This window comes from Pan paniscus, chromosome 9 (genome assembly GCF_029289425.2).
Source record: "Pan paniscus chromosome 9, NHGRI_mPanPan1-v2.0_pri, whole genome shotgun sequence".
In the NCBI taxonomy this organism is placed as follows: domain Eukaryota; kingdom Metazoa; phylum Chordata; class Mammalia; order Primates; family Hominidae; genus Pan; species Pan paniscus.
This window is the reverse complement of record NC_073258.2, coordinates 94641925-94786103: the sequence shown is the minus strand read 5'-3', so window position 1 is coordinate 94786103 and position 144179 is coordinate 94641925. Positions and strand designations below refer to the sequence as shown.

The window sequence follows — 144179 nt, the reverse complement described above, 5'->3', positions numbered from 1 at the left end:
GCGTCCCAGCCCCAAAGCCCAAGTATAGAAAGCTGAGAACCCAGCACTTTGAGAGGCTGAGGCGGGTGGATCACGAGGTCAGGAAATCGAGACCATCCTGGCTAACACAGTGAAACCCCGTCTGTACTAAAAATACAAAAAAATTAGCTGGGCGTGGTGGCACACGCCTGTAGTCCCAGCTACTCGGGAGGCTGAGGCATGAGAATCGCTTGAACCCAGGAGGAGGAGGTTGCAGTGAGCCGAGATTGCGCCACTGCACTCCAGCCTGGGCAACAGAGCGAGACTGTCTCAAAAAAAAAAAAAAAAAGAAAAAAAAGAAAAAAAAGAAAGAAAGCTGGGAACCAAGAGTTTAATCATTGAAGCTGGGAACCAAGAGTTTAATAATTGACACACTCAATTATTTTGAAATTACTAGAGACAATACTGAATTTATAATCTGTAATAAGCAATGCAGCATTTTAAAAAATTCTCTACTGAGCAACCTAGAGCTTCCTTTGTTTATTCTTTATGGCATCCAAATTCTGTATCTATAGGTATCCTTTTTATGCCCAGTAAATAAATCCTCCCCACAATATCCAGTAGGTGTATACTTAATCACATTCCATTACACACCCAATCATTCTGTCATCCAGTCAACCAATGTTCGATTGCTTATTCTATGCCACATGTTAATTTAGGCCCTGAGTTCTTAGCTATGTTATTTGAGAGTGACCTGAAATGGAGTTTCATCTGAGCATGACAATAAAGAAGAGTATGGTCTTTAGAAAGCCTAATTAAAATGCAGACATTACCTGGCATGTTGGTTAGACCTGTAACTATATCCCAGCACTTTTTATAAATCCCTTCCTCCATATGGCCCCCTACCATTCACATTCATTATCCAACTGATCCCCAAAACAACTCATGTAGAAATAGTGAGATATCAATGTACTTATGTCACTAAGCAAAAAAGGCAAGATTCAGAGAGGTTGTCAGTCGATGCACAGTTTTGTATGTAATCACATACAAGCAAGCACTCAAACCCAAATCTTCCGATTCAAAATCCAAGGCTCTACCCATCACACGAGGCTGACCTTTGTATGAATTAGCTTATCAGAATGGCTAGTGCTATAGATCTGGGAAAAATTCAGAAACTATTTCATACTCTTCCCCAAGCAGGCAGACAGATCACCTGCAGCCCCACATCATTACATCAAACCATCTTAGCCACCTCACCTGAGGGAACACAGATAGCCCCTTATCTGAAATGCTCCAAGGAGGAAATGCTGGGGCAGTCTGGCAACTCAATGGGCAAACTAAGGATAATGGAGAGATTCACCATGTTCTTGACTCTTTCACCAAGAAAACCCAAGAACTGCCAGAAATGATGGCCTGGAACATAACAGGGGTTTTTCTATCAACAATGACATTTCTCGGCCAGTGGAAACAGAAAAAAAAAAATTATAATTGGTCTAACCTGAGGCAAATCTTGGGTGAGCAAGCACCATGACTTCTGAGAGACACATACAAGCCCCTAGGCATTGCCTCAGAGGTGCAGTAACCATTCCCAGACCTGGTTTCTTGAGAATAAAACTCTGGCCCAAACGCCTAGCTAAAATTCACTGGCCCTCCCGGACAACTTTCACTGTAGCAATAAATTCTGATTTTCTTAGAGTTGGACATTTTGTTGTTGCTCTACATTTGGTATTCATTACACTTTCACCAACACATACACTCATATCCTTAATGCTAGGAGCTCCTACGCATTGATCCTTATACACTCTGACTGACATGCAAAAGAAGTAAAAGAAGAGTGCTTCATTCCTCTCCATTTCACCACTCTCCATCCCCCCACCACTCCCCATGTAAACATGCATGGCACCTCATAATTACATATCCAGTAGTTAGAAGAAGGGATTGTCTGAATGAAGAACATCAGAGCCAATAAGGAAAACCAGATCAGAGCCCTCCTCACCTTCATTAATGAAAACAGACATTTAAAGAGCTCCATTATACAGAGGGAACACTGAATTAGGCAGTGAGGATACAAAGAGGCGTATTGCATGTCTGATGTGCACAAATTATTTAATTGCCCTCCATCTCCAATAGTAGACAAACAGATCAATGAGAACTAGTAAAACTCCTTAAGAAATAGAGCATAGCCTTTTATCTCAGGGATTTCAAAGAACCTTTGCAAACACTCATTAGACCCAACCCATTCCATAGTCAGTGGTTAGAAAATCCAACATTGGCCATAAACTGGTCTCTACCTCTGTCTCTTCCAGTTCATTCTCACACAATTACCTCTCGAATAGAGCCCAATTAACTGACCATTTTGCTTTATTCATTTGCTTCTTGTATTCAGCCCTCGGGGAGCTAGCCAGGTATGCTCCTTATGAAAAAGCAGCTATATGGCTGCAGGGTGGCCTTCTCTCTTGGTGAATATCCGAGGAGTACAGGATGATCACTAGGAGAGCATATTCAGCAAGAGAGAGTGGGAGAGACTGAGGCAGTCTCTGGCTTCCATCCTCAGGGCATTTGGTTATCCCCCAAAGCTGAAGAAGTATCAATCCTACCGCACTCCATGTATTATATTTATCATAGGTAATAGCTTATCATGAGTGTTTACTTTGTTCTTAGTGCTTGCACATGCCTTCTCATTACAGGGCTGAGAGGCTACCTCTGGAGTCAGAAAGATGTGGGTGTCATATAATAACTATGTGACCTTGGAGCATCAGTTTCCTCATCTGTATAATGAAAATCATAATATTAATATCAATATCATGGAGTTGGTGTGAGAATCCAATGAAGAAATTCCTATAAAGCACATAACATAATGCCAAGCACCGTTTAAAAGCTCAATAAATATTTTCCAATATTAAACCTCACCACATGCCCATGAAGCAAGTATTAGATATTATTATTCCCTTTTTATAGGTGAGAAAATGAACATTTAGAGATAATATCATTTACCAAGGTCACCAGCTGTAAATGATAGCCTAGACTTCATGGAGGTGTAACTGACCCAGATCCCATGCTGACAACCACCACAGAATGTACAGAATGGGTAACTGTGCCACAGTGAAGGGAGCTCGTGGTCACCATCTCAACCTGGCCACAGTCCAGTCATCCCAGGAGAGGAGTGCAAAGAGCACTCCAGGCAACACAGAGGTGGGGAAGGCAAAAGATTGGAAGGCTCAGTCATCATGGGCAGGAAGCTGGAACCTTCATATGTAAGTACCAGGGAGACAGTAAGCAAAGACACACCTGACTCTGAAATACTATTGTCATTCATTTCATTAAAATGAGAAAATTGAGGCTCAGAGAGGTAAGCTGACCTTCTCTAAGCCACATAGCTAGTAAGTAGTAGAGCCAGGATTAAAATTCAGGCTTTCTGGTGCCAGAGTCCATGCTCTGAACCTCTTCACGTGGCCCTGCTTGGTTTCATGGCTACAACCCCACAGCCACCACTCTGTTGACTCTTTTCTGGATCAGTGGCTGCAGAGTGTGTTTTTAACTCAAATGAAGGAAAAAAGGAATAAAATCAGCATGTATTGAGCACCTCCTGTGTACCCACATGCTTGATAAATGCCTCACAGACATTAACTTAATCATCACAGCAACCCAGGAGGTAAATTCAATTTTAGAGAGAAGGAAACATGGGTCCAGTCTCCAATTCAAGTAAATCTCCCCAGGGGACCACCTCGTAAGAGACTGGGAACTTGAAACTCCACTTTTGCCTACCCTCCCTCCCACATTGCACTACCTCTGGGGAAGCCTTGGGGAGAGCACCTTTTATTCCTGAGAATAGCAGGTTCTGGACATCCTTAGCCATTTGGAGGTTTTCCTCTAGAACTGGTGCAGGAACATCTCGGACTGTTGGGAAAAGTAGACTCAAACCACCATTTTGTGCCCAAATGTGAAGCTGTCATCAAACTCATTAGAAAGATAGATAAAACCTGCCACATAACACCAGCCTCTTGGACACTTAAAGCGGAGAGATAAGGTGTCAGGGCTGATATGACAGCCCCCAAACCTGTAAATTTTTACAGAGAACTCAGGATTTTTATCCTCCTTCCTTTATCTAGCAAATAAGACCAATACATAATGATGGTGTTTACTGCGGAAAGCCATGAACTCAGAGAAGTTGACTGACTTAATTCCAAATCTAAAACCACATTTCAGCTGTGATTTTATCTATTATTTTGCTCCAAGATGATTTCCTGACTTTTTCCCCCTTTACTGCAGATGTATCTTTGGCCGTGTGCTATAACTGGAGTCATTAATATGCCAGCAGAAATTGGCTATTATAAATTTTTATCCCTTGGGTTTCTGAGTCTTTTCTCTTGAATTATTTGTATTATTTAAAAAGCAAACAAAACAGATAAGCGGAACCAGGTAGAAAAATTGAGAGTCTGAAGTGGGGGAATCTGCTTTAAGCTAGACCCTTCCCCAAGTCATAGCATGGATAATGATCCACATTACAGAATGTTGCTGTGATTTGGGCTTGAGATCTAGACAGCCTGGCTACAATGACAAACAGAGGACATGTTTTCTAGGCTGAGAAACAGGGCATGTAGTCTGATTTCAGACTACAGAAATTTGAAAATAGGATTGATATAGGAGATTTGGAACACTGGCTCACTAAACTCAAATGCAATTCATGAACATGGCTCTCTTACACACTGGAAGAGAAATATCAGCAGCATCTCAGTGCTTCCCCTGAGCCACCTTTGTGGCTGGTCTCATCAAGCTTCTGGGGGCCTCCTGAGGAATCCAGCTGAATAGCATTCAGTTTTTGGTTATCATTTGCCACTTAGAAGTTTTTAGATCAGAGATATGATCTAGTACCACCACAGGAGATTTGCTTTGGGAAAGAGTCTATGAGATGTAGCTGTGGCTGGTGAAAAAGCACTGGCCAAGCCTAGAACTATATAAAAAGTATTATATACCATAACCAAATGGAACTTATCCCAGGAATGCAGGGTTGGTTTAACATCCAGAAATCAATCACTGTAATATACCATATTAATGGAATAAAAGAAGAAACACATGGTCATCTCAGTGGATAGAGAAAAGGCATCTGACAAAATCCAATATCCTTCTATTATAAAAAATATTCAACAAACTAGAAATAAAGGGAACTTCCTTAACTTGATAAAGGGCATCTACAAAAAACCCATGGTTAACAACTTGCTTAATGGTGAAAAGACTGAATGCTATCCCCCTAAGGTCAGGAAGAGGACAAGGATAGCCAATTTCACCACTTCTATTCAACTTTGCACAAGTGCTTCTAACCAAGGCAATTAGGCAAGCAAAAGAAATAAACTCTTCCAGATTACAAAGAAAGAAGTAAAATTATCTTTATTTGCAGTTGACATTATCTTGTCCATAGAAAATTCCAAGTAATCCCTTAATAAACTGTTAGAACTATTAACTGAATTCAGCAAGATTGTAGGATACAAGAGAATACATTTTAAAATTGTATTTCTATGCTCTAGCAATGGGCAATCAAAAATACAATTAAGAAAGCAATTTCATTTATAATAGTATTCTAAAGGATGAAACACTTAGGGATAAATTTAACAAAAGAAGTACAAGAATCATACACTGAAAACTACAAAATATTGTTTAAAAAATTATAGGCCCACAGAAGAAAGAGAAGACCACAAAACAACCAGAAAACAAAAAACAAAATGGCAGTAGTCTTTATTTATCAATAATAATACTGAATGCAAATAGACAAAACTTTTCAAAAGACAGAGAGTCTAAACAGATTTTAAAAAAACAAGATCTAATGATATGTTGCCTAAGAAATACACTTCACCTATAAAGAAACACATAGGCTGAAAATAAATGGATGGAAAAAAGATATTCCATGCAAATGAAAACCAAAATATAGCAGAATTAGCTATACTTATATCAGAAAAATTAGATTTCAAGACAAAAACTATAAAAAGAGGAAAAGTTGATTATTATATAATGACAAAGTGGTCAATTCAGCAAGAGGATACAACAATTATAGCTATATATTCACCCAACACTGGAGCAGCCAGATCTATAAAACAAATATTATTACAGCTAAAGAGAGAGATAGACCCCAAAACATAATAGCTGGAGACCCCATCACCCCACTTTCAGCATTGTACAGCTCTTCCAGACAGAAAATCAACAAAGACACATTGGGCTTAATCTCCACTATAAACCAAAGGGACCTAATAGATATTTGCAGAACATTTCATCCAGCAGCTACAGAATACACACTCTTCTCCTCAGCATATGGATAATTCTCAAGGTCAGACCCTATGTTAGGCCACAAAACAAGTCTTAAGAAATTTTTTAAAAATTGAAATCATATCATGTATCTTCTCTGACCACAGTGGAATAATACTAGAAATCAATAACAAGAGGAACATTGGAAACTATACAAATACATAGTAATTAAACAATATGCTCCTGAATAACCAGTGGGTTAATGAAGAAATTAAGAAGAAAATAAATAAATTTCTTGAAACAAATGAAAATGGAAACACAACATACCAAAACCTATGGGTTACAGCTAAAGTATTACTAAGGAAAGTTTATAGCAATAAGCATCTACTTTAAAAAAAAAATAGAAAAACTTCAAAAAAAAAACCTAATGATGCATCTTAAAGAACTAGAAAAGCAAGAACAAACTAAACCCAAAATTAGTAGAAGAAAAGAAATAATAAAAATCAGAGCTCAAATAAATAAAAGTGAAACAAAAAAAAACACACAAAAGGTCAACAAACAAGAAGTTGTTTTTTGAAAAGATAAATAAAATCAACAAACTTCAGCCAGACCAAGAAAAAAGAGAGAAATCCCAAATAAATAAAATTAAAGATGAAAAAGAAGACATTACAACGAATACTGCAAAATTCAAAGAATCATTAAAGACATAATCAGAAAAAAGGTGAACAACTATGTGCCAATAAATTGGAAAACGTAGAATAGATAAATTTCTAGATCCACATATCATACAAAGATTGAACCATGAAGAAATCCAAAACCTGAATAGACTAATAACAAGTAATGAAATCAAAGCCATAATAAAAAGTCTCCCAGCAAAGAAAAGCCCAGGACCTAATAACTTCAATGCTGAATTTTACCAAACATTTAAAGAAGAACTAATATGAATTCTACTCAAACTGTCCTGAAAAATAGAGAAGAGAACACTTCCAAGCTCATTCTACGAGGCCGGTATTACCCTGATACCAAAACCAAACAAAGACATATCAGAAAAAAAGAAAACCTATGGGCCAATATCCCCTATGAATATTGATACAAAAATTCTCAACGAAATACTAGCAAACCAAATTCAGCAACACATTAAAAAGATCATTCATCATGACCAAGTGGGATTTATTCCAGGAATGCAAGAGTGGTTCAACACATGTAAATCAACTAATTTGATACATTATATCAACAAAATAAAGGACAAAAAAACGTGATCGCTTCAATTGAGGCTGGAAAAGCATTTGATAAAATTCAACATTGCTTCATGATAAAAACCCTCAAAAAAACTGTGTATAGAAGAAACATACCTCAACACAAAAAAAGCCATATACAACAGACCCACAGCTAGTATACTAAATGGGGAAAAACTGAAAGCTTTTCCTCTAAGATATGGAACAAGACAAGAATGTCCACTTTCAACACAGTTATTCAACATAATACTGGAAGTCCTAGCTAGAGCAATCAGGCAAGAGAAAGAAAGAGCACCCAAATCAGAAAGGAAGAAGTAAATTATCCTTGTTTGCAGACAATATTATCTTATATCTGGAAAAACCTAAAGATTCCACCAAAAAAACATTAGAACTGATAAATTCAGTAAATTTGCAGGATACAAAATCAACATACAAAAACCAGTAGAATTTCTATATGCCAATAGCAAACAGTCTGAAAAAGAAAATAATCTCATTTACAATAGCTACAAATGAGATTAAAAGGTGAAATATTTCCACAAAGAAAACTAGAAAGCATTGATGCAACAAATTGAAGAAGACACAAACAAATAGAAAGATATTCTGTGTTCAGGGATTTCAAAAATCAATATTGTTAAAATGTTCATACTACCCAAAGCAATCAATAGATTCAATGCAATGCCTATAAAAATACTAATGACATACTTCAAAGAAATAGAAAAAATAATCCTAAAATGTATATGAACCACAAAAGACCCAGAGTAGCCAAACCATCCTGAGCAAAGAATAATAATTAAAGGCCTAAATAAATGGAAAGATATCCCATGCTCATGGATTGGAAGACTTAATAATGTTAAAATGATAATGCTATCCAAATCAATTAACAGATCCCACACTATCCCTATCAAAATCTCAGCTGTCTTTTTTGCAGAAATTAGCAGGCTGGTCCTAAAATTAACATGAAAATACAAGGAACCCAGAATACCTCAAACAATCTTGAAAAAGAAAAACAAGCTTGGACGACTCACACTTTCTAATTTTAAAACTTACTACAAAATTAAAATAACTTGGCGTAAGGATACACACACAGATTAATGGAATAGAATTGACAATTCAGAAATAAACTCTTATATTTACTGTGTAGCCAATTAATTTTGACAAGGGTGCCAAGACAATTCAATGAGAAAAGAATATATTTTTCAATGAAAGGTGCTGGAACAAGTAGATGACCCTAAGAGAAAAAATGAACCTGGAACCCTATCTCACATAATATACAAAAATTAAATCAAAAGGAATTATAGACCTAAATGTAAGAGCTAAAACTAGGAAGTTTTAGATGAAAGTATAGAAGCAAAAATTTGTAACCTTGGATTAGGCAATGGTCTCCCTACATAAGGGACCAAAAGCACAAGCAACAAAAGAAAAAGTAAATAAATTATACTTCATCAAAATTGAACAATTTTGTGCTTCCAAGGACACTGTCAAGAAAGTGAAAGGACAACCCCCAGAATGGGAGAAAATATTTGCAAATCATATATCTGATAAGGAATTTGTAACCAGAAATCAAATACAGTTCTTTAACTCTTACAACAATAAAAAGACAAATAATCCAATTTTTAAAAGTGCAAAGGAAATAGACATTTCTCTTGAAAAAAAAAAAAAAGATATACAAGTGGCCAGTTACCATATTAAAAGATGCTCAATATCATCAACCATTAGGGAAATGCAAATCACAACTGCAATGAGATAATACTTCATATCCTCCAGGATGGCTAAAATCAAAATGACAGACAATGACAAATGTTAGCAAGAATTCAGAGAAATCGGGACTTTCACACACTGCTGATGGAAAACTTTGAAAAACAGTTTGGAAGTTTCTCAAAATAAAAGTGGCAATTCCACTCCTAGGTATATATGCAAGATAAATAAAAACATATGTTTACGCTCTCCCTCTCCCTCTCCCCATGGTCTCCCTCTCCCCATGGTCTCCCTCTCCCCATGGTCTCCCTCTCCCTCTCTTTCCACGGTCTCCCTCTCATGCCGAGCCAAAGCTGGACTGTACTGCTGCCATCTCGGCTCACTGCAGCCTCCCTGCCTGATTCTCCTGCCTCAGCCTGTGGAGTGCCTGCAATTGCAGGCACGCGCCGCCACGCCTGACTGGTTTTCGTATTTTTTTGGTGGAGACAGGGTTTCGCTGTGTTGGCCGGGCTGGTCTCCAGCTCCTAACCACGAGTGATCCGCCAGCCTCGGCCTCCGGAGGTGCCGGGATTGCAGACGGAGTCTGGTTCACTCAGTGCTCAATGGAGCCCAGGCTGGAGTGCAGTGGCGTGATCTCGGCTTGCTACAACCTCCACCTCCCAGCCACCTGCCTTGGCCTCCCAAAGTGCTGAGATTGCAGCCTCTGCCTGGCCGCCACCCCGTCTGGGAAGTGAGGAGCCTCTCTGCCTGGCCACCCATCGTCTGGGATGTGAGGAGCCCCTCTGCCTGGCTGCCCAGTCTGGAAAGTGAGGAGCGTCTCTGCCCAGCCGCCATCCCATCTGGGAAGTGAGGAGCACCTCTTCCCGGCCGCCATCACATCTAGGAAGTGAGGAGCGTCTCTGCCCAGCCGCCCATCGTCTGGGATGTGGGGAGCGCCTCTGCCCCGCCGCCCCGTCTGGGATGTGAGGAGCGCCTCTGCCCGGCCGCCACCCCGTCTGGGAGGTGAGGAGCATCTCTGCCCGGCTGCCCCGTCTGAGAAGTGAGGAGACCCTCCGCCCGGCAGCCGCCCCATATGAGAAGTGAGGAGCCTCTCCGCCCGGCAGCCGCCCCGTCTGAGAACTGAGGAGCCTCTCCGCCCGGCAGCCACCCCGTCTGGGAAGTGAGGAGCGTCTCCGCCCGGCAGCCACCCCATCCGGGAGGGAGGTGGGGGGGGTCAGCCCCCCACCAGGCCAGCCGCCCCGTCCGGGAGGGAGGTGGGGGCGTCAGCCCCCCGCCCGGCCAGCCGCCCCGTCCGGGAGGTGAGGGGCGCCTCTGCCCGGCCGCCCCTACTGGGAAGTGAGGAGCCCCTCTGCCTGGCCAGCTGCCCCGTCCGGGAGGGAGGTGGGGGGGTCAGCCCCCCGCCTGGCCAGCTGCCCCGTCCGGGAGGGAGGTCGGGGGGTCACCCCCCGCCCAGCCAGCCACCCAGTCCGGGAGGGAGGTGGGGGGGTCAGCCCCCCGCCCAGCCAGCTGCCCCGTCCGGGAGGTGAGGGGCGCCTCTCCCTGGCCGCCCCTACTGGGAAGTGAGGAGCCCCTCTGCCCGGCCAGCCGCCCAGTCCGGGAGGGAGGTTGGGGGGTCAGCCCCCCGCCCGGCCAGCCGCCCCATCCGGGAGGTGAGGGGCACCTCTGCCCGGCTGCCCCTACTGGGAAGTGAGGAGCCCCTCTGCCCGGCCACCACCCCGTCTGGGAGGTGTGCCCAACAGCTCATTGAGAACGGGCCAAGATGACAATGGCGGCTTTGTCGAATAGAAAGGGGGGGAAAGGTGGGGAAAAGATTGAGAAATCGGATGGTTGCCATGTCTGTGTAGAAAGAAGTAGACATGGGAGACTTTTCATTTTGTTCTGTACTAAGAAAAATTCTTCTGCCTTGGGATCCTGTTGATCTGTGACCTTACCCCCAACCCTGTGCTCTCTGAAACATGTGCTGTGTCCACTCAGGGTTAAATGGATTAAGGGCGGTGCAAGATGTGCTTTGTTAATCAGATGCTTGAAGGCAGCATGCTCATTAAGAGTCATCACCACTCCCTAATCTCAAGTACCCAGGGACACAAAAGCTGCGGAGGGCCGCAGGGTCCTCTGCCTAGGAAAACCAGAGACCTTTGTTCACTTGTTTATCTGCTGACCTTCCCTCCACTATTGTCCTATGACCCTGCCAAATCCCCCTCTGTGAGAAACACCCAAGAATGATCAATAAAAAAAATAAATTAATTAATTAATTTTAAAAAAAACATATGTTTACACAGGAACTTGTACACAAATGTTCATAGAAGCATTATTCTTAATAGCCAAAAAGCAGAAACAACTCAAATGTTCATCAATTGATGAATACATTTTTAAATGTGATATATTCATACAATAAAATATTATTCAGCAATAAAAGGGAGTAAAGCACTCGAAAGAAAGAAAGAAAGAAAAAGAAAAGAAAGAAGGAAGGAAGGAAAGAAAGAAAGAAAGAAAGAAAGAAAGAAAGAAAGAAAGAAAGAAAGAAAGAAAGAAAGAAAGAGAAAGAAAAGAGAAAGAAAGGGGTTGCCAGATGCTCGGGGGTTGGAGATTGATTGCTAACAAGTATGGGTTTTTTTTAGGGTGAGGAAAATATTCTAAAGTTAGTGATAATAGTTGCATAAAATTATTAATATACTAAAAACTACTGAATTGTATCCTTTTTCATTTTCACTTTTTTTTGGGACAGGGTCTGCTCTGTTGTTGGAGTGCAGTAGCCCAATCATAGCTCACCATAGCCTTGAATTCTAAGGCTCAAGTGATCCTCCTGCCTCAGCCACCTGAATAGCTGGGATCACAGGCACAAACCACAAAGCTCAGCTCTGCAATGTGTATTTTAAAGAATGCATTTTCTGCTATGCAATAAAACTGTTATTGTGGGGGATGGGGGGAGGAAAGGAAAAGCACTGGACTAGGAGTCAGTCACAAGTTCAAATCCCAGCTCTGTACTTTCAACCTTGGGCAAGTCACACTGCCATTCTAAGTTCCTCCTCAGCCCCTTATATATGACACTAGATCCTTTGTAGAAGAGCATGTGCCCAGGCTTAACTCAGAGAGGTTACTCAGTGCATCTTATTTTCTCTCTTCCATCTTCTGTCATCTGAACCCAATCTTCCCTCCTGGATAACAGAAAAAGGCGTCCCATCTCCCCAGAGCATGGATGATCTTTATAACCATTCACCCAGGCTTGGCACTTACTAGTAGCCATTCAAAACTAAAGATAAGAGAGATAAAAAATTAACTAAAAGACAAATTCATAGAGACATAAAGTAGAATAGCGATTACCAAGGCCTGGGGAAGGAAGGCAATGGGGAGTTACTGTTTAATAGGTACAGAGTTTCAATTTGGGATGATGAAAAATTTTGGGAGATAGATGGTGGTAATGTTTGTACAACAATGTGAATATAATTCATGTTACTGAATTGTATACTTAAAATAGTTAAAATGGTAAATTTTATGTATATTTTATCGCAATAAATATTCATTAATTTAAAATGTGTCTTTAGGCCGGGCACAGTGGCTCACACCTGTAATCCCAGCACTTTGGGAGGCTGAGGCAGGAGGATCACTTGAGGTCAGAAGTACCAGACCAGCCTGGCCAACATGGTGAAACCCTGTTTCTACCAAAAATTCAAAAATTAGTCAGGCATTGTGGCATGAGCCTGTAATCCCAGCTACACGGGAAGCTGAGGCAGAAGAATTGCTTGAACCCAGTAGGCGGAGGTTGCAGTGAGCCAAGATCATACCACTGCACTCCATCTCAAAAAATTTAAAAAATTTAAAAATTAAAATAAAATAAAAATAAAAGTAAAACGTATCTTTAATTAAAATACACTATTAATCAAAAATAATTTTATTCAAGTCAGCCCCACCTAGTGAGAGAATGTAGCTGAATGAGTAACAGGTAGGCTACCTGGCTCTTAGGAAGGAATAAGGCAACGAGAGAGAAACCTCTGGATTCGCAGGTTACAAGCTGGGGAAGTGGGTGAGGGCAGAGGTGATTCTGCTTTCATGAACAGAAATTGGGGAGAAACACTATAAAAAGAGTTCAGGTCCTTGTCATAGACTGTGCTATCATAGTACATATCATTTCATCCTGTTAGCATGACAAATTGAATCTCAATACCCTTTCTCCAGTTTTCCTGGGAGATAAAATATGCTAACCTATCCAACCAAAATACTCTCCAGGAAAATCCACTAACACCGAGTCCCCCATAAACCACATCCAATGCAAAGGGAAGCATGAAAAAACCCATAACAGCCTTCTACCCAAGGACTGGGGTGGGCAAACAGAAGCTGGCCAATCTCTCCTTTGTTGATAACCCAATAAACGCCCTTCTTATCCTTTTAAAACTGGTATTCAGTTTAGGAAGAGATCATTTGGGTTGAAGCTTGCAGATGGGCCAGAGGAGGACTGAAATGGGCTGTGTGAATTTTTACAGTAGACCTGCATGGATGTCTTTGGGGCTTCCCTCATTCTTGGAGCACCAAAATATTTGCAAATTTTTAAAAATTAGAAAAAGCTGCCTTATTTATTTTCGATGCATTTTTCCAGGAAGTTCCCAAAGCAGTCTTCCATTCATTCATTTATGTGATAAATATTTACCGAGTGCCTGTGGGCATTAGACTCTGTGCTAAGCACTGGTGCTGCAATAGTGAGCAAGCCAGCTCAGGTCCTTGCCCTTGTGTTGATTACAATCTAAGAGTGCTCAAAATCTCTAATCCTCCGAATCATTGGCCTTGAAGCTCCCCAATGGATTCTCAGTATTCATCTAAAGCATTAGAGTGTGGTGGTACAGGTATGGGATTTAGAGCAAATAAGACCTGAGTTCAAACCCCAGCACTCTCTTCCCAGCTGTGCTACCTTGAAAAAATGTTTTAACCTCTTGAGTTTTAGTTTGTTGTCTGTGAAGTGTGACTGATAATCTCATTTGCTACATGGGGTTGTTGGAAGAACTGAATGAGGTAATATATGCAGAGTATTTCCAGTATCTCCTGGCCAGGTGTGGTGGCTCACTCCTGTAATCCCAGCATTTTGGGAGGTCACTTGAGCCCAGGAATTCGAGACCAGCCTGGGCAATATGGCAAAACCCCATCTCTACCAAAAATACAAAAATTAGTCAGGTGTGGTGGCTCATCCTTGTAGTCCCAGCTACTTAGGAGGCTGAAGTGGAAGGATCATCTGAACCTGGGGAGGCTGAGGTTGTAGCAAGCTATGACTGTGCCACTGCACTCCAGCCTGGGCAGCAGAGTGAGACCCTGTCTCAAAAAAAAAAAAAAAAAAAGAAGAAGAAAAATTTTGATGCTGCAACTTTCTTCAGAAGAAGCAAGGCCTGATAGGAGACACAGACTTACGTGTCAGAGAGTCCAGGGTTTGGTCTCCATCCACATCTTCAAAGGTGTCACAAATTTACCACTTCAGTCTTACCAGACATTAAATGGTAATAACACCCACTGCCTCCTTGCTCTGTTGTAAGGATATTTTAATTACTTCTTGCAGAGCACTTTGAAGCTGAAAGTGCTGAGTAAGTATCCCAAAATAAAAATAAAAAAGTGCATCACTTGTTAGAAAAACACCAAACTGGTGCCTGTCCCTTTGTCATTAGAGATGTGGCCCCCACAACACCAGCTTTTCTTTGACCCACACCAAGTGAGATCAGTTTAAATAACACCACGTGTTATTTCATGTGCATTCCTAAGATGCCAGTGCCCACATCCCAAGGAGTATAGCATTAGTCAGGGTGCTCCAGAGAAGCAGAATGAACAGGATGCTATATATGGACAGAAAGATTTGTTTTAAGGAACTGGCTCATGCAGTTGTGGAGGTACAGCGAGCCCACAATCTGATGATATAGGCCAGCAGGCTGGAGACTCTGAGAAGAGTTGTGGTTCAAGTCCAAAGGCAGTTCACTGGCAGAATTCCCTCTTCTTCTGGGGACATGTCTTTTTCTCTGAAGGCCTTCCACTGATTGCATGAGGCCTACCCACATCATGCAAGGTAATCTGCATTATGCAATCTACTGATTCAAATGGTAGTCTCATCTCAACAACAACAAGAAAAAAGACCTTCACTGAAACATCTAAAATAATGTTTGACCAAAGATCTAGGTATCATGGCCTCCCTAGACCATAAGATCAACCATCACAACTGCATGTTCTCAGACGTGTTGCCAGAACCTGCCTTGGAGGGTCACCATCCTTGCTGCTAGGTCCACCTCTGGGGCCCTGGGTTGCTTGCTCCCACTAGCCATCCACACTGATGCCTCATGCCTTCGGGAGTTTCTTGCCCTATGTTATCGCCTACCCACAGCCTGTCTGTGCGTGGAGAAGAGCCTGCTCTGGCCCAGCCTCCTGATCTTCTCCCTCCCCAGAGAAGATAGGATGAGTGGAAGACCAGACCAGCTTCCTCCATTTGTTCCCCAAAAACAGTTGGTCTCAAAATGTAGTCCCCAGTCCATCAGCAATCACTTCACCTGGGAACTTGTTAGAAAGGCAAATTCAGGGGCCTCTCCTCAGCCCTACTGAGTCAGACACACTGGAGTCGGACCTCACAATCTGGTTTTAATAAGCCCTCTAAGAGACTCTGATACACACTCGAGTTTGAGGACCACTGGCTTAAGAGAAGTACAAAAAATGCTGCCTGAAAGCAACTTCTAGGAACCTAGTTTTCTTTTTCTTTCTTTCTTTCTTTTTCAGAGTCTCATTCTGTCACCCTGTCTGGAGTGCAGTGGCACAATCTTGGCTCACTAACCTCCGCCTCCTGGGTTCCAGCAAGTACTTCCGGCTAATTTTTTGTATTTTTTAGTAGAGATGAGGTTTCACCATGTTGGCCAGGCTCATCTCGTATTCCTGACCTCAGGTGATTCACCCGTCTTGGCCTCCCAGAGTGCTGGGATTACAGGCGTGAGCCACCGCGCCCAGCAGGAACCTAGTTTTATTATCTCCTTTCTCTATCTTTCTTTTCTCCTTTCTGTATCCTTTCTCTGTCTTTCTCCTTTCTACTATCTTGACACTATCTAGTGAACACCTTCCCTTTGCGAGATTTCAGGACTGGCTTCTCAGCACACAAGAGTTTCCTAAAGCGTGAATTACACTACGGACTAGGCTCTTTTCTAAAGTGCTTTAATTACATTCAATTGATTTCATTTAAAATGATGTTTTTTCTAAGTTTGTGTGTTTATCCTTCTGAAGGGCATATGGCTTAAAACTACACTAAGACATTGGAACATCCCTATCAGTTCCTTTAATCCTCACAAAAATCCCATAAGCCAAGTACTAATATTATTGTCTCTGTTTCACAGATCAGGAAACTGACACGCAAAGAAGTTAAGTCATTTGCCAAGGAATCTGGTTCCAGAATAACATCTCTAACCATGATACTCTCTTGCATGGGACCCCTCTCTTCACTTCTGAGGTGTGTGTACCTTAGCCTTGAAGGCTGGTTAGACCTTACGGTGGACAAGATAGCCTCCATCCAATGTCACCCACATCTAACCTCGGGCCTCCGCTAGCTTGTGGCTTGCTGGGTGTACCTGCTTCTAGAGCATTTCCCAAAGGGTCTGTGAATTCCCTCCAAGGTGTGTTGCCTGCATCAGTAAATCATGTAATTTGTTCAAACTCTTTCAGCAGCTCCTGCCTACAGTGACCAAGGTGGTCAAGGGGAGTGTGGAATTGCTAAAAAGAGTTTGCAACATGGCCCACTTACCAACTCTGTAGGACCTGGGAGAATAGCTAAATACAAAAGCTCAAGCTCACATGTTTAGCAGTATTTAGTGCAAGCAGAAGTTTACGTACTCAGAACTTTAAAAGGTACAAAAAACCCTTCATTACAAGCAATGCCAAGGACTGTTTCATTAAGCAAACATTCTGATTAATAGAAAGCTGCCATATGTTCTATACATGCCTTGTTAATTTAGACAGATTCCAGAATCATAAATCATACATTTTGGAGAGTTGAAAGAGATGTTAGGATTTAAGTCAACATACCTTCTCAGTGTCTATATCCCGCAGTCACCATCCCTGCCTTGTTTATCTGACATTACTTCATGGGAATCCATCCCCAAGGCTGTCCATTCCACATGGGGCAACCCAGAGAGTTAAAAATGTCTTCCTTCCAATGAGCCAAGATCTTTCTCTCTGCAGCCTCCTACTTTGACCCCTGGGTCTAATCCATCTTCCAGTTACCTTCAAATACTTAAAGACAGTGTTCCCGTCTTCCCCAAGTCTTCCCATGAGCTCTCAGCTCTGTGATTCCTTTCACCAGTTGAGCATCAGCTCCAACTCTCTCCAGTTTTGTCTATATCCCTCTCAAAGTATGGTATCCAGAACTGACCTCCATACTCCAAGGGATGTTCTGATCAAGAAAAAGAACAAAGCAATCCTCCCAATAATGAATTGGGATACAGATGTATCTGATGCCACCTGATATGTCTTTGTGGATACAGATGTGAAGTCCATTTCTGAGTGCACGCATATAAATAAACTCCAGATATTTACACAACACATTGCTGATTCCCACCATTCCTGAGCTCTTTTATGCTTTCTTCTTTCTTTCTTTTCTATTTTTTTGGAGATGAGGTCTTGCTCCAGCCCAGACTGGAGTGCAGTAGCATGATCATAGCTCACTGCAGCCTCAAACTGCTGGGCTCAAGTGATCCTCCCCACTCAGCCTCCCGAGTAGCTGGGACTATGAGCATGCACCACTACCTCCTGGCTAATTTTTATGCCTTCCATTTCTATGAGTGTCATGAACACTGAACAGTGGTTGGAAAATTCTGGAATCAGAGGGTTGGAGGGCCACCGCAGGAGCTGCCCCAGGTCCTCCCAACTTGAGTACTGGATTACTGGGTTGGGAGGTACATCTGCCCCACTTCACAATATATAGTCATGCCCTTGGACGGATGAGGCAGCAACAGGACGCATCCTCCCTGGGAAGCCTGTCTTGTGGTCAGGCAAGCTGGACATTTTCCAGCAGCTTTATAAAAGTGGATACAGCTTTCTTCAGGCCCTCTGTGGGGAAAGGGAGGGAAAATGTGTAGAGGACCTATTACATGCCAGGCACGATGGAATTTTATACGTTCTCTCTTTTTATAAGGGACATGTGTTGTCCTCAGGGAGTACAGAGTGGTTGTGTAACCTGCCCAAGGCCACATAGATAAGAAGCAGGTGGGAATGAGCCTCCAGGAGGGCAGCCCAGGCTGACACGTCCCTCTGGCAGGCTCCGCCTGGGAAGCCATGTGGGTCATCACTCATAATCAAAGCCTGCACTAAACACTGCACTCTGTGAGATGAGCTGGAGGGGTCTGAATGGGAACCACAAATCAGGTCCCTTTTCAGGAGCAGGGATCTGGGCTCTCAGGAACCTCAGGACCCAGTTGGGTCTTAGCTTTGCCCCATAATGAGTCACTTTGGTTCTACTTTGGGAAATCAGTCCCACACTGATACACAGATGTCTGGGTTTTCTCTGTGGTCTGGGAAAAGCAAGAGCTGGTGCTGGGGATAGTCAGTACATATTAATTAATGATGATGAGCACTGTTCTCCCCTCCCTTCAAAACGGTGAAATGCTTCGAATTAAACAGATTATTCATAATATATAAAAACTGCCACTTTTCAAGTCAGATCATTTTGGAAGAATGTCAAAAGAGAGGGGTAAGACAGAGATTAAAATCACTTTCAGGATGGCTGTACATTTTCAGGGCTTTAAAGGTTTACTGTGTGGCCAGCCTGGAGGCTGTAATGTCTCTTGTGTGATTGAGGAGCTGAGAGGTGATTAAAGGACTTAAGCCAAAAGGGCTGCCTCCCAGTGTGTTCGAAGAAGAAAAATACCATTAATCATAATAATGATGTGTGCTTATAGAAGGCCTTTCATCTGTGCCTCTCAAAGTGCTTTAACCACCATTAATTATACCTCCCGGTGCACCTCTGAGGTAGATAAAAATTATTATACCCATTTTACAAGTGAATAAAGGCCTACAGGGCGAGTAGGAGTGAATTATTTGGGGTCACACATAAACCAGTGGCAGAGGAAGCAATTCCTGTCCCGGGTCAGCACTGAGGTTACCCTATTCTTGGGTGCCCTCCTCTCTGAAGGATCGGGCTTTGAGAGAGAACCAAAGATGCTTTTGTGATGCCACCTCTAAGGGCTAATGGAATTGATCACTCTTAGCCCAGGCTCTTAAAAACAGAAAGTGGCCTGTTGAGAGAGAGCATGAAGGCAGGATATTCTCATTAATTGGGGCATTGCCCCTTAGGATTCATGTGGCCAGTGATCAACAGGACGTTTCGGACCCGTCTTAGGGTATGACCCAGCTGCCTGGGTCTCTCCAAGGTGTTCATTTCAGGAGAGTCACTGACATGGTTCTCAAAGTCAGTCTGAGCAAACAGATTCCCTGCACAGCAGCTCCTCCCTGTGATGAGCATGCACATCTCTCTGTGGCTCCCCCTTTGCTCTTGCCTTTTGTTCCTGTCACTCACACCACAGGAGCACCTAGCAGGGGCACTAAGCTTGTCTTGGAGGCTTCAGGAGAAGAGCATGAGTAGGTCAGGTTCTTCATGGGGAAAGAAAACATTGTATCTGAGGTAACAATAGGCAAAGGTCCAGCTTTCCAGAGGTGAGAGACAGCCTGGGTGGGAGGAACTCCACTGAGTCCTTTACAGTTGACACCAGTATGCATGAGGAGGAGTGAGTGGCAAGAGCCAAGATAAGGAATTTTATACAGGGGCATCGGTGGAGAGTGGTGAGCTGTGGAAATATGCAATTAAGTCTGTATTTTCAGAATAGGAAGCCCAGGAGGAGGTGCAGGTGCAGGGTGCAGCAGAGATGCTGATTCAGTTGGCACTGTTCACTTTGAGGTGCCTGCAGAGCACCCAGGTGTAGATGTAAAGATGTCCACTGGACTTTGGGTACTGGAGCCCAGAAGTCAGAATCTGGAATACAGATGGAGATTTATAGCTGGGCGTGGTGGCGTGCACCTGTAGTCCCAGCTACTCAGCTGGACAGGAGAATCGCTTGAACCCAGGAGACAGAGGTTGCAGTGAGCTGAGATTGCCCCACTGCACTCCAGCCTGGGCAACAGAACAAGACTCTCTCTCTCTTATATTTATATAATATAAATATGTTTATATATATGTTTATATTATATAAAGTATAAATATATATTTATATTACATACAAATATTATATAAATATACATTAGCCCAAAGCAGAGAATTGTAATATATATTATAAAATGTATAATATTGTATATGTATATATAATAAATATATAAAATAAAAATATATTCTATATAAATATATATAATAAATAAATATATATATTTATTTTTGGTATGTATGTTGGACCATTTTCCTCTTCTGCTGGGAACCCTCCAAAGGCTTCCATTTCACTAGGAGTGAAAACCAGAGCCCCACTCGCCTCTAAGCCTTGCCCTTGCATTCTGACCTTCCCTCCCACTCTTCCCCATATCAGCCTTTTTGCCAGTCTTACTCATGCAAGCTCTGCTCCCGCCTCAGGGCATTCATCCTTCTGTTTCCTCTGCCTGCAAGTTCTTGCCGCAATAGACATTGGTTGCTCCCTGGCCTCTCCATGCCTATGCTCAGGCATCTTGCCTGGCACATGACCACCTATTTAAAACTTCAGCTTCCTCCTGCCTCTTCACGTACCCCAATCCCTTTGCCAGCCATGTTCTTCTCTCTCACCATGTTACTTCATGTATTTAGTCCCACATACCATTTCCTCATGTATTTTGTTTGCTGTCTTCCTCTACTCTCTACTGTCTCCTGAGCCACTCTCTGTCTCTCTCTATAGCTCTAGAATATAAGCTAGACATGAAGGCAGGGATTTTTACCAATCTTATTCACTGGTAAACAGTGAAAAATAGAACAGTGCCTAGTACACATAAGGTACTCAATAAATACTTGTCAAAAAAATCACTTAACTAAAATTGATCCAACAAAAAAAAGTACAAAGATTATTATTGGAAAAACTGGGAAATTCTAAACATGGATTATAGATTAGATAATACTACTGTTATTACACACACGCCAGTATTAAATGTCTTGAATGTGATATAGATTATGCAGAATATCCCTGTCTGGGGGAGATACCAGCTATAATACTTAAAGGGAAAGTGCCATGATATTTACAACTTGCATTCCAATGTTTTAGCAACATATAAAAATATTTGGGAGTGGATAAAGTAAAATAATTGATGAATCCAGTGGAAGGGCATATAAATGTCCATTAAACTATTTTTTCAAATTATCTTTAATTTGAAATTCTTTTCTTCAATTGTGGTAAAACACATATAACATAAAACTATGCTTATCATTTCAGCCAGTTTTAAGTGTAAAGCCCTTACAGTTCAGTAGTGCTAAGTACATTCACCCTGCTGTGCCATCTCCAGACCTCTTTTCATCTGGCAAAACTGAAACTCTGTACCCATTAAATAACAACTCATTCCTTCATCTCCACAGCCCCTGGCAGCTGCCATTCTACTTTCTGCCTCTATGAATTTGACTACTCTAGGTACTTCATATAAGTGAAATCATACAGTATTTGTCTTTTTGTTTCTAGCCTAGTTCACTTAGCAAAATGCCCTCAAGTTTTATCCATGTTGTAGCATGTGTCACATTTCCTTCCATTTTAAGGCTGAATAATACATTGTTGTCTTTCAATGCTTATTAATTCCATTGTGTGTGCATGTGTGTGTTCAAATGTGTGTGTGCTTCTGTGTGTATTTACATATATTTATATATACATACCACATTTTTGTTTATCCGTTCAATCATTGATGAACACTTGGGTTGCTTCCACCCTTTGGCTATTGTGAATAATACTGCAATGAACAAAGATATACAAATATATCTTCAAGACCCTGCTTTCAATTTTTGGGGGGTGGTATATGTCCAGTGTGGAATTGTTGGATTATACAGTGGTTCTATTTTTAACTTTTTTTCTTTTTTTATTATACTTTAAGTCCTGGAATACATGTGCAGAATGTACAGGTTTGTTACATAGGTATACACATAACATGGTGGTTTGCTGCACCCGTCAACCCATCATCTACATTAGATCTTTCTCCTAATGCTATCCGTCCCCTAGGCCCCCATCCCCTGGCAGGCCCCAGTGTGTAATGTTCCCCTCCCTGTGTCCATGTGTCCTCATTGTTCAGCTCCCACCTATGAGTGAGAACATGCGGTGTTTGGTTTTCTGTTCCTGTGATAATTTCCTGAGAATGATGGTTTCCAGCTTCATCCATGTTCCTACAAAGGACATGAACTCATCCTTTTTTATGGCTGCATAGCATTCCATGGTGTATATGTGCCACATTTTCTTTATCCAGTCTATCATTGATGGGCATTTGGGTTGCTTCCAAGTCTTTGCTATTCTGAACGATGCTGCAATAAACATACGTGTGCATGTGTCTTTACAGTGGAATGATTTATAATAATGTGGGTATATACCCAGTAATGGGATTGCTGGTTTGAATGGTATTTCTGGTTCTAGATCCTTAAGAAATCACCACACTGTCTTCCACAAAGGTTGAGCTAATTTACACTCCCACCAACGGTGTAAAAGCATTCCTATTTCTCCATATCCTCTCCAGCATCTGTTGTTTCCTGACTTTTTAATGATTGCCATTCTAACTGGCATGAGATGGTATCTCATTGTGGTTTTTATTTGCATTTCTCTGATGACTAGTGATGATGAGCTTTTTCCATATGTTTGTTGGCTGTATAAATGTCTTCTTTTGAGAAGTGTCTGTTCATATTTTTGCCCACTTTTTGATGGGGTTGTTTTTTTCTTGTAAATTTGCTTAAGTTCTTTGTAGATTCTGGATATTAGCCCTTTGTCAGATGGATATATTGCAAAAATTTTCTCCCATTCTGAAGGTTGCCTGTTCACTCTGATGCTAGTTTCTTTTGCTGTGCAGAAGCTCTTTAGTTTAATCAGATCCAATTTGTCTATTTTTGGCTTTTGTTGCCATTGCTTTTGGTGTTTTATTCATGAAGTCTTTGCCCATGCCTATGTCCTGAATGGTATTGCCTAGGTTTTCCTCTAGGGTTTTTATGGTTTTAGGTCTCTTGTTTAAGTCTTTAATCCATCTTGAGTTAATTTTTGTATAAGGTGTTAGGAAGGGGTCCAGTTTCAGTTTTCTGCATATGGCTAGCCAGTTTTCCCAACACTATTTATTAAATAGGGAATCCTTTCCCCATTGCTTGTTTTTGTCAGGTCTGTCAAAGATCAGATGGTTGTAGATGCGTGGTGTTATTTCTGAGGCCTCTGTTCTGTTCCATTGGTCTATATCTCTGTTTTGGTACCAGTACCATGCTGTTTTGGTTACTGTAGCCTTGCAGTATAGTTTGAAGTAAGGTCCCATGATGCCTCCAGCTTTGTTCTTTTTGCTTAGAATTGTCCTTGCTATATGGGCTCTTTTTTGGTTCCATATGAAATTTAAAGTAGTTTTTTTCTAATTCTGTGAAAAAAGTCAATGGTAGCTTGATGGGGATAGCATTGAATCTATAAATTACTTTGGGAAGTATGGCTATTTTCATGATATTGATTCTTCCTATCCATGAGCATGGAATGTTTTACAATTTGTTTGTGTCCTCTCTTATTTCCTTGAGCAGTGGTTTGTAATTCTCTTTGAAGAGGTCCTTCACACCCCTTGTAAGTTGGATTTCCAGGTATTTTATTCTCTATGTAACAATTGTGAATGGGAGTTCACTCATGATTTGGCTCTCTGTTTGTCTATTACTAGTGTATAGGAATGCTTGTGGTTTTTGCACATCGATTTTGTATTCTGAGACTTTGCTTAAATTGCTTATGAGTTTAAGGAGATTTTGGGCTGAGACAGTGGGGTTTTGTAAATACACAATCATGTCATCTGCAAGCAGAGACAATTTGACTTTCTCTGTTTCTATTTGAATACCCTTTATTTCTTTCTCTTGCCTGATTGCCCTGGCCAGAACTTCCAATACAATGTTGAATAGGAGTGGTGAGAGAGGGCATCCTTGTCTTGTGGCAATTTTCAAAGGGAATGCTTCCAGCTTTTGCCCATTCAGTATGATATTGGCTGTGGGTTTGTCATAAATAGCTCTTTTTATTTTCAGATATGTTCCATCGATACCTAGTTTATTGAGAGTTTTTAGCATGAAGGGGTGTTGAATTTTATCAAAGGCCTTTTCTGCATCTATTGAGATAATCATGTGGTTTTTCTCATTAGTTCTGTTTGTGTGATGGATTACGATTATTGATTTGTGTATGCTGAACCAGCCTTGCATCCCAGGGATAAAGCCAACTTGATCATGGGGCATAAGCTTTTTGATGTGCTGCTGGATTCAGTTTGCCAATATTTTATTGAGGATTTCCACATTGATGTTCATCAGGGATATTGGCCTGAAATTTTTGTTGTTGTTGTTGTGTCTCTGCTAGATTTTGGTATCAGGATGATGCTGGCCTCATAAAATGAGTTAGGAAGGAGTCTCTCTTTTTCCATTGTTTGGAATGGTTTCAGAAGGAATGGTACCAGCTCTTGTTTGTAACTCTGGTAGAATTCGACTGTGAATCCATCTGATCCTGGGCTTTTTTTTTTTTGGTTGGTAGGCTATTAATTACTGCCTCAATTTCAGAACTTGTTACTGGTCTATTCAGGGATTTGACTTCTTCCTGGTTTAGTTTTGGGAGGGTATATGTGTCCAGGAATTTATCCATGTCTTCTAGATTTTCTAGTTTATTTGCAGAGAGGTGTTTATAGCATTCTCTGATAAAACAGACTTTAAACCAACAAAGATCAAAAAAGACAAAGAAGGGTAATACATAATGATAAAGGGATCAATGCAACAAGAAGAGCTAACTATCCTAAATATATATGCACCCAATACAGGAACACTCAGATTCATGAAGCAAGTTCTTAAAGAACCACAAAGAGACTTACACTCCCACACAATAATAGTGGGAGACTTTAACACCCCACTGTCCATATTAGACAGATCAATGAGACAGAAAATTAACAAGGATATTCAGGACTTGAACTCAGCTCTGGACCAAGCAGAACTAATAGACATATACATAAGTCTCCACTCCAAATCAACAGAATATACATTCTTCTCAGTACCACATCACACTTATTCTAAAATCGACCACATAATTGGAAGTAAAACACTCCTCAGCAAATGCAAAAGAACAGAAATCATAACAAACAGTCTCTCAGACCACAGTGCAATCAAATTAGAATTCAGGATTAAGAAACTCACTCAAAATTGCACAACTACATGGAAACTGAACAACCTGCTCCTGAATGACTACTGGGTAAATAATGAAATTAAGGCACAAATAAATAAGTTATTTGAAACCAATGAGAACAAAGGCACAATGTACCAGAATCCCTGGGACACAGCTAAAGCAGTGTGTAGAGGGAAATTTATAGCACTAAATGCCCATCGGAGAAAGCAGGAAAGATCTAAAATCAACACCTTAACATCACAACTAAAAGAACTAGAGAAGCAAGAGCAAACAAATTCAAAAGCTAGCAGAAGACAAGAAATAACTAAGATCAGAGCAGAACTGAAGGAGATAGAGACAAGAAAACCCCTTCAAATAAATCAATGAATGCAGGAGGTGGTTTTTTGTAAAGATTAACAAAATAGACCGCTAGCAAGACTAATAAAGAAAGAATCAAATAGACACAATAAAAAACTATAAAGGGAATATCACCACTGATCCCAGAGAAATACAAACTACCGGCAGCTGCTATTTGAATCTGATGGTAGGGATAGAAGAGGTGAGAGGAGCTCCTTGTCCCTTCCCTGAGACACTATTTCCCTTTTGATATAGGCTGAAACCTTGAGTCAGAAGAGTAAGGAGCTAATGGTGGAATTTCAGATATGAGTGAGTGACAGGTGACTGAAGAGCTATGAAACAGATTCTTTTTCTTTTTTTTTTTTTTCAGATGAAGTTTCACTCTTGTCACCTAGACTGAAGTGCAGTGGTGTGATCTCAGCTCGCTGCAACTTCCACCTCCCGGGCTCAAGCGATTCTCCTGCCTCGGCCTCCCAGGTAGCTGGGATTACAGGCACCTGCCACTACACCCGGCTAATTTTTCTGTTTTAGTAGGGATGGGGTTTCACCATGTTGGCCAGGCTGGTCTCGAACTCCTGACCTCAAATGATCCACCTGCCTCGCCTCCCAAAGTGCTGGGATTACAGGTGTGAGCCACCACATCCAGCCAGCAGATTCTTATTCTTCCAGCTCAGGACCTTCGTCCAGGCCTCACCTTCCCAGTGTCTGCTCAGAAACTCCTCACACCTCAAGTTCCCTCCGTTTTGACCCACTTAGCTTTCATCTTAACCTGATTTTCATATAATAGAACCTAGGACTTAATAACCCTGGGCATGGACCTGTCCCAGAAACCCACCAGGTCCTGCCTCCTCTTGTTCCCAGAATCCTCTCCATGTCCTTCTGTGGGTACTACACGTCCACAACCCTGACCCACCCAGGTATGCTCTGCTCCCCCCACACAGGCCATGGGGGGCGCTGACACACAGACACAGGGACAGCATAACATGAGAAATCAGAACTGCCAGCCTGTTGGTGAGCCCTCCTGCCACTGTGCCCTGCAAAGCTCTTCTTTAGGGATCAAGCAGGGCCCCTTCCCACCAGGTACAGGTGATTTATCAGAGGGATTGCCTCCCCAGGTGTGTTTAGTCTGAATCCTTACTCTGAGCCTGAGATACTATTAACTGGCTTGTGAGGAAGAATGGCTTGTGAGGAAGAAATATCAGTTATAGGAACTAAGAAGCTGTGTTGGCCGGGCGCGGTGGCTCATGCCTGTAATCCCAGCAACTGGGAGGCTGAGACAGGCAGATCATCTGAGGTCAGCAGTTCGAGACCAGCCTGGCCAAAATGGCAAAACCCCATCTCTACTAAAAATCCAAAAAAAAAATTTAGTTGGGCATGGTGATGTGTGCCTATAATCCTAGCTACTCAGGAGGCTGAGGCAAGAGAATCCCTTGAACCCTGGAGGCAGAAGTTGCAGTAAGCCGAGATTGCGCCACTGCACTCCAGCCTAGGTGACAGAGCGGGACTCCATCTCAAAAACAACAACAACAACAACAACAACAACAACAACAAAAAGCTGTGTTATCTCAGTACAACTTAGCACAGCATGAGAACATTGACCCCACTTCATCCAGTAGGTTGGTTATTCAATTAACAGCTGTCTCTCCTAGTAGACCCTGTTAGTTGTTCTCACCGTTGTATTCCCAGAACCTATCACATAGCAGTGATTAATAAATGTTTGAAGAATGGGTGAATAAATGAACAAATAAATGGAAGACCAGACAGGGATAGGATTCATGTTGACTACAATCTAAGATACCTCTTCCAGGATCACGGGGAGGGAAACAGAGGACAAATGGGAGTATGGAGTGGTCCAAAGGTGCACTTAGAAAGCTGAGGGAGACTCCACAAGGCGCTTTCCACTTGAAACGTGAATTGGGGCTCAGAGAGTAGAGAGTCACCTCCTGAAACAGCGGGGTGGGATGAGCAAAGAGGGAGGAGGGAGGATTGAGAAGTGAAGGTTTAAAACAACTACTGCAGGTAATGGGACTAGATGCCAACTGGACTCATGGAGAAATTGCTGAGCAGCAGGGTGGCTCTGAAGTTTTAACTCTAATGCTGGGGCCCGCAGACACCATCAACCAAGAAAGGGAATGGAGGAGGAGGAAACTTAATTCAGGGAAGAGTTTATGGGGGTCAGGCTTCCACATAGAGCTAGCTGTCTCAGTTCAATCAGAATTTATCAATTCTTGTATGGAGTACAAAGTAAAATAGGAGAGCTCTGCCCTAGAGGAGCTAGAAAATGCTCCTCAAATCTGAGGGAATCATAAATGCCTAAGTAAAACCACAGAGGATCTCATACTATGGCTCAACTGTGAATGAAAAGAATGCCAAAACCAAAGGTTTTTCTCATCTCCCTCCCCCTTCTCCTTCTTGCTCCTGTTTTAAACCAAAATGCACAGATTTCAGCTCCTTGGCAGGTGAACAGCATTCTTTTTCAGCAAGTGTGAACTACACTAGGCAGTCTTGGAGCACCCCCTGTTGAGTCTTCAAGGTATTAAATAGTTAGCTCTTGGAAGATAAGCTTCTAGATTGTATACGTAGCAGAAAAATGCACTCATTCAGCAAACACTTTTTGCCAAAACATTGTAACAGGCACCATGACTACAAATATATGCCCTCAAGTTTCTTCTGGTCTAATAAGAAAAAAAATATCACTGTTCATTAGGACTGGCACTCATTTCTAAACAGAAAGCCTGTATCGAAAGCAAATTTAATGGGAACTGAGATCTGTTGACTGAATTATGGTTCCCCTAAAAAGACAAGTGAGTATAGTATCCTGTTAAGTAGAAAATAGAAAAAATCTAGTCCCTGTAAACTGTTTTTCTTCTAGGTCTACTCTCTAGCTCCCCAAATATTAATCTGATCAGGCACTACAAAACACTGCACGAAGCACTACAAAAACCCACACCTTCAAAGGTGCCAGGTGGTGAGGCAAATGTGGGTCAGGTAAAGAGAACAGACTGAAGTCAATAGTTCTGAACTGGAGCTAAATAAAGCCATGCAAACTTGAGCAAGTCTTTTTTTTTTTTTTTTACTGTAAATCAACAAATTACAGTTGTTTATATTCATGGAGTACAAAGTGATGTTTTGATATATGTATACAGTGTGGAATACTTAAATTAAGCTAATTAACATATCTATGACCTCAAATACTTACCATGTTTTGTGATGAGAACATTTGAAATTCACTCTCATAACAAGTTTGAAATATGGAATACATTATTACTAATGGTAGTCACAACACTGTGCCATGGATATCCAAACACTTATTCCTTCTGTCTAACTAAACTTTTGTACTCTTTGACTAACATCTCCCCATTCCCTACCCCCAAGTTGCTGGTAATCCCCATTCTACTCTCTGCTTCTATGTGTTTGATTGTTTTAGATTCCACATATAAGTAAGATCCGCAGTATTTGTCTTTCTGTGCCTTAGTTCACTTAGCATAATGTCCTCCAGGTCCATCCATGTTGTCTCAAATAGCAGAATTTTCTTCTTTTTCAAGGCAGGCACAATAGTATTTCATTGTGTATATATGCCAAATTTTCTTTATGTGTTCATCCATTGACAGAATGAGCAAGCCTTTTTAGCTCCCTGAAACTGTTTCCTCACTAGTAAGATGGAAATTAAAATGTCTATTTTCAAGATAGTTATAAGGATTAAATAAGGTACTAATGTAGGAAACTTTGCTTTTTTTCTGCCCATATGATATACAGGAAAGGGAAACACTTTTTAAACTGCTGATCATGCTATTGAAATGAAATATGGAAAAGAAATTTAAAAAATAAAGTGCTGATCAAGTTTTGGTTATTGCTGTTATTAGTCCATAGAAGGGTACCCTCCATCAAGGAAAAACACGCCTCTGTCTTGCTGGTGAGCCATCACTGACCCAGGTAAATGAGAGGAAGGTGAGGTAAATGCAGAGGTTTTATCAAAGAGTCTTTTTCATTTCACGAATAATCAAAGTTACACAGAAAAATTTTATGTATCTGTGGCAAACAGACTCTACCTTTTTAGCATCTTCAAAAAAAATATGAAGTACCTAGGAATAAGTATGACAAAATTGTGCAGATCTTAATGGTGAAAGTTGTAAAACATATTGAGAGATATTAAAGACAGCTTACTTAAATTAAGAGATATACTATGTTCATAAATTGGAAGACTCAGTATTGTAAACATGCCAATTCTCCCAAATCATTTATAAAATCAATGCAATTCAAGTCAAAATGCTAATCAGTTTTTAGTGGCATTTGAAAAGATGATCCCCAAATTTATGTGAAGATGCAAAGGACAAAGAATAGCCAAGATGCACCAGAAGAAGAAGAAAAAGAAGGAGGAGGAAGAAAAAGAAGAAAAATGTAGGACTGGCACTGTCAAATGTCAAGACTTGATATAAAGTTACAATATTTTAAACAGAATGGATTGGTACATAGATCAACAGACCGATACAATAGAGTCCAGAAAGAGAACTTTGCATTATATGAACACTTGATACATAATAGAGGCAGCACTGCAGGGCAATGGGAAAGAACGGTTTTTAAATAAGTGCTGCTGGGACAATTTGCTATCCATATGGGTTAAACAGAAATCAATTCCAGGTATATTCCAGTACTTAACAGAAAAGGCAAAACTAGGCCAGGCTCAGTGGCTCATGCCTATAATCCCAGCACTTTGGGAGGCCAAGGCAGATGGATCATTTGAGGTCAGGAGTTCGAGACCACCCCGGACAACATGGTGAAACCTTGTCCCTACTAAAAATACAAAAATTAGCTGGGCATAGTGGCATGCACTTGTAGTTTCAGCTACTTGGGAGGCTGAGGCAGGAGAATCATTTGAACCCAAGAGGCACAGGTTGCAGTGAGCCAAGATAGCACCACTGCACTCCAGCATGGGCAGCAAAGCAAGACTCTGTCAAAAAAAAAAAAAAAAAAAAACGAATGAAAGAAAAGGAAAGAAAAGAAAAGAACTACAAAGCCTTCAGAAGATAAAATGGGAGAATATTTTCATGAGCTTGGAGAAGATAGTTTTCTTAAACAGTTACCAAATGGCTGGGCGCGGTGGCTCACCCCTGTAATCTTAGCTCTTTGGGAGGCTGAGGTGGATGGATCACGAGTTCAAGACCAGCCTGGGCAAGATGGTGAAACCCCATCTCTACTAAAAATACAAAAAAATTAGCTGGGCATGGTGGTGGCGCCTGTAATCCCAGCTACTTGGGAGGCTGAGGAAGAGAATTGCTTGAACCTGGGAGGTGGACGTTGCAGTGAGCTGACATCACGCCACTGCACTCTACCCTGAGTGACAGAGCGAGACTATGTCTCAAAAAAAAAAAAAAAAAAAAACAATTACCAAATGAACTAACTGTTCAAGAAAATATCAATAAATTTTTACTACATTAAAATTAAGAAGTTCTGCTCATCAAGTCTTCACCATTAAGAGAGTGAAAAGGCAAACTTATATTCACAATACTTATAACTGATTAAAAATTCATATCCAAAATATATAAGGAACTTCTTCAAATCAGTAAGAAAAATGGACATACCAATAGAAAAATAGGAAAGATATTAGAACTGAACCAGTACTTTACAAAAAAAAAAAAGGAAGAAAGAAATATAAATGTCCCACAACCTTTCTTGGTTGCAGGGAAATGCTAAATTAGAACCACGATGATATAACAGTATATAAAAACCAAACATTTGGCCAGGCACGGTGGCTTACATCTGTAATCCCAGCACTTTGGGAGGCCAAGGTGGGCAGATCACTTGAGGTCAGGAGTTCAAGACCAGTCTGGCCAACATGGCGAAACCCTGTCTCTACTAAAAATACAAAAATTAGCCAGGCATGTTGAAGTGCACCTGTAATCCCAGCTACTCAGGAGGCTAAAACAGGAGACTCACTTGAACCCGGGAGGCAAAGGTTGCAGTGGTAGTGAGCCGAGATCATGCCACTGTATTCCAGCCTGGGTGACAGAGCAAGACTCCAACTCAAAAAAAAAGCAAACATTTTTAAAGTTGATAATATTAAGTGTTAGTGAGGATATAGAGCAACTGAAACTCTCACACACTGCTGTTGGGAGTATGATTTATGATTTGTACAACTGCTTTGGAAAACTGTTTGGGGTTGTCTACTAAATTTGAATATGCATATATTAAGTGATCTAGAATTTTTATTTCTAAGTATATACCCTACAAAATACAGGTACATGTGTGCTAGAAAACATGTACAAAAATGTTCAGACCTCCAGCCTGAAGTAGCTTTTGTTAGAAAAAAGAATGTTCACAGCAACATTTCTCAGTACTCAAAAAACTGCAGACCACTCAAATTCCCATCAAGAAGGCAGCAGATAAGTAAATTATGGTGTATTCATATACAGCCAGGGTTGAAAAACTTTTCTTATGAAGGGCCAGATAATAGGATATAGGATTTCGGGTCATATGTAGTCTGCCTCATATTTTGGCCTTTTTAAGGGGGCAGCAGTGGAGAGTTGTTTGTTTTAAAATTTTATAATTGTAAAAAACATTCTTAGTTCACAGGCCATACAAAAACAGCCCACTGGCTGGATTTGGCCCATGGGCCATAGTTTAGCAACTCCTGATATAAAGAGAGTCTACCTATATAGCATCAAAAATGAATGAACTATAGCTACTTAAAACCCTATAGAAGAATCTTACAAACGTAATACTGAGCTAAAGAAGCAAGATATAAACATACACAAATACATAAAAAATCACATATGCAAAAATATCATAAGCAAAAATCACAAAAATATAATTCCATTGATATAAAACAAGTGCAGTGAAACTATGGGGCTTAGGAATGCATAAATAGACCTTAAAACCACAAAGAAAAGCAAGAAAATAGTTACCATACAAATCACAATTATGAATACTTCTGGGTGAGGGAAGGGATTGGAATCTGAAGGGGACCTCTGGGGCACTGGAGACATTCTATTTCTTGACCTGGACAATGGCAATATAGGTATTTGTTTCATAATTATGTAACTTATACATTTGTGTTTATTGTTTATCAAATTGTATGTCTATATTTTATGCATTTTTCTGTGTGTGTCATGTTTAAATGTGCCATCAATTGAAATTTACAAAGACAGTGGTACAGATGCAGCCTCGTTGTCTGGGATAACACCCAAGGTTCTTTGTCCCACAGCTATGGAGATCAAGGATGTGGACACACAAAGGGTGAGGTTAAAGCAGAAGTTTAATAGGTGAAAGGAAAAGAATAGCTCTCTGCTTCAGAGAAGGGCCCCAAATGGGTTGCTGTACTGCAGTAAAATGTAAGGGTTTTTATAAGTGAGCTAGTAGGGAGAGGGTACTTTATCTACATAGGGCATGAAAAACCAGTTAGGACCAGGTGGGCCATCTGCATGGAGTGAAACCTCTGGCAGCCCCACCCCACTCTTTTATCAGGCAGGCTGGTTCTTACCTTGGACTATTCCATGTTGCTTATCTCCTTCCCACCATGCATGTGCTAAAAAGGGAAGGGGGAGTTTCCATGCCTGGTCCCAGGTACCTCCTTGCAGCTGTAGGCATCTGCCCCACCATGCAAGCTTCCAGCTTCCCTATCTTAGCGTGCTCAAAAAGGGAAAGGAATGTGCTCATTAAGGCCCACTGTTTTTACTGGGATCAATCATATGTATGTGAAGTTTGGTGATTACCCTGGAAGCTCTCCCTTTATGCCAGAGTTGTTTATCTATGTTTTACAGCCCGATCTTCCAGGCTGGTCTTTATTAGAAGAGAAGTGATTTCTTTGAACTGCGAGTGGTTAGAAAGGAAGTAATTTCTCAAGCTGCTTTTTGTTAGAAGAAAAGTTTTGCCGGGGACTCTTTTGCCCTATCTACCCAAATAATTTCCTTCTATCTCCTGTATCAGTACAAAAAAAGAGTTAAAAAGAAAACCATAGGGCAGATAACATAATGCTAAAATAACATGAGAGAGGGTCTGAATGAGAGAGGGTGATACCCCAAGAATGGTGGGAGGCTGGTAATGTTCAAATGTAAGGACAGCAAAGGTAGAGGGGCCATTGAAACTAGGAAGGGAAGCCTGATTAGAAGCAGCAGCATTCAGTGGAAAGAGGGCTGCCCAGGTCTCATCCCTTTGGGGATTGGGGCTGCAGAGTTGCTCCCACAGGTTCCACTGGGCACAGACACTGGAGGGGCTGGAAGGGCTGTCCACAGAGGAAGAACAGGGCAGGATGGAACAGGTACAAAAGGTGGGAGGTAATAATCAGTTTGTAGCTTCTCTGATGCCTCACCCCTCAGGCACCCTTTCACAGGCACAGGAAAGCAGACAAGGGAGCTGTATACACAGGTGAGAGAAGAAGAGATTTTTAAAAAGTAGATATTGTTGGCAGGGTATGGTGGCTCATGCCTGTAATCCCAGCACTTTGGGAGGCCGAGGCAGGTGGATCACCTGAGGTCAGGAGTTCGAGACTAGCCTGACCAACATGGTGAAACCTCATCTCTACTAAAAAAATACAGAATTAGCCAGGCATGGTGGCTCATGCCTGTAATCCTAGCTACTTGGGAGGCTGAGGCAGGAGAATCACTTTAACCCTGGAGGCAGAGATTTCAGTGAGCTGAGATCATGTCATTTCACTCCAGCCTGGGTGAGACAGAGTGAGACTAGGCTCCGTCTCATTAAAAATATATATATATATTCTTGGGCCGGGTGTGGTGGCTCATGCCTGTAATCCTAGCATTTTGAGAGGATGAGGAGGGAGGATCAAGTTTGAGCCCAGGAGTTCAAGACCAGCCTGGGCAACATAGCGAGACCCCATCTCTATTGCTTAAAAAAGGGTATTGTTTATATCTCTGTTACAGATCAAGAAATTAAGAATCAGGGAAGTTAAGACATGTGTCCAAGTTCACAGATTATTAATTAGTAAAGATGGAATGGGACCTAGGTTTGTCAGCCAGGGTTCTCCAGAAAAATAGAACAAATTAAATATATGTAGATTAGGTATTGGTATATATATAGAGAGAGATTTATTGCAGGCATGAAGTAGAAATCTACCTTGATAATTATGGGCAAAGATTTTCCTTTCCCTTAGAACCTCCCCCCTTTCCTGTCCGACTTAAACTTAATTAGTTAGTTTGTCCCTGAATTTGCCTGGAAGCCCAGCTACCCCAACTAATGAGGACCTTTCACTCTTCCTATCTCTGTGAGGAGAAAAGAAAAAAGCCAGATAAAATCCAGTGTGTTTGCCCCACAGGGAAGAAATCCCAGTGTCCCTGAGGCCTGAAGATGCACAATCTCTACCCTGGCACCCCACCCCACCCCAGAGCAATCGTGACTTGCTGGAAGGGTCTCAGAAACTTTGATGTTATCACTTTGCTTTTCTCTCTCCAAAATTATTGCCAATTACCATGATGCAATGGAAAGAGTGTGAGCTTTGAAGTGCAACAGATCTGGCTTGAATCCTGGCTCTGACCTTTTTTTGATTCTGTATTTCTTTGACTTTAAAATGGGATAATAATTTTCATCTCATGAGGTGGTTGTGATAGTTAGGTGAAATAGTTTTATAAAGCTACTACATGGTTCCCACCTCCACCAACATCAATCCTTTCCCACAAAACCCTCAGCTGCTCTCTCCACTGGCATTACCTAGCCTGAGGGTAGTCATATGGCACAGGGGAACAGGAACTGGATTCGGTATCAGGAGCCCTACATTCTTTAGTACTTCATGTACTAACGTACATGGCTTTAGTACTTCAGTTGGGCGCAACACCCAGCCTGTCTGGCCCTCAATTTCTTCATCTGTAAATGCAGATAATGACTGATGATTATTCCAGCCCTACCCATCTCACAGAATGTATAGGAGATTGAAGAACTCTAGCTAATATGATTTGTAAATACCAGCAAAAATAGACTACATAATTAAGTTCATACTAAAGTACCAGTATGTGACAGCAGCCTGGAGTGCTCCTTCCCTGGGGAGTATTTGCATTTTTCTCTGCAGTGAAATGTAATCAGCCATTCACTTAGAAAAACTGTACTGGGGTCGGGCGCGGTGGCTCACGCCTGTAATCCCAGCACTTTGAGAGGCCAAGGCGGGCAGATGACAAGGTCAGGAGATCGAGACCATCTTGGCTAACACAGTGAAACCCCGTCTCTACTAAAAATACAAAAACAAAATCAGCTGGGCGTGGTGGCAGGCACCTGTAGTCCCAGCTACTCGGGAGGCTGAGGTAGAATGGTGTGAACCTGGGAGGCAGAGCTTGCAGTGAGCTGAGATTGTGCCGCTGCACTCCAGCCTGAGCAACAGAGCGAGACTCTGTCTCAAAAAAAAAAAAAAGAAAGAAAAAGAAAAACCGTACTGGGCAGCTACCAATCTATGCAAAGAATTTGTTCATAAATAATCCTATTGGATACATAAGATTAACATTTATTCATTCATTCATGCATTTATTCAATAAATCTTCATTGAATTCCTGACATTTGGAAGAAGCTGCAGCATTTATCTCTTTAAGGACATATTTTAGTCTTATTCGTAATTTATTTGATTGTCACCTCCCACTAACTGGATTGTGAGATTTTTGAGGACAGGTGGGATTCAGGCAAGGGTCAGCGTTTGTTACTGACCAAAAGAACATGAAGAACTGACCAATTCTTTTTTGTTTTGTTTTGTTTGAGACAAGCTCTTGCTCTATTGCTCAGGTTGGAATGCAGTGGAGCAAACACAGCTCACTGCAGCCCTGACCTCATAGGCTCAAGCAATCCTCCCTCCAAAGCCTCTCAAGTAGCTGGGACTACAGGCGTGAGGAACCATGCCCAGCTAATTTTTGTATTTTTTCTAGAGACAGGTTTTCATCATGTCGCCCACACTGGTCTTGAACTCCGGGCTCAAGCGATCAGGCCACCTTGACCTCTGAAGGTGCTAGGATTACAGGTATGAGCCACTGCACCCAGCCAATTCTTAAATAACACAACTACCATAAGCCACTTTTCTCTGACCATTAACCACACCCACAGGGGCTGCTTGTCATCCTGGTCAGGCCAGGAGGACCTGGACTGACCATGTTTTGATCAATCACCTCAGAAGAACTCCTCCATGCCCTCCAGATCACTCAGCAGCCTCCAGGCCCTGGCCAGGCATCCAACCTCAGATTGGCCCCAGGAGGCACCATCTCTGTGAGCACAGCCTGGTGTCTGCCCAACCCACATGTTAGCTCTCCAGTCCCTTTGCAGCCCACACAGCTCAGGGACCATTAAGGCTGTCTGGAGCCTCTGATATTAATGAGGAATACTCTCAGCACAACTTGGCTCTACTTCCCCCATCAGGAGCATAGACAGATCGCGCTGGCAAATGCGTTTTGCTCCAGTCCTGAGCCATTCAAAAGCTGCCTAATGGATGGCGGCATAGGAAGGATTTGGCGTCTCTCCCTCTCTTTTGTCTCCTTTCTGTCTTCATCTTCCATCTCTATCCTTCCCCTTCTCTGTCCCTACTTCACTGTCTTTTTTGTATCCCCCCAACACACACCTCTTCTTAACCCTATTTCTTTATCTTTTCCCCTTTTTCTTTCTTTCTCATTGTCCCTCTACTCCTTTATCCTGTGCCCACCTCCTTTCCCTCACTATCTATTTTTTTAATCTTTGTCTAATTCTACTTCTTTTTCTCTTAACATCATTTTGTGCATTTCCCTATCTTTAAAATTCTTTGAAAAGTATCCCTTTTAGTGGATATTATATATCATCATAAAGCTATATCATAATATACCTAACCATCTCCCTATTGTTGGAAAGTATGGTGTTTCTAATTTTTCCCTATTAGAGATGGTAATGCCATAACAGACATAAATGGAAGTGTGTAGAAATGGGTTTTTACATTGAGTTAGTGATTTCAGAGCACGGGCTCTGGAGCCAGACCAGGTAGGTGTGAATCTCAGTTCTGCCACTAACTAGTTGTGTAATCTTGGTAAATGATTAAACTGTCATGGCTTCAATTTCCTCATTAGAAATGGGGGAGGTTGCTTTTATTATTATTTTAATTGACATTTAGTAATTGTACATATTTATGAGATACAGTGTGATATTTTCAAACATGTATACAAGGTATAATGATCAAATCAGGATAATTAGCATACCCATCACCTCAAACATTTATTATTTCTTTGTATTGGTAACATTTAAAATCTGCTCTTCTTGCTATTTGAAACATACAACAAATTGTTCTTAATTATAGTCACCCTACAGTGCTATAGAAAGCTAGAACTGGCCGGGCATGGTGGCTCACGCCTGTAATCCCAGCACCTTGGGAGACCGAAGCGGGCAGATCATGAGGTCAGGAGTTCGAGACCAGCCTGACCAACATGGTGAAACCCCGTCTCTATTAAAAATACAAAAATTAGCCAGGCATGGTGGTGCATGCCTGTAATCCCAGCTACTCAGGAGGCTGAGGCAGGAGAATCACTTGAACCCGGGAGGCGGAGGTTGCAGTGAGCCAAGATCGTGCCACTGCACTCCAGCCTGGGTGACAGAGCAAGACTCCGTCTCAACAAAAAAAAAGAAAGAAAGCAAGCTAGAACTTGTTCCTCATATCTAGCAGTAAATTTGTATCCAATAACTAACCTCTGGGTACTGCACCCATCCCCCTACCCTTCCCCAGCTCTCATAACCACTATCCTACTCTACTTCTGAGATCCACGTTTTTAGAATCCACATATGAGTGAGAACATGCAGCATTCATCTTTCTGTTCTTGGCTTATGGAAATGGAGATATTAATAGTAACTTACCTCATAAAATTTTTGTAAGGTTACATGGTATAATAAATGTAAAGCACTCAGAAGAGTGCCTAGCATTTAGTAGGCCCTTAAAAGGTATTAGCTATTATTTGTAATATTATTTGAGGAAAGACATAAAATGAGGTTTAGAACAATTGATGTTGCAAGCAAGTTTTTTTTAAGTATTATTATTGAAGGATGAGGAGAGACTGGAGAGAGTTATTAGACTACTCTAAAAGCCTATATTTGGGTTAGCAGAATCCAGACTTGGGATGGGGATGACAGATCCCACATTTGCCACATCCCTTAACCTTGGCAGATATAACGATTCAATTACCGCACTTTTCTCATAGAGCCCATATATAGCCTCACAATCCCATTCATCACTCCAAGCTTCCATTACTACTTAGTTTGAGTTAAGGTAAGGGATGGGCTTCTTCACGTCCCTGTTCTAGGGCAGTGGTTCTCAGCCCTGGTACACATTTGAACTGAGGCTGGAGAATAGGTCTGGAGGCAGGGAACATAAGGCCAATTCACACTGACTTCCTAGAACTAAATCAAATGGAAACACTTCAGCTACTACCGAAAATATCCTCTTCATTTACATAGGGCATACACCGAGTAAATGACTTTGTAACTTTACTTCGTCATCTTCATTTACATAGGGCATGTACACCAAGAGACCAATGGAAACCTCTAGAAGGTATTTAAACCCCAGAACATTCTGTAATGGAGCCCTTGAGCCCCAATGCTCAGGCCTGTACACCTATGGGGTGTACTTTTGTTTTCAATAAATCTCAGCTTTTGTTGCTTCATTCTTTTCTTGTTTTGTTTGTGCATTTTGTCCAATTCTTTGTTCAAGAAACCAAGAACCTGGACACCTTCAACTGGTAAGAGAACCACCTGGGTCGTGGGATAGGCAAATTCCCACAATGTTCTCCGGCATCCCTACCTCTTAGCAGCCACACTTTTGTGTGAGCCTCTCCATGTCTTTTTTTTTTTTTTTTTTTTTTTTCTGGAGAGATAAGGTCTCACTGTGTTGCACAGGCTGGTCTCTTAACTCCTGGGTTCAAACGATCCTCCTGCCTCCACCTCCTAAAGTGCTGGGATTACAGGCATAAGCCTCCATACCCAGCCAGCCCCTTCATTTAGAGTATGGGCTGGACCTAGTGGCTTGCTTCTAATGAATATGCCAAAAGTAATAAATATCATTTTCATAAATGACTTATAAAAGATCATAGCTTCCATCTTGCTAGCAGACTCTCTTGCTGACTTATGAGGCAAGCTTCCAGGTTGAAGAGGCCCCTGGTGCAAAGGACTGAAGGTGATTTATCAGCCAACAGTAAACAGTCAACAAGGAACAGATATCCTCAAGTGAACAGCCTGTGGGGACCTGTATCCTGCCAACAGCCACTGAGTGAGCTTGGATGCAGATCCTGCCCTGTGGAACCTAGACTGCAGCCATGTGAGAGCCCCTGAGCCAACACCTTAACTACAACTTTGTGAGAAATCCTGAAGCAAGGGACCCAGTAAGTTGCGTCTGGATTCCTAAACCACAGAAAATGTGAGATTATAAACATGTGTTGGGGTAATTTGTTACATGGAAATAGATGATTAAAACAAGTAAAAAGGAAGGGCTTAAAAAAAAAACTGATGCAAACTAATTAAATCAGAATCTCTAAGGATGGGACCTAATCATTTGTATTTTAAAAATCTCCCCAGATGATCTTAATATAAATCCAAAGTCCAGAGCCACTGACCGGACTTCTCAAACTTCCAGTGAATGAGAATCACCTAAGGATTTTGTCAAAATGCAGACCTAGGGTGGGACCCAAAGTTTTGTATTTCTAACAAGCTCTCAAGTTATGCTGATGCTCAAGGTCCCTAGAGTACACCAGGAAGCAAGGATCTAGAGACTAGACAAAAGACAAGGTAGGTCTGAGCTAGGTGTATGGCTCTGGAAATGGTGAGAATCAGGAGTAAGTGACTTATTTAAAGGAATAAGCCTCAGGTCTTGAATCATTTACGTGTCAAGGGCTAGGGTGAGGCATGCATGACAGCTGCCTTGAGGTTTTAAGTCCAAAGAACAGGGAGGAAGTAAGCATTTGTAGCTGAGATGAGGATTAAAAGAGAAGTTTGGGAAGAAAAATAATAAATGCTCAGAGGAAAAGTAATACATGCTGGAAGTAACCTATTAAGGATGATCAGGACATAAATTGTGGTGCCCAATACAAAATAAAAATGCAAGTCCCCTTGCTAAAAAATTATTGAGAATTTCAAGATGGCAATGACAGAACATTAGTTCAAGCATGTGAGGCCCTCTGAGCATGAAACTTGTGCTATTGCTCAGGCCATACTGCCATGTAGTCAGCCATGGGACAGATCAGTCAAAATCAAGACTTACCTACTCCAGGAAAATATTTTTCATCCCTGTCACACCCTCTCCCTACCCTCTGCCCTGGAGATGCCATGCTGTGTGCCTGGGACTCTCTCACATATTATTCTATAACTGAGGTCTGGCCTGGTTAGCTGCTGTACCTTGCCAGTGAGACTGGAAGCTGCCAGAGGGCCAAAGGAGTGATTCTTTTGCTTTTTCCCCCCACCTGTCTCAGAGAAGATAGGGTGCAGCTTATACTAGTTCCCCCAAGGTCAGCATGCTGGGAGCAAAGTCAGCCCATTTTTCCTTCATTCTAGCTCCACCCTGGATCCAAAGGCCTCTCCCCAATTGGCCACCAGGTAACAGGCTATAAACAGAGTTCACAGCCTGTAGCTCTAAGAATATCCTCAAATAGTTATTTTTAGCACAGTGCTGTGTGGTTCAAATTGGAAAATATAACTGCCCAATGAGTTCACGTTGTCCACTGCCTAGAAAGAGCCAATTTATCAAAACAGGGGAGCTGCAATAGAGAAAGAGTAATTCACCCAGAGCCAGCTGTGTGGGAGGTGGGAGTTTTATTATTACTCAAATCAGTTTCCCTGAGCATTTGGGGATTAGAGTTTTTAAGGATAATTTGGGGGGTGGGGAAAGGCCAGTGAGTCAAGAGTGCTGATTGATTGGGTCAGAGATTAAATCATAGGAAGTTGAAGCTCTCTTTTTGTGCTGAGTTAGTTCCTGGTTGGGGGCCATAAAATCAGATGAGCCAGTTTATGGATCTGGGTGGTGCCAACTGATCCATCAAGTGCAGGGTCTGCAAAATATCTCAAGTACTGATCCTAGAAGCAGTTTAGGGAGGATAAGAATCTTGTAGCCTCCAGCTGCAAGACTCCTAAACTATAATTTCTAATCTTATGGCTAATTTGTTAATCCTACAAAGGCAGTCTAGTCCCCAGGTAAGAAGGAGTTTGTTTTGGGAAAGTGCTGTTATTGTCTTTGTTTTAAACTATAAACTAAATTCTTCCCGAAGTTAGTTTAGCCTACTCCAAGGAATAAACAAAGACAGCTTGGAGGTTAGAAGCAAGATGGAGTTGGGTAGGTCAGATCTCTTTCACTGTCTCAGTTATAATTTTGCAATGGGGATTTCAAAAATAGCTGATCCATCCCTTAGGGCTGGTACCTGTCCCACACTGATACCTTTGATATTTACTGGTCCCATGTGGTTCTTGGTGAATTGCAAAGCTAGGCTGACCACTCTCAGGATTAGACCTCACTCTCAGGCCAGATCCAATAATGGGCTTGGGAGACCCTTTCTGGGACATGAGTATGAACAACTGTTCACAACCAATTTACCAAAAAAAATAAAGTCAAACTGATTTATTTGACAAACATACCACACTTCCCCATGCTTATAATCATGTCTCAAACCCAAGAAATTAAAATGTCAAGATGATGAAAATAATACTATATCACACAATCTACAAAATTCTACTGAATTTTACTTGCTACAACCTTTCATATATGATCCCAAAAGTGTAGGTAAATGGTGAGATGTTTGGCATCTCACTCTATGACTTTGTACCTAAGAAAAAAAACAATATTTATTGTGAAGGTAGTATGTGTTGGATACTGTGCTATGCACTTCATATACTATCTCATTTAATAGCATAGAGAAGCAGAATAACAGAATGATGGGGAGAAGAGTTTTATAAGCTAAACAGCCTGGGCTCAAGTGAAGCTCTGCCACTTACTAACTCTGTGCCTCAGCTTTGCAATTTATAAAATAGATAGAATGAAAATAATAGCACTTTTTTGGCCAGGCACAGTGGCTCATGCCTATAATCCCAGCACTTTGGGAGGCTGACGTGGGCAGATCACTTAAGACTAGGAGTTCGAGACCAGCCTGGCCAACATGGCAAAACCCTATCTCAACTGAAAATACAAAAATTAGCCAGGTGTGGTGGGATGTGCCTGTAATCCCAGCTACCTGGGAGGCTGAGGCGCAAGAATCTCGAGCCCAGCAGGCAGAGGTTGCAGCGGGCTGAGGTCATGCCACTGTACTCCAGCTGGGGCAACACAGTGAAATCCTGTCTTAAAAAATTAAAAGGCCAGGTGTGGTGGCTCATGCATGTAATCCCAGCATTTTGGGAGGCAGAGGCAGGTGGACCACTTGTGGTCAGGAGTTCAAGACCAGCCTGGCAATATGGTGAAACCCCATCTCTATTAAAAATACAAAAATTAGCTGGGTGCAGTGGCCCATGTCTGTAATCTCAACTACTCAGGAGACTGAGGCAGGAGAATTGCATGGCCCAGGAGACAGAGGTTGCAGTGAGCCAAGATCATGCCACTGCACTCCAGCCTGGGCAACAGAGCGTGACTCAGTCTCAAAAAAAAAGAAAGAAAGAAAGAAAGAAAAATAAATCATAGTACTTTATTCATGGGGTTGATTAACTGATTAAAGGACTAAATGAGTCATTACAGGTAAGGCAGATAGGACAGCATTGGCTTTCTAGTATCAGAAATTCACCTTTATCTTCACAACAACCTGGTGAGATTAGTATGATAATACTCAATTTAAAGATTAAGTAACCATAGTTCAGCGAGGTGAAGCAATTTGCTCAGGGTCACAAAGCCGATAATGCGATAGCTAGTATATGAATTCAGGAATGCTTCAAGTATAGCCCAGGAATGAAATTCCTGGAATTAGTTCACACATGAGCTCCTATCATGCACAGGCACTGCAGATAAAGTGAAGAACAAGAAAATGAGATCCTGTTGGCTTAGTTGGGGAAAAGAAGAAAGTCAAATATAAACAAATAGATGAATAAAGTAATTTCAGATAGTAAATAAACAAATAGATGAATAAAGTAATTTCAGATAGTAATAATGCAGTGAAGATGATAAAACAGACTGATGTCAATAAGCAAAAACTAAAATTAACACAAATTGTTCATTAAAGATGAATGAATACACTGACTCTACTATATCCATAAAATGGAATAGCAAGGAATACAATATTGATACACACAAAATAGTGGATGAATCTCAAAATCATGATGGCAGGAGAAAACCAGACACAAAAACTAAATGCTGTATGATTCTATGTATATACTGTCACGTGCATCCATGTGAAGAGACAACCAACAGGCTTTGTGTGAGCAACAAGGCTGTTTATTTCACCTGGGTGCAGGTGGGCTGCGTCCGAAAAAGGAGTCAGCAAAGGGTGGTGGGATAATCATTAGTTCTTATAGGTTTGGGATAGGCATACAAAGGACATTCTCAAGCGTGGGGAGAATATTACAAAGTACCTTCTTAAGTGTGGGGGGGAATATTACAAAGTACCTTCTTAAGGGCAAGGAAGAATACTACAAAGTACCTTCTTAAGCGTAGGGGAGAATATATCGTATCAGTTAGGGTGGGGCAGGAACAAATCACAATCATGGAATGTCATCAGTTAAGGCTATTTTCACTTCTTTTGTGGATTTTCAGTTGCTTCAGGCCATCTGGATGTATATGTGCAGATCACAGGGGATATGATGGCTTAGCTTGGGCTCGGAGGCCTGACAATAACATTCCAGAAAATGCAAATGAATCTCTTAACATAAAACAATTCAGTGGTTGCCTAGGGCTGAGGGCAGAGGAAAGAATAGACTGCACAGAGTAAACTTTTGGGGTTGATGGAAATGTTCTGTGAAAGAAAAATAAATCTTCAGGCCCCCAAATCACTAAAGAGAAAAGTCAAGCTGGGAACTGCTTAGGGCAAACCTGCCTCCCATTCTATTCAAAGTCACCCCTCTGCTCACTGAGATAAATGTGTATCTGACTGCCTCCTTTGGAGAGGCTAATCAGAAACTCAAAAGAATGTAGCCATTTGTGTCATTTGTATCACACCTGTAATACCTATGACCTGGAAGCCCCTCCCACTTTGAGTTGTCCTGCTTTTGCTTCAAGCTGTTCCATCTTTTCTGGACTGAACCTACGTTCATTTCACATATGTTGATTGATGTCTCATGTCTCCCTAAAATGTATAAAACCAAGCTGTGCTCTGACCACCTTGGACACATGTCATCAGGACCTCTTGAGGCTGTGTCACAGGTGTGCATCCTCAACCTTGGAAAAATAAACTGAGACCTGTCTCAGATTTTCAGGGCTCACATTCCAGTAACCACAGACGGATTCTGAGTGGAGATGCCCCTGACTTTTGACAAATCTCTTATCAGTGCTTAATACCAGCATGAGCTAACTTTATGGTCAAACCAATAGCACAATTTGCTGAGGTCTGGGAGCACCCCCTCCAGAAAGGACCTGATCTCCCAAAATTTGGTCAAGATCTAAAGTTTGTTTTGCTATACAACTCCCTTTTTTGGTAGTTTTATTTGCTTCCAACAAGGAAGGCAAGTTTTCCTGCTTCAATGATGAGGGAAGGCAGGTAACTCCTTTATGCAGTTTGAGCTGGCTTCCAAAAGGGAAGATAGGTTTTTCTTCCTGCTTCTAGGATGGTGGAGAGCAGTCTTCAGCCTGAGACCCATCCCTAAGTAAGTAGCTGAATTGGGGTTTTGTCTTGGCTAAATTTAACAACCAGCTGGTTTTCATTTCTCCTTACCATAAGAGTGCTCAGTAATCATATAAGTTTTGTGATTGTTTGTTTTCCTTAACAGTTTTGTTGTTGTTGTATATTTCTGATTTTGTGGTTCTTTTAATCTTTTTCCCGTTGGGTTTTACCAACACTATCTGACTCACTCAAGTCCAAAGGAAAGTTGCAAATTATGGGGAACGAGTCCTCTGAAATGGTTAAATTTCCCCCAACACATACCAAAAAAGGTGGTGTGGTGGGGAAGAAAAATGGCCAAAAAAAGAAAAAAAAAAAGAGGAAAGATTTATTATTTTGATTTTGACTACTAAAGGGATTTTATTTATATAACAAGGCCAACATTTTGTGAGCCACGCTAAACTGAAAGCAATGGCTGTTGCCCCACACTGCAGGTCAGTTCAATAGCTAAGGTTCTGCATTATTTTTTCCACCATGACAGGTTGGGTTTGGTTCCTAAATCAAGACCTTTCTGGTTTGATACTTGGTACTTCTGAAATAGTGCCTATTTGTCCTAGCTGAAATATGGTAATGAGATTTTAAAAGATTTTTTTAAGGAGCTCAGTGGTTAAAGTCAGCTTAACAAAAAGCTAACATCCAAGATGTGTGTATGTGTATGTGTGTATGTTTGTGTGTGTGTGTGTGTGTGTGTGTGTGTGTGTGTGTGTGTGTGTTTGTATTTAAAAGATCATGTTTTTGTTTTTGTTTTCTCTCTCCTAGGACCTTGTCTTTTTTTGAGCAAAAGTTATTTTCTTCTCGGTTGACTGAATTCTATTTTCTTCATTTACTTCTGCTGTCTCTCCTTTCTCTTGCAACTTCTGCTGCATGAAGCACCTAAACTCGTTTATAATAACCTGGGGTTTCTTAAAGAAAATGGAGAAGATGCCAGACTCCCTTTAGGGGAGAAACCTGTTTTTCTTTATGGAACCCCAAGAGTATAAACAGACAAGTTCATCTCAGCTTTTAAACTGCTTCCTTTTGGACTGATTTATTGACTAAAATCATTATTGCAACACAAGATATTCTTGTTTTTTGTTTGTTTTTTGGTTTTTTGACAGAGTCTCAATCTGTCACCCAGGCTGGAGTGGAGTGACCTGATCTTGGCTTACTGCAACCTCTGTCTCCTTGGTTCAAGTGATTCTCCTGCCTCAGCCTCCTGAGTAGCTGTGATTACAGGCACCCACCACCATGCCTGGCTAATTTTTATATTTTTAGTAGAGATGGGTTTCATCATGTTGGCCAGGGTGGCCTCGAACTCTTAACCTTAAATGATCTGCCTGCCTTGGCCTCCCAAAGTGCTGGGATTACAGGCATAAGCCACCATGCCTGGCCAATATTCTTGGGCTTTTAAAGAAGAGTATAGTTTAGACACTTAGAAATGTCTTTGTTTTTAAAAAAAAAAAATTTTAAGTGCACTATAAAAACATCATGTGGTCTGATCTCATAATAATTCTTCCTTTTTGGAAACCCAGGATTCAGTATGGGCTCTCCCCAGAGCTCAGAGATCCAGTTAAAAGATAAGAAGTCCCTATCTAAATAAAACTGGTCTCCTTATACAATCCTCTGACAGATTTTCATAATTTTATGTTTGATTTGGCATCCATCTTTAATCTCCCACTAGCATACCAGACTTTTCTTCTCCATACCTTATGATGTAAATTTTGCTACTTGATTTTCACCACAGTTGTTTCCTTTAATATGCAAATATAAGGCTATTTAGCTGACACCTGCCTAGGGTTATAAAATAGGTTATCAAGAATCTGAAAGTCTAAGATAGGGGAAAAAAGGGAGGGTTTTATGAACCTATAAGATGTACTTCTATCAGCATGCCTAATATGTGTATATATTTATGTGTGGTGCACACAATGTTCCACCACTGAAAATATATAAAAGAGCTCTAATTAGTTGGCTTAAAGAAAAATAAAAGTGCTTAAATCAAATACTTTATCAGAAAAAAAAGACGAGTCAAATGCTTTTTCAAGTTTACATGACTTAAGTAAAATCTTTAATAAATAAGCTAGCTTTAAAATTATTCTTGAAATAATAACAGAAACATCTTAAGAATTGTCAGCATACATTTTGGTTTGCATTTATTGATCAAGCAATTTTATATTTATCCTGGCCAAATAATACAAGGTGTCAAAATTTGGCATAGGGGTTACAAAACTATAAACCCAGCCCAAAACACAATGTTCTTCACTTGTGTAATTTTTAATAAATAAGATATTGATATTAGTTTAATGAAAATAGCTACATCTAGAATTTAGAAACATTACCATAACTTCTAAGCCTGTTGTTTTAGGTGGTCTAGTCCACAGGCAGTAAGGAAGTTTGCTTTGGGAAAGGACAGCTACCGTTTTTGTTTCAAAATTAAACTATAAACGAAGTTCCTTCCAAAGTTAGTTTGACCTGTGCCCAGGAATGAACAAGAACAGCTTGGAGGTTAGAAGCAAGATGGAGTCAGTTAGGGCAGATCTTCTTCACTGTCTCAGTTATAATTTTGCAATTAAAGTTTCATAAATTTAAATGATGACTATTGCAGTTTTCGTTAATAATGCAGGTAAGTGATTAAAATAATTAGGTAAATGTAATGAGATAAATACTTGTAAACAAACTCATAATTTAGAAACTAACATTATATAAAATAGTAGAAATTTCATTATTTGAGTATTTACCGATAAAAATATATCCGTAGGAAAACATTCTTTCTTTAAAAAAAAGTGTGTCCTTTTAAAAAGGTGAACAATTTTTGTCTAATTCAAAGCTTATTTAAAGGTCATGTATAAAACAAGGTAAAAGGAACCAGGAAATAAGAGAGATGTAAAGAAAGTTGTAGAAATAAAGAGGGCTTTTTGGTTTTTGTTTTTTGTTTGTTTGTTTTTAGTAAGAAAGCTTAAAGGGAAGTAATTTCATATGAGAAAGAATCTTGTATGGTAAATTTAGTCCTAGAGTGGAATGACTGGTTGTTTAAGACAAAGGGATATTCAGGACAAACCAGAAAGTCCAAGCATTTCATGAATGGTCTATGTAATTCACAATAAGAGAATTTAGATTTATTAAACAAATAAACAAAAACTTTTACATCAAATAAAAACTTTTAGATCAAGTTGTCTATAATTAAAGAAAAATTATAATTGTCTTTCTAGAGACTGATCTCTATGTAAAGAGAAAATATTTTTTTAATTAAGGTTACAACATCTCTGTATCTTTCTGTACATGCTTTTAAAGTCCTTGTGACATTGAGTTACAGGTCTTTGACTCCTGGGTCTTAAAAGAACACCAAACCAGGCGCTGTGGCTCATGCCTGTAATCCCAGCACTTTGGGAGGCCGAGGCGGGTGGATCATGAGGTCAGGAGATCGAGACCATCCTGGCTAACATGGTGAAACCCCATCTGTACTAAAAATACAAAAAATTAGCCAGGCGTGGTGGCGGGCGCCTGTAGTCCCAGCTACTCAGGAGGCTGAGACAGGGGAATGGCATGAACCTGGGAGGCGGAGGTTGCAGTGAGCCGAGATCACGCCACTGCACTCCAGCCTGGGTGACAGAGCGAGACTCTGTCTCAAAAAAAAAAAAAAAAAAAAAGAACACCAAATCTTAAACACAGACAGCAATTAAAGCCTCATCTTCAGTCCCAATAGAAGACACCAATAAAAATAAACTGCATTCCAGAGACACAGGGCCAGAAATTAAAGCTATTTGACTCAAGGCCTGGGGACTATCATGGAAGAGATGTACTCATGAGATTGTAAGGGCTGATTTTGAATGATAAAATAAGATACGTTTCTCTATAAATTAATCATTAATGTCAAAGGCACACTGCTATTAAGACCAGCATATGGGCCCCTAGGTCAGATTAACAAGGTTTTCTTGAAGCATTAACTGATTCCTTAATAAATGTTATAAAAGTCTTTCAAGTTGTATCTTATGGTCAAGATTAAACTTTTATAGACTTTATAAAATTTTGAAAAATTAATTGGCATCCTGCTGTTTTTATTAGGGCTTATTATTTGGAAAATTAAGCCTCCTCTCTCAAAGAATGAAGGTTTTTTCCTATTTTTTGAAATCCTTGAGTTATCACTTTGGTTAAATGAATGATCCTATTTTGTGATATCAAGTGTTTTAAACCTTTGATATTTGACAAACATTTCAAGATCAAATTATAAATGATGTCTTTTTCTGACCTAATTAATCTTTTAATATATTAGTCTCCCTAAAGTCCAAAAATGACATAGTTTGGCTTATTTAGTATAAAAACTTTACAGAAAACATGGTGAAATATGAAATGGTGTTTGGTTCTCTTTGGGCTGTATTTGTTTAAATATGTTATTGGTATGTGTTACAAGATTATGGGAAACTCCCATAATTCTGATATGACTTAGGGTATAATTGTTATGTTAAATTATTGTGTGCCACACACATAGCAAATTTCCTTGTCAATTGTGTCTTTGACTATGGCTGCCCTAAAACTTTTTGTCATCCACAGACAATTGCTGCCTTGTTTTTGACCTCTTTAGAAGGTGGTTTTATAGTCAGCTCCAAGACTCTAACAGGTACTCTTAAATGCAAGTTTCTGATAATTTTGGAGATTGTGACATCAGAGTAGAGGAAAACTTTCAGGATTCATGGAGACCTGAAAGGTTGATGAATATCAAGCATAACAGGAATTAACTGCATGGACCAAACTAATAGAAGTCTGAAGTAATTTTTTTAACTTTTTGCTTAAAACATTGCTGATCCTTTGTTTTGCTTTTCAGAGTCAAGAAAACTTTTCTTTTAAGCTATTTACAGATTTTAACAATTGAGTAAAGTATATTCCTATGAACAAAATTTGGAGCATGTTTGCTTTCTCTCTACCTGATTTCTAGATAATTTGGAAACGATTTGTGAGTATCTCAACTTATGACAATACAGTTATTTGCATAAGTGTAATAAGACTCTGTATTCATTTATAACAGTACACAATTGGAGAAACTGGTTATTTTACCAATGCTTTGACTGGAATGGTGTGTTTTCCTTTAAGAAATTAAACCTGACTTGTGGAGCCAATAAAAACCCCTGGGAAAACTGGCCTCATACTGGTCTACACAGTCCCTGTACAGGGTTCTGACCTGTGGTAAGTAAGGAATGTCACTTTCTGACAGTCCTAGGAGACCCACATTTTATCTTGGAACTTCAAGAGGAGAGGCTCACCCAACTGATAGGTATTTGATGGTACAAATACATGGCTGGGCTCAGCTTTAAAAAAAGTCTTATCTGAGATTCCTTCTACAGAACAAAGTTCCATCAAAGCAAATTTAAAAGCCTATGTAAAAAATAATTACCCTTGCTGTACTATATACAAATAATCAGGCCAAGTATAATAAAGCAAACCAGCCCTACCATGATTTGCCTTTAGTAAAAATGGGAAACTGGAGAGAGAAAAATTGTGTTTCAGAAACTATAGTATACCTGTTGTTAGATTCTATTCTTTCCTAATGTTTTTCTATTTTTATTATTTTCTACAATTTGGACTGAATTCTAATTTTTCTTGGCTACAAGTCTTCAAAATAATGTTTTCAATTTTTTTCTTCTTTTTTTCGCCGCATTTCCAAATTTGGAGTCACTGAAAACTAAGCTGTGCTTTCGTAAAGTCCTGAGAACTGAAGCTAGACAACTTAAGTTTCAGAAGAAAATAACAACAACCTGTTTACATACATAAGCCACTTTCATACCCACCTACTGATGTATGGACTTCAGAGTAATGTAGTCTATATGGTTTTTCCAGGATTTTTTTTGTTTTTGTTTGTTGTTGTTTTTCTCCTCTCCTCCCCCATTGTCTCTTCACAGGACATGAGACTTCACAACCTGCTAATGATGAACTTTCCTAATAATTCGGAACCCACCCATCTAGAAATAAACCATCCTAGCTATGAGAGATCAGACAAAACCTGAGACCAAAGACTCATTTTCTTCTAAAATCCTGTCTCCAAAATATTTTTTAAAAGAAAAGGGAGGAAATGTGAAAGGAAAATATCTTGGGGCCCCCAGATCACTAAGCTAAAGGGAAAAATCAAGCTGGGAACTGCTTAGGGCAGACCTGCCTCTCATTTTATTCAAAGTCACCTCTCTGATCACTGAGATAAATGCATCTTTGCTTGCCTCCTTTGGAGAAGCTAATCAGGAACCCAGAAGAATGCAACCATTTGTCTCTTATCTACCTATGACATGGAAGTGCCTTCCTCACTTTCAGTTGTCTTGCTTTCCAGACTGAACCAATGTTCATCTTACACATGCTGACTGATGTCTCATGTCTCCCTACAATGTATAAAACTAAACTGTGCTCTTACCACTTTGGACAAGTTACCAGGACCTCCTGAGGCTGTGTCATGGGTGCACATCCTCAACCTTGGCAAAATAAACTTTCTAAATTAACTGAGACCTGTCTCAGATTTGGGGGATTCACAAGGTTTACTCTCTTTGTATCCTCTCTACTTGATAATGAAGAGGCTGGGGAGCACATTCATTAAGACTCTGGGTCTGTCTTACTCTGGCTTTGAAGTCAGACAGACCCAGGAAAAACCTAGGTCTTCCACTTGCTAGTTGTGTGACCTTTGGCAAGCTATTAACATTTCTTTAGCAGCAGTTCCCTTATCTGTATAATGGGATTCTAATATTACCAGTTAATAGCACCTTTGTAAGGGTTAGATAAGACACAGGTGTGAAGTGGGATGGTTGTATGGTAAATCCTTGATCCACCTCAGTTATCTCAGTATCCAGCTCAGTGCCTGTCATAACAGGTGCTTGGTAACCGTTGAATAAATTTCCCTAGTATTATTCATGCTTTTTAGTCTTAGCCTCTAAAACTGCATAATTCTCAAGAGCAGAAACCGTATCTTTTACATCTCTTATGGGCTGTCTCTTCTTGTGTTATATAGAAGGTTATATAGAAGGTGCTCAATAAATGCATAGTGGGTGCACTGTGGGGGAATCCAAAGTTCGAACCTAAATTTTGATCATAGTTTTTCCATTATGGACAGGTTTTCTGTCTTTAGGTCTGTTTCTTTATCGGCAAAAATTAGAGATAGGTATTGGATATGTGGTCTGGGGACAATGTCATATGCCTACCTGAGAATATGGTCAGCAAGAGATTTCTCAGTCAAACATAAAAATGAGAAAGACAGTTTTCCTGATTTATCTGGCACTGTGAGCTAGTTGGGCATCAGGGCCTGGCATTACCATCAGGTCCCTGGATGAGCTGGGAATTTCATGCACAAGATGGGAATTGAGCTGTTCAAGACTAATTTCAATAAAAGTTAACAAAAAAGTTATGAAGGCGTACTGCCCAAGAGAAATAGGGGTGATAAAATCTTGTAAGTCACATTCAAAAATTGTAATTCATCACTGTACTCAAGAAAAATTAATATGGCCCATGTGCTGTGCAAAAATTTCTGATGCTGTGGACCATGACTGGAAACATTGGTATAAAAGCTCTCTGCTCCAACAGGGAAGAGTATTTTATCACTGACACTGTCTAGCACTACCAGTGCACGGTGATGATAACAGCTTTTAGGGGTGTCTATTCTTGATGTTAAGTCCTCCTTAGGCATTGTATCTCCTCATTGACTGTATCAGGTGCCAGATGCTTCCTGCCCATTGTTCTCCATGGATTGAAAATATTTGAGTGTTCTTGGGCTAGAACTGTTTTGTTTCTTACAACTTGAACATTCTTTTCATCATTTAGTTCTCAGCACAAATTTCATCCTGTTCGAGAGGATTAAAGTAGCCCTGTCCCACTCACATTAACAGTTGTCATCCCAGGTTTTAAAATCAACTTTACTGAAGTTTCATTTATGTGAAGTGAGCTGCACCCATTTAGAGTGTACAATTTGATGAGTTTCGTTATATACATTGTCAACCTGGAATAATCAAAAGGGTCAGAATCCAGTTTTATTAAAGTGTTTATTCAAGCAAAAAGCTGGGAATAGCCATTCTGGGATGCAGAAATTCCAGAGAAATGGGTCAGTGCTCCAAAGCTAAAAGCCAAATTCTTGCTCATATAGGCAGAAAGCAAATAAATTTAACAAGATTATAGCATTTTCTACACAAGGCTCGTTTATGAGTTATAATCAATTGTTTTCTGTATAGCTGGTTTTCATTTCCTTTCTGAAAGGTTCTCCCTGGGTCCTGAAAGTCTGGGGGATGAATAATTCCTCCCTCCTCAGGCCCAGTCCCAATGCACAAGGCCACTTGCACCAGCAGCGTGCATCAGAAAGATAGCAGAAGCAGGAAGAGAGATGGCCAGAAGGCATGGATCCCCTGGAGATCAAGAGAGAGAGGCTGTCCGGGTACCACGTAGCAGTTACATCAGACTAGGACACTTCCTGTTTACAGGAGAATATAAAACGCCTGCCTCATCCTCACTTGGGGCTGACACCATTTTAGGCCTCAGCCCATCTGCACCCAGGTGCTCATTAAAACAGCGTGTTGCTCCACAATGCCTTGTGTTGTTTGTTGGCATGTTCTCGGGGTTCGAACCAATACAAGAGCTTTGCATCTGTTGCCAAAACCTGGGACAGGCTCCAGTGCACATCCCCTGTGGACCTACTCCTCCACCCTGGAGAGCAGGCCACAGCAGTTGGACAAAGGAAGGTCCTCAGCTTCCAGTCGCCTCTCTGTGCACGCACATCGGTCACTGATATTGCCTACTGGTAAGTATCCTGCGAGCCTGGTTAACAGAAACCTGCATAGCCTCTCTTGGTTTCTCCAGTACAAAAATCCAACGTTGGTCCAAGAAGGTTCCAGCATGTGCCAGGCACTTGCTGATAATCTGGTCTTAGGGGGACACCTCCAAGCCATTTGATCCCATTCTGGGAACAAAAAAGGCAGCGGTGATGACTGCTCCTTTTATCATCTCCCTCTGGCCATCCAGGACAGTCTCCTTTTCCCTGTTCTCCCAAGCCTACCCTCCGTTATGGGAAATTCCCTGTCTTCCATTCCAAAGGACAGCCTGCTAGGCTGTCTCATAAAAAAACCCTGCAAACCTTAGGCCTCAGGCAAGGTATCCACCCTAAGCATCTTGTCTTTTTTTTGCAATTCAGTCTGGCCACAGTACGAATTGGATAATGGGTCCAAATGGCCCGCAAATGGAACATTCGACTTTACAGTTTTAACTGACTTAAGCAATTATTGCCAACGACTGGAAAAATGGGGAGAAATTCCTTATGTCCAGGCCTTTTTCGCACTCAGATCACAACCAAACCTCTGCAATTCTTGCTCACCTGTTCAAATCCTGCTCCTCCATTCTCACCACCCTGATTGCCTTCTCCTCCTGACCCTACCCCTTTTTCCTTGTTCGATCCAGCAGACTGCTGTCCACCCCTCCCAGCCCCTACCTCTCCCTCTCAACCATGTTCTTTAACCCCCCAAGCCTCCTCTTTGTCTTCCCAGCTGCCATCTTCCCAGCCGCCATCTTCCCAGCCGCCATCTTATCAGTCACCACCTTCCCAGCCATCATCTTCCCAGCCAGCAACCCCTCCAGGAGTATGCACTTCTCTTCCTACACCATCCTCTCCTCAGAACAATTCTAGCACTGCCTGTACCCATTCTCCTCTCCCACCACCCTCTCCTGAGGCCTATAAACGCATCCCACCACCTTATGCCCCTATCTATCCTCCACTGCCTATTAACTCAACCCCCCTTCCCCTTCAAACCCTCAACAGGAACCACTTCCAGGTTCTTCCTTGTCTCCCACCCACACTCACTCAGGTGCCATCTTTGGCCCATGCCCCACCCTTACTTCAGCACATGTGCTAGAGTGCCCCCTTCAGGAAGTAGCAGGAACTGAAGGTATTATTAGAGTTCATGTTCCATTCTCCCTCACTGATCTCTCTCAAATTAACAAAAGACTCAGTTCATTTCCAGAAGACCCTACCTCTTATATTAGAGAGTTTCAGTACCTCACCCACTCTTATGAACTAATTTGGCATGACCTCTACATTATCCTCTCTTCCACCCTCACCCCAGAAGACCAGGACCGTATCTGGACCCTAGCTCAGGTGCATGCTGATAAAATTCATCACCAGGCTCCTACCCAGCCTACTGGCATAGAGGCAGTCCGCAACCAGGACCCCCATTGGGATTATCAAGATGGGGCCCCTGGGCACCACCATCGAGACCACATGATTGTGTGTCTCCTTGCAGGACTCAAAAAGGGTGCCCATAAAGCGGTAAACTATGAAAAACTTTCAGAAATCACCTAAGGTCCTGATGAAAGCCCAGCCCTTTTCCTCTCTTGTTTAACTGAAGCCATGAGAAAACATACCAACCTAGACCCAGCCAGCCCAGAAGGAACCACTGTTTTAAACCTTCGGTTCATCTCTCAATCCACCCCCGATATCCAGCACAAGCTTCAGAAGCTTGACGACGGCCCTCAAACCCCACAATAAGACCTTCTTAATTTAGCCTTCAAAGTCTTTAACAATCGTGATGACGAAGATAAAAGGCAAAAACAGGCAGAATTTCAAATGCTGGCCTCTGCAATCATGGCCCTGCACACCCACAGGGCCACAGCTCCACATGGACGCCTCCTAGTAATCCACCTCCACCTGGCACCTGTTTCAAGTATGGCAATGAAGGCCACTGGTCCAGACAATGCCCAAACACAGGTAAGCACATCAGGCCATGCCCCTTCTGTGGAGGACCCCACTGGAAGTCAGACTGTGAGTGGCCTCTGGAAGGACTACCCCCATCCCTTCCTGAGCCAGCCAAAACCTCCTACTTGGATCTCATTGGCCTTGCCACTGAATACTGATGATGCCCTGGATTGGATACCCTGGCAACTACTATCTCTTCATCTGAGCCAAGGGTAACCCTGATGGTGGCAAGTAGGCCAGTATGTTTTTTAATTGATACCAAGGCAAGCTACTCTGCTTTACCTAATTTTCAGGACCCACCTAGTCCTCCCAAGTCTCTGTTGTGGGAATTGATAGACAAGTCTCCAAACCCTGAGCCACCCCTCCACTCTTCTGCTCCCTTCACACCTTTTCCTTCACTCATTCTTTCTTAGTCCTGCTCTCATGCCCAACTCTGCTGCTAGGCAGAGACATCCTTTCAAAACTCCACACTACTCTCCACGTCCATGTTCCCCATGGTACCCAACACCTCCACCCAGACCCCTCCAGTGCTTCTAGCTTTCTTCTACTCCTCCAACCTCCCACCCTAAAACATGCAGCCTTTCCTAATCCCCCATCCATAGTTAACCCTGCTGTTTTGGATACTTCCACACCCTCAGTCATGAAACACCACACCCCTATCCACATTACCCTTAAAAACCCCACCCAGTTCCTATCACAGAAGCAGTATCCAATCCCCCAAGCAACTCTTGTAGGCCTAAAGCCTATCATTTCTTGCCTCCTCACCAGTCACCTACTCCATCCAACAAACTCCTCTTTTAACACACCATTTCTACCTGTTAAGCCAGATGGAACTTGTCGCTTAGTCTAGGACCTCAGGCTCATTAACCAAGCTGTACTCCCAGTATGTCCAGTAGTTCCTAACCCATACACTTTACTTTCTGCAATTCCCTCCAATACCACCCATTTTTCTGTCCTAGACCTAAAGGATGCTTTTTTCACTATTCCTTTGTACCCTGATTCTCAAGACCTCTTTGCCTTTACATGGGAAGACCCCAACACTCACCTTTCACATCAGCTCACCTGGTGTGTACTACCTCAAGGTTTTAGAGACAACCCCACCTTTTTGGACATGCCCTTGCTTGCGATCTCTGTACCTTATCCCTAAAACCATCCATTCTCCTTCGCTATGTTGATGATCTGCTCCTGTGTAGCCCCTCTCAAAAAGACTGGAATGCCCATACTATCTCTCTTTTAAACTTCCTGACAGAGCAGGGGCATCAGATCTCCCCTTAAAAAGCAAAAATATGCACCCCCTCAGTCACCTACCTAGGCCTAGCCCTTACCCTGCAAACCCGAGGGCTCACAACCGACCACATATCCCTCCTCCAGTCCCTCCCACCTCCACAAACTAAGCAAGAAATTCTCTCTTTTCTAGGACTAGTGGGATATTTTAGGCTCTGGGTTCCCTCCTTTGCTCTACTTGCCAAGCCTTTATACCAAGCTGCTAAAGGCCCTCTCCATGAGCCTTTAAAACCAGCACAGCCTATTACCCAACCTTTCTGTCTACTCCAAAAGGCTCTCATCTCAGCCCCCATCCTCACCCTCCCAGACCTCACCAAAACTTTCTCCCTCTGTACCGACAAATGGCATGGAGTTGCACTAGGTGTTCTAACCCAGTCTAAGGGACCCACCCTCCAGGTTATTGCCTACCTCTCCAAACAGCTTGAAACCACAGTTCTCAGATGGCCTGCCTGCCTCCAAGTGCTGGTGGCAGCTGCTGTCTTCACCCTTGAAAGTCTAAAACTATCTCTTCATGCCAACCTAACAGTTTATTCAACCCATAACATCAAAGACATGCTAGCTCACCGCAGTGTACTAAGTCTCATCTCTGCCTCACGGCTCCTCCAACTGTATGCTTTATTCATAGAAACTCCCCAAATCACCATGCTAACCAGCTCCTGTTTAAACCCAGCCATGCTCTTACTTGAAGCTATTACCTCCCAAGACCCTGCACACTTCTATGTAGACACTGTTCAAACCTTTCTTATACCTTTTCCAAACCTAAAAGACTAACCCCTTCCAAATGCCTCATTTACTTGGTTTGTAGATGGCAGCTCCTTCCTACATCAAGGACGCTGACATGCTGGCTATGCTATAGTGTCACCCCACACACACACTATTGAAGCCAATCCGCTCCCCCTAGGAACCACCTCCCAAAAAGCTGAACTCATCACCCTCACTTGAGCACTCACTCTAGCAGCCGGACAACAAATTAACATATATTCAGATTCTCGTTATGCGTTCCACATAGTGCACTCACACTCATCCATCTGGAAAGAACAGGGTTTCGTAACTGCAAAAAACACCCCTGTCATAAATGGCTCTCTCATCAGCAAGCTCCTTCAAGCTGCCAGACTGCCACAGAAAGTTGCCATCATTCATTGCAGGGGCCGCCAAGCCCCAGACAATCCTATATCGGCTGGAAATGCTCTAGCAGATCAGGTAGCCAAACAAGTAGCCCTGCAACCTGTGCAAGGCCAGTTTCCGTCCCTGTCTTTGTTCTCTCCTCTTTACTCCTCAGAAGAAAAGGAGGACTTCAAGCCCAAAACCTTCAAAAGCAAGGACCATGGTATGTCAAGGAAGGGTGCTTCGTTCTTCCTCATTCTCATACAATCCCTATCCTCCAAAGCCTTCACAACTCTTTCCATGTCGATTACAAACCTCTCTTGCAACTTCTACACCCATTTTCACTTGTCCTCACCTTTCCAGCCATGTTCGAGAAATTACCCAATCCTGCTCTATCTGCCACTCAATGTCACCCCAGGGTTCCCTCCAGCCACCGCCTTTTCCTACCCACCAAGCCCAAGGCCAGGTACCTGGGCAAGATTGGCAAGTAGACTTCACTCACATGCCACCCGATAAATAGCTCCCCTATCTTCTAGTTTTTGTCTGAGTGGGTAGTCTCCAGGTGGGTAGAAGTGTTCCCAACAACTTCAGAAGCTGCAAATGTCATCACACAAACTCTCATCATGTATATAATTCCCCATTTTGGACTCCCAACATCCATCCAGTCTGATAACAGGCCTGCGTTTAACAGCCAAATTACCCAAGGCATCTCTACATCCTTGGGAATAAAACGGGTTCTCCACACACCCTACAAGCCTCAATCTTCAGGCAAAGTTGAAAAAGTCAGCTCTGTCCTTAAAGCCCAACTCACCAAGCTGGCTCTAGAAACCCACCAGTCATGGACAAAAAATCTCCCTTTTGCCCTCATGAGACTCTGCGCAACAACAAAGGCACCCTCTTTTTATAGTCACTTTGAAATGATGTATGGATGAACTCTTGTCTTAGGGCCTCCACCCTTACCAGATTCTGAGCCACTCAGGAATTACCTCCCATCCTTAATCCAGACACGGTCTTTCATTCGTGAAGCAGCAAATGAGGCCATGCCTCTCCCTGTTGACACCTCCTTGTCCTCTCAACTGTCTTGCAGGCACAGACGTGTTTATCTGCCAACCCGACCCTCACAAAAAACTACAACCGAAGTGGACAGGCCCCTACACTGTGTTACTCAGCATGCCAACTGCAGTGAGAGTCCAAGGACTCCCCCACTGGATCCATCGCACCAGGGTCAAACTCACCCCCAAGGCTACTTCTTCCTCTGAAACATTAACAGCTAAGTGTTTGTCTAGGCCAATTTCTTCTACCAAGCTTAAATTAACCAAAAAAATTTTTTTTCTTAGAACCAAAACACAAGGAAGACTAACCACCTGCTTTTAGAAATGGCCTGTATCTACCCAACTGCCTGCTGTACCTCACTTACAACCAAAAGTCTTAATACAGGAATATCCCTCACCACAATGCTAATATTGTCAGTAGCTGCCCTGCTGTCCACAGCAGCCCCTCTGAGCTGCCGTGAGTGTTATCAGTCTTTCCACTACAGAAGAAAAATGCAACAGTCCTTTATTTACCATACTCATATAGAAAAATCCTGTTATGGAACCTTAATCGAGGAATGTGTTGAATCAGGGAAAAGTTATTATAAAGTAAAAAATCTAGGAGTATCTGGCAGCTGTGATGGGGCTATATGTCCAAAAGGTAAGCAGTGGCTTTGCTTCACCAAAATTGGACAAAAATGGGGAGTAAACAATCAAGTGCTAGAGGACATAAAGAGAACAGATTGCAGCCAAAGCAAAAGCCAAAACCAACAACTCCTTCCCCCCAAATCACCCATGGTATTTCCCTTCCCAAGCCAGGAAAAAACCTGTTTGTAGATCTAGGAGAATGCATCGTGCTTACCATGAATGTGTTCAATTGCTGGGTATGTTGGGGAGCTTATATGAGTTAACAGTGGCCGTGGTATGGGATAGACTTTCCCCCTTACTTACTAACATCCCAAAACCCCAGCCTCGCTTTCACTCCTCAGGAACACCCGCAGTCCTGGACATTTACCAACCCAGTAAGAAGGACAGTGTGCATATCCCACAAGCGGACTGATGAAACCCATCGCACCATAGGTGAAAGCACCTGTCACCAAACCCTAACAGTCAATGCCTCCACAGCAGAGTGGTGGCCAACGTTACCCCACAGAGCCTGGTCTCCTTCTAACTTAAGCTACCTCGATTGTGTCTTGTCCAAAAAGGCCTGGTACTATACAAACACCACTAACCCTTATGCCACATACCCCCACCTAAGTGCACTATGGGACAATCCTATGAACACTAGCCTACAATGGATTGCCCCTGATGGATTCTTTTGGATGTGTGGAACCCAGGCTTACTCATGACTACCTTATCACTGGCAAAGTACTTGTTTCCTATGCACAATTAAACCTGGATTCTTTTTACTTCCAAAGCAGGTGGGCAACACCCTTGGAGTCCATGTATATGATAACCTAAACAGAGAAAAATGATCCTTAAAGGTAGGAGGAAGCCAAAGATGGCAAGAGGACAAATGGCTTCCACAATGGATCATTGAATATTACAGCCCTGCCACTTGGGCTGAGGATGGTTCATGGGGTTATTGCACTCCTATATATATGCTAAATAGAATAATTAGACTATAGGCTGTTCTAGAGATAATCACTAACCAAACCGCCTCAGCTCTGGACATGCTCGCGCAACAACAAAACCAAATGCATGTGGCAATTTATCAAAACATGCTAGCACTAGACTACTTATTAGCAGAAGAGGGTGGGGTCTGTGGTAACTTTAATATCTCTAATTGTTGTCTTAACACAGACAATAACAAAAAAGCAGTTCTAGAGATCACTTCAAACATCAGAAAAGTAAGCCATGTACCAGTCCAAATCTGGAAGGGATGAGACCCAACGAACCTTCTAGGGGGTGGCTCTCTAATTGAGGAGGATTTAAAACTCTGGTAGGGACAGGAATCTTCACCATTGGGTTTCTCCTGTTTCTCCGCTGTATTATCCCACTGATGACAAAAGCCATTAAAACTCTTGTTGAAACTACAGTTAACCACCAGACAATACAGACGATGCTCCTGCTACAAATGACACGATGGATACCAACCCATCTCTCAAGAATACCCCAAAAATTATATTTTTCTTTTTTTCGAGGTGCCATTGAGAAAGTCATCCCTTTTCCCTTTTCTATAACCAAACACACAGGAAGGAAAGATTCTCCTGGGGGCCTGAAAGCTTGGGAGGCTGAATAACTCCTCCCTCCTCAGGCCTAGTCCCAAGTGGCCTTGTGCCTGCAGCGTGTGTCAGCAAGATAGCAGAAGCAGGAAGAGAGCTGGCTGGAAGACACGTTCCCTCTGGAGATCAAGAGAGAGAGGCCATCTGGGTACCCCATAGCAGTTACATCAGATTGGGACACTTCCTGTTTACAGGAGACTATAAAACCCCTGCCCCATCCTCACTTTTGGGGCTGATGCCATTTTAGGCCTCAGCCTGTCTGCACCTGGGTGCTCATTAAAACAGCATGTAGCTCCACACCGCCTTGTGTTTGTTGGCGCGTTCTCTGGGTTTGAACCAATATAAGAGCCTTGCACTTTCCAATGAAAAAAAGCACATTTCACATTCCATCTTTTCCCTCAAGTTTTAATGAATGATTTTGCGTGTGTGCCTCTTTTTTTAACTTTTATTTTAGATTAAGGAGTTACATGTGCAGGTTTGTTACAAAAGTATATTGCATGATGCCTAGATTTGAAGTATAATTGATTGAACCCATCACCCAGGAGTTGAATAACATTCCATTTTAAGGCAATGTGACAATCATGAAATCTTTGTGTGAAAGGTAAGAGAGAGGTTAATCTATAATAAAAGTCAACAGTGGAGAGGGAAGGGGTCTTCCCTGGTGCCCTTTAGCCATTTGCAGCATTTTACAAAATAATGCAGGTAAGGAAAAAGATTCTGTATAGTCAGAGATACTAAGGTTTACAACTTTCTAGGTTATAGCTGCCTGTCATGTGACTCAGGCCCTGAAATTCACATTCCTTTAAGGCTCAAAATAGTTTAGAATTCCAACAGCTTAGATTTTGAATTACTTATTTTCATAATGTATACCCATGAAACTACCCCCAGTATCAAAATACAGAAATGTGACAGGTCTCAGTTAATTTAGAAGGTTTATTTTGCCAAGGCTGAGGATGCGCGCCTGTGACAGACTCAGGAGGTCCTGATGACATGTGCCTAAGGTGGTCAGAGCACAGGTTGGTTTCATACACTTTAGAAAGACAAAACGTCAATCAACATATGTAAAATTAATATTGGTTTGGTCTGGAAAAGGCAGGATAATTTGAAGTGGGGAGGGGACTTCCAGGTCATAGGTAGTTAAGCGTCAAATTGTTGCATTCTTCGGAGTTTCAGATTAACCTCTCCAAAGGAGGCAATCGGGTATGTATTTATCTCAGTGAGCAGGGGGGTGACTTTGAATAGAATGGGAGGCAGGTCTGCCCTAAGAAGTTCCTAGCTTGATTTTTCCCTTTAACTTAGTGATTTGGGGACCCCAAAATATTTTCATTTCACATTTCCCCCCTTTTCTGTTTAAAGTCTTTTGGATTTTGTAAACTCTATGCCAAATCTTGACACCTTATAGTATTTGGCAGGGATAAGTATGAAATTGCTTGATCAATAAATGCAAACAGAAATGTATGCTGGTAATTCTTAAGGCATTTCTAATATTACTTTACCAATAATTTTAAAGCTAGCTTATTTATTAAAGATTTTACTTAAGTCATGTAATCTTGACAAAACATTTGGCTATTCTTTCATTTTTCTGATAAAGTATTTGAATTAAGTGCTTTTATTTTTCTTTAAGCCAATTAATTAGAGCTCTTTTATATATTTTCAGTAGTGAGACATTGTGTGCACCACACATAAATACATAGACATATTAGATATGCTGATAGAAGTACATCTTAAAGATGTATAAAAACCTTTTTTTCCCCATCTTAGACTTTCAGATACTTGATAACCTATTTCATAACCCTAGGCAAGTGTCAGCTAAATAGCTTTAAATTTGCACATTAAAGAAAACAATTCTGGTGAAAATCAAATAGCAAAATTTACATCATAAGGTATGGAGAGAAAAATTCTGGTATGCTAGAGGAAGATTAAAGATGGATGCCAAATCAAACATAAAATTATAAATACCTATCAGGATTGTATATGGAGACCAATTTTATTTAGATAGGGACTACCTGTCTTTTAACTGGATCTCTGAGCTCTGGGGAGAGCCCACACTGAATCCTGGGTTTCCAAAAAGGAAGAATTATTATGAAGCTAGACCATGTGATGTTTTTACAGCGGACTTAGAAAAAATCTTTCTTAAAACAAAGACATTTCTAAGTGTCTAAACTGCACTCTTCTTTAAGAACCCAAGAGTAGCCTCTGTTGCAATAACTATTTTAGCCAGTAGATCAGGTAACACAATACAAAAGGAAACAGTTTAAAAGCTGAGACACACTTGTCTGCTTATACTCTTTGGGTTCCATAAGGAAAAACAGGTTTCTTTCCCAAAGGGAGTTTGGCACCTTCTCCATTTTCTTTAAGAAACCCCAGTCTTTTATAAACTAGTTTAGGTCCATCATGCAGCAGAGGGTGCAAGAGAAAGGAGGGACAGCAGAAGTAAATGAAGAAAACAGAATGCAGCCAACTGAGAAAAAACAAACTTTTGCTTAAGGTCCTAGGAGAGAAAAAAAAATAAAAACACAAAGGCCTTTAAACACACACGCATCTTGGATGTTAGCTTTTAGCACATGTCATCAGGAACCCCTGAGGCTGTGTCATGGGCACACATCCTTAACCATGGCAAAATAAACTTTCCAAATTTACCAAAACCTGTCTCAGATTTGGGGGGTTCACATTCTGGTAACCACAAAGGGATTCTGAGTGGAGGTGCCCCTGACCTTTGACAAATATATTGGTGCTTGGTACTAGTTTGAGCTATCTTTATGGCTCAAACCAATAGGACAATTTGCTGAGGCCTGGAAGCACCCCCTCCAGAGAGTCCCTGATCTCCCAAAATTCGGTCAAGATCTAAAGTTAACTTTGTGGTACAATTCCCTTTTTTGGGGGAGTTTTACTTGCTTCCAACACAAGGAAGACAAGTTTTTCCTACTTCCATGATGATGAAAGGTAGGTAAACTTCCATCTTTATGGAGTTTGAGCTCATTTTCAACAGAGAAGATGAATTTTTTTTTTTTTTTTCCTGTTCCTAGGATGGTAGAGAGCAGTCTTCAGCCTGAGACCCATCCCTAAGTAAGTAGCTGAATTGGGATTTGTCTTGGCTAAAGTTAAAATTAACAACCAGCCGGTCTTAATTTCTTCTTACCATTAGAGTGCTCAGTAATCATGTAAGTTATATGTTTGCTTGTTTTGCCTCTCCAAAGGAGGCAATAAGATATGCATTTATCTCAGTGAGCAGAGGGGTGACTTTGAGTAGAATGGGAAGCAGGTTTGCCCTAAACAGTTCCCAGCTTGACTTTTCTCTTTAGCTTAGTGATTTGGGGGCACCAAGATATTTTGCTTTCACAGCCGTATAGGGGAACTAAGGTTTGCATGCATCAATCACCATGATTTCTGGTTATAGACACTAAATACGGGCTGCCGCATGGTTCAGGCACTTTGTACCATCGAGTTCAAAGAAGGAACTAGTGACCACCTAGTACACATTTTCCTTTTACTAGGCTTGGCCTCCACGTGGTTCCAGGGTGACGTCAGGAATACAAATCAGCTCAGTTTGGAGACTTAGCATGCTGTATAGCACCATAAAAGCCCAAAGGAACAACTTTAACAAAGGTTTGTATAAACTTCCTTACTGCATGTATGTCTTCTATACAGTAGCATTCAACACAAGTTCCCCTTGAAATTCAGCCAACTGCTTGGCACCATAACACACATCCCATAATAAACAACAAACATATTTTCAAGAAAGATGAAAGCACTAAGAACTTGTGAGCCATCTGAATATGGTGATCTATTTTGCATATTTTCACAAATTCAAATGTACTTACAGGAACAACAGAATAGTATATTTTAATTAGGACTGTTCTCAAAAAGGAGAAATGCATGGGGATGTGCAGCTGTCATAAAGCTAGGTCACTATAAACAGACACCATTTACTTCTTTTAGAAGTGAGAAATATATCCTAGGATTTTGAGAAAACAAACACTGGTGGGTGTTGTTTTTTTCCAGAATGGCTGACTATTGAGAAGAGTTAAAAATACCTGAGGGATACAGCGTGTGCCAAAGATTGCAAAGGAAGAGCCAACATTTCCTACTAATTATGAATCTTGAGTTATATCCTTTCAGCAAAAAACAAGCATTGTGAGGAGTCAGCATACAGACCCAATCTGCTTTTCACACCTCTCTTCCCTGCCTTCACCCCCGCTGACTCCACCAGCTAGTGCCTGCCGTGCCTGAGATCCTGTATGCACTTAATTAATATTTGTTGAATGAATAAAATGGTAAATACAATGTCTTAAATGGACCCATGTGATCTCCTTCCTCCCCTCTATGAAATCCTGTACTACAGAAAAGATATAATAAACTTGGACCTAAAAAGGCATCACACATGACTGTGAGAAGCCTCCAATCTAGAGCAGTGGTTTTCTACCCTGGCTGCACGTCAAAATCATTCAGGGAGCTTTCTAAAACACTCATGCCTCAGCCCCACCCTCAGAAAATCTGATTCAATTGAACTGGAGCAAGGCCCAAGCCATGGTGTGTTTGTTTGTTTTTTCTAATGTGCAGCCAGGACAGATAATTTCTGGTACAGTCCAACCACTTCAAAAGTGCAGAGGCTTGATGTCACTTCTCCATAGCCAGAGAGCTTGGAGAAGGCAGAGGCAGGACACAAAATCACAGCATCACTGAGTCACTCCAACATTTATCAGCTCTTTATCTCATGAGCGTCTTCCTTCTCACTAACTTACATTTCTGACTTCCATTTTTATCATTCTTATATCCACTTAACAAATTGTTATTAAGCATCTACCATGTGCCAGATGCCAGGTGCCAGGTATATGGCAGCGTGAAAGAAAAATAAATCTTGGGGCCCTTAAATCACTAAGTAAAGAGAAGAGTCAAGCTGGGAACTGCTTAGGGCAAACCTGCCTCCCACTCTATTCAGTCACCCCTCTGCTTACTGAGATAAATGCACATCTGATTGCCTCCTTTGGAGAGGCTAGTCAGAAACTTAAAAGAATGCAACTATTTGTCTCTTATCTACCTATGACCAGGAAGCCCCCTCCCCACTTTGAGTCTTCCTGCCTTTGCTTCAAGTTGTTCCACCTTTCCAGGCCAAACCAATGTACATCTTGCATATGTTGATTGACGTCTCATGTCTCCCTAGAATGTATAAAACCAAACAGTGCTCTGACCACCTTGGGCACATGTTGTCAGGACCTCCTGAGGCTGTGTCATAGGCATTCATCCTCAACCTTGGCAAAATGAACTTTCTAAATTAACTGAAACCTGTCTCAGATTTCCAGGATTCACGTTTTGGTAACCATGAAGGGATTCTGCATGAAGATGCCCCGACCTTTGACAAATCTCCTATCGGTGCGTGGTACCAGCACAAGCTAACTTTATGGCTCAAACCAAGAGGACAATTTCCTGAGGTCTGACAGCACATCCATAGAATCCCTGATCTCCCAAAATTTGATAGAGATCTAAAGTTTGTTTTGCTGTACAACTCCTCTTTCTTGGAGTTTTATTTGCTTCCAATAAGGAAGGCAAGATTTCCTGTTTCCATGATTATGGAAGGCAGGTTACTCCTTTATGGAGTTTGAGCTTGCTTCCAACATGAAAGATTAGTATTTTTTCCTGCTCCTAGAATGGTAGAGAGCGGTCTTCAGTCTGAGACCAATCCCTATGTAAGTAATTGAATTAGGGTTTGTCTTGGCTAAAGTTAAGATTAACAACAAATTTGTCATAAATTCTCCTTACCATAAGAGTGCTCAGTTATCATATATGTTGTGCCATCATTTGTTTTGCTTAACTGTTTTGTTGTTGTTGTTGTTTGTTTCTGTTTTTCTTGTTGTTTTGGTCTTTTTCCCACTGGTTCTGATTAACTCTATCTGACTTGATCAAATCTGAAGGAAAATTTCAAATTATGGGGAACAAGGCCTCTAAAGTGGCTAAATTCTGCACCCCCCCGCCCCCCCCCCCCAACACACACACAAAGTTGGTGTGGTGGTGGCCGTATTTGGCCAGTAAAAAGGAAAAAAAAAAAAAAAGCAAAGATTCTTTACGTTGACTACTGAAGGGACTTTATTTACATAACAAGGCCGCCTTTTTCTTTCTTTTAAAAGGCTCAAAATAATAATGCTCTCCTTCAACTCATTTTCAACTCATGTAAGTTTTCTTCCTCAAGTTCTGTTTGTTGTGCGTTGATGCTAACAATATTTTCTTAAGCATCTAAAGGAAATGTTTCCTTCTAACATAATATTCTGTACACTACAGAGGGTCTTTTCTTTTGCCTTTTGGTAACTGGCCTAACAGATTTTATGTTTTTTTATCAAAATAATTCCTATGCCATTATTATTGAGTTTTGGTTTGCTTAGGGAAAAACTGAGATTAAAAAAAATTTGAATCAAGGTTATTACATCTGTATGTGCTTTTCTGTATGTGCTTTTAAGGTACTTGTGACATTAAGTTACAGGACTTTGACTCCTGGGTCTAAAAAGGACACAAAGTCCTTCTAAATCTTAAACACTGCAATTAAAGCCTCATTTTCAGGCCCCATAGAAGATGTCAATCAAGGCTGGCGTGGTGGTTCATGCCTGTAATCCCAGCACTTTGGGAGGCTGAGGAAGGTGGATCAGGAGTTCAAGACCAGCCTGGCCAACATGGCGAAACCCGGTCTCTACTACAAATACAAAAATTAGCTGGGCGTGGTGGCAGGCACCTGTAATCTCAGCTACTCAGGAGGCTGAGGCAGGAGAATTACTTGAACCTGGGAGGCGGAGGTTACAGTGAGCCAAGATTACACCACTGCACTCCAGCCTGGGCAAAAGAGGGGGATTCCATCTAAAAAAAAAAAACAAAAGATCCCAATCAAAATAAACTGCATTCCTGAGACACACAGGACCAGAAATTAAAGCCATTCAACTCCTCAAGGCCCAGGGTGTATTGCAGAAGAGGTGAGAGTGTGAAATTATAAGGGCCGATTTTTAAGAGATAAAATAAATTCAGTTTCTCTATAAATTAAACATTAATGTCAAAGACATACTGATGCAAGACTAGCATATGGGCCTCTGTGTCAGATTAACAAGGTTTTCTTGAAGCATTAACCAACTCCTTAATAAAGGTTATAAAAGGCTTATGGAAGCTACATCTTATGATCAAGGCTAACATTTTATAATTGTTTATAAAATTTTGGAAAAATTAATTGGCCTCATGCTGTTTGCATTGGGGCTTATCATTTGGAAAATTAAGTCTTATCTCTCAAAGAAGGAAGGTTTTTGCCTTTTTAAAAAAATCCTTGAGTTATCACTTTGGTTAAATGAATGACTTATTTTACAAGACCTGTAATCCTATTTTGTGCTATAAAGTGTTTTAAACCTTTGATATTTGACAAACTTTCCAAAATCAAATTATAAACTGTCTTTTTCTGACCTAATTAATCCTGTAAGATATTATTAATAGGTACCCTAAAGTCCAAAAAATGACATATATGGCTTATTTATTTGGCATATAAATGCTATAGGAAGGATTGTCAAATATGAAATGGTGCTTGGTTTTCTTTGGGCTGTATTTGTTTAAATATATTATTGGCATGTGTTACAAAATTATGGAAAACTCCTATAATTCTGATATGACTTAGTGTACATTATCAGTAATAATTATAACTGTTATGTTAAACTATTGTGTGCCACAGAGGTAACGAATTTACTTGTCAATTGTGTCTTTGACTATGGCTGCCCTAAAACATTTTGTCATCCACAGACAATTGTTGTCTTGTGTTGGTCCTCTTAAGAGGTGGTTTTATTATTGGCTATATGACTCTAACAGGTGCTCTTGAATACAGGTTTCTGATAACTTTGAAGATTGTGGCATCAGAATAGAGGAAAACTTTCAGGACTCATAGAGAGCTGACATGTTCATGAATACCAAACATAACAAAAATTATCTACATGGACTAAGCTAATAGAAGTCTAAAGTAATCTTTTTAACTGAAACATTGCTGATCCTTTCTTTTGTTTTTCAGAGTCAAGAAAACTTTTAAGCTATTTACAACTTTTAACAATTGAGTAAAATATACTCCTATGAACAAAATGTGGAGTATATTTGTTTTCTCTCTACTTGATTTCTACAGAATTTGGAAACTATTTGTGAGCATTATTTAACTCATGACAATACACTTATTTGCATAAGTGCAGTAAGAATCTGTTTTCATTTGTAACAGGACAAAATTGGAGAAACTGGTTATTTTGCCAAGGCTTTGACTGGAATGGTGTGCTTTCCTTTAAGGAATCAAACTTGCCTGATGGAGCCAATGAAAGCCCTTGGGAAAACTGGCCTCATCCTTGTCTACACAGTATAATGTGGCCTATATCAATTTTTCAGAATTATTTTTTAGTTTGCTGCTTTTCTCCCTTCCTCCCCCTATTTTCTCTTCATAGGACATGAGACTTCACAACCTGCTAATAATGAGCTTTCCTAATAACTTGGCACCTACCTGTCTACGAATAAACCATTCTAAGCCACGAGAGATCCAATGAAATCTGAGCCCAGAGACTTGGTTTCTTCTAACGTGCTTTCTCAAAAAAATTTTTAAAAAGAAAAGGGGGGAAATGTGAAAGGAAAAAAATTCTTGGGGCCCCCAAATCACTAAATTAAAGGAAAAAGTCAAACTGGGAACTGCTTAGGGCAAACCTGCCTCCCATTCTATTCAAATTCATCTCTCTGCTCACTGAGATAAATGCATATCTGATTACCTCCTTTGAAGAGGCTCATCAGAAACTCAAGAGAATGCAACCATTTGTCTCTTAGCCATCTATGACCTGGAACACCCCTTCCTGCATCGAGTCTTCCCACCTTTGCTTCAAGTTGACCTGCCTCTCCAGGCAGAACCAATGTTCATCTTGCATATGTTGATTGATATCTCATGTCTCCCTAAAATGTTTAAAACCAAGCTGTGCTCTGACCACCTTGGGCACATGTGTTCAGGACCTCCTGAGGCTGTGTCACAGACACACATCCTCAATCTTGGCAAAATAAACTTTCTAAATTGAGACCTGTCTCAGATTTCCAGGGTTCACAGCAGTAAGCAGAACAGCCAGTTTCCTCTCAACTTAGCCTTAGCAGGAGAGACCTCTGTGTCTGGAAGCCTTTCCCAACTTGAATCATTTTGTCTCCACTAGTTTGTGAGTATTTTGAGACTAGGAATCATGAGTTATTATTCATCTTTGGAGCTGCAGTGCCTAGCACATTGCCTGATATGGGGGCAGATTTGATGTTTGATGGATAAACAAATGAATGCAAGTAATTCCTGAAGCCTTTTACATCTAATAAAGAAAACAGAAAAATGTCAAGAAGACTGCTTGCTTTAGCAGGGCATTCTCAATTTTATATCATAAAAATCCAACTTAAATTTGCTGAGGCAAAAAAGGGCATTTATTTGCTGATAAATGGCAAACCCAATCATGCAGAATCCCAGAGCCCAACCCATGTAGTTAGGCCTTTATCCCTTTCCTCAGTTCCCCGCTCAGTTTGTCTCATCTTGGTTTCATTCTTAATCCAGGGCCTCTCCACATGACAGACAAGATCGTCCACCAGTACCCCCAGGTTCATATCCCATTTTTAGCATGCCAGCAGTGGCCATACATTTCCAGGGAAGATGCTGATGGCCCTGTCTGCCCATCCTTGAACCAAATACTTTGGTTGGCAGAGAGGGTACTTCAAATGGACAGCATGGTTGACAAGCCCACCCCAAGCCAGTCAGCAGGGTAACACTAGTATCGGCCTCACCAGGAACACATCAGAATTGGCAAGAAATCTCCTTTAGAAACCAGAAGGAGATAGGAAAGTACAGTGGATTACGATAGTCTTCTATGTCTTCCTTCCTATCTTTTTTTTTAAACAGGGTCTCATTCTGTCACCCAGGCTGGAGTGCAGTGGTACATTCATGGCTTACTACAACCTCTGCCTCCTGGGCTCAAGTGATCTTCCTGCCTCAGCCTCCCAAGTAGCTAGTACTACAGACGTGGGCCACCATGCCCAGGCTAATTTTTATATTTTTTTGTAGAGATGGGGTCTCAGTATGTTGTCCAGGCTGGCCTCAAACTCCTGGGCTCATGCAATCCACCTGCCTCGGCCTCCCAAAGTGCTGGGATCACAGGTGTGAGCCATCACACCCGGCCCTTCTAGGTCTTTCTATCTTCCTGCTCCACCATCCTTACTTAGCATGATGGTTTTTGCATTCATTTATGTAACTTAATGGATGCAAGACACATGCCACAGATCTGAACAGAATAAATGTTTTCAAGGCAGAAAGAAAGGGGGAGGGGAAGTCCCAGCCTTAGCTGTCCTTTTTATGAGGAAAGCAAAAACTTTTCCAGAAACACCTCAAAAAGACTTCCCCTTAAATATCACTGGCCAGCACTGGGTCACACTGCTATCCCTTGTGGCAAGTGAGGCTAGAAATTCTAGTTTTGACAAAGTGAAATATAATTTCATGACTCGTTTGGACCAAAACTGATTGCCCCACCCCTCCATCAACCTTTCCTCGAGACTAATTACACTTGCTCTGAGCCCCCAGAGCATGCTGGGCCTCTCTGATCCTAGCGACATATGCACTGTACAGCGGTTGCTTTTTTTTTTTTTTTTTTTTGAGACGGAGTCTCCCTCTGTCGCCCAGGCTGCAGTGCAGTGGTGCAATCTCGGCTCACTGCAAGCTCTGCCTCCCGGGTTCACGCCATTCTCCTGCCTCAGCCTCCCGAGCAGCTAGGACTACATGCACCCACCACCACGCCCCTTTAATTTTTTTTTTTTTTTTTTTTGTATTTTTAGTAGAGACGGGGTTTCACTGTGTTAGCCAGGATGGTCTCGATCTCCTGAACTCGTGATCCGATCCGCCTCGGCCTAGCCGTTGCTCATTTTTTGCAGCCCCCACCCCTTGCTAGGATTTCTAAACAGGTGCCCACATCCTTGTATCCCCAGCACTTAACACAGTGCCTAGCTTCATTCCACCGGTTTATTTGAGTGACTGCCATGTGCGAGGCTCTGTGCAAATAAAGCAGGCGATTGGTGAACATTTCCTGGATGGATGGAGGGATGGATGGATGGACAGATGGGTGGATAGATGGATGGATATCATCACTGTGCAGTGGTTCCCATCAGGGCAGCCTGAGTCTCCCCACCCCCTCCCCTCATCCCTCTCACTCCAGGCTGTCATTTCACTTTCCTAAAAGCCTTCCCTTTGCCCATGATGCCAATGACTAGCTCTGTCCTGAAGCAATAGCTAATACTTTCCCTCCTTCCTGCCACCTAGCATCCAGCCGAACCTTGAATCAATACCAGTAAAATGGGTGTGAACGGAAGGAGGCTGCTCATTATTTGCCATTATTTACCTCTGAGTCTGTGCATTCCCATTCCTTCCCATATTAATTCTCTCCCCCGCAACACCCCCCCCCGCCCCCCCATCCTTGGGAACTGGTTCAACCAGAGTACAACCAGCTCATCTGCATCTGGCCCTAAAGAACCTGCGGCAGCCAGAGGCGGAGGAAGAGAGAAGGCTGCATAGGAGCTGCAGCGCGGTGCGGCCAGCACACACCCCGGCCCGCGAGGCCCCGGGCTCGCCCATGAGGCCTCTGCCCAGCGGGAGGAGGAAGACCCGAGGCATCTCCCTAGGACTCTTCGCCCTCTGCCTGGCCGCAGCCCGCTGTCTGCAGAGTAAGCTCCGGGGGACGCCCCGGGTGCTGGGGGAGCGGGAATGGGTAGGGGGGCACGGGCGGGGCCCCGGGGTCTAGCAGCGGCCCCCCTGGCCCTCGCCCACCTTGTCCGGCTGAGGGCGCGCGGTGAGCTCGGCTGGCAGGCACCGCGCCGCTTCCTCGTGGGGCTGGGCGCGGCCTGGAGACCCGGCGCCCGACCGTAGCGGGAGGGGCTGGGCAAAGCAGAGGCTACCGGCCGCGGCGCCCCGGCCCACTTCGGGGCGCCCGCCCCACCCGGCGAGCCCGGCCTACGGTTATCAGAGCTGGAAGGTGGCCCAGAGATAACCGGCTCCCAGCCCTGTGGCCGCCGCCTCTGCAACATTTTTTATTTCTTTTTCCTGGAATAACCAGATTGCAGTCCATGCGCCGCCCCCTACTGTGGGGACCCCTCCATGGCCTTCCTGGTCATCTCCCAGGAGAATAATAATCAGGCCTCCTTATCAGTCAGACGAACCCACAGCAGCCTGCTCCCGTGAGAAAAACGGTTCTGGGGTTTGGGTTGGGCGTTGTGGCCTGAAGTCCCCAGGCTGGAGGTGGTCCTCGCGACCAGCGCACTGAGTAGATTTGCTTTGGATGGCCGGACCCGGAATCCCCAGCCTGGTGAGCCTGGATGCGAAGCGTAGTCCCACAGGCTCTCTTGGACACAAACAACAGATCCTAGTACAGTTTTACTTTCTCATTTAATCATTACCATTCGCACTCCCATCTTACACATGGGCCAACTGAGGTTTAGAGAATGACAGAGCAGGGCCGCTGGAGGTGAGAGGCCCTGTAGTAAGAGCCAGCACTTATTAAGCATTTATGCATTCACCATCCCTCAGACTTTACAAGACCCCTCTCATTTAGTCCTTAGGGCAACCCTAATAAACTACTCTTATTCCTGTTTCACAAGGGAGGAAGCTGAGGCACAGAAATGTTATAAGCCGATCGCAGGGGCTCACGCCTGTATTCCCAGCATTTTGGGATGCCGAGGCCAGCGGATCCCTTGAGTCCAGGAGTTCAAGACCAGCCTGGGCAACATGGCAAACTCTCTGTAGTAAAAATATGAAAAAATTAGCTGGGTGTGGTGGCCTGTGCCTGTAGGCCCAGCTACTGGGGTGGGCGGCGGGGGAGCTGAGGTGAAAGGATCACTTAAGCCCAGGAGATTGAGGCTTCAGTGAGCCCTGATTGTGCCACTGCACTCTAGCCTGGGCAACAGAATGAGACCTTCTCCAAAGCGAAAGAAAAAGAAAAGGAGAGAGAGAAAAAAAATATTATGTTAACTTATACAAGGTGACTGAACGATCTAACATTTTTGGCTTTTACACCTCTCTGGCTAGAACCCAGCTTCAGAGGTTGCAAATCTCAGAAAACCAGTAAGACAGAGGCATGTTCCTCTGGCAGCTATGGATCAAGAAAACAGTTGGTTGTTAGTCTCGAGCAGGTGGATGGGTGTGTTTGTCACTGCAGTGGCTTTTTATATTATTTCTCAAACCTTTATCACTTGTTTCTAATCACCATACTTACACATCTGTTCAGATACCCCTCATGCTCAGGGACCAGCTATTTGCAATAGCGTATAATTCATTCATTCACTCACTCATTGACTGTACCCTCTCCCTGCAGGAAGCAGGCCACAGTGGGTACCTAGGATATGGTGGTTCACAGTTTTGTTCTCAGGAAGCTTAGGTGTCATGGAGAAGACAGACATGCAAACAAGAGGGGCAGCCTTGCAATGGCAAGCCTTGAGAGGCAAGAGGTGTCATGTTCTGGAAGCCCTAGCGTCTCAGAATCCAGACTTGAGCAAACTTCCCCAAAACAGCCCCACCCGCCCATACCTGCCAAATGGGTAGAAGCAGCTCGGGGGACAGGACAAAGGGAATGCAGGGTGTACCAGACAAAATGGCACATGCAAAACCTGGAGGCCAGGTAAAAGTTTGCAGTTTTCCATTGAGACCTGCCTCATGCACAGCAGTAAGCTCCAGGAGGGCAAGCACTCTGTTTCAACTCAGGGGCCCTAGCACTTGCCCAGTGCTAGCCAGGGCCTGCGCCCTTAAAAGACGTTAAATGAATGTGTGCCTGCCTGAATGAAGCCTGTGCTTTGGAGCCAGCCATAATGATGAAGAGTAGGCCTCCTCCTTGCTACCAGTTCCCTGCATGCTCTACCTCTTCTGCCTGTGTCAAAAGCTTCATCCAGAACCTCTGATATTCACTATTTACCCTGAAGTCTGAGATAAAGAATGCCAAACACCCTGCTTTTGAAACCTTTCCCCTACAAATGTATGGGCCCTCCCAAGATTCATATATTCAAGCCCTAACCTCCAATGTGATGGTATTTGGAGAAGGGGATTTAGGGAGGTGATTTGGTTTAGATGAGGTCATGAGGTGGGATCCCATAATGGGATTAGTGTCCTTACAAGAAGAGGAAGAGAGACCAGAGCTCTCCCTCCCAGCTGTGTGAGGACACAGCAAGAAAATGCATATTAGCAAGCCAGGAAGAAGGCCCTCACCAAAAACTGGCACCTTGATCTTGAGCTTCCCAGCCTCTCCAGAACTGTGAGAAATAACTGTGGTTTAAGCCACATCAGTCTATGGTCATCTGTTACGGCAGCCCAAGCTGACTAGGACAAGGACTTATGGGCTCGGAAAGCTGGCAGGCCTCCCCACCAGAACAGGCACCTTTCTAGAACATTTGTTCATGTCCTTTCCCAGTACATTAGCCATCAGGCTCACGAGTACCCACCCAGTGCTCCCTCTCATTTGGAAGTACTTGATCCAAGACTATAGTAGGATAGTTTAGTTAATGGCCTGGGCCAGAATCAACTTGCTTTGTTCCAATCCCAGTTTCTAAGTAACAGTCAGCTCCCCCAACACACACACATATACACACTGGGGCCAGTCCTCAGAAAAATAGAGGAACAGGGCTAGGGCTGAATCTGAAGCTGAGGAGGGAGTGGACAGACCCAGGGATGCCACAGCCAGAATGGAGCTGTGGGTTCTGGGCTTAGTGGAAGGTGGGGGCGGATGGGATGAGGAGGGAGCCAGTATAGGAGGAATCCTCTCAAGGCCCTTCACGAGACTCTGGGTCCATCACTCCATAAGTCCTCAGCAGCTGCCCAACGCTGCCATCCATGTGGCAAACATCTTAGAAGCACCTACCATGTTGCCGTGAGCCGTGCACTGATCCCTGATCAAACAGAGACACATGAGGTGTGGTCTCACTCTGCACTGTCCTTTCAGATTTATAAAAAATATTTTTGCATACATACAAATGTAGCCACTGGAAAAAAAGTGAGTTTCCAATGTACTTTTTAAAAATGCAATCATGGGGCCAGGTATGGTGGCTCATGCCTGTAATCCCAGCACTTTGGGAGGCTGAGCCGGGCAGATCACAAGGTCAAGAGATCGAGACCATCCTGGCCAACACAGTGAAACCCCGTCTCTACTAAAAATACAAAAATTAGCCGGGCGTGGTGGCAGGCGCCTGTAGTCTCAGCTACTTGGGAGGCTGAGGCAGGAGAATCGCTTGAACCCGGGAGGCAGAGGTTGCAGTGAGCCAAGATCATGCCACTGCACTCCAGCCTGGTGACAGAGTGAGACCCCATCTCAAAAAAAAAAAAAATTTTTTTTTAATTTTTAAAACATGCATTCATTCTGTACTGTTTATTCAGCAACTTAGTTTTACACCAATTTTTTTTAGCTCTATCCATGTTGATAAAGGAAGTGCATTCCTTTCAACTTCTCTACATATGTCATCATATAAATATGCTGCTTTTTACTTAGCCAGGCCCCACTGATGGACAATTAAGCTTTCAGCTTTTAGCCCTCACTCAGGGGAGAGAAACTCCTCATACAGGGTGATGTGTGCAGTGCTAGTGATGCGCACATCGTATGGAAGAGGTGCCAGCTCCCTGGCTGATGGGCACCCCTGCACACATACTTCCTCCCCATATCAGAAAATGCCTGAAAGACAAAATTGAAGCTGTTGGGGCTGCGGGCTGGAGTCAACTGGAAAGTCACACAAATGTCTTACTTCCTGATCTCCAAGAGCCTTCCTGAGTATGCTCCCTGCTGGTCTAGGAGCGGGGCAAGGGCCAGGAGACTCTCCTCTCCATTATCCCCAGGACCTAAGGACAGCTATATCCCTTATCTGATGTAAGACTCTTTGGGAAAAAACAAAAAAAACTTTTACTATATCTAAAGTCAGAATTCATGTTATAAATCAATAGCTTTGGAGCTGGGCACAGTGGCACACACCTGCAGTCCCAGCTACGCGGGAGGCCGAGGTGGGAGGATCACTTGATCACTTGAGCTCAGGAGTTTGAGACCAGCCTAGGCAACACAGTGAGACCCTGTCTCTAAAACAAACCCACAAAAAGGTTTTAATACAATTTTTGTCAGCCTGGATTGAAGTTGAGTTATTCCAAAGAGAATGTGTGTTGCTTCTGCCAGTCATGGGAGGCATCCTGCCTGGCGAGTCAGAAAACACTTCATGAAGCAGGTGAGGTTGACTCTTGAAAGATGAGTAAGTGTGTACAGCAGGACAGGGTGGAGAAGAGAATTGGAGGCATACAGCAGGTGCTCAAAAAATAGGTACACAATACCTCTGGGGACCTGGCAAGGGAAGAGGGAGTGGAAGTTGCCCTAGCATGCACCCATGGGAACTTAGCCACTGCCCCACTCAGAGACCCCACTGATGCAAGAGCCCCACTGTGCACCCAAGACGCTGGCTTCTCTGCACCTGGATTTTCCCTGGAAAATGGGCTTGGAGTTGGAAAGTAATTACTTATCCAGCAGGAATGAGAGTGGGAGGGATGGGGATTGACAAGTTTCAAGTTGGAAATGACTCGCCCCTCCTATAACTGGTTTGCTGGGCTGGGAAGGTACCCGTCATCCTTTTAGGAAAAGGAAAAATGACACACTGGACAGTAAAAGGAGCACAGGACATTTTTTGTCCATGTGTCCAGCTGGTCAAGGGAGCATACTAGGCTTTCTCTCTGCTGAGACACACCCTGGGGCAGTTCAGGCCCGTGCCATGCTGACCCCAGAGGAGCCCTGCTGCAGAGAATCCTCAGCTGACAGCGCCCATGCCAATCCCAGTGGTGTATGTAAGCCCCGTATGTGGGGTCATCTTTCTCTGAGTGTACACGGACCTAGTAAGATGCCCACATCCTGCTGTAGACCAATTAGATCACTATCTCTGAGGGCAGGACCTAGACACTGTTTTGTTTTGCTTTTAAGTTCCTCAGTGGTTCCAATGTGTGGCCAGAGAACTACTGCACTAGACTAGACCATTCCCCTCCATTAGTCTGATCCTATGGAAACAGCTGGTTCAGCACATCTCCCTCCTGCTGTTCTCAGAACACCCAACGTTGTGTCTTAGAGTCTCACCTGTGTCTTTGTGGTTTTATCCTGACAAGCCTGAAAATACTTTCCCACCAGGCTGAGGGCAGAAGACAAGGCTGCTTTGCTGGGAAGTCTGGTTTGGCTCAATAAATGGTTCCTGAGCACGCACTGTGCCTGGAACAGCTTGCCAAGAGCTGGGGTAGCAGCGGGGCCCTGCACTGAGGGATTGTAAGTCAAAACCTAAGCAGCTGATTCGTTGTCAGATGCCCTGGGGGCACTGAGAAAGGCAGTTAGCTCGGTTTGGAATGGGAGGAGCTTCTTGAAGAGGAGGCCTTGATGGCAACGTAGGAGGTAGTCAGGTAAGGAGAGAAAGAGAAAATTCTTAGCACTGGCGAACTGTGAGGACAACCACCTTCTCTTTGTGGGCCAGTAGAAGGGGTGATCATTCTTTACTTTAATCAGGCTTTTCGACTCATGTTAATTTCCTTGTATGCAGTCTAACTAGTTGTCTGATGGTTAAGGGAATGGAGCTTGGGAAGGTTTTGGAGCTTGGGAAGGCTTTGCATCTTGGGTGGAAGGTGCTGGAATAATTCCTCCAGTAGACCCCTATACTAGTGCCAGAGGAGAAGGGAGATGTGGGTCCTTCGGCACTAGGCACGGGTAAGGGGACCTAATGTCAAGCTCCTCTGACAGTTTGCCCTTCTGTACTCATACAAGATTCCTGCCCCAGACTCACTCTGGGACTGGATCACATTCTTTTTGAAAGCCAATGCCTCAAAGCAGAACACCAGAGCTCCTCTCTCCTCTCCCCATCCACCAAGGCTTCCACGCACTTCGGGATGGGATTTCAGAGGTTCTTGAACCAGAACTTTCTCCCTTATGTCAGGTCAATTCAATTCCACAGCCCAGGCTTGTATGAGTCACATCACATACTGCTGTGTGCTGGCGATTCGGACATAAGCACAATGTGATACCTGCCACACTTTCTAACAGGGGAGATGGGCAGTCAGTCATCTAACGTGAGTGGAAGGCTGGTGTGAGCTGTGCTGTGGGAGCCTAGTGGGGCCTGGCAGAGGAGATGACATTAAAGATGGGCCTTGAAGAGTGAGCAGGAACCTGAGAATGGGAAAGCGGTGAGCTGAGCTGAGGTTGAGTGAATAAAGGCCCAGTGGGGGATGGTCTGTAGTTTGGTACAACTGGAATTGGGGGTGAGGAGTCATAGGAGATGTAGATGGAAAAGAAAGTTGGGACCAGATTACGGAGGTCTGTCAGAGCCAGGGAAGACAGCTAGATGTGTGGCTTAGAAAGATCACTGATAATAGCCTCCAGCCACCTGAAGAGATGAAAAGCCAGTATCTCCTCAGTTTTTTATAACTTAATAAATAACAATTACAAGACAATAATAACTGTGACTGCTTACCAAACACTTCATGACAGGCACTGTAACAGCTGCTTTTGATTCATCTTCAGAGTTAGCCTGCAACGAGATGCCATTAGTCCTTATTTTATAGGTGCAGAAACTGAGGCTCAAAGAAGTTGAAGGACTTGCCTAAAGACATTCATTCATTCATTCATTCATTCAGGTACATATGAGAAGTCCACAGTGCCAGGCACTGTGCTAGGCCCTGGGGATTCAATGGTCACCAAGACGGACCAACCCCTGTGTTCACATAGCTGACGGCAGATCGAGGAGGATGAACCATTCATCAAGAGGAATTACAACAGAGAGGGATAAGTGTGTTGCTGGAGAGAAACAGGGAACAATGGGAACACAGAAATGGGACCCTTAACCTGGTGCTAGGGATTGGGGAAGGCTTCCTGGAGGAAATGATGTTTAAACAGAAACCTTAAAGGATAAAGAGGAATTGGCCTAATAGTTTTTCTGGAGGAGAATTTACTCGAACCTGTGGTATCCAGTTACACATGTGCCTGAATTCTCTTTTTTTTTTTAGAGTGTCACTCTGTCGCCCAGGCTGGAGTGCAGTGGCGTGATCTCAGCTGACTGCAACCTCCGCCTCCCAGGATCAAGTGATTCTCCTGCCTCTGCCTCCTGAGTAGCTGAGATTACAGGTGTGCACCACCACACCCAGCTAATTTTTGTAGTTTTGGTTTCACCATGTTGGCCAGGCTGGTCTCGAACTCCTGACCTCAAGTGATCCACCTGCCTTGGCCTCCCAAAGTGCTGGGATTACAGGCATGAGCCGCTGTCCCTGGCCCTGAATGATCTTTTGATCACTTTATAACCCTCTTCCAAGTACCTTCAGGCATCCTATAAAGTCCCCTCAAAAGAATTGTTGGGAGATAACAACGCCTCATTTTCTCCCTTATCTTCCTATTCAACACACATTTACTGACCGCACCTTCTAGTTCCCCAGGCTGGCCGCTGGCCCAGGCCTGACTCAGTCTTGCCACCCAGCTTTGCAGACGGCAAACCCAGCCAGCTCCCCAACCCCTTGCACACTGGTGCAGGGTGAGGCAGTGGCTGCTGTCATGCCTTGCTTCCTTGGCATCTGATCAGAATCATGGCAGTGGCTTTTACATACCCTGTGGTCTTTCAGAAAACAGTCCAGCTTTCCAGCAAGGTGGCTCTTGTTGGTGCCTGGAAAAGGTGTGGTAGGAAGATTCTAGAAGGAATTCCACAGGAAATAATTTCAGGTCGCCCAGTCTTGCCACACTTCAGAAGTGAATCGTAGGTTTACAAGTGCTTATTCCAGTTCTATTATGTGATCTGGAGCAGAAGAACCAGCCTCCTCCTCCAACACTCCCGGTCTCAGATCTTCTGCTTTAATCCCTGGTACAACTCCAGCTTCTGCTTACATACCCCCAAGGATGGGGAGATCATTACCTTACCAAAAAAGCCTGTCCATCTTCAAAGAATTATCATTAATAATACCTATTTATTGAGCTATCACCAAGTGTTAGAGTCTGATAAGCTCTTTACATATATTGTCTCATTTAAACTTTATTCTGCTGCAGGAGGCGGGCACAGCACTATTATATTATCCTTATTTCCTAGGTACCATAACAGAGGCTGAAAGAAGGTAATTCACTTACCCCAGTTCACACAGTTGTTACTGGCACAGCTAAATTTTGAACACCAGTTAGTCTGACTCTAGAATCCATGAATGCATCTGTTCTACACACACTGCCTCAATTCCGTTCACCAGAACCTGTGTCCTTTCACTCTTGATCCATTGCCCCTGGTTCTGTTAATGACTGCATGTCCCAAAACTTCCCTTCCCCAAGATAAGAAGTGCTGCATCACAGACTAGCCCCTGCCTGGCAGGTACGGTGTTAGCAGAGCAGTGTCAGAGGAGAGGAGGGCCTGGCCTCCTGGGACCCTGAGGGCATCCTTGGTGTCCTCTTCGCCCTGAGGTCTTACAGAATCCTTTCAGCCAAAGTTCTAAAAGTACAGTTTTGGGACCACCAGCAGTGTCACCCTACTGAATGAGAAACTGGAGACCGGGCCCTGCAATCTGGTTCAGTGAGCACCTCCAGGTGGTTCTAATGGAGCCAAATGCTGAGAACCACTGTGTTAGAGTTTTGAAGAGGGTGAAGGAAGCATCACCTAGGTGTTACCAGAAGGAAAGCCTTGAGTGAGTTGTCCAGGTCCTTGGTGTTTTGAACAAAGAATTCAGCAAAACACATGAAGTAACAAAGGAATGAAACACAGGAATGAAGCAGCAAAAGCAGGGATTTGTTAGAGCAAGAAAGCACTCCGCAGGGTGGGGGCAGCCTGAGCCAGAGTTTACAATGTTTTCTGGGTTATAAGTACTCCTTTTGAAGTCCCTGTTGGTTACCCCTTACCTGGATGAAGGATTAGGTCCGTGGCTAATTAAAGGCTGAAGTGAATTGGTGGCCTATGCAGATAAAGAGATGACCCATGCTTGGCCAGAGGCCAATCCAAGGCACTCTCCCTTTCCCTCTGAGACCTGGAAGAGGGGGAGAGGTGTAGAGAGAGTAGCCTCTGGGCCTGCGAAGGTGGGGTTTTTCCTTTTGGTTTAGCTTTACGGCGTTTTTGTTAATTGGCCTTAGGTTCCTTGCCCCCAGACCCAGGTGTTTTCCCTTTTATTTAACTTTAGGAAATTATCATGAATTGGCCTCAGATTCCCTGCCCCAGACCTTGGTGTTTTCTCTTGATTCAGCTTTAGCAAGTCAGCACGAATGGGCCCTAAGTTCCCTGCCTATAGACCCTATTCTCCTGCCTCAGAAGCACTTGTTAGAAATGCACTTTTAGGACTCACCTCACCCTACTGAATGAGAAACTGGGGACCGGGCCCTGCAATCTAGTTCCGTGATCACCTCCAGGTGATTCTAATGGAGCCAAATGCTAAGAACCACTGTGTTAGAGTTTTGAAGGGGGTGGAGGGAGCAAATGGAATGACTTTGCCTGCCTGTTCTTCCTCCTAAGCCCCAAGAGCATCCCTAGAAATAGGACTAGCCAGATACAGTAAAATTTGAGTGATGCCAGAAATAGTCCATTTCCCCCAACTGTCTTCCTGAAAGAGCTGTCCCTAGTGTCTCCAACACTGCTCTTTCACATAGTTCTTTGGCTTCAGGCGTTGTGCCTGCTGTAAAGGAATTCTAATAAATGGTCTTCAGCTGCTAACACCTCAGTGTGGATTAGCTCAGTGGTTATCAATCTTGATGCACGCTGGAAACACATGGGAAGTTTTAAAAAATCACAGAGGCCTTGGTCACACCCTCAGATGCTGAGTTCATTGATCCAGGAGAATGTTGTAAAACCTTCCCCAGATGATCTAATGCACAATCAAGTTTTGAAAACAACAGATTAGCTGATTCAGTCCTTTCCAATCAGAAAACTGAGGACAATTATTTCTGGAAATAAAAGCCACAGAAGGGCATTTGCTAGGGTGGCTTATACAACAGAAATTCATTGTCTCCAAGTTCTAAAGGCTAGAAGTCTGGGATCAAGGTGTCAGCAGGGCTGGTTAGTTCTGAGGCCTGTAAGAGGGACTATTCCATGTCGCTCCCTGGCTTCAGGTGGTTTGCTGGCAATCTGGCATTCCCTGGCTTGCAGATGCATCCTCTGATCTCTGCCTTCATCTTCACACAGCACTCACTCCACGTGCATGTATGTCTGTATATCCAAATGTCTCCTTTTTAGAAGGGTCATATTAGATTAGGGCTCACCGTAATGACCTCATTTTAACTTGATTACCTCTGTAACAACCCTATCTCCAAATAAGGTCACGTCCTGATTCTGGTTAGGACGTCAACATATCTTTTTGGCGACACACTATTCAAACCATAACAGGCAAAAAGGGCGGGAGCTTTGGGTAGAGCGCAGGTCTGAATGGAACCAACCACTACCTAGATTCCATCCTTACCTGTAGCCTGCAGTTCCCACCCATGCCCTACCAGGCCTGATCACGCCGCTGCCCCACTTCCTCAAGCTGGCATTGGTGGACTATGATAATATTTCTTTTTAATGCACCTCATAGAGAGTGCTTACTGCGTATCATACTCTGAGTTTTCACAACCATGCAAAGCAGGCGTTGCTATTCCCACTTTACGCCTAAAGAAAACAGATTCAGGGAGGCCAAATAACTTCTAAAGAGCAGGAGACACCCAAGGGAAAGTGTATTCAGAGGGAAGTAGAGGTACCTGCCAGGGGCAGAGGTGCCAGGCCTCTCCCTAGACCTGGAACCAGGACCCCAGAAGCCATATGTGTCCACGGCAGCAGCTCCTTTCCCCAGCACTCCCTGGGCCACGGGAGCCCAGTCTCTCCTGCTGCCCGACAGCCTCTTGCCAGAACCAGCTTTCTCTGTTCCACTTACTGTGGCCTCCAGGAAGCAGCCTGTCTCTTGGGGCCACCATAGGGTCTAAGAGGCCCCGCATCCAAGTTCACACTCTCGGGACAGAGAATCTGATTGGCCCAGTTCAGATCAGGTATCAGCCTTGGGCCAATCACTGCAAGCGGGTTCTCAAGGCCCTTTCTGCAGGGGCCGGGCTGTAAGAAGAGCCTGGCGTTGCTGGCTGGGCAGCTGAATTCACTCATTAGGGACTCCTGAGTGGAGCTGGAGCATGGGCCCAAGAGCAGGAGCTCCTTAAATGTTGGTCCCCGACCCTGTCTTTCCCCAAATGCTTCTTGAGTGGAAGGAGACTGAATTCTCTTGGTCTGGAATCAGGGCTTGTGCCCCTGGAATTGTTCTTGGCTGTCAAGCTTTCTTACCTGTATGGTTTTGTTTGTTTATTCATTTTATTTTTTTTAGACAGAGTCTCGCTCTGTCACCCAGGCTGGAGAGCAGTGGTGCGATCTCAGCTCACTGTAGCCTTGACCTCCCAGGCTCAAGTTATCCTCCCCATCTAAGCCTCCCCAGTAGCTGGGAACACAGGCGCCAGCGCCACACCCAGCTTTATTTTTTTATTTTTATTTTTTTAAGAGACGGGATTTCACCATGTTGGCAAGACTGGTCTTGAACTCCTGGGCTCAGGTGATCTGCCCACCTCGGCCTCCCAAAGTGCTGGGATTACAGGTGTGATCCACTGTGCTCCGCCTGTTTGCTTTTTTGTTTTTGTTTTTTGTGGATTTTTTTTTACGATGGAGTCTGGCTATGTCGCCCAGGCTGGAGTGCAGTGGCCTGTTCTTGGCTCACTGCAACCTCCGCCTTCCGGGTTCAAGCGATTCTCCTGCCTCAGCCTCCCGAGTAGCTATGTCTACAGTTGCCCCAACCACGCCTGGCTGATTTTTGTATTTTTAATAGAGACGGAGTTTCACCACATTGGCCAGGCTGGTCTCGAACTTCTGGACTCAAGTGATCCACCCGCCTTAGGCCTCCTAAAGTGCTGGGATTACAGGCGTGAGCCACCACGCCTGACTTTGTTTTTTAAATTGAATCACTGACAGAAAAGCCACGAAGTGACTCGGAAAGGGGAAGGGGTTTGTGCAGAGTTGCCCAGCTATAGCGTGTGCAGCCCAGATAGAACCTGGGTCTTTTGGCTCCACTGTATGTGCTCTCACCAGCAGGGATTGGGAAGGGCCTTTTCTGGCTTTCCCTGCACACTCCCACCCCCACCCCCCTGCATCTTGCCCTCCTCTGCCACCCTCTGCACCCACCGGCAGATCTCTTGGCCCCCGTTGCTCTGAATCAGTTGTGCCATGCAGTTGGCTGAGTTTCCTCTTAAGAGTCAGAGAAGCAGTTTACCTGTTTTATTTTAAAAATTCCTTTTTTTATGGGTGTGTTTGCAACAGCCTGAGGCACACCATGAATTATCTTCTGATTAGTCCTAAGATTCTTCTGGGTGTGGCTGGCATATAGCCCTGGTATACCCGTGCCTACCATTTATTGTTTATTTGTGGGGTGAGGGCACTGTGCTAGGCATTCGGCATACTGCATTCACTTTCATTTTTCTAACATATCCGATCTGTGAGGTATCTATGGACATCCTTGTTTTACACATGAGGAACAGAGAGTCAGTGACTTTGAGCTGACTTGGCCAAAGTCATGATATTAACAAAGGGCAGATCGATATTGGAACCCACTTCTGCTTGACTGATTTCCTCTGAAGCCCTTGCTTCCCTGGTACATTTCCTGGGATTACTTTCCTATGTGGCCCCATTTGCCAGGAACTCAGAAACTGGGCTGTGTGTGCATGAGGGCATACGTAGCAGCATGGGTGCATGCACATGCGTGTGTGTGATACAGGGACGTTTAGACAGAAGGATCAAAAATATATTTCAGGCTGGGCAAGGTGGCTCACACCTACAATCCCAGCACTTTGGGAGGCCAAGGTGGGCAGATCACCCGAGGTCAGGAGTTCGAGACCAGCCTGGCCAACATGGTGAAACCCTAGCTCCACTAAAAATACAAAAATTAGCCAGGTGTGGTGGCACACATCTGTAATCTCAGCTACTCAGGAGGCTGAGGCAGGAGAATCGCTTGAACCTGGGAGGTGGAGGTTGCAGTGAGCCAAGATCATGACACTACGCTCCAGCCTGGGCAACAGAGCAAGACTCCATCTCAAAATATATGTGTGTGTGTGTGTGTGTGTGTGTGTGTGTGTGCATTTTTTTTTTCAGGCAAAAAGAAGGAAGCAAATAGGATCCCAAGGGTCACACAAGAACTGGCTGTGGAGTCCAAAGTTCTGATCCTGTGCTCAGCTTGGCATAGTCCTGGGTTCTGTACCCCATACCCCCAGATCAGATGTACAACCCTATAAGGGGAGTCACTGAGCATAAATTCTCATCCATGTTCCAGGTACTCTGCAAAGTTCTGGGTCTGCAACAGGGAACCAAATAGGCAACTCCTGCCCTCATGGAACTTACAGTCAAAAGGGAGAACAGATGTCAAATACCCACACAAGTGTATACTTACAAACTGTGATAGTTACTATGATGGAAAAGTGCTATGAAAACATACAAGAAGAGACCTGACCTAGCCTGGAGTTGGGATAGGCTTCCCAGAAGAGGCAATGATTGAGATCTGAAGGATGAATGAAGGTTAACAGGCAAACAGGGAGGGAGCAGGCAGGGGGAGTAGCCTATGCTAAGTCCCTGCAGTGTGAGAGAACGAGATGAATCCAAGGGGCTGAAGAAAGGGCAGTGTGCCTGGATCTCAGGGTTTGAGGGCGTGCTGAGGATGCTGAGGCCTAAGTGATGGGCAGGAGCCAAATGACACCTGGCCAGTCAAGCCTTTGAAGGGGTTTGACTTCATTCCTAGAGCAATGGAGAGCCAGACAAGGGTTTTAAACAGGAGGGTGACAAAATACAATGAAGTTTTGAAAATATCACTCAGGATGCTGTGTAGACAGTAAGTTAGCAGGGATTAAGCAGGCATAGTGAGGCACATTGAGAGACCATTGTCACCATTCATGAATTGGTGGCTTGGACTAGGGTGATGGTAGAAGAAAGAGCACACAAATCAGATTCAAGTTACATGTTGGAGGTAAAATTGACAGGACCCTGTGACAGATGGGATGTAGTGGATGAGGAAGGAGAAGGTGTCAGGATGGTGTCCTGTGGAGCTGACTGGCTGGGAGAGCCTTTCACTGAGGTTGGGGACACCAGACGACCAAATCTGGGAGATGGGATTATATATTTATTGTTTTCTTTTAAAATTAATTTGCTTCTTTAGTTTTTGCTTATGTTTGAATAGGTAGTATTTGCACACAGTCCAAAATTCAAAATATGTATCTGTAAAAGCCTCCCTGTCTTGTCCTCCAGCCACCGAGTTCCTCCTCCTTACCCCCTGGAGCCAATAGGTGTTACCAAGTTCTGTATCTTTCCAGATAGTCATGGCTGTAGACTCAATTCTGTGTGCATTTAATTTATCTTTGAAGATGTAGATTTTGAAGTGCCTGTCAACTGGCAGGTGCAGAGGCAAAGCAGACAGTTGGATTAATAATTCTGATACTCAAAGGTGCAGTTGTGTTGGTGATGTGAATTTGGAAGTAACTGGACTCAGAGCTGCATGCATAGATGGGATTACCTAGGGAGAGAATAAAGAATAAAGGACAGGGCCTAGGATCAAGCTCAAGGAATTCTGTGATTTAATGGCAGATCAGAGTATCTTAGCCTATTTTTGGTTGCTATAACTAAATACCAAAGACTGCATACTTTATAAAGAAATTTCTTTTTAATTTTTTTAAATTTTTTTAGACACAGGGTTTTGTTCTTTTGCCCAGACTTCAGAGCAGTGATGCAGTCATAGCTCACTGAAGCCTGAAACTCTTGGACTCAAGTGATCTTCCCCCCTCAGTCTCCTGAGTAGCTGCAACTACAGGTGTACACCACCACACCTGGCTAATTTTTTTTTTTTAAAGAGACGTGTTCTTGTTTTTCCGCCCAGGCTGCTCTCAAACTCCTGGCCTCAAGCATTCCTCCTGCCTTAGCCTTCAAAAGTGCTGGGATTACAAGCGTGAGCCCCTGCACCTGGCCATAAGAATTTATTTCTTACAGTTCTAGAGGATGGGAAGTCCAAGATTGAGGGCCACATCTGGTGAGGACCTTTTTGCTGGTGAGACCTCTCTATAGAGTCCTGAGTCAGCAGAGGGCATAGTGTGGTGAGGAGGCTCATTGAGAGCCAAACTGGCTTTTATAACAGACCCATTCTCATGATAACCCACTAATCTATTAACTCACTTATCTATTAATCCATGAATGGGTTCGTTCATTCATGAAGGCAAAGTCTTCATGACCCAATCACCTCTTAAAAGCCCCACCTCTTTATACTATTACACTAGGGATTAAATTTCTTATTTTATTTTTATTTTTACATTTATTTTTAAGACAGAGTCTTGCTCTGCCACCTAGTGGCGCGATCTCAGCTCACTGCAACCTCTACCTCCTGGCTTCAAGCAATTCTCCTGCCTCAGCCTCCCAAGTAGCTGGGACTACAGGTGCACATCATCACATCCGGCTAATTTTTGTATTTTTTTGTAGACCCGGAGTTTTGCCATGTTGGCCAAGTTAGTCTCGAATTCCTGGCCTCAAACAATCCATCTGCCCCAACCTCCTGAAGTACTGGGATTACAGGCATGAGCCACCACACATGGCCAGGGGCTTAAGTTTCAACATGAGTTCTGCAGGGACAGACATTTAAACCACAGCAAAGAGGATGAGCCCTCAAAAGATACTGAGAAGCAGCAACCACAGAGAGATGGGAAAAACAGCTGGTGAGTGTGGTGGGCCAGAGCTACCACCAAATCAGAAGGAAGTGTCAGCAGCAGCCCAGGAAGAGGAGGGAGCCTGTATAGTAACTGTGGGAAAAGGAAGTGTCAATTTATGTAGTAAGATTGTCTGGCAGGATGGGGCCCTGTTGAGTTTGGTGATCTTGAGTCTATCCTAGAAACAGTGTGCTTTGTTGTGCTGAATAGTGTCTGCCAGGTGACATTCTCTTGCAGGGTTGGCTACTCACGTACAGGCAGAGAAAGAGTAGAACATTGTTAGTCCCAGGACTAGGGCCTTACCAGGTAGATATGATGAAAAGGCAGAAAGTACTCGTGTTGAAAAGATTGACAGGAGTCCTTGGATCCTGATGGGCAATGGAACTGAGGCTGGGTAGGGAGGGAAGTGAGGAAGATGGATTGGGAAAAGTAGAGGGAGTCAGAGTGGAAGGACTGATGAGGCCAAGGGGAGGAATTGAACAGTAAACAAGGAGAGAAGGTGTGGAGGCTGAGGATGACTAGAGGGAGGATGTTCCTGTAGATGAGATCACTGGATGGGCTGTCCACGGGTATGCTGGAGGGACACAGGATGATGCTGTAACTTGCAGTAAAGGGCGCCAGCATGTTTAAAGAATGAAGAGAAAGGACTGGGGACAGAGAGCTCACATTGTTGAGAGGGGAGAGTGTGGAACAATCTCAAGGGAACAAGTTTTGTTTTCTTGGCAAGAGGTTGGAGAAGTGATAGTTTATACCAACATTTTCCAATAGAAATATAATGCAAGGCTCACATGCAAGCCACATATGTAATACTATTTTATTTTTGAGACAGGGTCTCACTGTGTCACCCAGACTGAAATGCAGCTCACTGCAACCTCCGCCTCCTGAGCTGAAGCTATCCTCCCACCCTCAGCCACTCAAGTAGCTGGGACCACAGGTGCATGCCACCATGCCCAGCTAATTTTTGTATTTTTTGCAGAGATGGGGTTTCGCCATGTTGTCTAGGCTGGTCTTGAACTCCTAGGCTCAGGCGATCCGCCTGCCTCAGCCTCCCAAAGTGCTGGGATTACAGGCATGAGCCACCATGCCCAGCCATGTATGTAATTTTAAATATTCTAGTGGCCATATTAAAAATATAAAAAGAAACAGGTAAATTTGACTTTGAATATATATTTGGTTTAACCTGATATATCCAGAAACATTATCATCTCAACATGTAATCAATGGAAAACAAGTTATTAATTAGATGTTTTATATTCTGTATAACATACTAAGTACTAAGTCTTCAAATTCTGGTGTGCATTTTATACTTAGAATACATCTCAGTGTGGACTAGTCAGTTTCAAGTGCTCAACAGCTACATGTGGCTAGCAGCTACCATATTGAACAGCCCAGGTCTAGACTTCTGCTTTTTGTCATATCTGTCTCCCAAGTCTTTGCCAGCACTGAGCCATGTGCTATTTTGGGAAACATTAAAGAAATGTAAAACTCCACCTCTATACTCAAGTGCCTTACCTTATTAGGGGCAGCTGTGGGACCATGAAAAGAGACTTGGGTTCCAGTCTCAGCTCTGAATTTTTACTTAGCAAAGACTTGGACACTTACGTCTCTGAGCCTTAGTTTTCTCATCTGTAAAGTAGTGATCAAATAAGCAAGTGCCCGGGAAGGGAAAAGCATAGTGCCTTAGTCCAAGTCTCCTGCCTGCCTTCATAGACTGAGGTAATGCTCATGGGGTTGTCCATTGTGTATATGTGAAAAACATTTTCAAATGTGAAGAATCTAAGGCTCAGACTCAATCTTGGCATGCAGTATTTGTATTTTTACAGTCACAGTGTATTTATTTTTTAAGTAATTCACAAACTTGCTAAAATATTACTATTGTTCAAAAAAGTATAGAGTGAAATGTAAAGTCTTCTCCCATTCCAGACACCCATTCTCCCCAAAGACAACCACAGCTCCTGGTTTTTAGAATAACTTAGAGATGTTCTATGCATTTATATGGATAACTGTATGTCTATCTGTGTATGTGTGACTGTGTGTGTATACACATATAATTACTTTATTTAAGTGGAATCATTCTCTATACACTGTTCTGCCCTCTACTTTTTTCATTATTTTTGAGATCATCTAATGTCAACACATACAGATTTGCCTCATTCCTTTGAACATTTTTGTAATATCTCAAAACATGAATACTGATATTTTGTTTAACTGGTTCCTTACCAGTGAACACACAGGTGCATCTCCAGTCTTTTGCTGCTACAATTGACTGTACTGTGCTTCATGACAACAGTAACACATATATCTCTGCATCTATGTGCCCATCTTATCTGTAGGATAAATTATTAGAAGTGGAATTTCTGGGTCAAAAGGTATGTGCTATTTAAATATTTTTACAGATTGCATCATATGCCATCCAAGCAGGTTGCACCCATTTACAATCACCACAGTAATGTTTGAGAGTAACTTCCATGCACTCCTGACAACATAATGTTATCAAACTTCTTCATCTTTGCCAGTCTGGTAACGGCCAGGTCAGTCAACTTTCCCAGCATTGGTTTCACTGGGCTGTGATAATATTGTATAATATAACATCTGATATCTAACAAGTGTTAACTGACAGAAATGGTGACTGTTGCCATTTTCGAGTGATTTTCCTGGTTTGGGTACAAATTCTGAAACCTGATGAAGGGGAACAGCCTGGTAGCCTCCACCTAAACCTGCATCTGTTTACGTTGTTTGGGTTTGGCTGACATCTGGGTGACTTCCCAAGGCCATTAAACAGAAAGATCATGGTGAGCCCTCTCCAAGATGAGCTGAGCTTTGGTTTCTGAGCAATCAGGCACTGAGAGGGGGAATTACCACCTGAGCTCACAGGAGGTATGGGTACCTGTGAACTGTGTGCCCAGGGCAGCTATCAGCACTGTTCTTCACCACTAAACAGGAAAGCTATTACTTGGAGGTGCTGTATTGACCTCATACACAAAGCTGTGTTTCCCAAATTACTGGCAGGCAGGTGTTTCAAGAATGGCATGAGTTGGGCAGCAACATGGATATTTTAGTTGTGGCTTAAAACTGTGCCGCCTGTAATCCCAGCACTTGGGGAGGTTGAGGTGGGAGGTTCGCTTGAGCCCAGGAGTTCGAGACCAGCCTGAACACCATGGTGAAACCCTGTCTCTAGTGCACACCTTTTGTCCCAGCTACTAAGGAGGCTGAGGTGGGAGGATTGCTTGAACTCGGGAGGCGGAGGCTGCTGTGAGCCATGATTGCGCCACTCTACTCTAGCCTGGGCAACAGAGCAAGACTGTGTCTCAAAACAAAAAACAAAAAACTACCAGGCGTGATGGCACACACCTGTAATCTCAGTACTTTGGGAGGCCGGGGTGGGTGGACTGCTTTGAGCTCAGGAGTTCAAGACCAGCTTGGGCAACATGGAGAAACCCCATCTCTACAAAAAAAATAAAAATAAAAAATAGCCGGGCCTGGCCAATACGCCTGTGGTCCCAGCTACTCAGGAGCTGAGGCTAGAGGATAGCTTAAGCCCAGGACGCAGAGGTTGCAGTGAGCCAAGATCCCACCCACTGCACTCCAGCCTCAGCAGTGAGACCTTATCTCAAAAAAAAAAAAAAAAGAACCAACCGAACAACAAACCTGTGCTGTTTCTCCTGCTAGCTGTTTGACTCTCAGCAGACTTGGGGCTGGGAAAGGGGTCCCTCCAGCGCCTTCCCCAGCTAGATCCAGTGACCCTCAGCTCAGCGGAGATACTCCTTTCCTGCTCTCTCCTGGTTGGCAACAGTTTGACAGGCAGGGCACACATGTCACCATTTGTTCATTCATGCAAGTATATTTTGAGCATCCACAAAGTGTCAGGCCTTGTCCTGGGCACTGGGGGTTCTGAGATGAATAGGACAACAATTCTCTCTATAACGATCTTGCGGTCTTGGGCAGACCTGCCCTACACATGCCCACTTCTTACTACCCCTTCTCTCAGAGGCTGGCACAGGGTGGCCAGGGGATGCAGGGCACCACTAGCTGTTCCTGGCTGTTTAGGCTCCAGCCTTAGGTTCTCCCAAAGAACAAGCACCTGTTAGGGGCCCAGGGCAGTACATGTGATGTATGTAAATGGTAAGATTATGAATTCTGCCAGACCGTCCTTCCAGAAGCCCAATTCAGATCATGTCATGGCCCTATTTGAACACCCTCGTGGGTCCTGTTCTGCCTCTGCCCTGCCCCCACCCTGCCCCACACTCTGTCAGCTTCCTTATCCCATGGCCACCCTGCACTTCTTAATCACCAAGTCCCAAATCTGAGGAGTCTTGGATCCCTCCTGCCTTCCTGGGTCGTCCTAGTTTTCTCTCAGCTGAGATTGGGCTTCCTCCCTTTCCCACACTTTTAAAATCTTGTTATTTATGCCCCACCTTAAATGAGTGCCTTTCCCTTCCTCACCTTCTGCAAACTTCCCTGGCTCATTACTAGGACAGTGAAAAGTACTCAGGTTTTGAATCTCTGCTCAGCCACTTACCGTGACATTGGGCAAATTACCTAACCTCGGGGAACTGCAGGCCAGCACCCGATGAGCCTGTCCCCAGCTGTTGAGGGAGCTGTGGCAAGTGCAGTGCTGAGCTCAGGAACAAGAGTGAGGTCCCAACTGAAATGGGGGTGCATGGGATGCTGACCCCTGGAGATGCATTAGGGAGCCAGAGTGTTAGGGAAGACTGGCTTTCCTTCTCCCTCAGCCTGTCAGGGCTGGCTGCCTCCACAACTCCCCTATTGAGCCCCTTTGAACACCTCGGAAATACACAGTGGTATATCTTGGAGTTTTCTCTCTGCTCTTCAATATTTCTTTTTTTCTTTTTTATTGAGACTGAGTCTCACTCTGTTGCCCAGGCTGGAATGCAGTGGTGCTATCTCAGCTCACTGCCAACCTGTGCCTCCCAGGTTCAAGCGATTCTCGTGCCTCAGCCTCCCAAGTAGCTGGGATTACAGGTGCCAGCCACCACGCCTGGCTAACTTTTTGTATTTTCAGTAGAGACAGGGTTTCACCATGTTGGCCAGGCTGTTCTGAAACTCCTGACCTCAGGTGATCTGCCCACCTTGGCCTTCCAAAGTGCTGGGATTACAGGTGTGAGCCACCACAAGTGATCAACTCTGTTGGTTTGCCCATGACGGTCCTGATTTTAGCCCTGAAACTGCCACATCCTGGGAAATCTCTCAGTCCTGGACAAACTGGGGCAGTTGGTCAGTCACCCTGAGGCAGGTGACAGAGACCTGATCAGAGAAGGGTAAGTGGTGGGGGCTGCGGCTCCTGGATGAACACAAAGTTCTGTGTCATTGCCCGGCCTGTTGCTGGGCCTTACATGTGTCATCGACCCTCATCCTCGTAGGAGAGTTGAGGCTCTCATAATTAAGGACTTTTCCAGATCTCCCAGCCAGGAGGTCTCAGGGTAGAGCCTGGGTATGTCCTGCCCACATCAGGTGTCTCCACTACACCTCCCTGCCACTTGAAATGATCCTTTTGTAATATCACTCATCACTCACCCACCCCACTGTAACAGTTTTCTGAATTAGGACTCCTGAATCTTAGGCTCTGAGACCTATATGCTAGCTGCTTAACTAAAGGCTTGATAAGGATGACAATGATGCTTAGTTTGTAGTTCTCAGCTGCATCTGACAATCACATTTGCTGAATAAGTTGTTTTCCAGATAAATGAGGTGAAAATGAGTAATTAAGATGTATCTCTATAACTCCTTAACTCTATAACTCCTTAAATGCAGAGACTATGTTGGCAAGATACCTATCCTATCATTAGTTGATATTCTTGCCATCTCAACAGATGTAATTGTCATCTCAACAGTATTGACCTTTGTTGTGATTTCAAGAAGTATATCCCCCTTCTGAATAATCAATTTTTAAAAAACCGAAAAGTACAACCTTTGTAATTTATTTGTAAAAAAAGGAGTAAGTAACCCTTCTGAGTGTTATATTCTAGCCCATTGCTCGGTAGGTGGTTTCAGCTTCCTAGTACTTTTACTGTTTCCTCTTGACAGCTTTCTGATTAGTTACCAGAGGGTCTCACCATCTCCAGGAAGTCAGGAAGCCCTTTGGTTCAGGTTCCAGTGACTTCTGTCCTGCTAAAATCTTCTACTCTGTGACTTGTTCTTTAAGAGAGGCATCCCCATCTATCTTGGAAATGCCTAGAAATTTAGTTCCTCTCTGCTTTTCACAAATAATTCAAGTGAAGATACAAAGGTAAACTTTTAAACTTTAAATTTTGCTGGCCAAGATTGCATAGTCTAATCAGGAGAACTTAAAAAGACTTTTTAAAGTACATTTTTAAAAATTATTAACTCAATAAATAACTGAAAAATTCAAAGTTATATAAATGGCTTTCATGGAAAATAAAGTTCTCCTGCCATTTGATCTCTGAGGGGCAATTCCTGTTAACAGTTTAGCATATATTACTCCAACACTTTTCCATTTTTCCATACATAATATGTATATACTAGCACATATTTGCACAAATATAAATGAGATCACATTAGGTATGCTGTTTTATATGTTTATTTTTTTAACTTAGTAACATCACAGACATCTTTCCTTGCCCATACAAAGCTCATTCTTGTTAATGGCTGCCTGCTGTCCTTTTTTTTTTTTTTTTAAGACTACTCAATAGCAGTAGTGAGAAGGGGAGAAAGAGCAGAATAAGGGGTTTCATTTGTAACTGACTGTGAACAACCAGTTGAGATAACTCACTACCTTCAGACCAGCCCATCCATTTTATAAGTGAAAGCTGATGTACTGAACCAACCTCCTTGAATAGAGCACTTGAGCCAGGCCTGAATATTGGCCCAGCCGCTAAGTTTCTCTGGACTCACTCTAGATTAATTTTAGCATGAGATGCAGACATGGTTACTCATTAATTCAACTATTTAAATAATCGACAAGCAGTTTGCTTTAAAACCATGAAACTGTTAATTTTTCATCTTTGTTATAGACTATTATTATTATGAGATAGAGTTTTGCTTTCGTTGCCAGGCTGGAGTGCAGTGGCACGATCTCGGCTCACTGCAACGTCCGCCTCCTGGGTTCAAGAGATTCTCCTGCCTCAGCCTCCTGAGTAGCTGGGATTACAGGCATGTGCCACCATGCCTGGCTAATTTTGTATTTTTAGTAGAGATGGGGTTTCTCCATGTTGGTCAGGCTGGTCTTGAACTCCCAAACTCAGGTGATCCACCCGCTTCGGCCTCCCAAGTGCTGGAATTACAGGCATGAGCCACCGTGTCCGGCCTGTTAGAGATTATTTATTCCTAATTATATGTGATAGATTGACGGAAGGAGAAACTGCTTTGTTCCTAACACCTAGTTAAATGCCCGGTTAGTCTGTCTAATTAAGAGGAGGTTTTTCTCAAGGCTTAACAAATTCAAGAAGATTTAAATTATATCAAATGTCTTTCCTGACCACAGTAATGTGAAACTAGAAATCAACAGTAGGAGTAAAATTGGAAAATTCTCACATACATAGAAATTAAACAACAGACTCCTAAAGAACCAATGTATCAAAGAAAAGAAAAAAAATCTTGAAACAAATAAAAATGGAACTATAGCATACCATAATTTATAGGGTGCAGCAAAACCAGTTTTAAGGGGAGAGTTTATAACTATAAATGCTTACATTAAGAAAAAAGATGTCGGGCCGGGCACGGTGGCTCATGCTTGTAATCCCAGCGCTTTGGGAGGCTGAGGAGGGCGGATCACGAGGTCAGGAGATCGAGACCATCCTGGCTAACACGGTGAAACCCCGTCTCTACTAAAAATACAAAAAAAATTAGCCAGGTGTTGTGGCGGGCGCCTGTAGTCCCAGCTACTCGGGTGGCTGAGGCAGGAGAATGGCACGAACCTGGGAGGTGGAGCTTGTAGTGAGCTGAGATCGTGCCACTGCACTCCAGCCTGGGCAACAGAGCGAAACTCCATCTCAAAAAAAAAGAAAAAAGATGTTGAATAATCAACCTAACTTTACACTTCAAGGAAGTATTAGAAAACTAATAGAAAAAGAAGAGCAGAAGAAAATAAATAGTAAAGATCAGGTCAGAAAACTAAAGGTTTGTCAATTTTATTTTTGAATTTTTATTTATTTTTAAATTTTTTAGAGACAGGATCTGGCTCTGTTGCCCAGGCTGGAGTGCAATGGCATGATCATAGCTCACTGCAGCCTGGAACTCCTGGGCTCAGGTGATCCGCCTGCTTCAGCCTTCCAAGTAGCTAGAACTACAGGTGTGCACCACCACACCTGGCTAATTTTTTGCTTTCTGTAGAGATACAGTTTCACTAAATTATACCCAGGCTGGTCTTGAACTCCTGGCCTCAAATGATCCTCTCCCACACTGGCCTCTCGAAGTGCTGGGATTACAGACGTGAGCCACTGAGCCTGGCCCTTATTTCTTTTTTTAAAAAATCAACTCTTAGTTTTGTACATCTTTTCTATTATTTTTCTAGTCTCTATTTCATTTATTTCTGACCTTGACCAGGTGGTCAAGGCTGCAGTGAGCCAAGACTGCACCACTGCACTCCAGCCTGGGTGATAAAGTGAGACTGTATCTCAATAACAACAACAAAAAAAGAAAAAAGAAAATAAAAAGAAAAAAAGAAAAAAAAGAAAAGGAAGAAAGAAAACCTGTCCCATTTACAATAAAATCAAAAATAATAAAATATTTAGGAATAAATTTACAAAGAAGGCGAGAAGTCTATATACTGAAAACTGTAAGACAGTGACAAAGGAAACGGAAGACACAAATAAATGGAAAGATACCCTATGTTCATGGATGGGAAGAATTAATATCGTTAAAACGTCCATATTACCCAAAGCGATCTGCAGAGTCAATGCAATCCGTATCACAATTTCAATAGCATTCTTCAGAGAAATCAAAAAAGCAGGCCAGATGCAGTGGCTCACACACATAATCCTAGCACTTTGGAAGGCTGAGGCAGTTGGATAGCTTGAGCCCAGGAGTTTGAGACCGGCTTGCACAACATGGTGAAAACCTGTGTCTACAAAAAATACAAAAGTTACCTGGATGTGGTGGTGCACACCTATAGCCCCAGCTACTTGGGAGGCTGAGGTGGGAGGATCGCCTTAACCCCAGGGAGGTCAAGGATGCAGGGAGCCATGATTGCACCACTGCACTCCAGCCTAGGTGGCAGAGGGAGACCCTGTCTCAAAAAAAAAACACATCAAATTCATATAGAAGCACAAAAGATCCTGAATAGCCAAAGCAATCTTGAGAAAGAAGAACAAAGCTGAAGGCATCATGCCTCCTGATTTCAAAGTAAATTACAAAGCTATAGTAAATTGAAATGGTATGGCACTGGCATAAAAACAGGTACATAGATCAATGAAACAAAATAGCCCAGAAACAAAGGCACTTATATATGGTCAACTAATATTTGACTAAAGTGCCAAGAATACACAATGAAGAAAGGAGTCTCTTCATAAAGGGTGTTGGCAAAACTGAATATTCACATGTAAAAGAGTGAAATTGAACCCTTATCTTACATCATTCACAAAAATTAACTTGAAATGGATTAAACACTTAAGTGTAAGACCTGAAACCGTAAAACTCCTAGAAGGGAAAATAGGGGAAAAACTTCTTGACATTGGTCTTGGCAATAACTTTTTGGATGACACCCAAAACACAAGCAACAAAACCAAAAATGAGTAAGTGGGACAACATCAAACTAAAAACCTTCTGTACAGCAAAGGAAACAATCAACAAAATGGAAAGGCAATCTATAGAATTCAGGAAAATAATTGCAAACCTGGAAAGGGGTTAATATCCAAAATATACATGAAACTCATACAACTCAATAGCAAAAAACAAACAACAACAAAGAAGAAACACATGATTTAAAGATGGGCACAAGGACCTGAATAGTCCTTTCTCCAAAGAAAACAATACAAATGGCCAACAGGTACATAAATAGGTGCTGAACTAATCAGGGAAGTGCAAATCAAAACCACAATGAGATATCACCTAACTCCTGTTAGGCTGGCTATTATCAAAAAGACAAGATGACAAATGTAGGTCAAGATATGGAGAAAGGGAACCCTTGCACAATGTCGGTGGGAATGTAAATTGATATAGCTATTATGAAAAAAGTATGGAGATTCCTCAAAAAAATTAAAAATAGAAGTAACAGCCAGGCATGGTGGCTCATGTCTGTAATCCCAGCACTTTGGGAGACCGAGGCGGGTGGATCACCTGATGTCGGGAGTTCGAGGCCAGCCTGACCAACATGGTGAAACCCCATCTCTACTAAAAAGACAAAAATTAGCCAGGCATGGTGGCGGGCACCTGTAATCCCAGCTACTCGGGAGGCTGAGACAGGAGAATCACTTGAACCTGGGAGGCAGAGGTTGCAGTGAGCCGAGATTGCGCCACTGCACTCCAGCCTGGGTGACAGAGTAAGACTGTGTCTCAAAAAAAAAAAAGTGCCATACAATCCACCAATCCTACTGGGTATATATCGAAAACAATTGAAATCAGTGTATCAAAGAGATATCTGCATGCTCTTGTTCACTGCACCATATTCACAATAGCCAAGACATGGAAACTACCCAAGTGTCCATAGACAGATGAATACATAAATAAATATATATATGAATATTATTCAGCCATATGAAGAAGAAAATCCTGCCATTTGTGACAACATGGATGAACCTGAAAGACATTATGCTAAGCTGCTAAATGAAATAAGCTAGACATAGGAAGACAAATACTGTATGATCTCACTTATATGTGGAATCTAAAAAAATTGAACTCATAGAAATAGAGTAGAACTGTTGTTGCCAGAGGCTGGGGCCAGTGGGGAAGAAGGAGATGCAGATCAAAAGGTCCAAACTTTGAGTTATAAGATGAACAAATTCTGGGGACTGAATGTTCAGCATGAGTGGTGATGGATATATTAATTAATTTGTGATCATCATTACGCAACATAGAGATATATCATCAGGATGTATACCTTGAATGTATACAATCTTTATTTGTCAATTAAATTTTTAAAAAATTTTTAAAGAAGCTTTTCTAGGCCGGACACAGTGGCTCACACTTGTAATCCCAACACTCTGGGAGGTTGAGGCCAGGAGTCCAAGACCAGTCCTAGCAACACAGAAAGACTTCATCTCTACCAAAAAAAAAAAGAAAAGGAAAAAGAGGTTTCTCTGGTCCAGAGAAAATACAAAAACCAGCAAGAACCAGTCAGCCAGTTTCCAGTTGTATCAGCATCTGAGAAACTTGGAGTTGTTATTTTTATTTATTTTTTAGTTTTGCAGTTTCTTGGGCCAAAGTAACCGAAATGCTCAAAGTGAAGTTCCATGAGGGTGTGAAAAGGGCTGGTAGTCTCCCAGGATATTAACCTGTTAGTAACCTTGACCAACATGGTTAATAGAATGTACATGAAATGCACAGAAGTTATAATATACATTCGTCACTAGTTCTAAATATAGTTCTCTAAATCTTACAGCAGTAATCACTAGTGCAACTGCTCATATTTGAGGTCAGAGAAATCAGGAAACATAGATACGTGATTGATAGATAGCCACAAAGTAGAGATACGAGCTGGGCATGGTGGCTCATGCCTGTAATCCCAACATTTTGGGAGGCCGAGAAGGCAGATCAATTGAGGCCAGGAGTTCAAGACCAGCCTGGCCAACATGACAAAACCCCATTTCTACTAAAACTATTAATGCAAAAAAAATTTAGCCTGGCATGGTGGCACATGCCTGTAATCCCAGCTCAGATAGCTGAGACACAAGAATCACTGGAACCCAGGAGGCGGAGGTTGAGTGAGCCGAGATTGTGACTCAGCACTCCAGCCTGGGTGACAGAGAAAGACTGTCTCAAAAGCAAAACAAAACAGAAAACAAAGTAGAGATCCAGGATTGGAATCAGAGCTGTGCTGAAATCCCTCCTCTTCCGTTATGTGGGCATGATGGTGTGCCTATGTAAAAAATAAAGGAGATGGCCGGGTGCACTGCTCATGCCTGTAATCCCAGCACTTTGGAGAGTCCGAGGCAGGCAGATGATGAGGTCGGGAGTTTGAGACCAGCCTGGCCAACATAGTGAAACCCTGTCTCTACTAAAAATACAAAAAATTAGCCAGGTGTGGTGGCAGGCGCCTGTAATCCCAGCTACTTGGGAGGCTGAGGCAGGAGAATCGCTTCAACCCAGGAGGTGGAGGTTGCAGTGAGCTGAGATCGAGCCATTGCACTCCAGCCTGGGCGACAGAGTGAGACCCCATCTCAAAAAATAAATAAAATAAAATAAAAGATAATAATTATAAAGTAGATAACATAGTAACTGGCACAGAAAGTCTTAAATATAGTTCTCTTCCTTATATGTATGTTAGCTTTTAGATGTACCTAATTTTTCAAACCACCCAAGCATCATCATTCCTATTATGAAAAGGCTCATGTTCTTGTTGCTGTAAATATTTGGTCATTCACTTATTCATTTACTCAGCAAACATTTATTGACCAACCACTATGTGCCAGGCATCGTACTGGGTTCAGGGACCATAGGGATAAAGAAAACACGATTCCCACCCTCCAAGATCTGGCCTGGAATTTGACCTCTCTTTTCTTATTTCAGTCGTCTTAAACTCTGCACTTTGTTCTGTGTTAAAGAATAACTATGTCACACACTGAGGGCTTGAGTGAGAAGGAGTGATCCAGAGAGTCATGAGAAGAGTCCTTGGGCATCAGAAGGGCTCCCCATATACTGGGAGAGAACCTCTGTAGTCCACCTTGCTACAAAGGTGTCAAATTTCAGGTTGAAATAAAAGGGAGCATTCTAAATAGTCTTCAAAATGGAAAAAGGTTGCTCTGTGTGTAGAGAGCTCTATCTCCAGGGAGCCTTGTGTCTTGTTCAGCATTATCGCTTAAGCACCAGAACCTAGAACAGTTCCTGCCATATAATAGGCACACAATAAATATTTGTGTAATAGATTAACAAATTATATAAGTTCACTTCAGTATAAAGCCATATATATGTGCCCAACATCCAGCATATCATCCTGCAGGTCAGGGCGTGTCCCTATACATTCCTCAGGCCACCATCAATGCCACCGTCAAAGAAGACATCCTGCTCTCAGTTGAGTACTCCTGTCATGGAGTGCCCACCATCGAATGGACATATTCATCCAACTGGGGAACGCAGAAGATCGTGGAGTGGAAACCAGGGACTGAGGCCAACATCTCCCAAAGCCACAAGGGCAGAGTCTGCACCTTTGACAACGGCTCCATCCAGCTCTTCAGTGTGGGAGTGAGGGATTCCGGCTACTATGTCATCACCGTGACGGAGCGCCTGGGGAGCAGCCAGTTTGGCACCATCGTGCTACACGTCTCTGGTAAGACATCCCAGGGCCCTGGGCACCCCTCTGAACTGTGAATGTGTGGGAGGCCAATTTCACGATATTAAAAGAAATGTTGTCCTCCCCCTCCCCTCACCCTCACTCCATAGAGATCCTCTATGAAGACCTGCACTTTGTCGCTGTCATCCTTGCTTTTCTCGCTGCTGTGGCTGCAGTATTAATCAGCCTCATGTGGGTTTGTAATAAGTGTGCGTATAAATTTCAGAGGAAGAGAAGACACAAACTCAAAGGTAACCCCCTGGGCCTTGTGATAATCCATGAGTGGTTTTGAGGCCAGAGGTGGCATGTGTTATCTTGTTCTCACCAAGAAAGCACTATGTGGCTTGATTTCCAACTCATTGACTTGTCTTTGCTTTACAGAAAGCACAACTGAGGAGATTGAGCTGGAAGATGTTGAGTGTTAGCCAAGGTTGGGCCTGACTGCATTCCTACCTCAAGAGGAAACCATTCTCCAACAAAAAGAGCAAGCACAGCTATTATACCCATTGTGTGTGGTCCTGTTGCAGCCCGCTCCTAACAGGACAGTGGGAGATTAACAACATTGACTGCATGGAGTTGAGGACTGTGGATGGGATAAAACTAGTATTAGGACTCGCGCTAAGTTCAAGGAGAAGAGTGATTGAGGCTTTGAATCAGGAGCTTCACGTGGCTGCAGCATCAGGGCCGTGCTGACACATAACCAATGGGTGAGTGCAGGCATTGGCTGCTTGCTCACGACACTCGCTCTGGCGTGCAGGATGGCCTGTTGTCAGAGTCCCTGTATCAGAGCCAGAGGATTTCCAGATGGATGTGCAGCCAGCATTAGAACATGCTTTCTGTGCTCCTGTCTGCTCTGCAACTGCTGTGCCAACCAGCCCCCCATCTGGTATCCCACAAGCAAGCACTGCTGTGGGAGCTATTGTGAGAAAACCTGAGGCTTTTAGACAATCTGCTGCCTCAGAGCAGAGGTGGAAAGAGACTGGGGGTGGGGGTTGGTGCTGTTGTGCTGCAGTGAGTTGCTCATTGGTGAGGCCCTGTGGCTGGGAGTTTTATGGGAGAGGAGCTCAATGGACTCCTGAGAGGCCAGCTTTGGATACAAGGAATAGAGAAAATTATCTTTCTCTTCCTCCCTCATTCCAACGTTAATTGGATTTTCCCTCCCATGGCTCAAACTTAGGCCATTGTAAGTAAAACAACAGCTCATCTCCATTATGGGCAGCACCTGGCCTCCTGACGTGCTGGATGCCACCTGTGTAAAAGCTGAGCTTGCATAGTGGGTGATGCAGCTGGAAAATCAGTCATCTCGGGCTTTGCATCTGTCCCCCTCAGTCACTAACACTTCATGTCTCAAGTCAGGCCCTTGCCCTCTCCTACCTGGGCTGAGGAACGCTTGGCCCTTGCCTACCTCACAGTCAGGGTATCAAGAGAAGCCCATAGTATGCAGAGAGTTCTCTGAGCAACTTACGAAATGCATGAGGCTTCTTCAAGGATCTGGAAAGCTATACTGGAAAATGCTATTCTGAGTATTAGAAATTGATAAAATCTTCTGAGGTCTTGGGGCTCCAGGTGAGATTGGGGACTGGACCACAGCTGGCCTTGGCCATTATTCCCTCAGGTTGTTGGTCACCATGTTCACCTGTAAGTTTCTCCATCCCAACTTCCATTTGACAAGCTCTAAAAGCAGGCATGGATTTATTTTCCATTCTCTTATCTCTCCAATATTCATAGCTACAGACCAAAGGTACCATCCGATGATGATGTGTTCCTAGTCCTCAGCTGCAAATTCACCCATGCAAAGGTTAAGAAGTCTTAGAACATTCCTTTCTCTTCTCCCTCCTTTCAGGCCTCCAATGTCCATATCTTCTCTATTTCCTATGTGGCAGAGGAGTTGCTTGGATAAGTTACAGCCCTTTCCCTCAATATTGAATCCAGAGTTTTGGGAAGGGATCTCTCAGAATATTCAGACAGGAACTCTCAGTATCCAGAGCAGGACTCCCAAGGCACTGCTTGATTCAAAAGGCGACAGCAGTTGGTCTACACAACGGATGTGTAGCTCTAGCACCTGACAGGTAGAAGATACCCTCAAGGCGCCTCCTGTAGACACACGGGTAAACTCACACACTATGCCCTATCCCCACGCAGCAGTCGGAGGAACCAGGCCCTGGGCCAGGACAGTTTCCAGTGCTGTGAAGAAACGAGGTGAGCAGTATCCAAGGGGCTCAAGGATAATCTGCTGATTTCTTTCTCGTCTTTCACACAGAAGTCACCAGCAGGAAAGCAGTGGGAGTTGGGTAGCTGCTAGGGCCAGCATGTCCTCTTCCACGCTACCTGCCCTTCAGAACTCTGCTCTTCCGCTTGTCCCGAAGTCAGGGCTGGCAATCTTCATAATCAAAGGGGAGTTGGAAAAGAACACCCACTAAGAGGCCTCCATGGCAGATGTCAATTAAATTGCCCCCCCCCCAAAATCTCATGACAGTTTATTCACATCAGTAGTGTGGGAAGTTACAATGTTTTTTTTAAAAAAAGCTTCTTTCCTTGGCTTTCCATTTCTTTGAAAAAAGGGTTACTTTTGAATTTTTAAAGCTCTGCCATCCTGAACATTCCTGTGGAAAGGTTTAAAATGCAGAGCCTGAGGTTTTTATTTTTCAGAAAAATAAAAATCATAGAGATTAGCTAGTGTAAATGTTAAGCTATAAATTATGTTTCAAACTGTGAAAAAAAAAGTTTTAAAGAATGAATGAAATAAAACCTGAAAATAAAGCCCTGGTCCTTTGTGTGTGTGTCTGCTCCTGCCAAGAAATCAGAGGCTCTGGGTGCTGTGTCCTGTCAGGTTGAGCATAAACAAAACCCTTAATCGCAGTCAGGTCTGGCACATATTTTAAGTGACAATGCAACTAATTACACTGGTTCTAACAGTAAACATTATTTAGCAATTCAGAAAAACTACACCTTATCAGCACCACCATTCTCCCCCAATTGTAGCCAGAGGACCAATTTGAAATTTATGCTTTCAGAATATTAACTGTAATTCAATAGCATTCTTCCTGCTTCTGGAATGGGCCAAAAGTAGGACGTGACAATTGTACCACTTGTTCAGCAGTGGATAAGATACCCTACAGAACACACATGCTTTGTCAACAGAATGTCCTTTCAGAGGTTATGATCTTAGAACCCCAAAAGGTATATACTGTACTTTCTCATTTCATGGTGTTCCGTGTATGCAAGGAGAGCTCATGTCCTCTGAAGGCCACATAAGATGGTAAATACCTGAGAGCATTTCGTGCTTACTCTGATTTGAAGCAATACCTCACAAAGGTGAGAAGCTAAGGCAGTGACAGGTTATCAGGATATCTTGCCCCAGGCAAGAATGCAGAGACAAACCCTACAATTCTGAAGAGCTGGGTAAGTGTAACAAGGGATTGAGAAGAGATGGCAGAATAGAATGCTGGAGATGTAACCAGGACCAAGGAGCCAAATATGATAGGGTGAATCCCCAGGGACGTGATTCACGTGCTGCCTCCTTGACAACACTGGGGAAGATACTGGGGGAAGTGGAAACCATCTCACCGGCATCAGCTTTTACATATCCAGCGTAGGTTTCTTCTGCCCAGTTTCCAGGGAAGCATCAGACACATCCATAGTTTACTAAAAGCAGAGCAAATCCTTGTGATCACTGTTAGCACATCTATCCCCAACTCAATACCCACTAATGGTGTGAGTTGCCAGAGCTTGCATCTCTCTGCACCCCTGAATCCACCCGACCTGGCTGTCAGCTTTTCCAATTCTTGAGAACATTTCCACCACCCTTTAAAAATTAAGTGGGTATTTTTGGTTTGGCTTAATTACAGAGGTGATAAATCCTTCTTTAAAATTCAGATAGCACTAAAGTCTATATATATTAAAGTATCTTTGGCTAGAGTTAATTAACAAAAACTAAATAAAGTAAAAGATCTCTCTCCTTCCCTCAATCCAGAGGAAACAATAGTCGAATTTGGTGTGTATCCTTCTAGACTTGCTTATGCATATATGAACATATCTGTGTATATATATGCCAAATATACATATTTATCCTATTTTCTTTCTAGTCAAATGGGATTCTATCATATATATTACCCTACAACTCACCAGTCTTTCCTTAATGTGTCGGGAATTATTTCATGTCTACCTATTCCAAAACTTCATTCTTCTTGCCTGCACAATGCAGTCTATAGTATGAACACACTATTTTTTTTTTTTTTTTACAGAATTTTGCTCTTGTCACTCAGGCTGGAGTGCAGTGGTGCCATCTCAGCTCACTGCAACCTCCGCCTCCCAGGTTCAAGCGATTCTCCTACCTCAGCCTCCCAAGTAGCTGGGATTACAGGTGTGCACCACCATGCCTGGCTAATTTTTGTATTTTAGTAAAGACAGAGTTTCACCATGTTGGTCAGGCCAGTCTCGAACTCCTGACCTCAGGTAATCGGCCTACCTCAGCCTCCCAAAGTGCTGGGATTACGGGCATGAGCCACTGCGCCGGCTGGGTTTTTTTTTTTTTTAATACACTGTAATTGTTTGTTCACTGAAAAATTACTTTTTATTTCAAATGATATATATAAAAATCATCTTAGGCAAACTTTCTATGTATCAGGCTAGTTCCTTCAACCAAGATGGTTTCCTCCTGTTAAGTAATGCATTCAACTCTACCTCCTGTGAATCTCTTAGTCTTTTAGGGAATTCCATGTTCCACGATTTTGGTGGGTTTTACATAAAATTTATTGGAGATTGAGTATTGGTGGAAGAAAGCGTATTGATAATGTAAAATAAATCTGAAGTTTTAGTGTTAGATTTGGTTTTATAAAGTACACATTATCAAACCAAACTGGGGTCTGCTCATCTGGCACAGCAAAGCCAAGCACTGACGTTGGGACTGCAGCAAGAGGAAGTGAGGCATTTATTATAGGGCACCAAGCAAGAACTCCAACTCTTCAGTGGCTTATAGGTAAAGGTTTTAAAGGTGGGGAGGCAAGGCTGGGTACAATGGTTCACACCTGTAATCCTAGCACTTTGGGAGGCCAAGGTGAGAGTATCCCTTGAGCTGGTTTGAGACCAGTCTGGCCAACATAGTGAGACCCTGACTCTATAAAACATTTTTAAAAATTAGACAGATGTGTTGGTGTATACTTGTAGTCCCAGCTACTCAAGAGGCTGAGGCAGGAGGATTACTTGAACCCAGGAGGTTGAGGATGCAATGAGCAGCTGATTGCACTACTGCACTCTAGCTTGGGTAACAGAGCAAGACCCTGTCTCAAAAAACAAAAACAAGAAAACCCCAAAAAACCCACAAAGGTGGAGAGGCAGAGGTTACAGGCAAAGTCATAAATCAATACACGGAGGCTATATATTGGTTTGATGTAAAAGGTGGGACATCTTGAAGCAGGGGCCAACAGGTCATAGGTGGATTCAAAGATTTTCTGATTTGCAATTGGCTAAGGAGAAGCTTTGTCTAAAATTTGGGTCAACAGAAAAGAATGTTAGCTCCAGCTCACAGGCATGACCTCCTCCAGGCCCCTCGGGAAAAAATTCAGAACAAAGAACGGCAGTCCAAGTTGTCCTTGCTTATCTGAGGTCTACATGCCAGCAAATCCACTTGGTGGGGATCTGAGATTCTGAAAACAACTCAGGGACATATTTTAAGATGTTATCTTTAGTTTCTATAGGGAACCAAGCATCTGGACTCTTAACTTCCTTGGCAATTGTTTTAAACTACAATTACCTTCTTGCTTATCAAGTTGCTTATTTACGTCTCAGGACTACCCTGGAAATTCCCTCAAAGGAATTCAAGATTTTCCTTTATTTTCAGGCTCAGGGCGCCCACAGGCCTTTAAGAAGGGGTCCCTGCTCCATCTCACACACATAGGTAGGTTAAATTCCTTTGATGTTACAGGCTAGTGCTTGCCCAGGTAGTTCTGTCTGTAAAAATATTTTTCCCTTGGGTACCTCATGTTCTGAATGGATTTTTTTCCAACTAAACAAAGCGAACTTACTAAATAATCTAGTTGCCCCTGTTTTTATTCATCAGCAATACCTAAGGAGGCCAGGCATGGTGGCTCATACCTGTAATCCCAGCATTTAAGGGCCACTTACAATTCCTGATCAACATGAGATAATCGGGTTATCCCTTTGATTTGATGGTGTTCCAGCAAAGAAATCTGATGAAAAACACTCAATATCTTCACCATATATAAAACATCATACAAATATGAATACGGGACATTCTGAAATGCTTTCTCCTAATAAATACAGCTGGTGTCTCAACCATTTTTTCTAATTGGCTTGACTCTTAGAAGCACACTTGCTTAATGCTTTATATTTATGTAGTACTTTAGAATTTAACATTTATTACCAACTTTACTGAAACTTCTCAATCACCACTGAGGTTAGTAGAGGAGGCACCTCTATCTTCATTTATATATAAGGAAACAAGTTCACAGAGAAACCTTGCCAAGTTCATACAGCAAGCCAGTAGTAGAGCCAAGATTCAAACACAGCTCCTTGCCAACCTGTTAATACTTGTTGAGGGGCTAATTGGTTTTCTTCAAACTGTCTCCCAAGTTTCCATAGCACATCCTTCAAACTCCAGGAAATTCAGGTTAAAACATTAAACTAGAAAATGTAAATAAATACAAGGCATAAGAATTGCTACCACAGCAACTAAGCTACCATTTTCCCACACATTTGCTTTAGTTTCTACAATTCTTTAGGTCGGTACTGGCTACTCACTACAGCGACGTACCAAACAGGGAAAGTAAGACATGAAGAACGTAAAGTCTTCAGTTATCCCACTCTACTCAGGTGGGGTTTAAAAGAACAGACGGTAGTATCTGCACATGTATTCTCAGCCATTCTATTCAAGGTGTGGTCCTGGTCCATGATTTGTTACTGATTCATGACAAGCAGAGAAATAAAAAATAAAGCATTCAGAAATGTTTATACTTGGGGGGGCTGGGCACTGTGGCTCATGCCTGTAATCCTAGCACTTTGGGAGGCCGAGGTGGGTGGATCAATTGAGGCCAGGAGTTCAAGACCAGCCTGGCCAAGATGGCAAAACCCTGTCTCTATCAAAATTACAAAAATTAGACGGTCGTGGTGGCACACACCTGTAATCCCAGTTACTCGGGAGGCTGAGGCATGAGAATCATTTGAACCCAGGAGGCAGAGGTTGCATTGAGCCAAAACAGTGCTGCTGCACTCCAGCCTGGGGAACAGAGTGAGACTCTGTCTATAAATTCTAGTATTTGATGCAATTTAATCAAGTTATCATCAAATAAATGGGGCTTTTATTTTGTATCTTTTCAAAATTTCATTTTAGGAATTCATTTTTATTAGTTTACCAAAGTATCAATCTGCAATGGTAGAAGTTTATATAAATAAAAACTGGTCATTCAGCAAAAGTCTCAGACTCACTCTTCTAGCCTGAGCCTTCAAAATCACATAAAAGACTCCTTATGTGAGTGGAATTGTACAGATTAGCCTATTGACCAAGGCAAATTTTGTGGGCAACAATAATTTTTGAAGCACTCAAGATTTTTAAATAACTGCAAATTCATACCAATTATTTTAATTTCCATGGATAGAAAGATGCAAGATCTTGATCAGAAGGGGAAAAAAGCACAAAGTTGTTCTATCATGGCCCACAAGCTCCATTTTTCTTTAATGAAAACACGGTGGAGAAATACAAACGACTTTTATTACTGCACAGTCATCTTACAAATTGTTAAAGCAGGATGTCTGTTTTAAAAATTGAAAGCCTTACTTATAAGGAGAGCTTGCCTATATGATACTACTTTCAGTGGTACCAAAAGGCTTATAAGCCTAAATCTATCCTCATATTAATGGGCACACTTTAGGCACTATTTCCAAGAAGTGCAAACCTGTTCCTTGGAAAAGATAATCCACTAATCCATTAGTTTTTTCCCTCTGAAAAAGCAGAGAGCTGATGGAAAGGCCTTAGTTGGAGAAAGCAATCCAGGGCTGCTGGGTGGAGGCTGGAGAATCCCAGGTGGAAGGCTGGGCATGAGCCATACACTAGGTGTCTCAACTGGTGAGGTCAATTAAGTGGGAGAACAGACCAAAAAAACTTGAGGATGCCCTAAAGAGATAATCTGCCTCCTATTGCCTTCAGCTGTCCTTTCTGAGGATGTTCTTAAATTACCTATGTAGGTTAGACCCAGGAAAGCTTAAAGGAGACAACTGGAGGAAGAGGTTATCAATAATTTAGAGTAGGCTGGGCATGGTGGCTCACGCCTGTAATCCTAGCACTTTGGGAGGCAGAGGCAGGTAGATCACTTGAGCCGAGTTCGAAACCAGCCTGGGCAACATGGAAAAACCCTGTCTTTATAAAAAATACAAAAATTAGCCAGGCATGGTAGTGCATGCCTGTGGTCCCGGCTACTCGGAAGGCTGAGACAGAAGGATCACCTAAGCCTGGGAGGTCAAGACTGCAGTGAACCACGATCACACCACTGCACTCCAGACTGGGCTACAGAGTGAGATACCATCTCAAAAAAAAAAAAAAAAAAAGTTTAGAAAGTATTTGGGGGGAAAAAAGGTATTTGGAGATTTTTTTAAACCACACACTTTATTTGATGTCAACATCAAAGAAGGAATATTTTAAAAAGCAAATAGAAACCCTTAAGTTAGTAATATTTTAAACTGCATGAAAAACATATTATTTTACATCTTGTCATACTGTATATACAACTGTACATAAACTTCTGCATTTCAAAGCACTTGTCATTTATAAAGTGAAAAGTTTCAAAGTGCTAAATAAACACTTCCTAATTATTATTTTTAAAAACAGCACTCTTTTGGAAGTTATCTCTTCTTTGTGCTTATAGTTGATCTGCAAACATTTCAAGTCAAAGTTTCTGGAAACTTCTTTAGGAAACATCTGGAAAAAATCATAGTAGACAAGGGCTAAGTGCAGACATAAGCAGCTCCATTTTATAAACAAAATTTCGACCTTCCATTTTATTCCACTGAACTTCTTTGAATGGCCCACGAAGATGGCTCCATTTGTTATCTTGTAAAACATCACTTTTTGGAAGGTCTTTACATTGGTTACGAGGAAACTGAACCAAAATCTTGCTGCCACTTTCAGGTCCGTTACGAACTGCGGAGAAAAACCAAAATATCAATACACTCTAGTTTACCAAACTAGAAATAACAAGGATAAATCCCACAACTTCATTCTACTGTGAATACAAAAACTTTGTCTATCAACTTAAATATTCTTGTTAAAAAGTGCTTTTTCAGTTTCAACATGCAAGAAAAAAAATTCTAACTTCTATATGAGGATGGTATAAATATTCATGAATTATTATTTGTACCACAAAGATTAAGCAAGGTGAGTTTTGACCTAGGAATGTCAAATGTCCTCTATAATTTCAGGAAATCATCTTTTTGTTTGTTTGTTTCCACATGCAGCACTGAAAAACATACAAAGCTTTTTTTGGGAGGCAGTTAAAGACAAGGTCTCTCTATGTTGCCAGGGCTGGTCTCAAACTCCTGGGCTCAAGCAATCCTCCCACCTCAGCCTCCCAAAGTGCTGGGATTACAGGCGTGAGCCACCACACCTAGTACATTCACCTATTTTTTCAATACATTCATTTGATAATGCAATCATTCAATGAATTGTTAATACATGCCTAATATGTAAAGAAACCTCAACCACTTAAAATCAGGACTGAAAGGGATGAAGGAAAGATTATTCTGAATTAAGAATTTCAGGTTTTAATGAGGTTTTAAATATTATTTGGGAAAGAAGAAAAGGGTATTTTGAAATTCCTAGCAATCAAGATCCAGCAATGACCAAGCTTGCAGATTCACAAGCTGTGATCCTGTGGGGAAATATTTCTAACTACCCACTCTTTCAAATACAGTCATGAGCTGCGTAACATTTCAGTCAACTGCTTTTGTTGTGTTACAACTGCCTATAGTATTCAGTACAGTAACATGCTGTACAGGTTTGTAGCCTAGGAGCAACAGGCTATGCCATGAAGCCTAGATGTGCATGTAGTAGGCTGTACCATCTAGGGCTGTGTAAGTGCACTCTATTATCATACGATGAAATCCTCTAACAACACATTTCTCAGAACCTGTCCCTGTCGTTATGCAACACATGACTGTATTTTTAAAGTAGTCAGAGCAGATATCAGAAACAAAGATCACACTAAACCCATAAGCGCTTCAAGTGTAAATTCAAGCTATGTAATACTCATGCAAGTGCCTATTAAAGTGCCTACTCGTAGAAGGTGCTTAATAAAATACTTCTCCTCGGCCGGGTGCGGTGGCTCATTCCTGTAATCCCAGGGCTTTGGGAGGCCAAGGCAGGTGGATCATCTGAGGTTAGGAGTTTGAGACCAGCCTGGCCAACATGGCAAAACCCCGTCTCTACTAAAAATACAAAAATTAGTTGGGTATGACGATGGGCACCTGTAGTCCCAGCTACTCGGGAGGCTGAGGCAGGAGAATCGCTTGAAACTGGGAGGCAGAGGTTGCAGTGAGCTGAGATCACGCCACTGCACTCCAGCCTGAGCGAAAGAGCGAGACTCCATCTCAAAAATAAATAAATAAATAAAACAAAACACTTTATTTAAGATTATTTTTTATTTATTTTAAAATATTTTAAAAAATGTTACTATTTTTTTAATGTGAAAAAAGTAGTACCTTGCATTAGATATTCCTCTCTGTTCCATCCCTTTACTATTTTTAGGATCAGATATTTTTCTTCCCGTGTTTACAGCAGTATATTTTTTTTAAAGTTTTTATCCATTAAACTTTGGGACTGCAGGAGTAACAATGCTGATGATACTCTTCAGACTATCTCAGGAAAATGTGCTGCCAATCTAAACATTTATTATAATTACTAGAAAGAGAAATAATAATCTCTTGCTCTGCATAATAGCTATGATCAAATAAACATTCGGTGTAAATACAACATTAACTAATTTATTGCAGAGATAAATTACTCTTACCCATATTTAATTATTAAAACTAAATGTTAAAGCCAAACTCCCAATGGTCCCTTCTCATTCAAAGCAGCAGAAAGTACCTGAAATAGCATAGTCACCACTTGGGGAGGCCACCGTGATGGCAGATGCATTACCAATGCTCTCTATAGGTCCAAGTCCCACATGATTACTGAAGCTCAGTACTTGCCAGCCCATAACCTTGGCGAGTTGCTGAACTGCATGTACCTGGTGCTGTGACATCTGTGAATGAAAAAGGACACTTGACTGACAGCAGAGATATTTGCAGTGACTTAACATCACGACCATAAAGTAAACTTTTGTTGGGGCGCTCATTGACTACTACAGCAACCCTATCTTAGGTCTGAGGAATCCTCCTGTGCGTAACTTAGGGGGAGGGAATAGGACTCCGCCTTCCACTGCCAAAGCTAAAGTTGCCTGATACTTGCTTCTCCTGCCCACTGGCAGCTTAAGCAAAGACATATGACATAAATTTGGCCAACCGAAGACTCTCATCTAGATCACTGAATATGGTGTAACATTTGCCCCTTCAAATCCACTGTCTACCTTATTTTCTGCCCTGGGAGGCTGACACACGTGGTTACATTAATACCTTCTTACATCCTCTGGCTTTGGGCTGGGTTCAGGTAATGGGAGCCAGCCGGATGGCAGGGAAGAGTGAGGTCAGGGTATTTATTCCCCTGGCACCCTCCCTGTGAGGTTGTCTAGGCTGGTTGTATCTCTTGACTGGCTGCTAGGCTTCTCAAGATGGACTGTTCTACATGACTCTCCCCCTTAGGGTTCTTGTAATCTGTCCTTCCTCTTAACTTTGGCCTAGGAATGGTGACCACTAAGTCCCTGGGGCCTGGTTACCTGGTTACTACTACTAGCAGCAGGTTACCACACTATCCCTGGTGGCTCACCTACACCCACTTCTTTGTAAATAGATCTTTAGAGCCTCCTGAGCCTGCCACCTATTTCTTGTTAAGACTCTGACTGATACAGTGGGGGCAATTTAGAATGCATTTTGTCACCAGTGCTGAAGGCAGTAGTGCTGGGACAGCATGAGTGCCATTCCTCTGGCCATGGTTCTCATACCTAGCTTTGATCCCTATCCATTTGCAAGCCTTGTTCTCTAGACCTCCCATTGATTCTGGGACCTACTCAGTAGTGTTCTAATATATTTTTGTGTGTGTGCTTAAGGTAACCAAAGCCAATTTAGATGTAATCAGCCAAGAGCTGCCATACCTAACAAATGAATTTTACTTACTTGGCCACCAAAGAAGCAAATCAGTATGTAAGATTATTGCTTCTGAGGTGGAAACTGTTACTATTATTTTTAATGTGAAAAAAAATAGTATCTTGCATTAGCATTTCAAAAACCTACCCTATATCTCACAATTCAGTATTTCACTGGGTCATTAAAAACTCCATGAAGAAATTAGGGAAAATACTGTTAGATATGAAAAGAAAGGGCTAGAAATTTGTCTGATGTCACAAAGCAAGTTTGTCATAGAGCTGGGACTAGAACACATCACCTTTTTTTTTTTTTTTTTTAAAAGAGATGGTATCTTGCTCTGTCACCCTGGGCTGAAGTACAGTGGGACCAATTATAGCTCACTGTAACCTTGAACACCCGGGCTCAGGTAACCCTCCTGCCTTGGCCTCCCTAATAGCTATGACTATAGGTACATACCAACACACCCACTCAATTTTCTATTTTTGTGGAGACAGGGGTCTTGCTATGTTGCCCAGGCTGGTATTGAACTCCCAACCTGAAGTGATACTCTCGCTTCAGCCTCCCAAAGTGCTGGGATTATAGGCACAAACCACCATACCCAGCCTCAAACCCATCACTTTCTATACTGCCCCTTGGACTTGAGATTAAACTACTTCATTTATTATGGATAATGGTCATTATAGTTTTTTATATGATCTCCCTTTCTCTAGTTTTCTTCAGTTTCTACAACAACTCTGGAGATGTTGTAAACCCTAGAGATTTTGTAAACCTTCACAAATATGACATGTGGGAAAAAAAATTTGCTAGTCTCAGAACTGGTCCTTCATCTTAACATAAACTATGTGAAAACCTAGGACAGCTTATCAGTACTTCCAGTTAACCAACAGGTTGTAAAATGTGCATTAGAAATTAAACAGAATTTAATTTCTACTGGAAAAAATTTTTTTTCTTCTTACACAATTTACTACATTTTAACTGCTTTTTAACCAATTTGTTCTCTAAGTAGCTATGCGAAGAAGGGGGCTTAAGACAAAATCTGCAACTGTTACCTGAGACAGAAGAAAATCCTGTAGCTCCTGCTCCTGATAAGACAGTGTAATTACTCTTCCATCTCTATGTACAACTCGAATCTGCTCAACTCCAATATTCAATTGCAGTTGAATGGACCTTTATAGACACACATACTAAAAATCAGAGATGTTCAAAATTATCTTATACAATTTCATAAATAATAAACCTTAACATCAAATTAGAAAATATTATTATTTTTTAGACAAAGTCTCAAAGCCTGTTGCCCAGGCTGGAGTGCAGTGGCATGATCTCAGCTCACTGCAACCTCCGCCTCCTGAGTTCAAGAGAGTCTCCTGCCTCAGCCTCCCAAGTAGCTGGGATTACAGGCACCTGCCACCATGCCTGGCTAATTTTTGTTATTTTTAGTAGAGACGGAATTTCACCATGTTGGCCAGGCTGGTCTCAAACTCCTGACCTGAAGTGATCTACCTGCCTCGGCCTCCCAAAGTGCTGGGATTACAGGCCTGAGCCACTGCACCCGGCCAAAAAAAAAAGTTTTAATAACCCACACCAACATCCATGGAGGAGATGCAGGGGTCTTCTTAGGTTCAACTAAACAGACTCACCCCAGAATACCATAGACCACACTGAGTACCAGTCTATCCAGAAGCATTTGAAGGGACCACAACTTGCCAGCAGACCATGCAACTGTCTACATAGCAGCAGAATACCTTTGTTGCAAGGAGATGAGATCCACATTGGGTATATGTGGGACCTGCCCTAACAGGAGCCATAAGCTTCTGTAACAACTCCATAGGCATGGTTTCCACAAGCCAAGCCCAGTTTTAAAAGTCACCACCATCCAGGAAAATCCAAAGGCATTTCCATCAGTTATTTAAAATTTCTCCTGGTTCAGATGCATTTTACCAATTTGAGATCATTTTTACTACAAGCAATGTTGCCTAGTAATACTGATGACTTCTTTCCTTATCAGGTTTCCAAGGGATGAGAGCCAGCATTAACCAAGGAGCAAATTCTCATACAGAAAGAGAAACGATTTTGTTAACTCTTTACCTTCTCTTACTGAAATAATCGGCAAACAAGTCAGAATATATATACTCCATTAATTTGGCTTAGGTCAAATAAAGAAACTCATACAATAGCCAGTAAATAACAAGTAGATCACTGCACTCTTCCAAAGCAACTTCTAAAATTTCAGCATGTAATATGTCCAAGAAACTTGAAATCCCCTAATAACCTAGATGAACAAAATGTAGGAAAAAACAGCTTTATGTCCTCTCACATTTGATAATAGCTCTTGTTTCTAGCTTTGTTTTAAAGCAAATATTTGAGAATAAAGCATTTTGGTGATTGTCTACATAAAATTGTAATAAAAAAAATAAAGGCTGAGCACAGTGGCTCACGCCTGTAATCCCAGCACTTTGGGAGGCTGAGGCAGGCAGTCACAAGGTCAAGAGATCGAGACTATCCTGGCCAACATGGTGAAACCCCTACTAAAAATACAAAAATTATATGGGCGTGGTGGCACACACCTGTAGTCCCAGCTATTTGGGAGGCTGAAGCAGGAGAATTGCTTGAACCCAGGAGGCAGAGGTTGCAGTGAGCCAAGATCACACTACTGCACTCCAATCTGGCGACAGAGCAAAACTCCATCACAAAAAAAAAAAAAAAAGAGACAGGGTCTTGCTATGTTGCCCAGGCTGGAATGCAGTGGTTTTATCCATGGTGCCATCATAGCACACTGCATCCTTGAAATCCTGACGTTGAGTGATCCTCCCGCCTCAGCCTCCTGAGAAGCTGGGACTTCAGGTGTGTGCAACCATGCCTGGCTTAAGTTGTAATTCTGATGAACTAAAGTTTACATTGTTTTCTCAAAGAAAAACAAAACTCAAAAGGCTTGGAGATATATTAATCTAACCAACATTTTAGAATTCTTTTCTTAAAACAAGGTGTGAAGGAACAGGGTTTCTTATCAGTCACTATTGGTGAATGCATACTTGTGGCAACAACTTTGAAAAACAATTTGGTAGTACTAATTAAAAATTTAAATGTCCTTATCTTTTTTTTGAGACAGGATCTCACTCTATCACCCAGGCTGGAGGGCAGTGGCACAATCTCAGCTCACTGTAACCTCTGTCTCCCGGGTTCAAATGATTCTCCCACTTCAGCCTCCCAAGTAGCTGGGACTACAGGCATGTACCACCACGCCCAGCTAATTTTTCTGTTTTTAGTAGGGACAGGGTTTCATCATGTTGGCCAGGCTGGGCTCGAACTCCTGGCCTCAAGGGCTCCGCCCAAAATGCTGGGGATACAGTCATGAGCCACTGTGCCCAGCCAAATGTCCTTCTCTTTTAACCTAGCAATTATACTTGTAGGACTTTACCCTATAAATGGATAGACCTGTGTATGTACAAATTATTTTGCTGGTACTCGACAAAAATGTTCAACAACAGAAGACCGATTAACAGTTTGGGACATACAATGAAATACAAAAAGGCTGTAAGAAAAAAATGAGGTAGATCTATGTGCTAACAAAATAATGTTTTACTCACTCATATATGACTACTGAGCAATAAATTATTCATTATGTGTCTTGTCTGCATTTCTGGACCTTATGGCCATATGAATAATTTTAACTCAGAAGAATGCAGAATAATCCACATATTTTAAACCTTGTTAAAATAGTCCACATAAAAAGGGTCTACTACTCTGTAAAGCATTTCCTGTATACAGTTTTTCCTAATTGATCCCATTGTATTCTGATCATTAAGCCTACCTACATAAGTTGAACTAAAACACTACTGAGTTTAAAAATCACGTAAATTACAAATGACTGCTAATACGTAGAGTTTCTTTTTGGGGTGACGGAAATGTTCAATAATTAAGACGATGATGGTTAGACAACATAGGAAATATACTAAAGACCACTCAACAGTGTCCACTTTAAAATGGTGAATTTTGTTATGTGTATTATGTTTTTAGAAAGCATACAAAACTGTGTAAGACAGGTAGGGTTACATATCTTCTACATGCATATGTAAAAAAAAAATGTTTTTAAAGAGAGGTCAGTTACAGGAAAAGGCAGGATATATATGCTTGTAAATACATAGACTTTCCTAGAAAGATGTGTAAGAAACTGTTTTAAATGATTGATCCAAAGGAATTCTGATAATTATTTTCAACTTTCAATAGCCTAAGTTGAGCCCAGCTGTGATGGTTAACACTGTCAACTTGATTGGATTGAAGGATACAAAGTATTGGTCCTAGGTGTGTCTGTGAGGGTGCAAAGGAGATTAACATTTAAGTCAGTGGGCTGGGAAAGGCAGACCCACCCTTAATCTGGGTGGGCACCATCTAATCAGCTGCCAGTGGGGCTAGAATATAAACAGGCAGAAAAATGTGAAAAGAGACACTGGCCTAGCCTCCCAGCCTACATCTTTCTCCCATGCTGGATGCTTCTTGCCCTTGAACAACAGACTCCAGGTTCTTTAGTTTTGGAACTTGGACTGACTCTCCTTGCTCCTCAGCCGGCAGATGGCCTATTGTGGGACCTTCTGATCCTGTGAGTTAATACTTAATAAACTCCCCTTTGTGTGTGTGTGTGTGTGTATACACACATACACATTCCATTAGTTCTGTCCCTCTAGAGAACCCTAATACACCAGCTATAGAAGATGAGGAAAAGGGCATTCTACTACTGCCTTCTACTTCTCCTTCACTCCTGATTCTGTCAAGGCTACATCATCACTAATGTTTCTTCATGGAAGTTTACAACGTTTACATTGGGACCTGTAACCATAATCCCAGTTTCAGTCTTAGTTCTAAGTCTAAACAATTCAATGATGATTTCTCTTTTCTTTTCCATTGCACTCAGTCTCTCTTAACTTTTTACTATGGAAAATTTTAAACACAAACAGTAGGAGGGCAAAAGGCTTACTGGCAAATAAATAATAAACACCAACAGAAGTATAATATAATGAAAGCCTATAATCCCATCACCCAGTCTTAAGCTAAAAATGCAATCCAAACTTGTTTCATCTATGTTCAACACCTACTTTCTCCCACCTCACCCTCAAATCACCCCAATTATTTTATTATTTCTTTAGATAAGGGGAAGAAAACTCTATGACTCTACTTTATTCCATCATCTTTCTCTGGAAGTGTCAGGACTAGTTTCCTTTCCATTGTGTATTCTTCCATACTCTGCATCTGCTCTCACACTTATCTACTATGTTTTCATTTTTTAAGTGAATTAAAACCTCTGCATTAAAAATAGTATTATATTGGAAATGACTGTACATAGGAAAAATCAAGAAAGAAAGAAAACAATAGCATTATAAATGTATTTTTCTGCACCTACCCCTAAGGGTCGTTATTTTATGTTTCACAGTATGCTTTGCTTTACTGTGGCTAGTTACGTCTGCTGAAATAAAGCAACTAAGGGTATGGGAGTGCACACCTGTAGTCCCAGCTACACAGGAGGCTGAAGCAGGAGGACTGCTTGAGCCCAAGAGTTTGAGATCAGCCTGGACAACAGCATTGTGAGACGCCATCTCAAAAACACAAACTGAGACAAAAAGGAAATAAAGCAACTAACACTTTAAAAATAAAATGCAGTCACAGACCCTGACAAATGTCAGGTGTTAAATTTCAAAAAGGCTCAAAAGGTAGGCCAAAAAGTCCTTAAAGGCTACTGGCCAATTGTATTAACTTGTGATTTGTGAATGTAAATCAAGTAGACTGCATTCCTATGAAGCCTGGGGACAAAAACCATCTTACCTCCTTCACAGACACACAGTTATCAACCCAGTTTTTAGGGCATAATCATGAACTTGATTAGACCCAGGATCAACACCAGGTCATGAGAACTATAAAACTTGGGTTGTTTTAGGCATAACATGGAGAGTACAGGCTAGAATACAAATGGCCCTATTCACTTCAAATATACTAGACCTGCCATAACCATTAGGCAAGAACTGAAGCAGACCTGGAGTCTCAAGAGGTAAGGCAGCCTTCTGCTCAGTGCCGGGGTTCATTGTTTACCTCAGCTCAAATATGTGACATTTACTTAATAAAGACTAGTTTTTAGACATTCTTACCTCTCATTCTTACAATGTGTAAAAACAGACTTTATGAATTTTCTCCTAAGAACTAACTGCCATCAAAAAAACAAAAAAACAAGGGCCGGGAGTGGTGGCTCACGCCTGTAATCCCAGCACTTTGGGAGGCCAAGATAGCAGGATTGCTGGAGTCCAGGAGTTCAAGACCAGCATGGGCAACATAGACCTGTTTCTTAAAAAAAATTTTTTTAATTAGCTGGGCATGGGGGCACATGCCTATAGTCCCAGCTACTCAGGAGGTTGAGGCAAAAGAATTCCTTGAACCCAGGAGCTCAAGGCTGTAGTCAGATATGATCATCACTGCACTCCAACCTGGGTAAAAGAGTGAGACTCCACCTATTAAAAAAAAAAACACTCTACAGCTTATATAATTTACAGAAATATTATGCCACCCTAGCAAATAAAAACCAAATGCTTAATATAATTACTCAGCAAACATCAATAGCAAATTAACATATTAAATACAAAACTTTTATTTTAGCCACTTACTTGCATATTTGTTCATAGCCTTGTGATGTGATTAAAACTTTCACACTAGATTCATAAACATCATTGATATTTGACCAATGAGCCTGTATCTGAGGATCCTCAATTCGGCTTGCTAAGCTGTCAATGGTTGCAGCAGCTCTTTTAAATACAAGAAGTTAAAAAACTTTTTAAGTCACCATACAAAATGATAGGAATATAAATGATTCATCAATTTTATGAAAAATTTAAAACTAACTACTTTTTTAAACTACCACTATGTGTAGGCAGACTTTAAATAAAGGCAGAGGTAGCTCTAAGAACCCTTTCATACTGCTTGAATGTGTAGGTTCTCAGCTTGACATTACAATACACTCTCATCACACACCCCTGATTATCATGATTCATGATGGGTTTATTCCCTTTAACTCTATTCATTTTCTTCCACTCAGAAAAGCTTATCAGGAAATGAGTGAGAAGGATATTCGATATCCTACAGTATAAACCTAATATAAATCATTCATAAATGTCAGTACTTGATCCCTGGTAACAAATGACTTGGGACACACCCACATCTAGACCCATTACTGTAATGAAATTATAATCATATTCAAGAGAAGCTAGAGATTTTTTACACAATCAAATCCCTATACTCCAAAAAAAGAAAACTATCAATACAAATGAGAAATAAGATTTATCAAGTGTTCATTATACAGCAAGCATTATAATAAGAGCTTTCATGAATTATATCATTTAATCTTACTAACATATCATTTAATCTTAACCTTATTAGGTAGGCACTATTATTTCCATTTTTTAAACAGAAAAAAGTTTAGCAATGTTAAGCAATTTGCCCAAGGTCACATAGCTATAAACTGGGATACAAAACCTGGGAGTCTAAATCCAGAGCCAAAAACCTGGGAATCCAATTCCAAAGCCAGTAATCTTATACACACTAATCAACAGCCAACACTTAGAACCAAAGCATAAATCATTTAAATTAACCAAACCCTCAGTTTCTAATTATCTGATTTTTAACACTTTACTGGAAAGAGAAAGAGAGGCCTGGAAGTGGCTCACACCTGTAATCAAAACACTTTGGGAGGACAAGGAGGGACGATCGCTTGATACCAGGGGTTCAAAACAAACCTAAGCAACATATCGACAACCAGTCTCTATAAATAAAAAAAAAATAAGCTGGGCACAGTGGCGTGCATGAGTAGTCCCTGCTACTCAAAAGACTGAGGCAGGAAGATCACTTGAACCTAGCAGTTCCAGGTTACAGTGAGCTATGACTCCACCACTGCACTGCACTCCAGTCTATGCCAGAGTAAGATGCTGTCTCAATTTTTTTTTTTAGACAAAGTCTCACTCTATCACCCAGGATGGAGTGCAGTGGTGGAATCTCAGCTCACTGCAACCTCCACCTTCCAGGTTCAAGTGATTCTCCTGCCTCAGCCTCCCAAGTAGCTGGGACTACAGGCGTGTGCCACCACGCCTGGCTAATTTTTAGTAGAAACGAGGTTTCGCCATGTTGGCCAGGCTGGTGTAGAACTCCTGACCTCAAGTGATCTGCCATCCTTGGCCTCTCAGAGTGCTAGGATTACAGGCATGAGCCACCATGCCACGCCTCACCTCAAAATTAAAAAAATAATAATAAAAATAAATTTAATTTTAAAAGAAAATGGGAAGAAATGAGAAGAGCCAGTGGGGACAAGGGGCTTTTACATTAATAGACTTAGGGTTTGGTCTGCTGCTGCAGTACCGGCTTCTTACAATACATTCTGAAATTTATTTTCCTTTTTCCTTGACGTGTTTCCCTGACAGTGCTTCATAATTCCTATAGAAGGTAAGTATGTGTGTGAGCATTACGAGAACCATTAAACTGGAAATAAAATTATCTAGCAATGGAAAATTGGGAAAAGAAATCATGAAGTATTTACATAATAGGATATTATACAGCTATTAAAATATATTTAAAAACCTTTAATAAAAGATGAAAAAATTTACAATACAATATTAAATGAATGCAAGGTATAAAATTTGTTTGTTTTGCTGTCACCCCGAGGTATGAACTCAGAAGGATATAAAATTTTATAAACTCCAATTTTTTTTTAAAGACACACACACACACACACTCTGACACATATACATAAAAATATATTAGCATGTCAAGACATCTCATTGTGCATGTTATCATACACATCAGTCTTTTTGTCTTTTTTAAGACATGGTTTCGCTCTGTCATCCCAACTGGAGTGTAGCAGGGTGTGATCACAGCTCACTGCAGCCTCAACATCCCAGGCTCATGCAATCCTCCAGCCTCAGCCTCCCAAGTAGCTGGGACTACAGGTGCACACCACCACATCCGGCTAATTTTTTTTTTTTTTTTTGTAGAGATGGGCCATGTTGCCCAGGCAGGTCTCAAACTCCTGGACTCGAGGGATCTGCCCGGCCTCCCTGAGTGCTGAGTTTACAGGCATGAGCCACCACACCAAGCCCAGCTACTTTTTTTAAAAAGGCTTCCTGGCCAGGCACGGTGGCCCACGCCTGTAATCCCAGCACTTTGGGAGGCCAAGGTGGGTGGATCACTTGAGGTCAGGAGTTCGGGACCAGCCTGGCCAACATGGTGAAACCCCAACTCTACTAAAAATACAAAAATGAGCCAGGCATGGTGGCGCACACTTGTAATCCCAAATACTTGGGAGGCTGAGGCGGGATGATCGCTTGAACCCAAGAGGCAGAGCTTGCAGTGAGCTGCACCACTGCACTCCAGCCTGGGTGACACAGTGAGACTTCGTCTCAAAAAAAAAAAAAAAAATTCTTGTAGAGACAAGGTCTCACTATGTTGCCCAGGCTGGTCTCAAACTCCTGGGCTCAAGCAAGCTTCCCATCTTGGCCTCCTAAAGTGTAGGGACTACAGGGGTGAGCCACCATGCCCAGCCAGGGTCTTTTTTTCTTCACTAAGCTTTTTGTACACCAGGAAGAAGTAAAAGTTTTAAACCTTTGCTGCTTCCAAGGCTATACTTACTACTCTGAAATTTATAATGGTTATAAAAATAGCTGTTTTTATGCTGATCATTTATTTGGGGAATATTTAAATTTATGGTCAATCAGAAATTTGCAAGACTAACGATCTACTCAAATTATCAGCTTTTTAAGTTGAACTGTATTAATGGTAAGAAACAGTAACCTATCATATAATGCTTTATTACTTACAAGAAACTTCTACATACATCATTTAATATGACCCTAAGACCCCACTCCTATACCTACTATTGACGGGAATAAGTGGGGGACCATAGACACTAAATCCCTTGCTCGAAGTTATTTAGCAAGTGGTTGAGCCTTGGCTTACACACCTTTCACCCCTAGTCCCCTACTCCTTTCACTGCATCATGCTGTCTTCTCTAACGTGTCTCTCCAATTCCTTTTACTAAAAGCTGAAGGACCTAAATTTCCACTTTAAGACTACAAACTAATGTACTAAAAAAAACTGTATTAACAAGAAAAAAACTGGAAATCAAAAATAAAATATCTATTTAATGACAATGCCCATGCCTGAAATTCTGGAGTACTACCAAGGCATAATTACAAATGAAGTAAAAAACAGGCCTTTTCACTAAGTACCAATGATAAAATAGAAAAGCACCCTTTAGCACTGAAAAAGATACATTTATATGTAATCATGCCACGTTATTTTGTAAGCAGTGTATATAAAGGAAAAAAAAGAGCTTTGGCGTTACATAGACCTGGGCATAAATCCTCGTTCTGCAACTTTTTAGCTGTGTAACCTTGAGCAAGGTGCATAACTTCTTTAAGCCTCAATCTTATCAGTAAAAACAGGGTTAATACTACCTGCCGCAAAGAACAAAGATTAAATAAATTCACATAAGGAAAGTGCCCTCCAAACTCTAAAATGTGCAAGAAACAAAAAATACAGAAACCCTCAAGAAAAAGATTTAAATCAGTTCAGAAATAAGTATCTCACGGCTGGGTTACTGAAGAAAGTATGGTGTTGTAAGGCACATTCCTAGTCAGTTGTCTTTGCAAAAAAGTGACAGTGTTAGAAAGAATACACTGTTAGATCAGAAGTGGATCTAAGTCTTCCCCAGACTTGACAGGACCCAGTCTATGACCATAAATAAACTCTTACCACCACCTCTCCCTAAAATAAAAAAGTCAAAGGCATCCCAAAAAAGTGTATGAAATAACAAAAGAAAACATACTGCAATTTCAAAGAAAAAACAGAAAATGGTAACTTTTTTCAACCTTACCTACTCCTTAGAAAAATATGCTTTGCTTGTTTAATTATTTTTTCCAGAAGCCCTTCACTGGACTGTAATGAATTAATTTCATTTTTATCAAAAGCTTGAGGACCCGAAAGTCTCATTCTCTTGTGGCCAAAAGGTGCACTTGCTGGATGAGGCATCATGATGGAACTCAAGGTCTGTTTATGAAACTAACAAAAACAGCCATTTTAAATACCAATATCCACATAGTAAATGCTATATAATATTTAATCAAAACATGGTTGACATCTTAGAAACACTGAAAGGAATGGATTTGAACCACACATGAAAACAATCCAACCTTGGAGAAAAATGCTAGCATCTACTAGGTCACACATAATGCAAGACTGTAAAGAGAAGGGTCCCTCTCAAGCTGTAACTTTTTTCCTTTTCTCATGTCGGATGGGTAATGCGCCGACATCCTAATAAGGTTTGAGGGAGTCACAACTCACGCATAAGCATGAAAGCCCAATCATGCTTTTGAACCACAAAAGGATCTCAAGCTTTAATTTTTATTTTACAAGTTTTAAAATGTAAAACAATCCTCTTCATTGAGTCTCATAAATAGAACGCATGCAATCAGTAAATAGTTCTTTCACTATACCCTAGATTAGAGGTTCCCAAATCCGGCTGCCTATCTGAACCTCCTAAGGAGCTTTTTAAAAACAACTCTTGCATCATCACAATCAACTGAACCAGGTTTTGGGGTGGAGCAAGGGAGGCTGTAATATATAATTCTATGAAATTTCACAGGATATTCTTTTGAAATTACCCTGGCCTGTGAACCAGCTCCCTGTAAACAGTTGTAGATGATCTGTAAGTAGAACATGTCCTAAAATAAAACTAGTCTGTTCACAGACTCTGGCAAGACATTTTCCCTTATCTCCCCCAGTCAGAATCACCCTTCCCTCTGCACTTTAGCATCATGTTTCTTACACCTCTACTTGAAAACCTGTGTATCTCTACCACTAGAAGGTATGTTTGGGAACAGGGACAGTATTGTGATTATCTCTGTATTCCCCTAGCACACAGCAAGGATCTTTCACATCAGACAGTGAATGTTGTTGCTACGTGAATAATCAAGACTCAGCAGACGAGAGGGGCTCTGTGCATACTCACTGCCCTGGACATACTCACCACAGCGCAAAGAAAAACATTTATTTCCTTACCTCTCTAATCAGTAGATGCAAATTATGCTCTAGGACATAAAGGTGGTCCTCCGGACATTGCTTCTCAGTAGCAAATTTTTGGGATTTCTTATCATTTGAGGAATGGCACAAAGAAATAGATAACTGCAAGCCTATTTATAAAAAGGAGGACATATGTAAATAACCTGAAATATGGAAAGGTACAAACTGTCTTCATAAAGTATAATCATAGTTCATTTTCAAAAGATATATTCTAAACTTGAAGATCAGACCTCATGATTAACATCTGTATATCAAGATTACTATTCGGCCGGGTGCGGTGGCTCACGCCTGCAATCCCAGCATGTTGGCAGGCCAAGGTGGGTGGATCACAAGGTCAGGGGATTGAGACCATCCTGGCCAACATAGTGAAACCCCATCTCTACTAAAAACACAAAAAAATTAGCTGGGCATGGTGGCGTGTGCCTGTAGTCCCAGCTGCTTGGGAGGCTGAGGCAGGAGAATTGCTTGGACCCAGGAAGTGGACAGGTTGCAGTGAGCCAAGATCACGCCATTGCACTCCAGCCTGGACAACAAAACGGAAACTTCATCTCAAAAAAAAAAAAAAAAAAAACTATTCATGAATATAATAAGCTACCACGTATTTTAACAATTCAAATTCTGTTGACATATAATATGGCTGCTGCCCTTGAACTGGCTAAAGACTGGTGAAAAAGCTATATATTAATTTAATTTGTTTTTTCCTTTAAAATAAGAGTAGGTAGGCAGTCTTACTGCGTAAAAGACAGTTAGTCTTCCCTACTCCCATGAGAAGTAGGACAGAATTTCTCACCACTAAAACCTACTTCCTTCTAAGATGACGGTCCTTAGAATTTACGTAAAAAACAAGTGCAAAGCTAAATACAAACTGATCTCCAGGGCAAGTCTACCTGCTTTTGAATAATATAATTAAAATCCAGTTTCTATAAATTTGAGACTATTACGAGTAAACTTTTTTTTTTTTAATTTGTTTGTTTGTTTGTTTTAGTAGAAATGGGATTTCACCACGTTGGCCAGGCTGATCTCAAACTCCTGACCCCAGGTGATATGCCCGCCTCGGCCTCCCATAGTGCTGGGATGACAGGCGTTAAGAGTAAACATTTTTAAATTGGCCTCTCATTTAGATAATAAGGCAGGATCCCTGAAAAAATCTCCCTTCAAAGCAACTGTTGCTAAATAACTATAGCTATGCTAGTGCAAATTTTCTTTTCTCTTGACCACAATAATGACTACATAAGTGCAAATTTTTAATATGTAGCTTAAAAATCCAAGGGTCACACTATTTAGGACAGAACAGATTCCACAGTATAGTTTGTGTTACATGCTTTACTGGCTGTCACTATGGATAGCACACTATTTCTTTGCTCTCATTATTCTCCCAATACACCCTAAGAGCTACCTTCTCTGTCCTATTCCCCAAAACACAAAGTCCTGTTCATAAAGTCGAAAAAGGGCTGCTCTTACTCGGAAAGGGCTGAGAGATAATCTGGTTTTTCACCACAATGTGAGGGATTTGTGATTTAATTTGAACAGCTTCCCGAGAGAGCTGTGCAAAAATTTCTTTACATAAGAGAACGTTCTGTGCCGCTTCTAATTTTGTCTGCCAATGCGGGGAACCTGAAAGACAAGAAATATATGTATCAATTATCTAACCATATTATGCATTAACTAGTTTAAATGGTGATCTGAATACATATGACAAAAGTTTAGGAAAACACTACATTACGGTATATTCTTTTTTTTCCTATTCAGTCTCTATAGAGACTGTCAAAAATTGCCAATGCCAACTGTGTTACAAATCATCCCGACAGGGTATTGAGAAGTTCCCCGCCACCCCAATCTTTCATTCCTGAAGAGGAAAGTTTAAATTCCTGTAGAGGGAAGTATCAGTTAGCAATAATCATGCCACAGATAAACCTCATTGGGTTTGATACTGCCACTGTGCAAAGCTATATTCTTTCCAAAATATAAAAATCTCACTTCTTTAACACAAAAAACCAGTAAATAAGTCCAATCTTAAAAAAAGTTGCTGGTGGCTCATGCCTGTAATCCTAGCACTTTGGGAGGCTGAGGCGGGTGGATTACCTGAGGTTGGGTGTTCGAGACCAGCCTGACCAACATGGAGAAACCCCATCTCTACTAAAAATACAAAATTAGCTGGGAATGGTGGCACATGCCTGTAATCCCAGCTACTCGGGAGGCTGAGGCAGGAGAATCGCTTGAACCTGGGAGGTAGACGTTGCGTTGAGCCGAGACTGCGCCATTGCACTCTAGCCTGGGCAACAAGAGAGAAACTTGGTCTCAAAAAAAAAAAAAAAAAAAAAAAAAATTGCACAGCTATTCACTAATAGTTTATTGAAAAATTTTAGAAGTATATTTTGAATTGTTCTTACTTCAAACTATCTATTTTTCCTACCTATATTTATCTTCAGTTTATTTTAAAATGTCAGCTCAAATAAGACCAGAAATTAGAGGATAGAACATAACCATACCTGGTTTGGATTTGGGCAAAGGTCGTTTGAAGAGGTTAACTGTGCCGAGGTCACCTATATCTGGAGCCTGTTTTTGTATTGAAACCTATATGACAACAAAAACAAAAAAAGTTAACAAATTAACTTCAGGCTATTCGTAAGAAATTACTTGAAAAATATTTTGACAAATACCTTGATATATGCAGACCCCTCTAAATCACTAGGAATTTGGACATCAAGAGGACAGTAATCTTCAGGTATCTTTTTATCCAGATCGAGATCTGTATTCTTTATTACTTCAAATGTACCATGATGAGGAAAGAGAGATCCTAATGTTGTATTAAAAATAGGAAAATATAAAACAGTTAACATATTATTCCGACACACATTATTAAATATATAATACTTCACATCCACATCACTGAATCACAAAGTAAGTCCCCACTAAAAAACATATGTTTTGGGGGAAAAGGGTGAGGAGTGGTGAATAAAGGAAAGAAAGATAATGGTGGGGGGGTGGTTATTTACCTTACACTTCTTAGTCTAATGACATCATCATAATAAGAATTCCACAAAAAATCCAAATTGTTTTATTCCAATGGAGTATTGATAAAAATGGGTGTACTCACAGGGCAGGCGTGGTGGCTCATGCCTGTAATCCCAGCACTTTGGGAGGACGAGGCGGATGGATCACCTGAGGTCAGGAGTTCAAGACCAGCCATGACCAACATGGAGAAATCCCCATCTCTACTAAAAATACAAAATTAGCTGGGCGTGGTGGCGCATGCCTGTAATCCCAGCTACTGAGGAGGCTAAGGCAGAATTGCTTGAACCCGGGAGATGGAGGTTGTGGTGAGCTGAGATCGCGCCACTGCCCTCCAGTCTGGGCAACAAGAGCGAAACTCTATCTCCAAAAAAAAAAAAAAAAAAGAGGTGTACTCCTAGAAATGAAACCTTGGGGATGAAATACTTCTGGAGCTTAGCCTCTCTACTAAGGTTTCAACTAAGTGCTCTGCATCCAACAACAGAAAGACAGAGGATAGTGCACATAACATCTTTTTTTCAACCAGTTTCCTAGATTTTTTATTTTTTATTATCTTTTTAGAGACAAGGTCTCCCTCTGTCTTCCAGGCTGCAGTGTGGTGGTATAATCATAGCTCACTGCAGCCTCAAACTCCTAGGATTTAACAATCCTCCCACTTCAGCCTCCCAAGTAACTAGGACTGCAGGTACATGCCATCACACCCAGCTAATTTTTAAGTTTTTTTTTTAGAGATAGGGTCTATGTTGTCCAGTCTGGTCTTGAACTCCTGGGCTCAAGCAATCCTCCCACCTTGGCCTCCCAAAGTGCTGAGATTACAGATGTGAGCCCCCGTGCCCAGCTCAGTTCCTAGATTTTATGTGATGTGTTTTTGTGTAGGTCAGAAGTTTGGGTAAGTTGTTCTGGGCCATTGAATTATATAAGAAATAGGTGGTTCAATGTAACTGGTTTTATAACAAGGGAAGATGCTAAAGATTTTCTTGCAATTAAAAACAATGTGATCAAATCCTTTCATAATCATGAGTGACTACCCCAAAGAAAGAATTAAAGTTCTTGCACACAAATTATTTGTGGAAAAGAAAATGCCCAAAACCAGAAAGCACTGCTTCTACAGACCACCTATTAAAATTTTTAAATGGTCTTGTCATCTTTAATTCATCTTTATAATGAGATTTAACCTTCAGGATTCAAAACACCCCAACTAATATCAATGCTGAAGCATGTCAGTCCTCCAGTATTTGACTTAACCACCTTAACCTTTTTTTAATTTTAGGATAATGATAGCTTACTCTGGCAAATGAATCTTTCAGATATCACTCTACCATTATCTCAACTATCAAAGCCAAGACTTCTTGCCTCCTCCCCTGATATTCATAGCTTCTACCCCATTGAGCTATGAAATTTTTCCATATAGCCAGCCCCTCTGACTGCCTCAGCAGCTTATAAAACATTGCCATTATTACCTTGTAAAACCTACTATTTATTATAGCTCAACGACCAAGAATTTATACCAAAAACTATGAAGTCAACATCATCAAACTTTAGTATGCCCCCAAAAGTTGCATTCCCTAAGTTAGTGTTGTAGCCCTAGTTTGGTGGGAAAAAGGAGAGCAAACCTTTTTGCCACCCTTTCTCTTCACTTGGGATATAAAAACAGCTGAGCAAATTAACGGGAAAAGAAAGGGCAAAGAATAGAAAGTTTCTTTCCTCCTTTCATGTCCAGTTTTTTTTTTGTTCGTTTGTTTTAATTCTCAGAAGAACACTTGCATCATGTCCAGTTTTCACTTGTTTTTTTTTTTGGGTTTTTTTTGAGACAAGGTCAGGCTGGAATGCAGTGGTGCAATCTCGGCTCACTGAAGCCTCAACCTCCTGGGCTCAAGGGATCATCCTGCCTCAGCCTCCTGAGTAGCTGGGACTAACAGGTATGCAACACCACGCCCAGCTAATTTTTGTATTTTTTGTAGAGATGAAGTTTTGCCATGTTGCCCAGGCTGGTATCGAATTCCTAAGCTCAAGCAATCTGCCCACCTCAGCCTCCCAAAGTGCTAGGATTACAGGTGTGAGCCACTGTACCCCGCCATGTTCAGTTTTTAAGGGTTACAGGTAAGGCCTTGATTGAGGAGTGTAGTTCTACCTCATTTCTAACTAAAAAGTCAATTATGCTTCAAGGTGTGTCAGCACATAAACCCCATCTTTGAACTTTCTGTTAAGTGTACCTAAAAGGTTTTGAAATAGAAACTAGGCTATTCATTATAAGGTTCTGATAAGAGTGGTTTTGGCTTATATGAACAGAAATTAAAATTTTGAAACGTAACACATAGCTGAGAAATAATACATTATAGAAGGATGTTTAACATTATACTTACACAGAAAGCATTGTTTTTGTTTGTTTTTGAGAGAGTCTCGCTCTGTCCCCCATGCTGGAGTGCAATGGTGCGATCTTGGCTCACTGCAACCTCCACCTCCTGGGTTCAAGCAATTCTCGTGCCTCAGCCTCCCAAGTAGCTAGGATTACACGTGCGTGTTACCACGCCTGGCTAATTTTTTGCATTTTTGGTAGAGACAGGGTTTTGCCATGTTGCCTGGGCTCATCTTGAACTCCTGGCCTCAAGTGATCCACCCGCCTTGGCCTTCCAAAGTGCTAGGATTACACGCATGAGCCACCACACCTGGCCAGAAAGTATAGTTTTTAATAATTATTCATACCTGCACTTCTGTAGCTCAGATCTCCGAGAATTTTATCTCCAACTTTTCGAAGTTTCCAGTGTTGCCGTAATCGCAAAAGCTCAGAATTGAAGTCTCTTTGTAGCTTGTTTTCTTGGTTTTCAGTAACTGATTTAGTCAGTCTTTCTGCCCCCTTCAATAAGATTTGTGCTGCTCCAGCAAGTGACTTCTTTTTAGATATCAATTGCAACGTCTGAGGATTCTATCAAAAACAACCCAAACATGCAGTTCTGCAGGATTTTTAAATGACTCTAAAATTACACATTTTATCAATAATAAAATGAAGTGAACAAAAAGCAAAAAGGAGGGGCAAGTACACATAACAGTGTTTTTAATAAAATAATAACCTTAACCTATTTCTTTGTCCAACTCACTCAAAGCTTTACTTACGTTAAACCAAAAACACTACAATGGCCTCTACTCAGAACTTACCATTGCATCAACTCTGTCCAGCCTGTTAGGGTCCCCTCTTAATGTACTGCCATTCCTCTCCTTATATATTGCCAGCCCCCTATCCTGTACATACACACATATAGTTATATATAACCTTTTTGGCACTCATTATACTTCTGATTAACATCTATAATCTCTGCTTCAATGGTAACCTGCATGATGGCAGAAACCACTATATCCACAAACCCTAGAACAATGCCTGGCACATAATATTTGATTTAATGAATGAATGAATGACTGCAATGGGTATAACTGTAAAATTATCTTGTATTTTGTAGCTTACCATATTTTGTATCTCACCATAAGCTATTAAAGTGCTTTTGGAATTAGGACTAAAATCACACAGCATTAACTTTTTTTCTTTTGAGATGGAGTCTTGTTCTGTCACCCAGGCTAGAATGCAGTACCACCATCTTGGCTCACCATAGCCTTGACCTACTGGCTCAAGTGATCCTCCTGCTTCAGCCTCCTGAGAAGCTGGGACTCCAGATGTGCAACACCAAGCCTGGCTTTTTTTTTTTTTTTTTTTGGTAGAGACAGGGTCTTGCTATGTTGCCTGGGATAGTCTCAAACTCCTGGCTTCCTGCTTTGGCTCCCCAAAGTGTTGGAATTACAGGCATAAGCCACAGTGCCCTGCCATTGTTAATATTAAATGTACTTCACTGAATCCTAATTTTTTGGAAAGCTGATCAGAAATCACTATCTATGTATCACATATGCATATATAAATACCCACAATCACCATAATTTGTGTATTTTACTAACCAGTTTAATACAGTTTTCTGGCTGTATGAGAGTCAAAAATCACATAAAAAGCTTCATAAACATATCAAAATAATCTTTTGATTGTATTAGGGAACGTAAATAAAAGAGTTCCTGGAGATATTAAGAAATTCCTGGAGACTCTCTTCTGGGAAAAGCACAGAATAGTAGAAAAGGCAGTGGGGCTATGAGTTAGGTGCTGGAGTTCTAGTCTTGGCTCCCTAACTACCGGCTTGACAGCAACTTGAACATATTACAAATCTCTTTAAGCTTTAGTTTTCTCTCTGTAAAATGAAGAATGCAGATTTAGGGAACTCTATTAGTCCCCCAGCACAATGTTTCTAGATTCTGAAACTATTACTATGTGAGTAATTCTATTCAATTAATTTTATTTACAAATGGGTTCTAACAGTCATTACTTCCTCTCCATGACTAATTTGGTTATGGTCTTGACACTTGTTTTCCTTAAGGACCCAAGTAGCCTCGATGATTTCAGACTATTCACCAACTCATCTTCCTGCTGCTTCTCTTTCATCTTCAAATGTTCAAAAATTGAATACACTGTTTATGAAATAGCAGCAATTCTACCCAGCTCTCAATATGCTCCATAATTTCGCCTAACTTTTCTAATCCATCCCTTAAAAAAAAAGGGAAGGAAGGATTAGATGGAAAAACAGGGACTTAAGAGAAAATAACTTGCTTAATTTAAGGTCACACAGTTAATGAAGGCAGAGGCAGGATTTGAATCCAGGTCTACCTGATTCCAAAGCCATTATATCATCACATTTTTGTGTAATATATCACAGACCAAGGACCCAGGCTATAAGAATTTGTTAAGATTTGGTAACCTTTAAAGTATTACATTCTTTTTTTTTTTTTTGGGATGGAATCTCGCTCTGTCGCCCAGGCTGGAGTGCAGTGGCGCGATCTCAGCTCACTGCAACCCCCGCCTCCCAGGCTCAAGCAATTCTCCTGCCTCAGCCTCCTGAGTAGCTGGGACTACAGGTGCCCACCACCACGCCTGGCTTATTTTTGTTATTTTTAATAGAGACAAGGTTTCACAGCATTAGCCAGGATGGTCTCGATCTCCTGACCTCGTGATCTGCCCGCCTCAGCCTCCCAAAGTGCTGGGATTACAGGCGTGAGCCACCACGCCTGGCCTTAAAGGTATTACATTCTTAATGAAACTTAACTCTTCCAAGGATCATAGGTATATAATAAAAAAATAAAGGAAATGCAGTTGTATGGCTTTGTTTTAGACCAGTTAGTCTTTAAATCTTTATCTGGACTTAATTTTGCAAGAAAGGAAAATGGAACAACAGGCACAAAGCCAAAAAAGGGTCCTGGGATTTAATAAATAAAATGTTATTATTCAGTTAAAGTCCACAAATACCTGTTTTGGAGGAAGTGCATCCTGAGAGACAGGATCAAGAGTCATAAATTTTTTATCCCTAACAATACTGAGAACGTCATAGAGAACACACATCTCTGTCAGGGCACTTCTCAAATTGTTCCTCACTGAGTCCCAAGGCCAAAGGGAAGGCTGAAATTTTACCACTCCTAAAAAGAGAGAGAGAAAAAAAAGAAATACAGAAGTATTCGTTACATTGAATGGCAGACAGCTCACTTAGGTTTAAAAAGTACTAAAAGGAGAAATAATTAATTTAATTTCAAATTGTTCTCTTATTTATGCCATCTCCTCTACCGTTTCTTAAAACTTTGTTAACATTCACGTTAGCATTTCTACAATCGCAAAATGAATATGACATCTATTTCCACAGGTTAAATTTATCATTACAACATTATAGACTCAAATCTCTTTTCAAATTTATGTAAACCTTTTTAATAATCTTCTTACAGTGTTTAGAACTTGAATTTACAATTGTACAAAATTTCCAAAATGGGCCTCCCAAAGTGCTAGGATTACAGGCATGAGCCACCATGCCTAGCCTTTTTTTTTTTTTTTTAAGAGACAGAGTCGGGCTGCGCTGGGAGGCGGCGATGAGAGGCTCGCACGCCTCCAGCCCGGCCCCGGCCCCCCGGGACGGAGAGCCGAGCAGCCCCGGCTCTGGGCTACGGACTATGGGCAAATAGCTCTGACCACCCGGCGAAGCATGCTGCCTGCCTTGGCCTCCCAAAGTGCCGAGATTGCAGCCTCTGCCCGGCCGCCACCCCATCTGGGAAGTGAGGAGCGTCTCTGCCTGGCCGCCCATCATCTGGGACGTGAGGAGCCCCTCTGCCTGGCTACCCAGTCTGGAAAGTGAGGAGCGTCTCTGCCCGGCCGCCATCCCATCTAGGAAGTGAGGAGCGCCTCTTCCCGGCCACCATCCCATCTGGGAAGTGAGGAGCGTCTCTGCCCAGCCGCCCATCGTCTGAGATGTGGGGAGCGCCTCTGCCCCGCCGCCCCGTCTGGGAAGTAAGGAGCGCCTCTACCCGGCCGCGACCCCGTCTGGGAGGTGAGGAGCGTCTCTGCCCAGCCGCCCCGTCTGAGAAGTGAGGAGACCCTCCGCCTGGCAACCACCCCCCGAGAAGTGAGGAGCCCCTCCGCCCGGCAGCCACCCCGTCTGGGAAGTGAGGAGCGTCTCTGCCCAGCAGCCACTCCATCCAGGAGGGAGGTGGGGGTCAGCCCCCACCAGGCCAGCCGCCCCGTCCGGGAGGGAGGTGGGGGGGGGTCAGCCCCCCGCCCGGCCAGCCGCCCCGTCCGGGAGGGAGGTGGGGGGGGTCAGCCCCCTGCCCGGCCAGCCGCCCCGTCTGGGAGGTGAGGGGCGCCTCTGCCTGGCCGCCCCTACTGGGAAGTGAGGAGCCCCTCTGCCCAGCCAGCCGCCCCGTCCGGGAAGGAGGTGGGGGGGTCAGCCCCCCGCCCGGCCAGCCACCCCGTCCGGGAGGGAGGTGGGGGGGTCAGCCCCCCGCCTGGCCAGCCGCCCCATCCGGGAGGGAGGTGGGGGAGTCGGCCCCCCGCCCAGCCAGTCGCCCCGTCCGGGAGGGAGGTGGGGGGGTCAGCCCCCCGCCAGGCCAGCCGCCCCGACCGGGAGGGAGGTGGGGGGGGTCAGCCCCCCGCCCGGCCAGCCGCCCCGTCCGGGAGGTGAGGGGCGCCTCTGCCCGGCCGCCCCTACTGGGAAGTGAGGAGCCCCTCTGCCCGGCCAGCCGCCCCATCCAGGAGGGAGGTGGGGGGGTCAGCCCCCTGTCCGGCCAGCCGCCCCGTCTGGGAGGTGAGGGGCGCCTCTGCCCGGCCGCCCCTACTGGGAAGTGAGGAGCCCCTCTGCCCGGCCAGCCGCCCCGTCCGGGAAGGAGGTGAGGGGGTCAGCCCCCCGCCCGGCCAGCCGCCCCATCCGGGAGGGAGGTGGGGGGGTCAGCCCCCCGCCTGGCCAGCCGCCCTGTCCGGGAGGGAGGTGGGGGGGTCAGCCCCCCGCCGGGCCAGCCGCACGGTCCGGGAGGTGAGGGGCGCCTCTGCCCGGCCACCCCTACTGGGAAGTGAGGAGCCCCTCTGCCTGGCCAGCCGCCCCGTCTGGGAGGGAGGTGGGGGGGTCAGCCCCCTGCCCGGCCAGCCGCCCGGTCCGGGAGGTGAGGGGCGCCTCTGCCCGGCCGCCCCTACTGGGAAGTGAGGAGCCCCTCTGCCCGGCCACCGCCCCGTCTGGGAGGTGTACCCGGCAGCTCATTGGGAATGGGCCATGATGACAATGGCGGTTTTGTGGAATAGAAGCGGGGGAAAGGCGGGGAAGGGATTGAGAGATCGGATGGTTGCCATGTCTGTGTAGAGGGAGGTAGACACGGGAGACTTTTCATTTTGTTCTGTACTAGGAAAAATTCTTCTGCCTTGTGATCCTGTTGATGGGTGACCTTACCCCCAACTCTGTGCTCTCTGAAACATGTGCTGTGTCCACTCAGGGTTAAATGGATTAAGGGTGGTGCAAGATGTGCTTTGTTAAACAGATGCTTGAAGGCAGCATGCTCGTTAAGAGTCATCACCACTCCCTAATCTCAAGTACCCAGGGACACAAACACTACGGAAGGCCGCAGGGTCCTCTGCATAGGAAAACCAGAGACCTTTGTTCACTTGTTTATCTGCTGACCCTCCCTCCACTATTGTCCTATGACCCTGCCAAATCCCCCTCTGTGAGAAACACCCAAGAATGATCAATAAAAATAAATAAATTAAAAAAAAATAAAAAAATAAAAAAATAAAAAGAAAAAAAAAAAAAAATTTCCAAAATACAGAAAAGTACAAAATGAAAATGACCTGTAAGCCAGCCACTATTAGCATATCTTCCTTTTAACCATTAAAAAAAGTATTGTGATTAAATACATGAACATTCACTATATAGAGTTCACACAATAAAGAATTAGAGGGTAAAAAGTGAAAGTTTTCCTTCATTCCCCACCCGATTCTCTTCCCTCCTGAGAGGTAACCACTATTAACAGATGGAGCGTACCCTTTCTTTTTTTTTTTTTTTTTTTTTTTTTTTTTTTGAGACAAAGTCTTGCTCTGTCACCCAGGCTGGAGTGCAGTGGCGCCATCTCAGCTCACTGCAAGCTCCACCTCCCGGATTCATGCCATTCTCCTGCCTCAGCCTCCCCAGTAGCTGGGACTACAAGCACCCACCACCATGCCCAGCTAATTTTTTGTATTTTTAGTAGAGACGGGGTTTCACCATGTTAGTCAGGATGGTCTTGATCTCCTGACCTCGTGATCTGCCTGCCCCGGCCTCCGAAAGTGCTGGGATTACAGACGTGAGCCACTGCGCCCGGCCCCAATGAGTGTACCCTTTCAAAGGTTTTTCTATGCACTTACATACATCTATTTCCAATTTTCTATTACTTGCCTTTCCCCCGCCCCCACTTAATATTTCCTAGAGACACTTCCATGTTAGTACTTATGAGTCTACTTAATTCTTCTAACACTGTATGATATTCTGGAACATGGATGTACGGTATGTTTAACCACTTGTATTTAACGGACATGTAGATTGCTTCCAACAAGTAAACTGCTTCCAACAATGCTAGCAGTGGTAAACACCTTGAATATATACCCTGTATATGTGCAACTTTTTCTGCAGGTTAAATTTTTAGTCATGGTAATAGTGAATCAAAGGAGATATACATTTAAAAGTTTCGGCTGGGCGCAGTGGCTCAGGCCTGTAATCCCAGCACTTTGGGAGGCCAAGGCAGGGTGGATCACCTGAGATCACGTATTTAAGACCAGCCTGGCCAACATGGTGAAACTCTATCTCTACTAAAAATACAAAAATTAGCCAGGCATGGTGCCGCACGCCTACAGCCCCACATACTAGGGAAGCTGAAGTGGGAGAATCGTTTTGAATCCAGGAGGCAGGGGTTGCAGTGAGCCGAGATTGCACCACTGCACTCCAGCCTGGCCGACAGAGCAAGACTCCGTCTCAAAAAAAAAACAAAACAAACCAAAAAAAGTTAAAATTAAATTTTGGCACATATTAAACTGCCAAATTGTCTTTCAGAATCACTACCAGTTCACATTCCTAACCCTGAATATTAACAATATTTTCAATTTCTGTCAATTTTGTGCATGGAAAGAGTATCTTAATCATGTTTTAATTTCCCAGTCCCTAGTAATGAGATCGAGTCTATGTTCTGTTTATTGGTATCTGAAGTCTCTCCTCTATGAGCCTTCAGATACCTTTGGCCTATTTTTCCAAAGTGTCGTTATTTTCTTTTCAGTCTGAAGGGACTTTTTGAATATAGAAGATATCAACTAAATTTGTGTTATATGTGTAGAACTTCTCCCAGTCTGTCATTTATCTTTTTACTTTGCTTATGGCATCTTTTCCCATTATTTTTAAATTTTATGTAAGTAATATATCTATACTTTGTAAGGTAGGTGGGTGTGTGGTTGTGTGTGTGGATGTTAGAGTCTTGTTCTGTTACCCAGGCTGGAGTGCGGTGGCACAATCATAGCTCACTGCAGCCTTGATCTCACTGGCTGAATCCATCCTCCTCCCTCAGCCTCCCCAGTAGCTGGGACCACAGACGTGCACCACCACGCCCAGCTAATTTTTTTAATTTGTAGAGACAGGAGCTCCCTATGTTGCTCAGGCTGGTCTTGAAGTCTGGGCTCAAGTGATCCTTCCAACCTTGGCCTCCAAAAATGTTGGAACTACAGGTGTGAGCCACCATGCCTGTCCTGTTATTTCCGAAATTAAGAAGATCTATCCGACTCCCAGAATAATACAACTATTCTTTCATTATTTCTTCTAACACTTTGTTTTACTTTCTTCATTTGGCACATCAATCCTCAAAAATTACTGTGGAAATAATTTTTGTGTGAGGTATAAAGTAGTATTTACCTTTTTTCGCAAATAGACCCCTAATAATCCTAACAGCACTGCCCTGAAATGACATCTTTAAATTCCCATTTACACTGGGTCTGCTGCATAACTAAATTAAGAATTTTGATTTTTTTTTCAAAAATCCTTGACGATAATGAGAATCCGAAACCCACTCATTGTTTCTTCACTTCCCTCCTAGTCTCCTCCCTTCCAGTTTTGCTTTCCCTATAATTCATTTACTAGAAAGCATCTAGAGTAACCTTTAACAAAATCATCTCTACTGATCCTGCAAAAGCTTTCAGTGGTCTTAACACTAGTCAAACGCTTATCCTGGCCTACAGGGTTCTACATGATCTGGACCCGCCTACCTCTTGGACCTCGTCACACATTTCAGTCAAAACAGACCTCTTTTCTGCAGGTGCTACTATCATCATTCACACCGCACAAGGATGCAAAGTAACTCGCCCAAGGTCACGCAGCCGGCAAGGGGCAGAGCCGCGATCTAGGGCTCTTTTAGCCACTAAGTGTGCTACATTAAAGGCCCTCTACAGAGAAGCATTCATTTAAACATTTCACGGTTTGACAGTGTCTCTAAACGCTGCCACTCAAGGAGACCCGCAGGAGTATTACGTAAAGTCGTGTCCTACCTTCTCCGGCAGCAACAAAAAGATGACGACCAAGTATCCTTACGCTTCCGCTAGAGGGACACTCAAAAGTTCTCGCACGCACAAGATCATCCCCATCGCGGGAGAGGCCGAGGCCCGCGCGGGTGCTGGGACCCAGACCGGGGGACTCGGGCAGCGGATGCAGGCCTTACCTTCCTCGTCGTCCTGGTCTGCGCTGGACCCGGCGCCCGGCCAGTCCTGCGCGTCGCCCTCGGTCCCCGCCGCCTCCTCCTCCTCGGAGCCCGAACCCTGGCTGAAGTCTATCCGCTGGGCCAGACGCGCCAGATTCTGCGACATGGACAGCGGCGGCAGGTACGTCTCGGTGCCATCCAGGCCCACCTCATGGACCTGCTTCTCGCAGGCCGATTCGATGCTGATCCGCACTGCGCGCACCCCGGACATGCTGGCTGCGTCGGCCAGCGGTGGGAGGACCCCCCACGAGCCAAAAAACGAGGTACGAAGAGGAGGCTTCCCTGCGGAGAGCCGGGAACTCAGAACCCCGCAGCCGCGGTGCCTCAGAAGACCCTCGGGAAACCGAACGCAACGCTCAGACTGGAAACAAAGGAGCTGGCCCAGCAACTTTTCCAGAACGCACCGCAAGCTGCCTCCTCGGTAAGTCTTTCGGAGCAAAACTGGGCAGGCGCGGAAGCTCCAGGACTCCCTAGAGCGCTTCCGGTGAATCACGGTGTAGGGTGGGGTAAACTTCCGGGCCTATAAGAGGCGTGGCCGGCAGAGGGAGGGAAAGAGCGGTTCGGGAGCCGAGAGTGTGGCGGGTATATTCCCTGCTTTTTAAGCCTGCGTTTGTTTAAAAAGTGGATGAGGAAAGAAAGCTGCAGAGGCTAGAAGAGTTAAGGAAAAGGAAATTAATGGATCCTTGGATCTTAGCAATGAGAGTCCTGTTGAGAGAACTGAGATCTGGTGGCGCGCGCCTGTGGTCCAGCTACGCGGGTGGCTGAGGCGGGAGAATGGCTTGAGCCCTGGAGATGGAGGCTGCAGTGAGCCGAGATCTCACCGCTGCACTCCAGCCTAGGCAACAGAGTGGGATCCTGCCTCAAAACAAAAGTTATTTTAAATTAGCAAGAAATTTTTTAAAGAAACACTATCTGAAGAGTTAGAAATTAAGGGCATGGCTTGGGGGAAACAATCGTGCTTATCACCACTTAAAATTATACTACGTAATTATTTGGTTTCCTGTTAGTTATAACTCTATGACAGCCAATATCTGCAGCAGACATAACAGACTCTGGCATGTAGTAAGTGCTTAATATTTATTTTATGCCCGAGTAACAATAAATAATGTTGATCTCACTTTTTTATTAGTGATGGGGTCCCACTATGTTGCCCAGGCTGAGTGCAGAGGTTATTCACAAGTGCTGTCAGCACACTACAGCCTGGAGCTCCTGGGCTCCAACGATGCTCCTGCCTTAGCCTCCCGAGGAGCTGGGACTATAGGAGTGTGTCACCATGCCTGGCCTTCAAATAATATTTAAAAGATTAAGAAGAAGTGGTATAACTTCAGTCTTTGGGTCTCCAAGAACGTATTTCATTAGTAGGAATTCCACAGACAAAGATGGATTATCTCATATTACAAACCTCTGTATTTCGTTTAAGGAATTATATATACCGTTTATCATGAGTGTTTGCCAGGTTTTGTTCTGACCAAGATATATCTAGGTTTTGAACTACTTTCCTAAGGTATTTAGGAAAATACGGTTGCCCTGGTGTCAGTCCCTGCTGAAGAAGAAAGTAGATGGCCGTGTGTGGAGGGGGTTGAATTTTCCTGAGAGAAACCTATTTCTGGCAAGCTGTACAGTCTGTCGCCCAATCATGTTCGAGAACCACTGTACTTGCTTTTCGTGTAAATTTGTTTAAAAAAATTTTTAAACTTTATTTTAAAATCTGATTAATAGCCAGGCGCAGTGGCAGTCTAATAGTGCAGACAAAAACAAGACAACAACAAATGATTATGATTCCTAGAATAAGTAAAGCTTTTGCCACCAAGTCTTCAAGATCAAAACTAGCTGCTTAGCCAGTTGTTTAAAGATGTGTTGGATCTGAAAGGTTAGTTGCTAAGGTTTTCATATTATCCATTAACGTAGTGATATTATCTGATTCATCTGGGATACAGACATAACACACAGTTTTTATGATAATGCAAGTTCCTCCCTGGGCTTCGGTGAGTATGTCAAAAGCCATACGGTTTTGTAATAATGGCCTTTTCCATAAGAATAACTATTGTTTAATAATGGATTACTTATGTAGCTATCTTTTGAGTATAATTGGTTAGGACCTCTATATGCCAAATAACATCTTCAACACTCAGTTGTGGTATGAAGATGGAAGCTAAGTGATCATACCAAGGAAACACAGAATGAACCCAATGAGATCATAAATAAGGAAAATTTGCAGGTTTTGGCAAAGTACAAACTATTCAAACATATGATTAAGCATAACCCGAAAAATATCATCCTAACTATCCTGGAAGTAACCATGGTCATAGGTTAGTGCCACATAGCCAAAATATTCCATTTAGAGCTAATCAATAAATACATTAAATGGCATGCCAGTCAGTACTTTGTAATATAATGGTGTGAATACACAGTTCTTTGGGTATCCATGCCATATCTCCAGTGCTTTTGGGCCAGATATCTTTGGTATCATTTCTTTGTTCCCAACATAAAGGGGCAAAGTGGCCAGGCACGGTGGCTCACGCCTGTAATCCTCCACTTTGGGAGAATGAGGCGGGTGGATCACCTGAGGTCAGGAGTTCGAGACTAGCCTGGCCAACATGACGAAACCTCGTCTCTACTAAAAATACAAAAACTAGCTGGGCGTGGTGATGCATGCCTGTAATCCCAGGTACTCAGAAGGCTGAGGCAGGAGAATCACTTGAACCCAGGAGGCAGAGATTACAGTGAGCCAAGATCTCACCACTGCACTCCAGGCTGGGCAACAGAGTGAGACTCTGTCTCAAAAATAAATAAATAAATAAAAAGTTGAGGTGGCAAGGACAAGGTGGCCGAGCTGACAGAAGGAGGGATAAGCCAGATAAAACCATCCCAGAT

The 144179-nt window shown here is 42.6% G+C and overlaps 2 protein-coding genes, 1 non-coding gene and 1 pseudogene across 3 annotated transcripts; 1 reads left to right on the top strand and 3 right to left on the bottom strand.

Moving 5' to 3' along the window:
- The first annotated feature begins 71392 nt into the window (after positions 1-71392).
- Positions 71393-109846, top strand: VSTM5 (V-set and transmembrane domain containing 5). The gene is made up of 4 exons (XM_008966410.5): positions 71393-73460; positions 102525-102851; positions 102965-103105; positions 103236-109846. Exons 1-4 carry the CDS (start codon positions 73370-73372, stop codon positions 103277-103279), a joined length of 603 nt encoding a protein of 200 aa, XP_008964658.1. The 5' UTR covers positions 71393-73369; the 3' UTR covers positions 103280-109846.
- Positions 109847-110562: 716 nt separating this feature from the next.
- MED17 (mediator complex subunit 17) lies at positions 110563-141798 on the bottom strand. The gene is made up of 12 exons (XM_003813783.5): positions 141267-141798; positions 135544-135710; positions 132918-133137; positions 129863-129999; positions 129692-129776; positions 128664-128816; positions 127182-127312; positions 125998-126182; positions 121745-121882; positions 116153-116270; positions 113947-114106; positions 110563-112005 (listed from the first exon to the last, which is right to left on the bottom strand). Exons 1-12 carry the CDS (start codon positions 141514-141516, stop codon positions 111794-111796), a joined length of 1956 nt encoding a protein of 651 aa, XP_003813831.1. The 5' UTR covers positions 141517-141798; the 3' UTR covers positions 110563-111793.
- LOC112441316 (small nucleolar RNA U13) lies at positions 126409-126509 on the bottom strand. The gene has a single exon (XR_003029250.1). It is a non-coding gene; the product is annotated as a small nucleolar RNA U13 (small nucleolar RNA).
- On the bottom strand, positions 128952-129150 carry LOC112441338 (U4 spliceosomal RNA; annotated as a pseudogene).
- Positions 141799-144179: the final 2381 nt, after the last annotated feature.

Coding starts and splice junctions, on each gene's coding strand:
- VSTM5 (XM_008966410.5), top strand. CDS start 73,370: ATGAGGCCTCTGCCCAGCGGGAGGAGGAAGACCCGAGGCATCTCCCTA. Junction 73,461..102,524: donor CGCAGCCCGCTGTCTGCAGA/GTAAGCTCCGGG, acceptor ATCATCCTGCAG/GTCAGGGCGTGTCCCTATAC. Junction 103,106..103,235: donor GAGAAGACACAAACTCAAAG/GTAACCCCCTGG, acceptor TTTGCTTTACAG/AAAGCACAACTGAGGAGATT.
- MED17 (XM_003813783.5), bottom strand. CDS start 141,516: ATGTCCGGGGTGCGCGCAGTGCGGATCAGCATCGAATCGGCCTGCGAG. Junction 133,138..135,543: donor ATGCACTTCCTCCAAAACAG/GTATTTGTGGAC, acceptor TGTTTTTGATAG/AATCCTCAGACGTTGCAATT. Junction 128,817..129,691: donor TTTGCCCAAATCCAAACCAG/GTATGGTTATGT, acceptor CTTGTCTTTCAG/GTTCCCCGCATTGGCAGACA.